This window comes from Ceratotherium simum, chromosome 14 (genome assembly GCF_057802395.1).
Source record: "Ceratotherium simum simum isolate JZ-2026a chromosome 14, ASM5780239v1, whole genome shotgun sequence".
NCBI lineage: Eukaryota > Metazoa > Chordata > Mammalia > Perissodactyla > Rhinocerotidae > Ceratotherium > Ceratotherium simum.
The window spans coordinates 42,633,014-42,777,192 of NC_141913.1; the positions used below are offsets into that span (position 1 = coordinate 42,633,014).

Here is a 144,179-nt window from a genome sequence, read left to right on the forward strand (position 1 = left end):
TGTCAGGAAAAATTTGTGGAAGTAAAAGTAATGATTTCCTCATATTTTAATTACAGCCATAATGTATGTTCATGCATTTAACAGTTCCAATGTAGACTTAGAGGTAGTAGGTCTCCTGGTAGATTGCCTCTAGAGTATTCTGGGAGACATCCCTTAGGGGGTCTAGAACCTGCCCCTCCCACTCTTACAACAATGTTCTAGGTACCTAATTAGCTGTATTAAATCCATCTCTTTCTGCTTAAAATACCTCAATTGTTTTTGTTCTGCACCGTTCCTAGAATGATACGAAGTTCTATTTCATTTTCTTAAAAATCTGCTTGTGTCTTTCCTTTCTTTTTGTAATTTAATTTTTTTTCTTTTTTGCTGAGGAAGATTCGCCCTAAGCTAACATCTGTGCCAATCTTCCTCTATTTTATATATGGGTTGCTGCCACAGCATGGCTGATGAGTGGTGTAGATCCGTGCCCGGGATGCAAACTCACGAACCCAGGCCGCTGAAGCGGAGCCTGCTGAACTTAACCATTATGCCATGGGGCCGGCCCCAATTGAGCTTTTTCTTATACTCTCTGTATTAAACCCAGTTTATTAGTCCTGTTTTTATTTTACTTATTATTTTAAGCATAATCATTTTAATTCTGTTTTAGGTTATACGAATGTTTGAATTCTTTGGTGTAGGACTCTAATTCTTTGTCTTATTTATTATTTCTGCTGACAACTTATTCATGCTGGTCTTTGTCCTCATGTGTTCTATGATTTTGGAGTGTTGGCTCACCTTTGCTGAGCTTTGTTTGTGGGACTCCCATAAGGTCTGGATATGGATCTGTCCCTCCAGAAAATATTTGCACTTGCTTCTGCCAGCACCACTTCGGGGAACCACAAGCTTGGACCATTTTAATTTCTCATCTTGAAAATTAAACCCTGAATCTGGGCAGACTGTGGGCATGGATTCTCAGGGGATACTTCTGTCCCCTCTCCCCACCCCATTCATTTGTCTTTTATTTTGTGGTTGGGTTATTTTTTCTAGTTCACCATTTTATTGAGAGGACAGTCCTGTGAGGTGTCTGGGCAGTTTCATTCCAGTTCCCTGCCCTGTATAGATCTGAGGTTTGTCTTCTGGCTACAAACTTAGATTTAATTATTTTGTTTTCTTATTTACCACATTTCTCTCTTTTACATACTACTACCACTTGTAAATAAATTATTGAGTTATGGGAATTCAGTCTCATCCTATTACCTCACAGTATTTTCTGTATTATCTTTTTTTGGGAAGAAGGAGATGTAATGTCGGTATATAACCTTGTTCTCATATAAAGTTGATTCATGTTAACAATGATGTCTCACTTTTAGTTCACAGAGTTCTTTTGATAAATAGAAGTGAGCCTCTCATAATTTGCTGATATTTGGGTATCCTTTCTTTCTTTGCTAAATTGTATTTATTATATATTAAATATATTAAAGTTTAAGGTATTGAAAAATATTTTTAAAATATGCTAAATCCTTTGAGAAAACTATGAACTTCTTTCAAATGTTTGAACTTCTGGAGCTATTTTAAGCAAGAAGAGATTTAATAGAGTGAATTAAATGCTTACAAAACCATTGGGGAGCTGAAGGATTGGATTCTAGGCTTGGCCTCCAGAAACAAATCTCAGAAGTAGACAGAACCAGTCCACTAGGTAAGTTGTCTCTTTTGAAGCCATTGGTGGAGCTGTGAATTCAAGGAGCTGGAATCTATGCTGTCACCACTGCCACTGCTTGTTGATATCAAGAAGGCTGGAGAACAGTTACCTGCAGTTATCACCTAGTGATCAGGAACCAGAATCCAAGAAGCTGCTGCCGCCTCTGTTGTCGATGCAGCCACCTCTTGGCACACAGAATCTGGCAGGTGTGCACTGGAACACAGAAGAAAAGCCTCACTTTCCCTTGTCCTAGCTAGCCAGCAGAAATAACAACAAACGGGAAAAATGGTCTCTGCCTTACTCATGACTCTCACGAGACTTCATCCGATGGGTATAGTCTAATTGGCGACCAGAAGAATAGGTGCAGTCAACCCCTGGGATGCATGTTCTTTTAGCTTTCTTCCTCTCCAGTTAGAAGGTAAGTAGAATGGAGGTGAGCACTACACAGAATCTGTCAAATATATGTGCGTGTGTATGTGTGTGCGTGTGCACGTATATATATAAAGAAATTACTATTGAATTTTTAGAAGTGGTTACTACAGTATGTTTGTGTCATAGTGGTAATTTCTTGTTGTCTCATATTATGAATTTATGCTGTAATAGAATACAGCCTGCAGTTGATTTATCTAACCCAAACTTATGTGGATACTGATATACTGAGACAGAAGAACTTCAGATGTTGATAGTAGAATGTTTCATCTTTAGACTTAGCTAGTCTGTAGTATTCTAGTTCAGTGTCATCAGCTTTTTTGATGTGACACCCTAACAGTGAAAAGAATTGGGAAGCACACACTCCCAATATCTGTATATCAGGGATACACCAAAGTTTAGCTTTAGCCTTGGTATTCAGCCAAATTCAGTTATTTGGCTTTTAGGAGGCTGACTAATCAACTGCTTCAGCATCATTTGTGGCATCACTGAAACTGCATGAAATTATCACGTGATAAGGTAGGTTACCATCATATCTAATCAATGTTAATGATTCCAGCCATAAAAATATAAGGCATTACATTTAGATTTATGATTAGCATCTGAGTATTCACTTTCAATATAGGTAAACATTCCAGATATAACCCCATAAAATCTCATGAGCTTCCTCTTTTAATTCCATAAGTCAAAGTATAAATTTGTAATTATTATTGCAAAGTAAAATGTTGCAGTAATTGATGATTATGAAAGCTATTAATTTTATGGAGAAAACAATTATTAACAATTTTCAAATTATTGAGTAGGGAAAGAGACTGACAGTTAATATGAATATTGAGAGAGTGCAAATGCTCAATAACTTTATGATGAACATATATTCTTTTTGAGTGAACAAAAAATGTGTGGTTATTTGTTTTGTGGCATTATTTTGGTAATAGATGACTGCTGCAGAAGCTGGTAGTCAGCCCTGGTGGTCTAGTGGTTAAGATTCAGCACACTCACCGCCATGGCCTGGGTCTGTTTCCTGGTCAGGGAACCATACCACCTGTTTGTTGGTTGTCATACTGTGGTAGCTATGTGTTGCTGTGATGCTGAAAGCTATGCCACTCGTGTTTCAAATACTAGCAGGGTCACCCATGGTGCACAGGTTTCAGCAGAGCTTCCAGACTAAGACTAAGAAGAAGGATCTGGCCACCCACTTCTAAAAAAATTGGCCATGAAAACCCTATGAATAGCAGCAGAGCATTGTCTGATATAGTTCCAGAAGGTGAGAGGATGGTGCAAAAAGACTGGGCAGGATTCTGTTCTGCTGTACACAGGGTATCCAGGAGTCGGAATCCACAGCGCTAACAACAACAAACAAAAGTTGGTACCTAGAAGTGGGGAGCCGTACAACAAAAGCTTAAAATATACGGTATTGGTTTTGGGGCAGTAGAGAGTTGAGAAAACTGTTAGCAGAGGGTGGAATAATGGTGAGGAAACTGCTTTATTAAGAAGCTGTTATGAAACATTTGATGAAACAGCTGTCCGTGTTACCTTGGAAAAAAGGAAATACACCTAATGTACTTTTTGGCTTTGGGCAAGGATGTCTCCAGGTAAAATGTAGAAAGCGCCACCTGGTGGCTTCGGGCTGCATAGGCTAAAGTACTACAAGAAAGAGTTGAGCTTAAAAAAAAAAAAGGGCTAGTTAGGTTGCAAGCAGAAATTAAAAGTAATATAGAGAGCCAGAGCTATTAAATTGGAAAATAAAACTTGTCTTATCTCCAGCCACCCCTGCTAGCAAAGTCTCAAAGTAAGACAGGAGCACATGTCAAACATGAAATCAAGATTGTGACTATCAGATATTTTGATAAGACTTCTGCAAGAGTTAAGGTGGTGCTGCGTAGATCTTCTCAAGTGGACAAAAGCCGAAGGGTGTGATCCCAAGAAGCCTGATCCAAAAGTAACTGTAAGAAATTCTAGAGAAGCGTATGTTGATACCAATTGTAGATGTGGCTTTTGGGTGTGTAATGGACCATAACCAGACACAGAAAGCTCCAAAGTTTTAAAGAGAGTGGTACTTGGAAAAATACCAACTGCCTGGACTAAAAGATGAGTCAAGCCGTAAAAATGTCCCTCGGCCTTTGACTTTCTTTGGGTAGGAAGCAACCTCAGAAAGTAACTCAGCTACTAACAAAGATCATGTCTTCAGAAAGAATAAAGGAGGGTAATGGAAAAGGGGGACATCTTCGATAGTATAAACAAAAGCTGTAGAGAACAATGAGTCAGGGAGCAACTACCAGAAAGCAAGATTGGGCTCTAGCCAGGGAACAGCTCCCCGTTGCCAGAGTGGTAGGCACAGTGGGATATCAGAATTGTTATGAACCAGTGACTATATGCTTCCCATTCTTCCCCCTTTGCTATGGGCCTATTTATTGTGGTTATCCTGTTCCTTTTTTATTATTGTATATCGGATGTGTATGTTGAGGCAGAGGGGCAGGTAACTTGTCTTTTTATTTCATAGATCTCTAGATCAAGAGGAGCTGTCTCTGGACCTGATGTATATCACAAAATCCTAGACTTGAAGGCTGGTACTGTGATTGTATGAGACCCCTGGGTGTCGTGGGAATGAGTGAGTGTATTTTGCATGTGGAAGGAATGTGATTAACTAGAGGGTGATCATTTGCATTAATTATTCACTTTTCCTTTTGTACTCCTTTACCATGTGACTTTACAATTTTGCCAAAAAGGCAGATTCTCTTTCTTTGCTTATTGATTACTAGTTTGGCCATGTCACTTGCTTTGTCAATGGGGTGTTAGACTTGAAAAAGCACTTACAACGTTTCCACTTCCTCCCTTGCTCCTTTGCCATCATCATGAGAACATACTCAGGCTAGGCTGCTGGAGGATGAGACTCACAAAGCAGAGCTAAGTCCCTCTAGTTGTTCCAGCCCAGGCTATCCTTTCTCACACAGCCCACAGCCAATAGCCAGGATGAGCCCAGCTGATCCCAGCCTAAATTACTGACCCACAGACTTAAAAGATAAATAAAGTTAATTGTTGTATGCCCTTGAGGTATTGTGATTATCTATTACACATTATTATTGTGGCAATTGGTAGTCATACAATAATTTACATAATGTACATGGTAAATCATCTTCATCTTATGAAAAAGGATAAAGTATCTGAAGAAAGTGTTAGTGAAAAAAGTGGTAGTGAAAAACAACTCATTTTGTTCTGACCAATTAAATTCCAAAACAACTTTGAAATGGAAGATAAAATTTAAAACAATTTGTCAAAATGATTATTGTAGACTGCCATTTTTGGCAGTTGAAGACAGAGGAGTTTTTGAGATTTGCCAAAGCTATGAATCCTAAATCCAAGTTTATTCTGAAACTCATGTAACTGAGAAACCTTCTCCCAGACTTTATATCTACAGAAGTTAGTGGTGTTACGTATGCCACTTGAACCACTGTGATTGACAGCATCAAAGATGTACAATACAGTGTCTCTGGGTATAGTTTAGTAGTGACAATGAAGAGAAATTATTTTTCCTTCTACTCTGTCAAACTTTAAAGTGTTGACTTCTAAAATTTTTTAAACAAAATTGTAATAAATATTTTTGAATAAAATATCAGACTTATCCTTATATCCCAGCTCATTCTGTGATGGTGATAATAGGAGCTGACCTTGATTTGGCCAAATACTGATTTTAATACTCACCTATTTTGCCAAAATGTGTATTCAATTCAATGCACTTCTATTTTTAGGTACTTTAATTTATACGTTTATACTATTGTCATTGGGTAATATCTCAAGACATGAAAGACATTTAGGGTGAAGTTTGTTTTCATTGATAGTGGATGTAATTTCATATTTCAAATAGTCTTGATAATTTTTTTGTAGCTGCTTGTGAGATCTAACTATATTGTCATCATTGTTTACTTTGTAGTGTTGCAAAAATCTCACATTAGGCATAAAATGTTAGCCTTGCTATATTCTCATTTTTGCTTTCATTGTTAGTATTTTCAATCCTTAGTTTCTTTGTAGAAATCTTTTTAACCTATTTCACCATGTTCTAAGGATTTTTTTTTCATTAAAACTATATCCATTTAACTATACGCCTATAAAACCCAATTTGTCAAAATATACTGAAAACCAACAACCACTTTCAAACCTTCCGCATTGTGGAACTTATTCTTACTCCTCAGAATGTCTTTTGTTATGTATATGTCTCAGGACCTTTTCATAAATGGTTGGATGTGGCACTGGAGTCAAGCTACATATTATATATTAGTAAAACTTAATTGATTTTTGAATCAATAAAATATATTGAAAAAAATAAATATAAATAGAAGTTGTAATATTTTATTTCTGCACACCAGTGGAACTTCTCCTCTGCTTTCTCCACTATAGATGCTGGAATATCTTGAGATGCCTTTGCAGCCAGTCACGGCCATGTGTTCCACTTTCTGGCTAATGAGATGTAAACATCTTTGATAGGTTCGAGGGGTTTCCCAGAAAGCTATGTAACAGAGCTGAACTCAGCAAAAATGTCTTTTACCTTTTACCTTTCCTTTTCCTACTTGGACACTGGGACAGTGCCACCAGAAAGACAAAAGCCACAAGCTAAGTATGGCAGAACCGAGTGATGTAAAGAGCCTGGGTCCCCAATATTATTATTAGCCCTGAGCAGCATACTCCCAGGTTTCCTGGGTTAGATCAATAAACCTCTCAACATTTACGTCCTCTGTCTTTTGTTGTGTTTTATTTTATTGCAGCCAAATGTTTTCTTAACTGATATAATCATGTTGCACTCTCCTCTATGGAAAACACTGTTCTGGTTCATTAATATTATAAATATGTCCAACATCATGGTTAGATAAGATCTAAGATATGAAGGGGCATAGGGAATAAGCATTTCATTCAATTAAATATAAACATTTTTGTTTGGTTAAGTTCAGTAATGTCTGAATATCTGAAATTATTAGAAGGGTTATATGATTAGAAAGATTATTAAAAAGATTTATAGAAAAATCTAAATAAGTTCAGAATTGTTAAATTATTTTTATTTTTCATATTTGGATGACAGTATTACCTTCAAACTTTTCTGTTGTATGGAATTTTTATTATAGATGGTACCTTCCACAATTCCTAGCTATTTAGAAGTAATTGGAATGGTAAAATACCAAAGAGAGATAATGACAGGGCAAGGAGAAGGATCAAAGATACAGTACTCGGTATTATTTCTTTAGTATTATTATTTACATTTTACCTTAAATAGGGTATAACTTAAACTTATTATTTTCCTGTTTTTGGAATGGGGAAAATAGTAAATTTTTTGCTTCCTTATTTCAAAATCATTTGTCTTTCTTGGAATATATATTTGTATTAAAATATGTAATTTGGAGATTTGTGTATTTATGGAGTTTGTGTGTGGCTAAAAGTCTCACATTTGTCTAAGAGTACAGTATAAATTGGAAAACAGTAAAAGTGGCATACTCACAAAGTAAGGCACATTCTAAATCATAGTATAATTGCATCTTTAATTACATCTTTTGAAAATTTTTTTAGAGAAGGAAAAATACTCAGAATCCAGGGGGTTAGGAAGAGAGACCAACATCCAAGGTTGCAGAGACTCCCTTTAGTTAAGCTGCTCTTCAAAATCACGTGGTTTTCTGCTGCTTCCCAGCATCTCCCCCACTGTGCCCTCTGCCCGCCCCCCGGGTTTCTGTGAGTCCTCTGGCACACAAAGGAGGCTAGAACACTAACATCTGAAGCTAGCAAGTGATTATTAGAGGGGTTAAAAGTGACTTTGCTTTGAAAGATCTAATCATTCCTCATGAGAATGGTACTTCTGTATCTTTCTACACTTGAATTTTGACATTATTTTCTGTGAAACATCAGAAGATTTTCAAGTCACAATTCCAAAAAAAGCCATTTCCATTTCAAGTGCCTCTTTAGATTTGTGATTTGGTATATAATATTTATAAATAAAAGGAAACTTTTTCCCCTGGGGCTAAATGTCTCCTTAACAATCATTTCAATCCACAGAACCAGATTAGAAAATCTTGACTACAGAAATTGCATGTAACACAAGTATTTATAATGTAAATACATTAACTATATATTGGTAAGTAATGAGATGATAGGTAATTAAAAATCAAAATTTTTAAAACAAATGCCATTGATTATGAGATAGCTTTGTAGTTTTGTGACTCGTTCAATTATTTTGCTATTTAAAATTTTTTTATATTTAAATTTTTTTTTTTATTTTGAGATAATTGTAAATTTGCATGCAGTTGTAAAAAATAATACAGAGAGATGCCATATTCCCTTCACCCAGTTTCCCCCAATGGCAATATCTTGCATAACTACAGTATAATATTACAACCAGGAAATCTACATTGATACAATCCACTGATTTTATTCAGGTATCACCAGTTTTGCACGCACTCATTTGTGTGTGTGTGTGTGTGTGTGTGTGTTTAATTCTATGCAGTTTTATCATGTACCACACTCAAGACACAGAACAGGTTTATTAGAGGGATCCCTCCTGCTACCCTTTCAAAGCCACAGCCACTCCCTTCTCCCTCAACCCCTTCCTTAATCCCAGCAAACCAATAATTCTGTTTTCCATATCTATCATTTTGTCAGTTCAGGAATGTTATATAAATGGAATAATACACTATTTAACCTTTGGAGATTGGCTTGTTTTACTCAGCAATATTCCCTTGAGACCATCCAAGCTGTGTGAATCCATAGTTTGCTCCTTTGTATTGCTTAGTAGTATTCCATGTATGGGTTGCCATACATTCACTCATTTAAGGATATGTGGGTTGTTGCCAGTTTTTGGCTATTTAGAATAAAACTGCTGTGAATATTTGTGTACAGGTTTTTGTGTGAACATTTTCATTTCTCTGGGATAAACAGTGCAATGCTAGGTTGCCTAGTAAGCACAGGTTTCGTTTTGTAAGACACTGCCATACTCTTTTTTAGAGTGGCTCTACCATTTTACATTTCCACCTTCAGGGTATGAGTTTTCTCTGCATCCTCACCAACACTTGATATAATCACTAATATTTTTGCATGTTAGCTATTAAGTATGTACAGATATCTCTGTGTGGTTCCACATTATTTGCATTTACGTAATGGCCAGTGATGTTGAACATCTTTTCATGAACTTATTTACATATCCTCTTCAGTGAAATGTCCATGTCTTTTGCCCACTTTCTAACTGGATTTTTTAATACTGTTGAGTTTTGAAAGCTCTTTACATAGTCTAGATACAAGTCCTTTGTCAGAAATGTGTTACAAATATTTTTTCCCAGTCTCGAGCTTTTCTTTTCATCTTCTTCACAGGGTCTTTCCCAAAGCATACATTTTTAATTTTGATGATCAATTTATCACTTTTTCCTCATATGGATCATACTTTCGGTGTCTAGTATAAGAACTCTTTGCCTAGCCGTGGGTTCTGAAGATTTTTCTCCTAACATTTCTATAGTTTTATGTTTTACATTAAAGTCCACATTCCACAGTGATTTAATTTTTGTATAAAGTGCAAGGTTAGGTCAAGGCCTTTGGATGTCAGTTGCTCCAACACCATTTACTGAAAGGCTGTCCTTCCTCCATTGAATTGCTGTTACCCCTCTGTCAGCCATCAAATATACTCACAAGAATAGTATATATTACAATTTCACCTCTATTTTTACCCATTCTGATGTTCTTCTTTCCTTTCTGAAGGCCTCTGGATCCTGTTTTATCTTCCATTTTAGCCGGCAGTCCCCTAGTTGAGGTGTAGTGCAAGGGCTGGGTGAGTGGTCAGCTTCCCACTAGGCCCTGCTGTCACCACCCTGGCAAAAGTAGAGCACTGACCCTCAGTGCAGTTCAGCTTCCCTTCCTGGCAAAAGTGGGCACTGATTTGCACAGCCGTGTTGCCTGCGAGTGCAAATGCAAGCTCAGCTCCCCACTGGGCGCCCTGACACCAGCGGAGGGGTGGGGAAGAAGCGTGTTGACTAGCCCCATGTCCCACCACCCTGTTTCACTTCGTTGACGCCAGATAAGAGTGGAAGCCCAGGTCCCCACTGAGCCCTGCTAACAACAAAAAGGGTGTATTTGCTTCTTAAAGCTACTGTAACAAATTACCACAAATTTGGTGGATTGAAAAAGCAGAAATTTATTCTCCTATAGTTCTGGAGGCCAGAAGTCTGAAATCAAAGTGGCAGCAGGGCCACACTCCCTCTGAAGGCTGTGGGGGAAATCCTTCTTTGCCTCTTCCAGCTTCTGGTGGCTCCAGGTGTTCTTTGGCTTATGGCTGCAAAACCCCCTTCTCTGCCTCTGTCTTCACATGGCCTCCTCTTCTCCACGTCTCTCTCTGTGTATCTCTTATAAGGACACTTGTGATAAGATTTAGGGCCCACTCAAATAATCCAGGATAATCTCATTTTGAGGCCCTTAATTTAATTACATCTGCAAAGATCCTTTTTCCAAATAAGGTCACATTCAAGGTTCCAAGGATTTGATACAGACATATCTTTTGGAGGCCACCATTCGACACACTACAAAGGGGAAATCATTGATGCTGAGTGGGGATGGATTCTCAGCATCCTTCTGGGTCTTGGTGACAGCAGGGGTTAGGGGAGGGCAGTGAAGCTGAATGGTGACTAGCCCTTCTTTGCACTAGCTGGTTAAGTCTGGTTGCTGCCAGATGGGAGTGGAAGCTCACTTTGCCACTGGACCCCACTGACACTACACCTGCAGGGATATCAAAGCACCACTACTTGCTTCTGCTAGGTGGAAGATGGAAAATCAGCTCCCTGCTTGTCAGCCTACACCACCTGGGAGGGTAATCTGAGTGCTGTCTGCTTCTGCCGGGTAGAAGATGGAAGATTAACTCCCTGCTCAGCCTTGCCAACACCGCAGGGTGGGGGTGTCAGAGCACAACCACCTGCTTCTGTGGGATGCGGATGAAGTGAGGTGGAAGATCATCTCTCTGCTTTGCCCCACTGAAAGGATGAAGTGGGTGCAGTTTTTGGGTTGATGTTTGGCAGGTGTAGGGTGGATATTGTCAAAAAGATTTTTGTTCTTTTAGGCCACCCTTTTGTTCATAGCCACTCCTATGGCTAGGAGGAACAGGCTTTTTGTTGGAAGGAAGCTTTGTGTTGTTGTTCTTCCTGCCTGTTGGTGGTTTCAGGTTAGAGGCGTCTGCAGTGCCCTGTCCAGAATATATGGGAGGCAGTAAGGAAAGCCGGAGAACTCACTGCTATGTCGTTCCGTAAGTCCCAAGGTCCCTAGGCAGTTTGCCTTCTTTCTACCTATGCTTGAGTCTTCCTGTGCTTGTCTCTTGTGTTATATGCAGGGCCTTTTTGTTGTAAGAGGAAGGACTTGGGAGGAATGGCCTACTACATCTTGGCCAGAACCAGAAATTGACTCATGACTCATTCAATTTTAAGTTCTAGTTATCATTGGCCATACATTCTAATGGAATTCTTTTCAATTTTTATGTTTAGGTTTCCTACAGTTATCAATGTAAGCAGTAAGTGAAGGAAAAACAATTTAAAATATATTTTAATCCTCAATTAATGCTGACCTCTGTGTATATGCTTTCTTATTCATTCTTTTTTTTTTTCTTTTTTTGTGAGGAAGATCAGCCCTGAGCTAACATCCATGCTAATCCTCCTCTTTTTGCTGAGGAAGACCAGCCCTGAGCTAACATCTATTGCCAATCCTCCTCTTTTTTTTTCCCCTTTTTCTCCCCAAAGCCCCAGTAGATAGTTGTATGTCATAGTTGCATCTTATTCATTCTTATGCAGAGCATTTTCCAGGGAAAAAAAGCAAAAGATAAAAGTGCATTAAGAACACTTGTTATTTAACATCATTCTTTTTTTTTTTCCTTTGAGGAAGATTGGCTCTGAGCTAACATCTGTTGCCAATCTTCCTCCTTTTTTCCTCCCCAAAGCCCCAGTAGAGAATTGTATGTCATAGTTGTACATCCTTCTGGTTACTCTATATGGGACTCCACCTCAGCATGGCTTGATGAGTGGTGCGTAGGTCTGTGCCCACGATCTGAAACAGTGAAACCTGGGCCGCCGAAGCGGAGTGCGTGAACTTAACTGCTACACCACCAGGCCGGCCCCAACATCATTCTTTTTTTGTGTGTGTGTGGTGAGGAAGATCAGCCCTGAGCTAACTTCCAATGCCAATCCTCCTCTTTTTGCTGACGAAGATTGGCCCTGGGCTAACATCTGTGCCCATCTTCCTCCGCTTTCTATGGGATGCTGCCACAGCATGGCCTGACAAGCGGTGCGTCGGTGCACGCCTGGGATCCGAACCTGCGAACCCTGGGGCCACCAAACCAGAGCACACGCACTTAACCGCTGCGCCACCAGGCCAGCCCCACCAAGATCATTCTTATATGAGATTAAAAACTATATTTAATGCAGTTTTCTTTTACAAGTTCTCATTTTCACAAAGTACCTTCAGTAATTTGTACAAGAATACCGTCTAGAATAGTTCAACAGTGTTTATGCGTATTGACTTAAAAGTAAACTGCCACACATGACTTTATATGGCCTCATTGTAAATGGCCTCATTTCTTCCTTAGGAATGATGAATGCCCATTATGATGACGTCCACATCCTGATGGAGTTTTGTGTGTCTTTATTCCATCTTTTGCATTGAGGATGAAGCTCACTAAGTTGGAAGGCATGGTTGCTTCAATTATTGATGGGGACAATTTTCCTCTCATTTCTGTCTGGATAAACATCACTAGTTTGGAATGTGCTGGGTTCCTGTAAACAAAGGAAACGTTAAAAATACAAAGAATTTTTAGATTTATTTATTGAATTTACAAGCTTATAGAGAGCAGGATTCTTGCCTTATTCACCACTGATTCCCTTCATAGTGCCTATGGTAGGATAAACAGTTATGGAAGGAAGGAAAGAAAAGAAGGTAGAGAGATTTGCATTCTCATCAATAAACATTCTACATAAAAATATTCAGCATATACTCAGACTATCTTTTAAAGTCTTCAGTTTTAGTCAGCTTTTCCTTTTTGTTATTTTATTGGCTTTTTAAAATTATAAAAATAATGTATGCTTATGAAAATTTAAACTGTAGAATTTTCATAATTATTCCCTCATTCTGTTCCCTAGAGATAATCACTGTTTATGGTTTTGACCGTATCTTTTCAGACTATTGTCTATCAAAGATAGCATACATATTTACATATGTATGTACCCCACATATACACACATGTACATTTTTTTTACAAAAATGAGATATATTTATTTTACTGCAACTAGTTTTATTTTCCTCTAGTAGGATATCATGCACCTCTTTCTGTGTCAGTACGTACAGATCAGGTTAATTGTTTTGCATGACTGTATAAAGTATTTCATACTCTATTTAACCAGTCCTTTAATGACTATCATTTGGGTTCTTTCTCACTTTTTGCTACTATAAATAAAGCTGCAATAAAACATCATTGTAATGTATCCATTTGCACTTCTATGAACACTTACATCGAATTTCTAGCTCAAAACTTTTGTGCATTTAACATTTTAAAATGTTAGTTCCAAATTACTCTCCAAGAAGACTGTGGTATTATATTCTAACCCAGTGATCTTTAAACTGGAATATGTGAAGGCTTTCTAAGGGGTATGAGAGGATGAATAACATTTAAGGGAAAAAATGTTCAAATCTCTAATTTCCATATGTACCTTTTCCTTAAACTGATCTGAGAATATGTCTCTGATGGAGATGTAGGCTTTTGCTTTCCCACCAGCTTGTTCATATCACACTTCTGTTGCTTTACAGAACTGTCATCCCCCCGGAATAGTACTGAACAGTACTATGGTGCTTTACCCTGGCGTATAAAAATCCTTGAGATGCCAAAGGGAAAATCTGATCTATTGGAAGTGAGTTGAGAAAGTGAATGACTAATGATTGGGTAATAAATCCTTACCAAGTCATATCCTCAATTCTTTGCTTTCAATAAAATTTAAGGTTCTAATTGAGTTGTCAGCTGACAGGCCATTAAAAATAGTTTTTGATTACAGATCGCTATGAGATTTATGGTGTGTAACTCAGAAGAATTTCAAGGGATTGAATGACAGTGTTAGAATTATATTCTTTCCATTTTAACCCACTTACTTATGTGAACAAAGTTTCTCAGTGCTTATATTTATAAAGATGCAAAGTAGGAGTAGACTTGATATTAAATGTTGTCTCATTTTATTAATAACATCAATCCACAGTTAAATGAGCGTAATTGTTAGAAGCATGGACTCTGGAACCAGTTTGAATTGGTTTAAAGCTGAGTTTTGCTATTACCTATGTGTAACCTTGAGAAAGTTGCTTAATCTCTCTGGGCTTCCATTTTCTTTGCTGCAAAATAGGGACAGTAATACTATCTACTGTATGGGGTTATTGTGAGGACCAAATGAGTCAATAGTGAAATTGTTTATCACATAGTAAGTGCTATTTAAGGTTTGCTAATAATAAAAGATGTGTTTATTCTAATAACAGTTTGTTTTTATATTTAATAATTGTATAACATATTTGATAATATAGTTTTATTTTGATCAACACGTAATAATAACAATTTAATCCAGCACACATATATATTTTTTAACATTTAGATACTTATGGTCACAGGAAATAAAACGAATTTTAAAGTTTAAATATTTATTTTTGTAGAGAAATATGATAGAATGATTAATAAAATAATTCAAAGCATAAAATATATTCTATTAGGATAAAATTATGTGAGGGGAAAAAGAGTAAAAATGTGGGTTCAAGGAGCAAAGGAATGACTAAAATTTCTGACTGCTAAAGGTTGTATGTATTTTGAAATTGATAATGTAATGCTGGGTTTCAAGTTATTATGGTATTTAGATTCTATTGGATACATTTACAAAGGCGATACAACAATTTTTCTTAAACTGTCAATATTTAGGGTATTTTGGAAATTGCACCCTCTTAATTTAATCCTATGAAAAATTTTAACATCAACTTAAAAATGTGCAAGGCAGAATATGGTTTTACAGAATTCTTTTAGAGGATATGAAGACCACTGCTCCAACAAACCATGTGAGTGTCCATTTTCTTGCCCTCTCTATGCAGAGTTTAGACTGTTTTTACAGTGCCTCAAATGGCTGGATTGAGACTACTCAGAGCAGTTCATATGGTCTTAAGTCTCTATCTGAGTTTACTGGGGCTTTACACACTTAAGAAAGCCTTTCCAATATTTACTGGAAGGCACCTTTGCTACTGATAATATGTTTCATGAGTTTACTACATGACTTAATAACAAATGTTTGCTGTGCAAAATGTTGGGCTGCACAGAAAGAGAAGGTACAAAAGAATCACTTTTTTGTCAGTACTGTTCTCTGAGACTATATCTTTTTTCCAGCAAAATCTAGGCAGAGTTCCCACCCCAGATGGGATGTCTAGATCAGAGCTTTTGTCTCATGTTTTTTTGCAGTGGAAAGGGAAAGTCGACAAGGTGCAAGAAGGGGACTTTGCCTGTGAAGCACACTGTAGGGTGTGTAGCTTCCCAACTAGAGTCCCCGCCAGCAGTTGATTTACCTAGCTGATTTGGAGCAATAATCCTTCCCTTGTTTTTTTCTGTCTTGCTGTCAAGAATGAAGTATTGGCATAGACTCAAAATTGACAGATAGGTAGAAAGACCAGACATCATCATCATCCTCATGCAGGCTGCAGATGATTATCATCATCTGCACCATTGGTCCTGTCTATTACTGTAAATAATTGTGAATTTCTTTTAGTTCTCTAATTCAGTAGAGAAAATATTAAGGAATACAGGTCTAAAATGTAATTTTATTTTGACTTCCTTCACATAAATATTTTTTTCACATATTGAGAAGTTTATATCTGACCAATATACAATTTTACATGTTTTTATGTCCCAATGTATTTTACTTAATATAAAATCATTTAGCCAAAATGAAAACTTAAGGAATTTGTGAAATGATATACATTGAATTAATGTACATGCACTTACAGAATATGTGTATTTTACGTTACTATTTTATCCCTAGGCTGGCCACCTGTAGGCAGCGACTCATCTCTGACTTCTCCAGGTCTTCCCTTATCCGAATTTACCTATTGAATGTCTCATTCTATGAGTATCTGTTCTCAGTAGGTAGTCCATTGGAAAGAATTCATTCAACATCAAGCATTCATTGCTGATAATGTAAGTATATTATAATTCTAGGGAAATTTATTTTTAATTCATAAAAATTTCTTAATAATTCACAGAAGTGACTCTAATGGAGAAATGTAAAATATCAGGTTAAGTTTAACCAGGGGGGATATGTTTGTGAATGTGTGACTAGTCCTAGAAACCTCAAATCATACTTTACAGGAAATTATTCATTCTGATTATACTTATGATGAAAATACTTATAAAAATTATTTTAAAAATTGCATTTAGGGGCAATATTTTTCCCCATAGAATATGCTGGCACATATTTCTACTGATGTGTTAAGAATTCTTTAGTTTACAAATCACAAATTGAACTGGAATGCTAAAATAAAATAAATAAATGCAAGTAACACTTACTCTTGCAGAGGTGAACATATATAGCCACAAGCATGGTTATAACCACGGATGTAATTTGAAGATGGAGGATATGCTGGAAAATCCACACTATTGGCTAAGTGATTTAAAAAAAGATTAAAATGAAAACTATTCCACAAAGATGAAAAATTCTATTTCTGGTAGCATATTTTTAAAAATGTATGACATAGCATTTAACTTAGTTATTATAAGCATTGGCATTGTTTTATACATGTGTATGTATGTTTACACAATGAATGTATACACAGGCCAAAACTGAGGAAATACCAGTATGAGCACTATTGTCCTCTCAAACTTTTTCATGCTAGCATTTCTAACGATGCTGTTACCTTTTACATACAAGAAAAATTGTTAAAAGTATCATTTAATTACTTTCTGAGATTTGAAGCAAAAGAAGAAATCACAAAGAAAAAGACTATTCTATTAGGATAGTGGGTTTATAGATTTTTTTGTTAATCATTTTTTTAATAAAATATTTGATGTGGTTATTTGGTCTGTCAATAAAGATAGTTTAAATACACTTTTCTGCCAATTCCCTGTAGCTAACTTCAAAGTGTAATTAAAAATCAGTAGAGTTTGTTTTAGGAATTATGCAGCACTGGATTGTATGTGAATGTAGAAGAGAGGTGATTTGATTATGATTAAGTTTATGATAATTATATATATTCTTTCTAAAAATATTTTTAAAAATATATGTTTATTCTGTGCAATTGAATTCCACTCTTGTCAGAGAAGATGGATTTTCCTATATGATAAGCAATCAATTCTGTGGGAAATACAATGTTAAACACTAGCTTAGGACCAGCTTAGGAGACAAGTGTGGTTGAATGAATTTTCCATTTCATGACCTGTTTCATCATCTTAACAGAGCCTATTATGTTGCTGTAATGGTACTGCTAGAATTTATATTAACATATTTTTTTCTCATTTTAAAACATGGAGATGGTGCTTGTCTTTCTTTAAAAAAAAAATTGTTATATGCCATAAACAAGTATGGGTCTTTTGTGAGGCATATAGTGTGGTAGCACAGATTTTTGAAAATCAGAAAGACTTGAGTTTTAATTCTGTTTCAGCTGCTTATTAGCTATATAACTTAATCTCTGTGAACTTCAGTTTCCTCATTGATGAAATAATGCATGCAAAATATTCAGCTCAAAGCAAGGTGCATAGTAAGCTAAACAACAACAAAAGAAACACTAAGAAGAAAACTATCACATTCATCAAAAATTCATTGAAAGAAAATTGTCTAAAGCAAATTCAGTAGTGATCACTGAATGACTGGTTACTACTATTTGTTGATTTTAACTTTTGTATTTCTTTTTCACTTTCCCTCTGTCCACTAAAAATGAGATAGAAATAGTCTTCTTCTAAAATACAGAAAATAACAGATCTATGATTCAGACAGACAGTATTTTGTGTCGTAGGCAGTGAATGTTTTCATGTGCCCTCATTTAAAAATGAGACAACTAAATTACAACTATATGAGACAACTATATGAAAGTGATGAACATCAGTCCTTAGTGGTATGCTACAACAGAGCTAACTGTTTGAGTGAGTGCTATTAGCAGAGCTATGACTCAGTCTGGACTCTGAAACTTAGAATACTACAGACATATCAGAGTAACAGAAACCTTCTTGGAAAACAGCAATTAACAACACTCACCTGTCCATATCCCCCAGTAGTTTACAGTAGGAAAAGCTATTCAGATAAATGGTGAGATTAAATTGAATTATGGAGAAAAACAGGGCTCTAGGCCACTGTCCTACCATGAGTTATCTTCAGTAGTGTGAGTCCAAAGATCTTTGTATATGAACTGGTATGTTTTAAGTGAATAATACAAGTTAGGAAATGATTATACATTGGCATTTTACAGAGTGACACATTTTTTGAGGGGCTAAGGATATATCAAAATCTCCAGTTTCTAAAAGAAATATAAATACATGTATGTAAAGACCCATCTAGTGAAAGTTTCTGCAGGAGTTTTATCAATTACCAGATATGTCCATTATACACAATTCAAATATAAAATTATATATCCCAAGATTAATTTTGTTTCTTAGTAGTTACAAAATGCGTGCTGTCAAGTTTTAGCCTACAAGTATCTATTTGTACTCAGTGCTGCAGGGTATATGCAGCAACAAGGCCAGGATATGCCATAATCATTGACTGTGATGTAAACGGCACCTCCTGAGTTGGGTAAAAGGTCAGGCTTGTCTACACTGTAGATGTATTTATTGGCTCACTAAGTAAATAAAATAATAAAGAATTAATTGAACATATAGTTTCTTCCAAACTGGGAGTTAAAGGAAAGAAATATTAATGACTCATAGTCATTCCAAAATGTAGGCAAAATGTTTCAACTTACAACCGATAATGTCCATATTCCCTTCACAGCGCTTGAAGTACACTAAGTCGATAAACTCTCGGGGGGAAATTGAGCCCATGGCAAAACTTTGTGTAATAGTATGACATATGAATGTGTCCTGAAACAAATCAAACCATAAAGATTGAAACAATTATTTCATACCTATTCTTTGTATTGCTCCCCAAAGAATTTCACTGCATGTGGGTGGCCTCTATGTGAAAAAAGCAGGGCTTTGAAGTATTAAAAACTTACCACCAAATAAGCTTGCATTTTCAGTGCTGGAGGAACATTAGATCTAAAATTATAAATGCAAGGCAACAAAAGCAAAAAATAAACAAGTGGGGCTACATCAAACTAAAAAGCTTCTGCACAGCAGAGGAAATGATCAACAAAATAAAAAGGCAACCTACAGAATGGGAGAAAATATTTGCAAATCATATATCTGATAAGTGGTTAATATAATTATAAGTGCAGAAAATTCAGAAAGGATCTTGATATCATCTGCTCGTTGAATTTTTGGATGAAGAAATTGAAGCCTAACAGATTAAATCACGTGCACAACTCGAGATGAGTACACAACTAGAACCCAGGTTTCCTGATTCCCAGTACAGTACTGTTTCTACTACTCCACATTGGCTAGGTAATATATTCTGAAAAATATACTGATTTAGCCCCTTGTGGTTCAAGGCCTAAAATTAAAGACCAATATTATGTGCTGCCTCGACATCTGCTGAAGTCCGGAGGGTCTTGAATGGCCTAACTACAAGTTCCTCTCCCCACTCTGTTTCCACAGATAAGGACTCTTAGCCAAACAATCCTCCTTATCGACAGGATCAAGAACAGTTCCCACTCATGCCCTAGTAGTAGGTTTCAGTTCCCTGCTAGCCTGCAGAATTATTCCAACAACCAATCACATCCTCCTGCAGGAATCAGGGGTCACCTCAACCTCTGGATACTACAAAGCCTGCGTTGCAGGTTATTCACTCTGTTCTTGAGCGCAACTCCCTTCTCACACTATATAGCATGGTGTGTCCTTGAGAGTTTAGCTAAGCTACTCCATGGTATTGCTGCCTCAGCATCCATTTTGTTTGGCCAAGCAGGCTGTGCAACCTTAAACTGACACTAGCCCCCTCATGCAAGCACATGCCCTAGATAACAGCCTGCAGAGTCACAAGCAAATGTAGGTTCCTGATAGGACTTCCCCAACAGCCCTTGTGATCAACAGTCTCCTTTGCCTCCCAGGGCCTTCCCCTTGTGAGCCCCTTAGATAAGATCCTCCACGGAGCTAACCAAAACCCTGCTCTTTTTGGTTTGAATTCATCAATATGGCCTTAGCCCGGGAACCCCAAAGCACTCCACCTACAGAGTCTAGCAGAGGCGTGTGCCTCAGGTCCTGCCTCTCTGCCTGCACCCTGCCTTGACCTCCCCAAATGGCCCCTTAAGGCATGCCATGTACTTCCTCCAGGACCTGTGAATGATGAACTTCTCTATTTTAATTTCTCTTATGGTCTTTTGTGAACCATGGCTCACCATCCGACAACCTGTGCTTCACTTTACAAATGTTAATTTCACAAAGTCATAACAGTCCTCCTCCCGTGGGCTGTGATTAATGATTAATAAACTGCTGTTGCTCTCATCTGTCTTGTGTAGGGTGTCATGTGTTTGATCACTCCCACAACCCTAGAGCAGAAACTCCCTCACCAATGAGGTGGATGAGTCAATTAAAACACACCCCTGGAGACAAATACTATAAATATTCATAGTAAGGTAAAATAATTTTCATACAGTGTAATGCTACTCAGAGATACTGTGGTGTACTGGAAAGGGGATGGAATTTGGAATTAGGAGATGAGGCATAAATCTACCTCATATTGCTATGGTGACCTTGGACAAGTCACATAATTTCTCTGAATCTGTTTCAAGTTTTTTGATGCTAAGTCTAGTATTCTTTCCATTATTACAGCTGACTTGCAGCAACAGCAGAAATATGTGACGTGCTAATAGAACTGTGTAATTAGTATCACACAATCATGAATGAAACAGTACAGTGTTTGGATTTTCATTTGTGATGGACCATGTTTCTCAAACTGAATGTTCAAATCCCAAGAGGGTCATGGACATATGATTTTTATGGATAGGAACTTCAGGGCCTCTCTACAAGATGAAACTGATTTACCTTCCTGTGCTTTGCTACAACCTCTCCCCCTCCCATACTTTAAAACAGTTTAATAAAAGGAGGTAAAGTTAACCTACAGAGTTCTAAATAAATGATAAGGTGATGTCACTTATGTGGGACATTTCTTTGTTTTGATGAGTGGAATGCAGCCTGGAGACTCAAAGAACCAAAGGCACAGTGATCTGGAATTTTACAAATGCCATTGTTTGTGAAAATCATAAAACTTTGCTTTACTCCAACATTCACATTTACCATTTAATAAAGTTATTAATCAAAAATGTAGGACTCAATTTTTCACAGTATAATTTACATACCATAAAGTATAGCAGTCTTAATAAATAAGAGACCCACAGTGTGCTGCACCAAAGTTCAGAATCCCTTACCCCACTTCTCTCTTCTTCCTTGTTTCTACCTCTTTTTACCACCTATCATTCCTGCTCTCTCATTTCATTCATTTTTCTCTCCTCCTGAGCTTCACCCTCACCTCATACTGATCTTTTCTTCTCTCCCCTTCTAAGCCCTACTTGTCTCTTACATTCCATCTTCCTTTCTGTCACCTCTATGACTTTAACTTTCTACTCCAATTACCTATATTTTTCTTTTCTCTTTGTTTTTATTCTCTCTCTTAATCTCTATTTAACTGATAATAATGTATTTGAAAGTGTTTCTAAAACCACAACCATCTGTATAATGTTATTTCATACTTTATCCTTACCCTTAAAAAAAAAGTTACATGGTATTTGTTCTTAAGTCCTTAGAGTATGTGTCTGCATTCTTCCTGTTGTCTAATAAATTATAACTAAGATAAATCTACTGACTTCCCATCAACAAGGCATGCTTAATCTTTTTTTTTCCACTTAATGGAAGAGGTGAATCCATGAGTTCAGGCCCCTCATAACCAAAGGCACACATCTGCAAAGAGCTGACCAGCTTCAGAATGTGGTACGCATTTAAAACAAAATAAAGCTAATTGAAATTAATCTCTTGACTAAGAAAGAGGAAAGTTTTAAGCCATTTATAAAGATTTCAACTCAATTTGAATCTATGAAATACGAATTGTCTACATAACATAGGTTTAATAAACTCAAATCACTAAGATATAAAACTAAAAATATATCAACATAGTAAAAGTCTATTAACAAATTATCAAATCAATCTTGTGTACCATATTATACACTTTCAACGATTTATCCCATGTAACTCTGTTTTCAGGTTTGTAGAGGAAATCAGATAGTTTAGATGTTGATTCTGGAATTATTCCTTCAACACGATATCTATAGTTAAAAAAATAAAGAAAATTCAAAATTTAAAAAGTTTAGTCTAAGTTAAAAATATAATGCTATCATAGTATAGACTAATTTAGCGAATAACAGTATAGAAAACTTGAAGGTGATATCAGCAATTCAAAACATTAATATTCAATTGGAAGTAGCCAGGTTTATGTAAATATGCATTGAAATAATATAAATTATTTCAAAATTCATTTTTCTATAGTTGTCTTTTTAAAGGGGCTACTTTTCATTTAGAGTTTTTCTAAAATCTTTCTCGTAAACACTTACCTACTGTATTTATCATAAGGCAACAGTAATTGATGAGAAGTTTGTGTGGTTACGCGGTATCTTGTGGCCTGGGTTCTTAATTTAAGGATGTAATGTGGTCTAAAGCAGGGCTCAGCAAACTTTTCAGTAGAGGGCCAGAGGGTAAATCATTTAGGCTTTGAGGGCCTCATGGTCTATGTTGCAACTATTCAACTTCGCTAAGGTAGCAGTAAAGCAGCCATAGACAATATATAATGATTGGGCATGTCTGTGTTACAATTAAACTTTTTTTTTATAGACACTGACTTTGGAATTTCATTTATTTTTCACATGTCAGGATTTGGACAACTAACTAACCTTTGTGTTTATCCATCAATGAAATTGGGTTTGGTTATCCATCAATGAAATTAAGACAATGTGAGAAAACTGGATTAAAACCCACTATTTAGCAGAAGGTTGTTAAATGAAAATGAAGTCTGAACAATATTGGCTATACTCTTTCTCCCTGTTAATCATTCTTTTCAAACTAAGGGGATAGGTTTAAGTAAAATCAAATTTTTAAACCTCTAAAAAGTTAAAATTTCTGGAGGAAGTGAGAGAAAAACCAAATGCTATTATTACAGAAAACAGTTGTCATATTTATGAAGAGTTCTTCCTCTGAATCTTTGTTTTTATGGAATAAAGAATTCATTAGACTATTTCTTCGTATGTTACTGTCTCTTTAAAAGCTCAGTTGGTCCCTAATTTTCTCTATGAGAAATCTTCAAATTTCCTTAGTATGTAGTTTCCTTCCTTCGGATCTACAAAGTTTTTAAGAGCTTATTATTAAGCTCTATATAAGACACTGAGAAAACAACCTGAATAATTATTAGGTCCTGCGAAAAAGAATTCAGATAAAAGAGTTAAATTTTAAGTACAAAATTATTGTTAAAGGATTTGTAAACACTGCCACTGATTTTTTTTTATTAATCTGTTCTCTCTCTCTAATTGTAAACTTTGGGGATAAAGAGTTTTTAATCTTTTTGTATTTCTAACTAATCTAATTAGGTGTCTTTCATAAAGCACTCACTCATTATATATTTACTGATAATGACTGCCCCTAGTCTTTTAACAACATTCCTTTATTGATTGAGTGATCATTTACTGTTTATTATATATGTACTTCAGCCTAGTGGTGAGCCAGATACATAATCAAACAATTATTAGATGGTTTGATAAATGTTGAAGAGATAGAAAGCACAAAAATACTAAGGTAAGAAGGGAAACATTGTGTTGAAGTTTTTTTTGAAGATTTGCCCAAACCCTTTTATAGTTATTCATGATAATATTAGGGATGGACAACATTGAAATGGAGGACATTTAGGCATTAGGTCGTTTGTTTTTTTCTATTTTGGTGAGGAAGGTTCAGTTTTTAACTTTATGTAGTAGTACATATATTACACATAATCTGCATTTTGCTTTTTTCATTTAACATTTTGTTTTAAAAATTTATGCATATATGGATCGCTATACTTTTGTATATTTATTTTAAATGCTGTTTAGTATAGAAGTTCTCTATATTTTTGATTAAAATCCTGTATTAATTATGTACGTTGCAAATATTATTTCTCAGGCTACAGCCTCTCTTTTCACTTTATTTCTTGTGGTACAGAAGTATTTAGCTTTAGTGTAGTCAAATTGACCAATATTTTCCATTATGGTTTGTGCTTTTTATGTCTTCTCTAAGATATCCTTTCCTATCCCAAGATCATTAAGATATTCTCCTATATTTTATTCTCAAATTTTATAGTTGGTATTTCAGTTAGGACTTTAATCTACTTGGAATGAATATTTGTGTGTAGTATGAGGTCAGGATCTAATTTTATTCTCTTTACATACGAATAATAAGTTATATCGGCACAATTTATTAAACAGTCCATCCTTTCTCCATTGTTTTGTAAAGCCTTATCTGTCACATAGCAAGATTCCACATATGTGTGGGCCTGATCACACCCATATATTATTGCAAAGCCTAGCTGACATTTGAAAGAAGTTCCCCAGAAAAGATAGGAACTTATTAAAAACTCTCTTGATTGGAGTTAGCTTGTAATAATTCTAATAATACTTTACCTCTGTATCTGTATAGTTCTTCACATGGAGACACTTAATAAATATTTATTTTGCTGATGTTTCATAGTTGCTATTACTTATACACATAGGCAAAAAAATGAAAATATTAAGAGAGTAGCATCTAGAGTCAGCCCGCCAGTGTTCAAATTCTAGCTCCAGCTCTTACTAGTTATGTAACCTTACATAGGTTACTTCATCTAAGTCTTGGGTTTTCTCACATGTAAAGTGGAGATAGTAATATTTACCTCATAGGGCTGTCGTGAAGACTGAAAAAGTTAACATATTTATGGGAGAGCACATGGCATATATTAACTGTTCAATACATGTTAGCAATTATTATTTCACATATATTGATTCTTTTATGACAGTCATCCCACTCTGCTTGTATTATAGGTATTTATGTATTTTTCTCCCTTACAAAACTCCTTGAGGAAGAAATCTACTGAATGAAAGAATGAAAAATTAATTTTAAGAAGTTTTTTTCTTGAGAATGTCACCAAGATTATAAACTTTACAAGTATATGCATTGTGTTTTGATCACCACTATATTACTATCACCTAGAAGAGTGCTCAGCACATAGAAAGGACTTAATTAATAATTGAATATAATGAATGAACAACAGCCTTTAAAGTAAATCTAGATACCTTGTCAAAAAGCCATGGCTGGAAACCATGCCTTTATAAATTAAGACTCTTGGAAAGTCCTGTTTTGTCTTCACAGTATTCCCTACTTTTTTTTTTTCATGTAGGCAAAAGTCTTAAAATTCTGTGACTTTAAGATTGTCTATTATTAGATATTATACTTTACATTTAAGCCTGTAATCATCTGGAATTTCGGTTGGCATATGTATGAGGTGGAGATCTAATTTCAAATATTTATACCTTCCTGTTTATCATTCATTAGATAAATACTCATTGAGCACAATCTATGTGTCAGGTATGAGGCTACAGGGATGCTACAAGATGAAATATTTCCTACCCTCAAGTTACTTTGTGAGAACAATAATTAGAGCTACCATTTACTGAACCCCTCATCTGTGCCAGACACTGTGCTAAGAGCTTTGTATAGTGTTTCACCTAATCCTCACAACAACCCGGCAAAATATATGTTATTGTTATTCTCACTTTACAGATAAGAATATAGACTCAGACACATTAAGAAACGTGTTTGAGTTCACAATAACACATGATTGAAAGTCTGACTAACTCCAAAGCCCATAGTATTTTCACTATATTATACTAATACAATGCGTGGGTGAGTGCTTATATACATGTTTTGAGACTTGGATATGAAAATTGTTATGGGAAGAACGAAGGGTCCCTAATATACATATAAGTTTATCAACATTTGAGGATTTGTGATTTTTCATATCTAATATTCAGGATAGGGATTGGCAAACTATGGCCCATAGGTCAAATCTAGCCTACTTCCTGTTTTTGTAAATAGTTTTATTGAAACACAGCCACACTTATTCATTCATGTATTATTTATGTCTATTTATGTATTGTGCTTTTATGCTATAATGGCAGAGCTAAATAGTTGCAACAGAGACCATAGGAACTGCAAAGCCTAAAATATTTACTCTCTGCCCTCCACTGAAAAAGTTTGCTGACCCCTGGTTTAGGCTGTGTACTTTCCAGTCATTTGTAAAGGTGAGAAAAATATGAGTTACAGGTATTATATGACTGCAAAGTAGAAATTATTTATTTTGCTTCCTGGAAGATTATAAAATATAATTAAAGCTGTGTCTTGGGCAGAGGGTAGGCTAATAGTTAAAAAGTACCATATCTTAATTCACTAATTAGAGGTGTATGGGAGATACTGGCTTTTTAAAAATGTGTAAATAACATGCTTGTTTGAAAACGTAAAACATCTATATGTATTGAGTACTTGACTCTAGCACTCTATGAGCAATTCAGTATCTACTGCGTTCAGGGCTCTTCAGAGATATCAATATTGTCACATTTGAATCAAGAACTATATTTTTCTATCTATTGATCATTAAGATGAACAGTTCTCTAAATATTTTACTAAGATCTATAATAAAGCTTTGTACTCATTATGAGTTAAGTGACCTCAGGTCAAATTAAAAATATTTTAACTATTCTCTCTTGTCTCTTACAGTTTCTGACAAGCGTTAGCTGGTATATGGAATACAGTAGTCCTCCCTTATCCATGGGGGATAGGTTCCAAGACACCTAGTGGATGCTTGAAACCATGGATAGTTACATACATACCTATGATAAAGTTTAATTCATACATTAGGCACAATAAGAGATTAGCAATAACTAATAATAAAATAGAACAATTATAACAATATACTGTAGGGGCTGGCCTGGTGGCATAGTTGTTAACTTCGCGTGCTCTGCTTTGGCGGCCCGGGGTTTCCTGGTTCGGATCCCGGGTGCAGACCTACTCACCGCTCATCAAGCCATGCTGAGGCGTCCCATATAGAGCAACTAGAAGGATGTACAACTATGACATAAACTATCTACTGATGCTTTGGGGAGAAAAAAGGAAAAAAAAGGAGGAAGACTGGCAACAGATGTTAGCTCAGGGCCAATCTTCCTCAAAAAAACCAAGAAAACAAAAACAACAATATACTGTAATAAAAGTTACCATAGATCTTAGCAACCTCAGCATACGATCTTTTTTCTTTCCTCGCTAAATTGAGACCTTTCACCTTTTCACTTAAAGGAAACATTTTATGGCTTCTCTTTGGCATATCTGAATTGCCAGCATCACTACTCTTGTGCTTTGGGAGCATTATTAAGGAAAATAATGGTTACTTGAACACAGGCACTGCGATACTGCTACAGTCCATCTGACAACCAAGATGGCTAATAAGTGACGAACAGTAGGTAGCATATACAGCATGGATAGCCTGGACAAAAGGATGATTCACGTCTTGGGTGGGACTGAGCAAGATGGCCCGAGATTTCATCACACTACTCAGAACAGTGTGCAATTTAAAACTTAGGAATTGTTTATTTCTGGAATTTTCCATTTAATATTTTCCCACCACGGAAAGTGAAACTGCAGAGAAGGGGGCACTACTGTAACTGACAGATCAGTATACATGAAATTATGCTTTTTTACAGACCATACATTTTATGATGCTTTCAGGCTGCAGTGAAAACCTTTTAGTAAACGTGGATTTGTATCAATATGCTAATTTGAACATGTCTCTAAATCACTTTACAGCCTTTTACGGTTTTTGTGAATGAGAACTGCCAGAATAGTAACTAGGAGGTTGAGGGAGGAGAAAAATAGTGTACAGTGTCTATTTTTGCATACTTTAAATTATAAACTTGGGGAAGCACCTGTAAGATGATAAGACACTCAAAGCCTATAGCAATCTTATTTTTGACATTTCCTATGTAATATCAGAGTTGAGTGTGGGACTTGCAGAGTGGCTGTGTGAGGAGCTAAGTAAACCCTCCTCCACAGTGAAACAATCACTTAACTGGTAAAAATTATTTTTAAAACTGTTTAAAATCTCTAGAAATTGACCTAAGGGCACAAAAAAAAATGGAGAAATATTTATTCAAGAAAATCTTCTAAATCTAGGTAGGAAAAGTCAGAGTCTGTAGCATCTGAGCCATGACCTGATTCTAGCCAACCCCTCACTTCTACTCACCTCTACCTCCCTCAGCTCTTCTCCAGCTGGGTGCAGACAAGAAGACAGGGGCTCCCTCTCCCCACCAGCTCCCAGTCTAGGGCTATGGTTTCATCCCAGGAGGGGCAGGACACTGACATCTCTCATCCTCGCAACCCTGAGCTCATGTTGTGGAAGCTGTATTCCCAGCAGGCACTGCTGAGAAGACCAGGGCTTCCTTACCCCACCCAGATCTCACTGGTAGTGTGAGGGCTCTGCCCAAGGCACAATAGTCTGTGAATACTGGGGCCTAAATTGCCCCTCTCCCCTAGAACAAGAGGAGCAAACTGAGAAGGTCAGGGCACCATCCCTCCCTTGTGACACCCCACATCCCGCACCTGCTTATGGAGTGGAGGTGTCACTTGGCTCCAGTGTAGCAGTGCATAGGTTCTGCTCAGGGGCAAAGGCAAAACCTAAGGACTGGCAGCATCTTACCTATGCCTGAGGACGACTGATTTCATTTAAAACACAACACGGAGAAATTTTCAAAAACAATAGAGATTTTGTTGGTGAACAATTAAAAGAGGCTAATAGCTACATGAAACTAATAGCAACAAAGAAGACCAGCCAGAAGTTTAACTGAGAGAACCAGGGAAAGATACAGCTAAGTGGACCTCTTAAGTTCACACCCATGCCTGGGAGTCTAGAAGTCTGTGTAGATGCAATAGGCTGCCCCTACTCAAAGGAATCAGCGTGAATGTACTAGGCTGCTCCTGCTTAGGAGCAATCAGTCCAAGATGTGGCTTGGCCAACCTGCAAACATTCCCCAAGCCACACATAGATTAATTAGCAAAGAGCTGAAGTCTTATTGGCTCAAGAGACTTAAGAATAACCTCTGACTCATCACTGACAGAACAATAAGCTATTCTGACCACTTTAAAATAAAATCATACTCATGGCTGGTGGTCTGGAAGAATGTGTGTATGCCCAAGGCTGTGCCCTATGAGGAATGACTGGTGACACAACTTCCAAGCTACCGGTCCCTGGCTAAATGCGGGGCAAAGCCATAAAATTCCCTGAACTGTGCAGTCTCCAAGCCACACACAGATTGGACAATAAAGGGTAGAAATCCTACTAGCTTTGGGAACTAAGCACAACTTGTGACCAATAAATGGCTTATGTTGAGCCAGGGGTGACTATAGGAAGCTAGGCTAAAAGATAAAAACAAGGAAAAAAATCAGAGCAGGGATAACAGAGGCTGCCGACTGTGGGCTTTGAAATAGACTTCACAGAACTAGTCCAGACCAATCACTAACCAAATAAACAAATGCCCAAACAACAACAACAATCCCTGGGTGGATGGGTGGAATCTGTATTCAGAATCACTACAATATATTACCTAAAGTGTTCAGTTTCCAAGAAAAAACTGAGGCATGCATGCAAAGAAACATGAAAAGTGTGATCTACACACAGGAAAAATAGCAGGCAATAGAAGCTACTTGTGGGATACAGGATGAGTAAATTAAAAAGTGAAAGAAAATTATTTAGCCTTGTGCTTGACATATAGTAAGAGATTAGTAGATTTTAGCTGCTGCTAACATTTAGGGGAATGAACTATGTCCAGGTAGGTCTGTATTTCATCTCTTGAGGGTAGAAAGGAAAGAAATTCCAAACAAAGAACTGGCTTTCTTCTCATGCATATAGGCAAGTGCTCACAGCTAACCACAAAAGGAACTTTTTGGATGGTAAATTAAGAAAAGATGTAAGTACTGAGAAGATATTGTCAGTTTATTTTTTTGTACTACAGTTATAAGGTAAATGTAAAGATATTTAAATACTTTCTATTTGGCAGCCAATATAATATAACCGAAGTCCATAAATTCATTCAATAAATATTTATTGAGTGTCTATGTGACAGACACTGTTTGGGTGCTAGGGATATTGCAATGAAAAAGAGTGATTTATTTCTAGTCTGGTTCGTATTCAGGTTCCTATTCTCATCAAGTTTATATTTTAATAAGGGAGACATAATAAATAAGAAAACAAATGAAGCAGCTCAATTTCATATAGTGATAAGTGCCATGAAGAAGACAGCAGCAGAGTAGTGTAGTAAACAGCGGCTGGGTGTATTTGAGGACTTTGGCCAAGTGGCCAGGAAGATTACTCTGAAGAGGAGCAATGAAGCTGAGATCTTGAGGACAAAAATGACATTAGCCTTGGAAAGATTTGGGGGAAGAACATGCCAGGCAAGAGAATAGCAACTACGGAGGCTCTGGGATGGGTTTAAGTTCAGTGCCTTCGTGCAACAGTAGTCTGTTGTGGCTGTAGCACAAGGAGAGCGAAGGTGAAGTGGTAGGAGAGGTCAGAGAAGTAGGCGGGGGCCAGATAGTGCCTTGCAGGGAAAAATAAAAGGTTTGGATTTTTATTTTAGATGCCATAGGAAGCCTTTAGAAGATTTTTAGGCAAGGAAGTGACACAATCTGAATTATATTTCAAAAATCTACTTTGGCCATTGTCTGAAATATAGGATGTAGTTGAGTCAGAGTATATACAAAGAGTCCTTTAGGAGGCTACTGAAATAATTCAGATGAGAGATGATGGTGGCTTGCACTAGGATGGTAGCAGGGAGCTAATGAAAAATAAATCACTTCTTTCTTACATATCTAGTCAGCTAGAGCTTCTATTAGAATCCAATCTGAGATCAGTGATCCATTATCCAGACCAATGTTTTACAAGCATGTTCTTGGTCAAAAACATTTGGAAAAGTCCGAATTCAAGTTAAACAGGTTTCTTTACTTTAGGACTTCTAGAACCTTAGAATGAATCTCCAAGAAGGGAATATAGTCTGGAGTGTTTTAAAAAACTTATTTGACAATGCAACCCATTTTTTCCCCACAGGGCACTTTGAGGGATTACATTTCTCCCAGATATTAGTTTGGCAAATTGCATTAGACCATGATATATATCCCCAAAGTGTACAGTGTTTACATTCAGTTGCCCATTATAAATTCATATGCATATATTTCTTGCTTTGATTATTTACAACTCTGTAAATGAGACCGGGGAGCTTTATGTGAAGTACTGGGAAAATTTTAAGCTTCCTTGGCTTTTCCCCTTGATTTACCTGCAATCTCACTTTTTCACACCAGGCTGGAGGAGGTGAACTTTTGACTGAGGAAGACCAACCTGACCAAAATGTTCAGATTGATTTCATTTGTAAGAAGCTAACTATCTGCCACAGCCGATTTAGAATAACACAGATATTTTTAAAAATACAAAGTGCTGCAGTCATACTCTCCTTCTGTACACAAACATGGCAAATTTAAAAGAATCAGTGGGTTGTGCTTAAGAAAACAAGCATGCAACATTGAGTTTCATGTACCTTTTATCAATCTGAATTTTGAAGCTGTGTTTGATATTTATTGGACTATAACTCAACTATAAAAAAGAATTAAAAGAGGGGCCGGCCCGGTGGCGCAAGCAGTTGGGTGTGCGCGCTCTGCTGCGGCGGCCCGGGGTTTGCCAGTTCGGATCCCGGGCGCACACCGACGCACAGCCATGCTGTGGCGGCGTCCCATAGAAAGTGGAGGAAGATGGGCATGGATGTTAGCCCAGGGCCAGTCTTCCTCAGCAAAAAAAAAGAGGAGGATTGGCAGATGTTAGCAGAGAGCTGATCTTCCTCACACACACACACACACAAAGAATTAAAAGAGAGTTTTGAAAACCAATGTTGATAGCAGCCTGTAAAATGGCCCCCTGTGATCTCCACTTTCCTGGTATTCACACACTTGTGTAATCCCCTTTCCCTGAGTCAGGGCTGGAATCTAGTGATTCATTTCTGATACACTGAATATTACAAAAGTGAAGGGAGGTTACTTCCAAGATTAGGTTGCAGAAAGACTTTGGCTCAGTCTGTCTTGTTTGCTCTTTCTCTTGTTCTCTCCTAGACCCCTCACTTTGAGGTAGGCAAACTGCCATGTTGTGAATAGCACTATGGAGAGGCCCATATGTCAAGGAACTGAGGAAGGCTTCCAGCCTAGAGGCAGCAAGGAACTAAGGGCCTCAGTCCAACAGTCCATGAGGAACTGAATCCTGCCAATGACCACGTAAGTGAGCTTGGAAGAAGAGCTGCCTTCAGATGAGACCTAAGCCCTAGCTGACAACTTGACTGCAGCCTTGTGAGAATCCTTGAGGCAGGGGCACCAAGCTAAGCTACACCTGGATTCCTGACCACAGATACCATGAGATAATAAATGTCTGTTAAGTCACTAAGATATAGGTAAGATATTATGGTGCATCAATAAATAACTAATATACAGTGCATATAAATGTCACTTAAAATGTGAGTGCAAAAAGTTCCAATTTTTTGTCTGTTGAGTTTTGCATGTAAGAGTAAAATAACTCTGATAAAAAATTTCAATAAAACTTTAAAACAGCCTAATTGAGGCTATTCTTTAAATGGCTCTAGGCCTTGTGTATAGCACCTTGCATATAAATACCCAGAAAGTATTTGTAGAATGAATAACTATCTTCCAAGGTTTCCTTGATGCATAGGTTGCTGTCTACACTGGTCTGATCTGTGAGACACTGAAAAACTAACATATTCAAGTTTATTCCTCTGTTGTGCCTGGGCTTGACCTTACCCACTCCCTCGCCAGTCTATTTTTGAAAGTGCCACTATTAGAATCATTAATTATTCAGATAACAAATGTAGGGATTATCCTCTTGATAATTATTAAAATGAACAGGAGAAAGCATACCAGCTTTGTCCTATAGTAAAAAATAGATTGAAACACACGATAGGTAAATTTTAGTCAGATGGAAAAAAGAGCAAGAAGCACACAATGAAGTAGTTGAAAGAAGGAGCTGGGGCCAGCCTTGCGGCGCAATCAGTTAAGTGAAAGAAGGAGTAGACTCCAAAAAAAAAAAGAAGAAACTGAATAAAATTTGGTTTTCTCAATAACATATGATGATCTGATGGCGTTGATGTGATATCATGAACAATGAATGAACAACTCTTAAAAATAAGATTAAAAACGTCAGCACAATTTCCCTTAATGTACTCGTATTTGAACTAAAAGGATCCTCAAAAATATCCTTAAAAGCAGCTTACAGAAAAATTACATATATCAGCAAGAGAAATAAATTGGGGAAATAAACTTTATTTTTTAGTGGTTAATTTAATGGAAAGGTGAAGTGTTTAAAAGACCACAACATCTGTTAGCAAGAAAACACCAATCTGCTTTTATAGTAATTATTTCTTGAAATGAAAATTTGCTATTTTAGTGAATTATTCACTGGAAGGGATTTCTTTCTGATTGTCTTCAGGTTTGAAAATGCTTAGATGGTACGTAATTGCTCTATTTTATTAATATCACATTTCAACGCAGTGACTTTATAATTAATTTCCATTTCCTGATCACTATCAAATAATGTGTTATAGGTAATGAAGCAGCATTGAATTTTAGATACATCAATGCCACTGAATTCAAAACAACGACTGTAAATAGGAAATTGTACTCACAGATTTCCCGGGAATTTTTTAGAAGCCTTCTTGGAAACAGTTATCTTCTTCTCAAAGGGGAATAAAAATCCACAAATAAATTAGCTGTCAGATACAGAAAAAATGAAAAACAAAACCCCCCAAAAAAACAAAAGTAAAAATATATTTTTTTGGTTTATAAGAGAAAATATGAAACAAAAAAAAGTCTTTACAAGTTTCTCATTAAAAAGCAAACTCTTGAAACATATTTAAGTTGTTTTCTTACTGAAATTTTAACCACTTTCCAGCCTGATTTATCTTGATTGTAACCTAAAATTTCTTGAGCAGTTTGATGGGCAAGTGCCTTATAGTCCATCTACCTGCAAAGTTTTAAAAACAAATGATTGGTAAGAATGTAATCATACAAAAAAGATTAAAATGCTGTATTACATTTTAATACTATTTCTACAGTGCCTATCATATAGCAATGAACAATAATTACTTGTTGAATGAAGGCATGCATGAATCTCTTTCTCTTTATTCATAGTCTTTCAAACAAGAAAATGTGGTATACTACAAAGAGCAGGTTTTGGAGTCAAAGAGACCTGGGTCAAATCCTGTTTCTGCCACTGACTGATTGTGAACCACTGTTATGTGACTTGCACATAACAGTCATTCAATAAATCATTATTATTTCTAACAATGTGAGCATGCTTCCTTTTTCTTGTAAAGCATTATAATCTGTTGATCATGTGTTCTTGGGAATTAATCTTTTTAAAGTGAGTGGCAGTGGCACTAAATGATCTGATGCCTGGCTTCCTCTCCAAAGGCAACTCTTACCTGGCTGCTTCTCTCTCACTTAGCTCCAATCATATTGACTTCCTGGCTGTTCCTCAAATACAATCAAACATCCTTCTATCTCAGGGTCTTTGTATTTGCTGTTCCCTCTGTTTGTAACATTCTAAACAAATATGTTCACATGACTGACTCCTCTTTCTTGGTGTCTTTGCTGAAACGTTACCTCTTCAGAGAGGATCAAGTTCACATCAATTCAATTTAAACACATTTACTGCAACCCTTACTAGGGGTTAGGTACTGTGGTAGGTATGGCAAAAACAGCTGGGTAAGATACTGTGTCTGCTCTGAATGAGTTCAGGAAGCCGGAGTCTCATTGGTTCTTTGGTCCCTTATCCAATTTTCAGTTAGGGGAAGGTGGCTGGGATAGTGGAAAGAATGTGACAACACAGAGCTGGATTCAAATCCTGACTTGCTACTCACCACCAGCTATATTATTTTGGGTAAACTGCTTAACCTTTGAACTTCAATTTTTACATCTAGAGATTGGGTATAGTAATACCTGTGGCCATTATAAGGACTGAGTTAATATATGTAAAAGTGATTGAAACAGTGTGGGGCATCTTCTCCATGATCAGAAGGGTTAGTTTCTTTTCTTAAAATGGACACATTTAAATCTACCTTTGAAAAAACTCTCCAAAGAGCTGCTTCAATAAACATTCTTAAAGATTGTCAGAACATGTCTTCCTTAGCTCTCACCTAAAGCTCTTCAGTTGGATCATAAGCCTGTTTTCTCTTATTTAGTTCGCCAGCAAGGCATAACACCTAGTTGACAGCTGTATTTGAAAAGCTTTAGTAAACCATTATAACTCCTCTTTCCTAGAAGACTCTTGGTTTCTTTACCTTTCCTAATAGAGCTAGTCCAGAATTTTAATAACTAATGGGACTCTTCTCCAAATCCTCATGGAGATTTCCATATCTCTTAACCTGCGAAGGAACAAAGTAGAAGCAGAATTATTTTGATCCATGAATTAGGTCAATATGTTTGATAATTTCCTTTATATTTTCTCAATGTTCTTTATTTACACTTTATTTCCTCATTAGGAAACATTTGCTATATATGCCCCAAGACGGAAGAAAAAGGTAGTAAGAGAAACATTAACGATACTATCTATGAAAAAAACCTTAAAAAGACATTTAAGTGGAATGTGGATTAAAAAGTCTTATCTTTTTAAGCTCATGCCATTAACAGTCCTTGGACGGTCCTTTACCAGGGCTTGTTCCAGCATATATAACACAGTTCTTTATTTCTTGTCAGCAACACACTTGATATTGACTGATCTAGAAATTGCATAGACTATTGGAGCATTCCACTAGACTGTAAACTCCTGCAGGGAACTTTGTCTTATTCATTTTCAAATTACTAGCACTGCCACAATAAATATATGTTTACTTGAACCACTCAACTGAATATTATAGCTTCTGGACTTGTTCATTTGCTAAGAAAAAAGGAAAGGTTAAACTTTAGTGTGCCAGAGAGGGTGAAAAGAAGAAAGAGCAAACAGCAGGGTCATATTACCTGGAGATATAACATCGGATGAGCTGTAACATATCCAGGTGAAGTAACGGTAAAGGATCTCTTCACCCATAGGGTCAGTGGAAAATAAACATAAACCAATATTGAGATGGCATCTTTTTTTGATACACCACTTGGTTGAAACGGGATTCTTCGCACCTCATATCCTGTCCCAGCCTTGTAGACAGGTTGACACATGTGGTTAGTGGGTCTTTACATCTGTTTGTATAATCTCCCTCTTTCTGGGCTGCCTGACTGTGTCCCCAATCCGTGCTGGGTCACTGCCATTCTTCCCTGGGAATCAAGGTCCCCAAGGAGTTGGTTAAATCCCATCCCTAGCCAAAGTCCCTCCTCCAAATGCGCATCTGCTTTGAGCGTGAGGGGCCGGCTGGAAGCCCAGCAGGCCCGGGCTCCGGGATGGGCTGGGGGAGGCCCGAGGAGGGAGGGAAGGAAGTGGCCGGGAGAGCTGTGTCGTCCCCCCAGTCCCGCCTCCCCCGGTCGAGACGGTGTCTTATCCCGGGAGGGGATGCTCACTTGAAAGGACTGGGGCTGTGGGGCTGGCTCTCGGCGACTGAAAGGGCAGCCGCCAGCACCCCCAGGTCCCCTTCCCTCCTCCGTCCCCTCACAAAGCCCCGGGAGCCGGGGGAAGGAAGCTCAGTCTGTCATCTGCGCAGACTGGCCGCGAAAAGCGGTGACCGAGGTGGGCAGCGACATGGATGTAGTCCAAGACTTCCCCGCCCAGAAACACGAGGAGACAAACACCATGCTCCTCCTGAGGGAGCGCGACCTAACGCCCCGCGGTCCCTCCTTCCCCTCCGGCCCCCGCCCCCTCGCCCCCTCGGCCCCTCGCCCCCTCGCCCCCTCGGCCCCTCGGCCCCTCGCCCCCTCGCCCCTCGCCCCCTCGACCCCCGCGCCCGAGAGCCGCGCATGCGCACCGCAAGTCAGCGCCATGTTGGGTCGGTTTGAAAGCGAGCGCGGGCGTCGCGCTCCGCTGTGACGGCGGAGGAAGCTGCGAGCGAGCGGAGCCCGAGGCGGGGCGCTGGCCCGGTCGGGGATGCTTTGTCGCGTCTCCCGTCCGACGACAGGCGTAGGCTTTCGGGGGAGAGTTGCGGAAGTGTGCGTTTTTCTCTCTTTTGGGGCCTTCGGTGAGTTCGGCCCGAAAAGGGGGTGTATTTTCGAGGGGCGTCCCATCCTTTGACAGCTCAAGGGAAAGGCTAAAGAAGGGTGGCGGGGGTGGGGGGGAAGACATGTCCGGAAAGAGGGCGCGTGTTGAGAGTCCCTGTGGAAAGAGGACAACTTCAGGGGGCGGGTGCCCCGGCGGGAGAGGGCCGCGGAACGGGACGGAGGGGACCTGACGCGGGACTCAGGGGAGGGGAGGCATCGGTTGAAGGGGGCGGGCAGCGAGGGGGTTTAGGGACCGTTACCTCCAGAAAAACTCCGTTCGCTCACGGCGGCGCCCACTGTCGCAGCCTGATAAATGGTTTCTGAGTTGCCCGTGGCCATGACGGCCTGGGAGGCTGGGACCCCGAGAGGAGGGCGTTTCTAGACGAGGGCGGAAGGTTTGGACCCAGCGCGCCGGGAGAAAAGATGCTGTGGTGGAGGGCGCCAGCAGTCGTGGCTTTCCCGGTTCACGAATTCTTGTCTTTTTGCTGCGGAATCAGTAGATGTTCAGTTTCATAGCATGTGTCACAGAGCTGTTATTTCTAAGAGTTGTTAATTTCCTGTGCGCTATTCCCATTGGTATTTAACACTGAACATTCTATTTTTGCATCAAAGGTAGTAGGAATTTCTGGCCGTTCCGTTAGCGTTCTATTCTTCGCAATGATGGATTTCCTTTTGAAGATACGAACGGAAGTGTTTACGGAGGAAATGGTGAGATAAATGGGATTTGCTTCTCCAAATCCTGTGGCGGAGGTGGGAAGTGGGTGGATAAAAAGTTTGGGTATGTTGGTAAGTGTTTGAAGCCGGATGATGCGTGCATAGGGGTTTCTTAAACTATTCTTTCTAATTTTGTATACTTTTGGAAACTTTCCACAATAAAAATTCAATTGTGGATTTTCTTTTTGCCTCCTGTCAGTTAATGTTATTGCCGGCTTACTGAGAACTATAATCCAACAACTTTCTCTTTTAAGGTTTTTTTTTTTTTTTTAAGGTTTGTAAAAATCGTTAACCTGTACTGTATTGGAATAAGGGAGAAAACATTTGGAGAAGCTTATTATCCAACCAATGTGTACTTGAGAAAATTTAAACCTCTTTAGGGAGAGGGGTAAAGAAAGGGCAAAACTTACTTAGTCTAACCATTCTTTAGAGGTAGACCATTATCACAGCATTCAGGGAAGTCAAAGAGGCTAAGTAACTATTATCTTATGTTCTGCTGCTGCTTCCACTGACTGCTGTCAGCTCTCTTATAAAGGCAGTTGCCTGCTCCATGGGATGACGTTTTCCTCTGTCATTTCTTCTTTAGATGGGAGACTTTCAATTTTAAAGTCAAATTTGACAGTTATTAAGATTATGTTAGAAGTTATAACTTAAACATTCCCAAAATTATAGCCAAAAATTAAACATTAACTTTACAACAGCATAGCATGTGTTAAGTCCTAGACATTAATCTTTCATTTTTTTTTAATTGTTAGGATTTTTTTTTTCTTCTTGCTGAGGAAGACTCATCCTGAGCTAACATCCGTTGCCAGGTCTCGTCTTTTTGTATGTGGGCAGCCGCCACAGCATGGCCACTGACAGACCCACTGACAGACGAGTAGTGTAGGTCGGTGCCTGGGAACCAAACCCATGCCGCTGAAGCAGAGCACATGGAACTTAACCACTAGGCAACCAGGGCTGGCCCAATCTTTCATTTTTCGTGCATAAAATCCATTAATTTAATTTTAAAAAGAATGTCATATCATGTCCTGAAGTAGTGCCTGTTCATTCTGTTATTTTTTAGGTTTTCAAATATAGATCCTGTTTTTGCTGTATTAAGGTAGACAGCAATTCTCTTAATTTTAATAATGGAAAAACAGTAAGAAAGTACATTAAGTCAATTTCCAAATTATTTAAGTCTCCTTTAAGAGAGGTGGGCTGAGTCTGTTTAACATAGGAATTGAAAATAGTGAGAGTAGTACTAAAAATGAAGGTCAGAAAATGATTATTAACAATATTATGTTAGGAAAAGAGCATTTTGCTAGCTCATTTTACAGTAAGACTTGTAGTTCCTTTATAGAGAAATAACTGTAAATTATTTTGTTCTCTCAAATCTTTTGCGGGAAAGGGATTGGCTAATGTTATGTATTGGCATTTACAACATTGAAAATGCATATTTTCTGTTGTTTTTTCTTATTTTTAATACCTCATTTGATGCCTTTAAAAAATTTATCAAGCACCTGCTATCTACAGTGCATGATGATAGGCTTATGAATTGAAAAATATTCTGCATAAGGGAATGTTAGGTATTATGATGTCACAGAATATATCACCATAAGAAAACACTGTAAATCAGTAGTTTTTAGGACTTAAAAAAAAATGAGTATTCTTCCCTTGGTACTTTCTGTACATATTCTCAGATAATTTTTGTGTACATAATTCCATAATTCTAAATCAATGATGAAAGAATTCACAATAACTAAAAAAATAGAAAATCTATAATGCATACTGCCTAAAAAGGAGGATTTATAGAAAATGGATTTTATTCTTTAAAGATTATAAAAAGTTTACATATTTAGTAATTTCTCTGCATATGGCTATTATTCCTTTTAATTGGATCTTTAACCTTTTGTTTTTGTATTACAGTTGTTTTTAAGAGAAATGAATAGAAAATAACCCATTTTGAGGAAGCCATGGCAAAATCAAATACAAAACACAGACTTGGTTCTCGGGAATCTTCAGTATCTTCTCTGTTAGCAAGCTGCAGCCTGAGTAGTAGTAATTCCTCTAACTCTGTTGGCTCTTTTCAGTATAAGGATAAACTGTACAATTCTGCATCTCAGGCTCTACAGGCCTATATTGATGATTTTGATCTAAGCCAAATGTATCCTGGTGCAAGCACTGGAAAGATTAACATTGGTAAATGTTCTGCTAATATGCCAGAATTCTCCAGCTATACTTATAAACCAGACAATGGTATGCTTTTTTCTTTTTGTCCAGTGATTTAAAGCATTTGAGAGATGTGTTGTAGCTTTGGAAAACTAGGTGCTCTTTTTTGTTCTTTTGGAGTAAAAACAACTTTTATTATGTTGAGATCTGGATATTTTTCTTAAATGGTTCTGTAATTCTCCAGTTTTCAGGAATTTTCAGCTAAGATCCTCTTTTGACTTTGGAGAGGAAGCTGATGACCGTAACTAATAATAGCAGTTGGCTGATCTGAAACCCTTACGCCATTTTATTTTATTATTTTTTTTTTGTGTGTGTGTGTGTGTGTGAGGAAGATCAGCCCTGAGCCAACATCCATGCTAGTCCTCCTCTCCTTGCTGAGGAAGATCGGCTCCGAGCCAACGTCCACCGCCAATCCTCCTCCTTTTTTTTTTTTTTCCCCCAAAGCCCCAGTAGATAGTTGTATGTCATAGTTGCACATCCTCCTAGTTGCTGCATGTGGGACGCGGCCTCAGCATGGCCGGAGAAGCGGCGTGTCGGTGTGCGCCCGGGATCCGAACCTGGGCCGCCAGTAGCGGAGCATGCACACCCAACCGCCAAGCCACGGGGCCGGCCGCTTACGCCATTTTATTATAACCTAATGGAAAGAGCATTAACTTGGTGGTTCTAGCTTTCATTAACTAGCTTAATGACTATAAGCAAATCTCAGCCTTTCTGAGTTTATACTTGATCAACTTGATGAGATAGGACTATGTTAATCTTTCTGGTCTGTATTCTATGGGACAATAATACAAGATGTTAAGAGTTTTTTCTTGATAAGTCTTCTATGAAGACAATTGTGGAAAATGTATCTGTTGATAACCCAGTTAACATTTTACTAAGCATTTATAGAATGGCCCTAGTATGGAAAAAGTTTGCATTCAACTCTTAGAAGGATGTGGGCAATATATTCCAGAAGAGGAGAATTAGAACAGCTGTTTCCTGTGTGTTAGTGCTATTGCACGGTTAGTAGGCAAGAAAGCAAATTATTTTTCCACCTGGTTTAATAGCATATTTTTATTCCAATGTTGCAGCCAGTCTTGAGTGATCAATATTAATGTGAGTGCATCGGGTATGTTTTGATGAAAAAAGCTGAAGAAACTGTAAATTAAAGAACACGGGAAAATTTAGGAGATTGGAGAGAAAAGTGTAGAAATTTGTTAAAACAAATTGAAAATATGTTAGGAAAAAAAGCACATCCTGTTTCAGCAACGTATACTTTTTATACGTTTAATCAAAGCTTTAGTAAATATAAAATGGCAAAAATGATTCTTAAATTCTTAAATCCTTAATTTTCAGTTACTGTTGAATATTATGAAGTATTTTTATATGATTTAGAAAGATAAACGGAACTATGCTTTGTTTTTCAGCTTTTGAAAATCTCGATCACAAAAAAAGCTCCTTGTCCTTATCCTATAGAAGACAGACTATTAATGACATAGACTCCATTAGCCTAACTACTGATGATCTATTAAAACTTCCAGCAGATGGATCATTTTCTTTCACCTATGTTGGACCAGGTCACCGAATTAGCAAGAAAAACAAGAAATGCATTCGGAGACTGAGTTCATTGGACACTGAAAGGAAGCAGAATTTTCAAGAACCCACCACTCCCATGGACAAGGATAACTTAGCTACTCCTATTGTATACACAAATATAAATGGAAAGCGATGTGGTAGGCTAAAAAACCCAAAGTTTGTGAATAAGACTAATAAATGCGTTTCTGAACCATCTTTATCTTTTTTCAAGAAATCGTCTTTCAAGGACAATTCAGAACACAATCTGCAAAAGAATTACCCAAGATGGCTCACTAGCCAGAAATCTGACCTTAATGTTTCAGGGATAACTAGTATACCTGATTTCAAATACCCAGTCTGGCTCCACAATCAAGACTTGCTACCTGATACAAATAGTCAAAAGATTTATAAAAAATTTGAAGAAGATCAACGTTCCACTAGACATAGTTACCAGGCCCAAAGAACTTCTCGGCTTATGAATAAATTAGATTGTTTTGAATATTCGTTTGAACCCTCAAACACTTCAGAGTCTTTGAGTGATGATAAAGGATTAGTTAATGAATATAAATGTGATTTTGAACAATGTCAGTGTGCGAATCCACTTCTCCCAGGACAATCCAAAAAGCCATTCAGCGGTAATTTTGTTTTGTTTTGTTTTTAAGAACCAAAGAAAGTGCTGTAAACTTGACCTTATATCTAGGAGGTTTTATGTTGTATTCTTGATGTAATGATCAGGTGATGTATCTTTTTTGAACTGTTATGGTCTTCATTTATGTATCACTTTGTGACTAGAAAATGTCTTTTCTCCCCTTTTTTTTCTGTTTGAAGTGTCACATTTTAACATAATTTGCTATTATAGATATGTGTATATTCCAAATTTTCTGAGTTCTTGTTGCCTTTGTGAGATTTCGCTGTACTTTTCATTTATTTTTTTCCTTAAAAAATTAATGTAATCTTTTAAATTAGGTGACAAAATTGAATTGCTTATCTTGAAGGCCAAGAGAAATCTAGAGCATTGTGCAGAAGAATTACCGAAGTCTATGAAAAAGGATGACAGTCCTTGTTCATTAGATAAACTTGAAGCAGAAAGATCATGGGAAAATATTCCTGTTACTTTGTAAGTAAGTTACAATGGAAAAACTTTAGTTTTCCAAATGAAAAATGTCATGTGAACATCTGATTTATTTTTTAAATAACAATGATAATTAACAATGGTAATAACAAGGTAATTCTATAGAACATAGCTTTCAGTGTTGCTTGCTTTAAATTGCATTTTTCATTTGTTACCACAAGGTGGTGTAATGTTTCATAAGATTGGAGGCAGATTATATAACTTGTCTGTGTCACATGTTTGTTTTGTTGCACTATGAAATACTGATATATGTTTAATATGAGGAATTAGAACCAAAAGTAACTATTTTGCAGATGGGAGAGTGCTGTGAAATTCTTGTTACTTTTTTTGCTTTAAGCTTTTCCCCCTCTATATTCTCTCGATATGTTAGAGTCATCCATTTCTTTTTATTTACATTTTACTTTCTCTTTTAGTCCTTATTTTCCTTAAATGATGATGCATTTTCTTGTGTAGTCTATTGTATAAATTTTTGCAGTTTCTAAGATTGTTTTCGTTTGTGTGATTAACCTTTCTATGACATAGTTTCTCAGAATAATTTAAAAAGTGTTTACCTAGATACCTGTGAATGTGAGTGTGGAGCTTCGATAGGAAAGCTTTTATTCTTAGTGATATTATGACATCTGGACTCATCAGAAATGCATTCTTGATAACTGTATATCTTGCCTTAGGCTTTGATAATTTATTAACTTCAGTTGACTAAACTTTCATTCTGTTATAGATGGAGTTTGTTAATTCCTGGATCCTTTTTTGGTTACTTCCCAGTTGAACATCTTTTTTTTTTTTTTGAGTGTGGACACTGACTATAATTCTGGTTTGGAATTATGAGTCTGTCACTTCCTTGCTGAGGCCTTTTCAGGTTACTTAACTTCTCTACACGTTAGAGAGGGAGAAATAATATTTACTTTGGGGTTGTTGTGAGGATTCAATTGATTAGAATAAACATAAGGTACTTAGGACAGTTTCTGATTTATGACGAGCTCTCTTGTAAATTGTAATAGTGGTGATGATTATCCAGAATATGTTTTTTCTCTGTTTAGCTTCATTTCTCAATTATTTGTTCAATAGTATCTTTTTAAAAAAAAATTTGGATTAATAATTAGCTCGCTTAATTCTTAAACTTCTCTTCATTTCCTAATTTATCTTCTTATCATTTGGTCTGTATTTGTAAAGACCATAGTTGCAATACTTTGCTTTCAATTGAAACCAAAATGGGTGAGCAAATAATATCAGCGATGTTTAAATTAGGAGTAAAATTTTTGAAGCATTTAATGTATTTTGTAATTAGTTAACATAACTTTTGACTTGTATAATTAGTATTATCAATGGTTTGGCCCAATACCTTGCATACAGTAGTTGATTTTTAGAAGATTGAATTCATATTGTGATGGATATGTTTGTACATAAAATTAATGATTTTGTGAGAAGAAGGAGTAGACCTGACCTCAGTGTGACATAGATAAATTATTATCAGTCTGTCTTCAAAACCAAAATTGACTAGGAAGTACTCAAAGTAGTATACTGAAAGATAGAACACAACCACAACCAGATAATTGCTTTTTTTGTTTGTTTAACTTTCCATAATGGAAAATTTCAGACAAATACAAAAGTAGAAGAATAGTATAATGAATCCCTATGTACTCAGCACCCATCTTCAATAATCAGGTAAATGCTCTTTGATCATAGTGGATGGATGTACAAACTCCTTTGGTAAAGAATGGGAGAAAAGACTACTTAGGAGCAAGAAAGAGCTCATAGTAATTTACAATTCAAATGAGTCAATAATGAAGTGCTGCTAATTATTAAGAAAAAAATCAGTCTTGTGAAATGTAAATGTTACAAAAAGATTCCTAGATAGCCAAGTACTTGAGTTAAAACACATCTTATCTTGAAACATAAATGAGGGAGAGATAGAATGAGTTTATTTTCTATGACTAAGAGAATTTGGTTTTGGGAAAATTCATGCCCTTTCTTCTACCACCCTTTGAACATCAAGAAAGAAACTAATATTTATTGAGCATCTATTAAATGTACCAGATGTGTAGAGTTAATTTATGCAATGCTTCTGTGAGATAAGTGGGACTAGAAATGTAGAAACTGAAGTTCAGATAAATAAGTTACATAAGGTCCCACGTGAGTAAGATTGGGGTTTGAACTCAGGAATTTTAATTTCAAAATTGGTCGTTTTCCCACTGTAATCTGTCTTCCATGTTAATGCCAGTTCTGGAGGGGAAGTCTCTTCTGTTCCTGGCATGTGGAAGAGCATGTGCCTGCCATTCCAGTAGAAACTCGTATAAGTTTGTGGGGGTTTTGTGTATTATCATTGGGTAACTAACAATGTTTAGTGAAAAAAGGTACTGCTTATTTCAAACAAATGAGCTTTTGGAGCATAGGCTATAGTTGAAGGCTGATTTGTCGTTTAGTTGAAGACTAATGTCTTCAGTTTCTTGATGGTTTTTCCTTAAAGCTTTAAAGGAGAAACAAGGAGATAGGGAGGGGTTAGATTCTGGTATCAGTTTAGGGAGAAGATGAGGGAATTACTGAGCAATGTCAGTATGAATCATATCCATAATGATTATTTCTTGGTGACCATTTGTATCTAAATGAAAACCATTCAATTATATACTGTCTAATTTTTATAAATTGGGAACTTAATTGATATTTTTTTTCCTTAAATCCTATTTAGCAAATCCCCTGTTCCTGTTAACTCTGATGATAGTCCTGAACAAACTTCAAGGGCAAAGTGTGCTAAAGGGTTCCTTGAAGACTTTTTAAATAATGATAATCAGGTGGGTGAAGTTAAATCTTTTTAACTTATTAGAATATTTATGACTAATATATAGATATTAATTTCTAAGTCATTTAGATGATATAAAAGAAAAAAGGACCCAAATCTCCTCTTCCCCAACATACATCCATAAAACCATCACTCCTAGAATTATTGATAATTTTATTTTAGTAGTCTAAAGTAGAGGGACCTGGGATTGAACTCTATAGAGAGCCTAAATTGTCATCACAGTGTTTTCTTCTGGAAAACATGTAAAACAGACCATTATAGAGTATGTTATATTTTCCCGTGGGGTGGTTGATTATTGGGAGTTGTATTTCTAAGATACAGTTATAAATATCTATAATTTAAAATAGGAAAAATATTATTAAATTTTACAAAATAAGCATATGTGCATCTTGCAAGTAACCCCAAAATAAAATATAAATGTATATATATGCACATAAGAAATGATATATAATTTGATTTAAGAATATGAGCCATGGCTGTTAAATATTGAAATAATACTTTTGGGATCTTAACATTTGGAAGATTTAAGAAGTTGAACACTCAAAACAAAAATTAGCTAAATCTTAATAAAATGTCTTTTCCTTGAGTGAAGTTTACTAGAGAAAGTAGAAGCTGTCAGAATATGTCTGACCTTAGAGCTCTATATAAGATACTATAGCAGATGCTGGGTAAGTGAAGGTTATTTATCAAATATTTATTTGACAAGTAGTTGAGTACCAAGCACTTTTCTAGGAACTGTATTCCTAGTAGTGAATAAGTGAGAGGAAATCCTTGCCTCTAGGATTTTTTATTCTAGTTGGAGAGACAAACTAAACAAAAATATAATATATAATATATAAGGGAGTAATGTAAATGTTATGAAGAAAAATTAATTGAGATAGAGAAATGAGGGTACAATTTTAGATAGTAGTCAAGAATGGCCACTCTAATGAGATGATATTTGAGCAGAAACCTAAAATGAGTGGATAAGCCACGTACTTACGGGGAAATAAATTTACACATGAAGGTAATAATAGGTGCAGAAATCTCAAGGCAGAAATGTGTTTGACATGTTCAAGGAATATGTAGCTATGTAGCTCAATCAGAATGATAAAGGGAAAGAATGGTAAGAGATAAGATGGAGAGGTAACCAAGAACCAGGTCGTGTGGGTGCTTGTAGGCTATGGAATGAAGATTTTACGTTTTATATAAGTGTGATGAGAAGTCACTGGAGGGTTTTGAGTGGAGGAATAAAATTATCAGATCTACATTTTAGAATTTAAAATGGAAGCCATATGAAGCATCAACTTAAGAGGAGCTAGAGAAGGAGCAGGGAACTGAGTTAGGAGGCTTTTGCAATCTTTCAGGGTGGGGATTGCAGAGGCTTGGATTCAGGTGGGTATATTAGGGGTGATCACAAATGGTTAGACTTGGAATGTGTCTTGAAGGTAGACCTGGTAGGATGCAGATAGAGAAGATTTAAATGAATACAAGATGTTTGAGCCAAGCAGCTAAAGGATTGGGTGGTGCTATTTACTTAGCTAAGTAGAACTGGTAGAGGAAAAAATTTGCAGAAGATTTTTTTAAGTTAGAGATGGATGTGTGATAAGTACTAACGAACTGGTCCCTTTTCCCCTGCCCATACACATACAACCTCACCACCAGTGGTTTTTTTAAAAAATAATTTTAGATGTATAGAAAGTTACAAAAATAATAGGGAAAGTTCCTGTCACCCTTCTTCCAGCTTCCCTAATGTTAACATTTCACATTACCATATTATAATGATCACAAACAGGAAATTAACAGGCACAATATTGTTAACTAAACTATAGACTTTTTCTAATTTCACCAGTTTTTCTACCAATGTCCTGTTCCAGGATCCAACTCAGGATCCAACATTGCATTTAGTTGTCATGTCTCCTTAATCTGTTTCAGTCCGTGACAGTTCCTCAATCTTTCCTTGTCTGTCAGGACCTTAACACTTTTGAACAGTATTGTTTGGTGGTTATTTTGTAAATAGTTCCTCAATTTGGGTTTGTCTGAAGTTATCTCATGATTAGAATGAGGTTATACATTTTTGGCAAGAATGCAACAGAAATGATGTTCTGCCCTTCTCGGTGCATCATATCAGAGGGTTCATGATATATTGATATCATTGATATATTGATATGAGTCTTAGTTCAGGCTCCTGTAATAAATATGTCAGAGAACGGGTGGCTTAAACAACAAACGTTTATTTCTCGCAGTTCTGGAGGCTGAGAAGTCCAAGATCAAGGTGTTGGGTGAGGACCTGCTTCTAGTTTGCAGATGGCCATCTTCTTGTATCTTCACATGACAGAGAGCAGAGAGGAAGGAATCTTTCTTCTTATAAAGGCAGTAATCCCATTCGTGAGGGCTCCATCCTCATGACCTAATTACCTCACAAAAGCCCCTCCTCCAATACCATTACATTGGGATTTGGCTTCAACATATGAATTTTAGGGGGACACATTCAGTCCCAGCAATATGTTACTACAATAATAATAATAATATATAAAATTATAATGATATGTTAATGCTTGTGATATTAACCTTGAACACATGGTGTGTACTTGTTTTCTCTTTAGTAAAATTACTGTTTCCCCTTGTAACTAATAAATATCTTAGGGGAGATACTTTGAGACTATGCAAATAGTCTGAGGCAGGGTGGCTTAAACAACCAACTTTTATTTCTCACAGTTCTGGAGACTATACAAATAGTCTCAAACATTTATCCACTAATTTTAGTATCCATTGGTAGATATTGTCTTTTCTTCTACATTATTAATTGAAATTCCTGTGTAATGAAGAGTTGTTCCTTCTCTCCCATTTATTTGTTTATTAAATTTTTATATCAGTAGAGACTCATAGATATTTATTTTATTCTAAGTTAATAATACAATATTATTTGTTTTTTTGCACAAATTGTTCCAGTTTAGCCCATAAGGAGTTCCTTTAGGTTGGCTGTTGTGTCCTTTTGACATGTCCCCATCCTTTTTTGAGCACTGCTCTGAGGAGCTGTGGTTCTTTTTATGGGGAAATGGTGTTTAGAAACTAAGACTAGGTACCAGGTGTGCTTATTGCTACTGAGTTGTTATTCATTCTAGACTTTCTCAGCAGGCAGACTTAGGAAACGTGTGTTTATTAACCCACACATGCATATCTATATTTCTTTATCTGTATATGTATATTTTATCCATATGTATCAAATTATGAGTTCATACTGATACCTCTGATTCCAGTCCAGTACCACAGGGTTCGTTTTGGCCTTTTCTACTTCTTGTAACTTTTTCTCCACCTGTGAGAATCCTGACCTTTATTATCTGTAATAGCTTTACTTATTTTTTCAGTCTTAGCATATACATAGTTTCAGAATTGCTAACCCGTACCCCTGTAAGAAACAAATTTACTAACTAGATTACATTATTTGTGTACAGTTATTTTTGTCTTTAGGCCTACAGTATCCCAAAACAGTCAAAATACTGTTTTCCAAAGTTACATTGGTTAATTATTTTCTTCCCAACCCTTTTCAGCGTGGTCGTGTTGTTCATTTGCAGTACTGTTAGGTGGTTCATATTTTGTTGTAGATATTGGGTTCTTCCCAAATTCTGTTTGGTTTGTTGGTTTGTTTTTTGTTTTTTTTTGTTTGTTTGTTTTTTGAATATGTGAAACATTACTATACTTCTAAGAATCAGAGCTATACGAAAAGATATACTCAGAGACATTCACTACCAGGTTTAAATAAGTCTTAGGATATATTCTATCACACATACCAACATTTATTTAACATTCATTAGTGAATGGCACAAAACAGTTCATGTAATCTATTTTGTAGTTTTCTTTTTTGGTACTCTGGCCACTACTTAGCATGAAAAGTTCACTTCAAGGCAGACAGCAAATTCCAGAGGCAGCCTTTTGTAACCCTTATGGTTGGCATCAGGCAACCAGAAATTCTTCTAACCAATGACTGGATGCAGATCACTTAAGGATAATGCCTCAGGTGCTGTGTCCAAGAGTGCAGGGATATAAGCCTGACTGGATGCTTACACCCGTTTCTTTTTCTTTTCTTTTAAATTTTGGTAAAATAACATAAAATTGACCATTTTAACCATTTTTAATTGTACAGTTCTGTGCAATAAGTACTTTTACGTTGCTGTTGAACCATAACCACTATCCATTTCTAGAACTTTTTCATCTTCCTGAACTGAAACTCTGTGCCCATTAAGCACTAACTCACCTCCCTGTTCCCCCTCCCCCAACCTGTGGCCAACACCATTCTACTTTCTGTCTCTATGGATCTCACTACTCTAGGAACCTTATATATCTTAGTCTTCTTCTCAAGCTGCTGTAGCAAAGTACCATATGCTGGGTGGCTTAAACAACAGAAATTTATTTCTCACAGTTTTGGTGGCTGGGGAGTCTAAGATCAAGGTGCTAGCTGATTCTGTTCCTGGTGAATGCTCTTTTCCTGGGTTGCAAACAGCTGCCTTGTTGCTGTGTCCTCATATGGCCTTTCCTCGGAGCTCTCAGTGTCTCTTCTTATAAGGATACTGACCTATGTTATCAGGGCCCCACCCTTATGACCTTATTTAACCTTAATTCCTTATGTCCAAATATAGCTGCGTTCAAGCTTAGAGCTTCAATGTGAATTTTGCGGGAGACGCAATTCAATTCATAGCTTCTTATACAAGGAATTATACAATATTTGTCCTTTTGTGACTGGCTTATTTCACTTAGCATAATGTCTTCAAAATTCATCCATGTTGTATCATGTGTCAAAATTTCTTTCCTTCTTAGACTAAATAATATTCCATTGTATGTATGTACCATGTTTTATTTCTCCATTCATCTGTTGGTGGACACTTGGGTTGCTTCCACCTTTTGGCTATTGTGAACAATGCTGCTGTGAACATGGGTGCATGATATCTGTTTGAGTCTTTGCTTTCACTTCTTTTAGGTATATAACCAGAAGGGGAATTGCAGGATCAAGTGGTAATTCTACGCTTAATTTTTTGAGGAATTGGCATACTGATTTCCGTAGCAGCTTCACAATTTTACATTGCTACACTCTGTTTCTTATACCCTGTTCATAAATGTGGAGAATGTCTTTAAAATCTTTTTTGCCATTATGCTTAACTTTGAATCTCTTCACCAGTAAGAGCCCACTTCTAATATTCTTATGCTAGAAGTCAACAACTTCCTCTAGACTTGAAATTTAAATAGTACCTATACTGTCCATGCTGAAATATGTTAAATTACAGACATCTTAAGAGGACTGTTTGCCACTTTGTGGATAGTTATCAGGACACAGAAACTCATTTGAAAGATGTAAAAATAATAGGTTGGTAATACTTTTAAGAAGAAGTTTAAAAATATCCCTTACAGGTTCTCTTAAAAGAATCCTGACCACCTTATGTGGCTAAGTGCTGTTGCCTTCTTTGGACGCAGGTAAGATCAGTGATAGTCGAGGTATGAGTGTTTTTTAGGTAGCAAGGAATGTGTGGCCCATGAACAGGTGAAAAACTAGCATTTTCTGTGTGAAAGCATATTTAAAAGTGTGCAGAGAATAATATATTTGAAATTCTAGGCCTTGCTTAGCTGATAACCAGTTTCATTTACACACCTGAAAAGAGCGTGTTGTCTTAACTGCTCTCTGAGGACCTTTCAGTTCTAAAAGTCTATGATTTTAAATGTACTAAAGGAATGCATTGCAATTGTAAACATGTGCTATTCATTGTAAAAGAGCAAGAACTAGAAAGGATGCCAAACTGTTAATAATGATTGTCTCTGAGTAACTTCATCTGGGAACTAGGTATGAGAAGGTGATGAATTACAATTTTGATTTTTTAAAATACTTTATTGACATGTATTGTTTGGATTTTTGCATTAATTTTATATCGGAGAAAGTAATACAAAGTATAACTTTTTCCCCCTGAATTTGAATGGTTAATCATTCATCTATTTTTCCTTTAGAGCTGTACCCTTTCTGGAGGAAAACATCATGGTCCTGTTGAAGCCCTGAAACAAATGTTATTTAATCTTCAAGCAGTACAAGAAAGTTTTAATCAGAATAAAACCACAGAGCCGAAAGAAGAAATTAAGCAAGTAAGCACAAACGTGATTTATGGATTGAGACCTGTGAATGTGAATTGAGATCTGTGAAGAGAAAAGATTTCTTCCTAGTTCTTTTTTCAGATTGACCTCTAGTTTTATGTTAATAAGCATGCCACGTAACACATGTGGTAGAGTTGTACTGTTATTCTTTTTTCAGAAAGTTAATCAAATTTAATACTATTAGATTTCTGCAGTTATGTACCCCTGAATGGATTGTTGTATTTAGTTTATGGTTATAAATACAACATCTTATTTAGATGTGGCATTACAACTATAATATGAAAGAATTGTAAGAGTTGTTTATGAATGCCCTACAAAATTATTCTGTGTGGTCCAACTTCTTGCATTTATATTCGAGGAGGCCTTGAAACTTTTTCAGCTTTAGGCTTCTCCACGTACCTTTGTCATCTGAAATTTAATTTTGTTACCATATATTTATTGACTTTTCTGAATACAGTTATGTAAAGTTTTATTTTAAAACTGTTGTGTTTTTGTATATTTCCTGGGAATTTGGAAATCTCTTTCTGCTTTGGGTTTCTCCTGTAGGGGTTGAATTTTCTTCACAGTATTATAGTGTTTACGAACATAGAGTTTATATTCTCCCAAGTCTGATTATAAATTCTGATTTTTCCATTTCTTAGCAAGTACAATATTTGTACAGATCACTTAACCTCTTTAGTTTCAGTTTCTTCCTCTGTAAAATGAGGTTGTTGAGAAGATAAATTGAGACAAACTATATAAAGTGCTTATAGTGCTTGACACCTGGTAAAACTTAATACCTGGTAAATATTTAATAAATGTTTTTATTGTCATTGTTTTGTTATTCAATAGAACTTTATGAAATTCAGTTTTCACTATAAATGAGTGGATCAGCTCTTGGGAACTATCAGAGCCTACTCTTTTGAGTTGTATTTCTTAGTTTTTCTCTTTATATTCTAATGATCATAACATTAACATATAGAGTGTAATTCATCCTTCTCTTTCCTCCCCTTTTAAACATCATTGAGACATAAGCTTGTTCAATAAAGTCATAATTTTAAGCCAAGATTTGATTTTTATTGGACATATATTTAGAATCATACTTCAGGACAACTGAAGGATGAGTCTAAGTAGTAGTAGTAGTATTTTCAGAATAAAGAGAAAATAAAAATATTTAATGCTTTATTGAAAATTATTTGCTAGAATTATTTCCTTGGAAATGCAGACAATATATATATTTTTTTTGGTGAGGAAGATTGGCCCTGAGCTAACATCTGTGCCAGTCTTCCTCTATTTTGTATGTGGGTTGCTGCACAGCATGGCTTGATGAGTGGTGTAGGTCCGTGCCTGAGATCCAAACCTGTAAACCCAGACCGTCAAAGCGGAGCATGCCGAACTTAACCACTATGCCACTGAGCCGGCCCCCAGACAATATTTTTTAATGTTCTTATTAATCGCATATTAAATAGCACTTAAATTATATAAAATTTTCAATATTTTATTATATTTGGTGTTTTTAATAATAGGTTTCAGAAGATGATCTCTCTAAATTACAATTGAAGGAAAGTATGGTTCCTATTACTAGGTCACTTCAAAAGTAAGTATTCTCTGCTAATTTCTGAATATGTTATGGATACAAATCCATTTCAGCCATCCCTTTGATTGAAATCAGAAGGTTACAGGATGGAATTAATTAGTTCTAAGAATAGATATACAAGATATATTTAAGCTTCTTGGAGCATATTGTTTAATCCTGAAGTTTTCTCTTAAACCGGTGCTATTGCCTATTTAAAATGTTCTTAAGACCTAATAAGATAACCTTAGACATCTAAAATATAATGGCTGTGGATGGCCTAGAGAGATTCCCTTTTCATTTCTAAGTAATAGCAACAATTTGAGATAGTATTGGTATGGATATCCTGGAAGAACAACTTGTTCATGAAATGTGTTTTCATATATTCTCTCTAGAATAAATATAATAATCATGAATGTATTATTATTTCACATATCTCCACAGAAATCTTAAGTGGGTATAATGTTCTAGGTATAAAGATAGATCTAAATGCTTTAAGGGTGTTAATCTACCTATTTTCTTAGTTCCTTATACTTATTTCTTATCTTAACTAAAAAAGTGAGGAAGAATACAAGTCTTTCCTGTAGTCATGATGTTTGCAGAAGAGAAGGGTATTTACTTATGGGTTTGGTTGTGTGAATATGATGTGCCCTCAGAAGATGGAATACTGAGTTTAGGAAATGCTAAGATTAAAATTTTTTTTTTTTTTGTGAGGAAGATCAGCCCTGAGCTAACATCTATGCTAATCCTCCTCCTTTTGCTGAGGAAGACCGGCTCTGAGCTAACATCTATTGCCAATCCTCCTCCTTTTTTTTTTTTTCCCCCCAAAGCCTCAGGGGATAGTTGTATGTCATAGTTGCACATCCTTCTAGTTGCCGTATTTGGGACGCGGCCTCAGCATGGCCGGAGAAGCGGTGTGTCGGTGCGCGCCCGGGATCCGAACCCGGGCCGCCAGTAGTGGAGCGCGAGCACTTAACCGCTAAGCCATTGGGGCCAGCCCCTAAGATTAAAATTTTTGCTTTTATAACACTGTTTCACTTGGCTGTAAATGGGGCTAAACAAATACCGTATACATTTTGTCCTTTCAGAATTTGCTTAGGATTCTGTTATCTAAGGAAGCAGTGGAAAAGTGCAACACTAGACATGTAATTGTCATGAGATGGTCATGAGATATATGTATCTTTTTTGTTTTCAGAGTTTAAAAATATATATATGATTTTTTTCCCCTCTGCTTAATTTATAATCTTTTGGGTAGAAATAATGCCTCTTTCTTTGTAGCTTGCCATAGTACTTGGGTATAGAGTTGTATACCTAGTAGGATTCCCTGAGTAATGATAACTAACATTGACCAAGTGTCAGTGTTCTGAATGCTTTTGAATGTAATTCATGTGATATTCACAACACTCTGAGGTAAGTACAGTTTTTATCTTCATAATACAGATCAGGTGATAATGATCAAGTAATAAAGTAACTTGCCCAAGGTTACATAGCTAGTAAGAGGTAACACTGGGATTCTAACCAGACAGTCTGATGCTACAGCCTATGTTCCTAACACTACTCTACTTACGGATAGTGGATAGTGGTGCATTATCCATTTAGACTAGGTGCAGGGCCTCAATTGATTATCTAGGATAAAGACCTCATTCTTCTTTAAAATTTAAGTTAGATGACCTCAAGCTTTCTATGACTCTTAAAAGCATTGATATCGAACTTGTGTCACAGACATAAAAGTGTTTTCTGACTTAAAGTACATACCCTGGAGGATGTTTTTCTTGGTGAAAATGAACACTGGGCCATAAGTGATTAAATGACCGCAAAAATTGCTACTGATCATAGGTGCTTTTACCATTTGCTAGAATTTTTTTTAATAGTAACTTTTTTCCACCTTAGACAATCAATAATCTTGCCTACATATAGAATGCCATTTTCAGAGTAAGAGTCACGTTTTGTTAAATGGCTTTTAGCTATTGATTCTGTTGGATTAGCTGAGGCAATCTTAATTTAGCTTTTACTTTACATTTCAAAAGTATTATCAGTAAGGCATTTGTACTGTTATGAAGTAAGTTTAGTCTTACAAAGGCATGTTAGTATATTTTTTCATTATTTTTAGTCTATAGATTGACTGTTTTAAGGACAATTTAAAATTAATTCAGTCTCAGAATTCCTCTTTCTAGACTGCAAAATGTTCTGGTTAGGTTAATCGTCATCTTTTCGTATTTTAAAATAAATAGACTAAGCTTCTTCAGATGTTACAGATTGTACCTTGGGTGCTTTAATGACCTTTCCTAGGGTGAAAGTACTATTATGTCTCTCCCCATTCCTCAAATAACAGTTTTTAACGGTTTGGGTTGCTAGCCAGTTTTAAAATATCTTTCATTAGCCTTAGGAAACTCCAAGCTTTTAGTGTGGGTTCTGTTTACTGCCTTGGACGCTTGATTTTCTTATGTTCTCCCATTAGAAATAACTACTCTCTAGGAGCTGAAGTATACATGAATGGTGTATACTTCATCAAAATAAAATGTTATTTTTTCCAGAGTGATTTTGCTTTTAGTAGGAATCAAAATAGTAATTGTTTTGTATCTCTATAATACTTAACATTGTCTTATGCATCTACGTATTGGGAATTCAATAAAAACTTATTAACAGAAACCTCCATAAGATACATTTGTCATCTTTAAGCAAGTAAAAAAATTGAGCAAGGGCCTTTTCTAGAATCTTTTATTATGTCTTATAAGCCACCAGCTACTCTGCCTAGGCTGGCTGTGATGAATGAGCCATAGTATATCACTCATGTACTATAAACAATAGACGACTGTGAAATCATCAATCATCCAAAAATAATTTGTATTTCGCTTTGGAATATGTTGTTTTATATATAATTTGGAAATGAACATGTAAGATTTTGTAATTTTCAATACTAAAGATTGTACTGTGAAAACCAAACTTAATGACAACAAGAAAGTTGTCCCATTTCTTCCTGCTCAGTTTTCTAGTCTTCATTCTATACTAGAGGTAGACAGAATTACCTCTTAGACTTGCAAAACATGATCCTAAAGCAGAGGTTTTTCTTTATTCTAATGTACTCATACTTTACTTAGATCTAGGGAGTGGTAGGCAGTTGGTTCTAAAAAGCCTTTCATTCAGTTCTTGCTGGATATTAGGCTGAATATAGGCCAGTAAACATAGTATTTAAGAGAACAAGGTTTGGGGGCCATTAAGAGAACAGCCGGTTTGGGGGCCAGCCTGGTGGTGTAGCGGTTAAGTGCATGCGCTCCGCTTTGGTGCCCCGAGGGTTCACAGGTTCCAGAACCCCGGCTACGCACCGCTTGTCAAGCCATGCTGTGGCGGCATCCCATATGAAGTAGAGGAAGATAGGCATGGATGTTAGCCCAGGGCTGATCTTCCTTACAAAAAAAAAAACAAAAACAGCCAATATATAGTACTAATAGGAAACCAAACGCAAGGTCTCAATGAGTAAGTTAAAATATAGCTAAATTGCCTTCATATTATCATTCTGTTACTGAGTTTCTGTGGGTTGGTATGTATTTGCTCTAATAAATAGATAGCTCCTGTCATCGATAGATACATTGTCACAATAAGAAACAAGTTTCTTATTTCAGTTTTTAAGGTGAATGACTGCTCAGTGTTGTAACATAACTGTTAAGTTGATGTTTTCTCTATTAGTCTGCTTTTTCACTTTCTTAGACAAGGAAATCAAGAATAATTTCCTTCTGTAATTTACCCTCCACTTCTCCCTGCACATACCTTTGAAACAACAATCACTTGATAGCCTCTTCTTTGAGTAGACTGTTTTATTCTCAGCAGGGCAGATAGAGGTTAAATGAAAGGCATTGGCAGCTGATTGTGTAGGCGAGGTGAGGTAGGGGGCCTGAAGACTTCACATTTCTACTTAGCTTTTTTATTCCTTCTTATCATACTATACCCCTCCCCTCTCCTCTTCTCCCCTCCTTTTCTTTTCCCTGGCATTGTTTTGTTTTGTCTGAGAAAAGTTCGCCCTGAGCTAACATCTGTTGCCGATCTTCCTCTTTTTTTGCTTGAGGAAGATTAGTCCTGAGCTAACATCTGTGCCAGTCTTCTTCTACTTTGTATGTGGGTTGCCGCCACAGCATGGCTGATGAGTGGTGTAGGTCCGCGCCTGGGATCCAAACCTGGGCTGATGAAGCAGAGGGCACGAACTCAGCCCCTACACCATGGGGCTGGCCCCCTGACATTGTTTTTTAAAGGCATAAAATAAACTACATAGGATTAGAAAGGAAAACAATTATATTGAATTACAGTTATGAAAATATTAAAATAAATTTCTAGTTAGTAATATGTGCTTCTTTATTAATGCATTTAAAATAAGACAATACATTTAAAATATAGGTAAGTTAAAATTCATTTTGTGAAAACATGTTTTTGTCTGAAGGCCTTTTGCATAGCTTGAATAAAAGCGTTAAACCATGGTGTGGTCTTTTACTTACCTTTCACACGTTGATCAGCAAACAGTTAGAGAAAGGGAATATTGGAAAGCATCAATGTCTGGGTCACCAGAGACTTTACTATTCAGTGGATGAACAACTAGGCTTAAAGTTGTGGTCAGTAATGTCATGTGAACTTTTGAACTGTAGACAAAAAGACTTAAATTGCATATGTTCTAGCAGTGGGTTTAATAACTATAATAATTTTGTAACTATTAATATAATTATTGTAATTTTGAACTAGTGATGAGTATAAAGATATTTTGAGATATCTGCAATGACTATAATGTGATATGAAAATATCTGTGATTTCTGTGGCATATGAGGTCACATATTTTGGTCTGTTCCTTACATTCAGAATGGAAGGAAATGCTGACTTACAGATAGCATTTAGTGAAAATAAAGATGAAGCTTTTTTTCCCCATCCAATTTTGTAGACTCTCTAAATCCAAGGTCTCTGTGGCCCTCAGAGTTGTAAACGTAGGATAAAACTCTACCACTTGCCATTTTCTTTCTCTTGAGTCACAGGTGGTTAAATAACAAGCCTGAAAGGAAAAAGGAAGATAAGTTCCAAGTATATTTACAAATTATCTTCTTTCTCATAAATGTGTGTCTCTAGGAAGAAAATAATTCTTTTTAGGTAGAGAGATATTACTATAGAATGTAGAAATGAGAGAGTGTATTTAATTTTACCCCTGATTGCTTAGTAACTTTGGCTGAGTTATTGTTATTCAGTTAATGAAGATGAAAATTTCAAAAATTAACTGGCGTTGCCAAAAGGGTGGCAGAATCCAGAGTCTTCTCTTATTACATTTCAGTAAAAGTGTCCAAGAAGTAGAGTACAGGGAAATAGATATAATGCAGTAATTAAGACTACTAGTTTCTTCTGTCTCCTTATCCTGGGTAAAGTGGAAGATGTATTTTATTTAATATACATTTATGGAACCTCTTAGAGACTAAAGAATAGGGTGTTGTAGTCAGCACCTTTCGGCTCACCTTAGAAATTACTAACATTAAAGATTACTGCACATCATTACTATTATATTATTTCTGTTTTTCGTGGTCTCTTATTTATCAGAGATAGAAAATATGGTTGATTGACATTTTCTGAGTGGTCCTCAAGGATCTGAAGGATAGGGGAGAGGAAAAACTGGAAGAGTATTTTTAGAGGAAGACTAGACAGTTAAGGGCCTCTCTTTTCCTCATTTGTTGGAGGGCTGATTGAGTTTTCTCCACTGACACCCGACCTACAATCTTGGCTTTATTTTAAAGAAAAACCAGGTTGTTGGTACCACATTATTCAACATAATTGTCATTTGTTTCCCCCATGCTCAATAAAAATGAGTTTTCCTTAGAATTGTAACTGATCCTTCAGTGCTATTTTTAAAATTTTGGCTATCTTGAATGTACTGTTAAAAATGAATTGTATACTTTATTTTTTAAATGATATATACAGTATACCAAAAGAAAAGGTATCATTTCACAGAGCTGTTGTGAAAATTACATGAAAAAAATGTTGTGTGACACAAATGATATCTGTTATTGTTTCTTATTAGGCTACTTGGCAAACTAAAAAAAAAACCTTGACTATCAAACATATAATTTTTTAAAGTAAATGTTTATAGAATTTTAGATGAATTATTTTAACCCTCAATTATTCAGATCTGAAGGGTTTATAAGGAAAAATTCTCAAAGTTTGATACTTACATTATTCTATAAATTCATTTCTCATACTAATTTCAAAGTTAATAAACAATGTAATTACCATTTCTTGCTGTCTGCCTATTCAGTTCTTAATATTGGTTTATAATATGTTTTATACTTTTTAATGAAGGGCTTTGCACCATTTATCTCGCCTGAGAGACCTGGTTGATGATACCAGTGGAAAACAGTCACCGAAAATGTGAAGAGGAAAATAAAACAGTCTAACCAATAAATAGACACCACAGAACAAAAATGTTTATTTTTTTCTATTCCTGAAACTGACAAAGTAATTATAAGCCATACATTATACTGTAATTGGTTCAAGTATTATATATTTTTTAAAAAACCAAACTTGAAAATGTCCATGGGTTTTGTGACCTAATCTCATTTTGTGCCAGAATACCAGAATGTGAACTGGAAGGACCCACACTGTGTCCTATAGCCTGACTTTGGTCTTCAGGCCAGCAAATGTCTAATACTCAAAGATGGATGATTTCTGTTCTTGAAGCTTATGTGGACTTAAACCTTCTTCAGCATCCTTATCATTTTATCATCTGGTTCTGGATCATTAAGAAACTCTTCCTGATTTCTACCCAAAATTTCTTAAATAGACTTTTTGATAAAGTTAGCATCCATTTTAAGGAGCTTAAAGAAATATCAAAATTGTTATGGTCTATCTTATCCATATGGAAGTCTGTTACTTTTAAGTTTTCATAAATCAAATACTTAAGCTGTGTTGTATTTGCAAATAACAGTAATTTAATAGTGGGGTGATGCCAAAAGGAATGTTTTATGTTGTGAAAATCCAAGAGAACCTCATTTAATTAATGCTTTGATTCTGTGTAAGATAATCTTGATAATACTTGACAATTTACAGAACATTTTGGGAGAGGATATTTGAGAATTTAATATTTTCATATTAGATTATTTCCCAGATTTTAGTTTTGGGGTTAGCTCAAACTAGTAAGAACTGAGATCAGTGGCCAATTGCTTTATGAAATTTGATAACTAAACTTAAAGAAAATGAATATGGAAAATCAGAAAGCAACTCTCTGTTTTAAAGCTGTTTTCTAAGAACTGAACTTTCTTTAAAGCAATTTGTAGTCTTTAAAGTTTGTCCCTAGCTGGAACTGAACAGAGCTCTACAATTTTGCAGTTTCTACCAAGTGAACATCTAATAAACAGGAAGCATCTTTACCAACAAAACTACGAATTAAGTCATAACGCGTGACTAATGGAGCATATTTAAAGAAATCTGATGAAATTGAAGAATATCTGTGTATGTATACAGATACTACAAGTTAACACTTTACCCTAGTGGTAGCATCTTTCCTAAGTAAATAGGAACTTCTAAATACGTTGAGTCAAAGAATTTTTTTCCCCAAAGTTAAAGCACTACATGAGACCTTTGTTATAGAACTGACATGTCAAAGAGTGTAGACTGAACCCTGTCTTTCTCGGCCAGTGAATTAGAGTCACTGTGCTGTTCTTTTTGCCCAGTCTGAGAGGCACTTGCCGGTAAGTTTGTTTTGTTTACTCTGTGGAAGTATTTCTGCCACTGACATTTTATTTTATGACTATGGTCTTCTTCACAGCAAATAGTATGCATACAATCAAACAAGGCATTACTTTGATGATTAAAGTATGGCTGGCTGTTAAAAATGCAGATTTTAAGTGGGTAAACATCAGGTGGACCTGGATTGATGGTGTTCCCGGCTTAACGAAATCCACTATTAGACAAATTCTAAAGAAGACAGAGAGAATAAAGACATCAGATAATAAAATTCTAACTACATATTATCTGTTGATCAGACATAATATTTACTATGCCTAGAAAACATCTCCAAAGAGATTATGCTGTAATGGCTGTGTAGCACTGATTTGGTTAGTGCTCCCATTTGCAAGAGCATATCTTCAATACTAAAGTAAAATAAGCCTGTCCTAAAATTTTATAACTAATATTTTAAGAAACTTGATTATACTTACCAAAGGAGTATTTTTCCTTTTGTGTTAAATAAATACAGAAGTTTAGTCTTTTACCCCAAAGGGAAGTTAACTTTATGAAAATGGTTAATTCCAACCTTTTAAAAAAGAAATATGTAGGAGAGTCAACTAAGAAAAAATATAAATGATAAATGTTCAAGAAATTCTCTAGATAATTGATTGAATTAATTACATGTTAAATATTTCAATATTTTTTATTTTGAGATTTCCAGAGGAAAAGAGACAACAGTATTGAGACTGCTTGAGTGGGGAATTTTTTTTTTTTTTGAGGAAGATTGGGCCTGAGCTGTTGCCAGTCTTCCTCCTTTTTTCCTTTTTTCTTCCCAAAGCCCCAGTAGATAGTTGTATGTCATAGTTGTATATCCTTCTAGTTGCAATATGTGGGACACCGCCTCAGCATGGCTTGATGAGTGGTGCACAGGTCCGCGCCCAGGATCTGAACCAGTGAACCCAGGGCTGCCGAAGCAGAGCGCACGAATTTAACTACTACACCACTGGGCTGGCCCCCTGACCTGGGAATTTAAAAGCAGATAATGACAACAATTAGATTTAAAAAATTGCATTATGAATATAAAGTTTTATCAACTCTTTTCTTTCTTTTTAGTATATTGAAAAATGTTAAGTAGGAAAAATGAGAAAATTTTAATGAAACATTTCAAATTTTTTTTTTTTGGTGAGGAAGATTGTCCCTGAGCTAACATCTGTACCAATCTTCTATTTTGTATGTGGGACGCTGCCACAGCATGGCTTGATAAGTGGTGTATGGGTCCATGCCCAGGATCTGAGCCCATGAAACCCGGGCTGCTGAAGCGGAACATGTGTACCCAACCACTATGCCACCTGGCCAGCCTCAAAACATTTCAGATTTTTAATTGAATATGAAAAGAATTTAACAAACCTAATCCCCCAAATTATTTGAGATCGAGGGATAAAGGTGTGATGAGTATGTGAAGATTGAAAGCTTAACTGTATTTTCCTTACTACCAATAAGAACTCGACTTTCAGTTTTTCCAGTGACAATTTATTTCAGCTTCATAGAGATTTCTGGGTTTGTTTAAGTTATACGTCTCTCTTGTTATATTATTTCCTGTTGAAATTTATAAATATGGATTTTTTTGTATTATTTTGTATTTAATGTTTAGGATAATGTCTTGTTAAGTTATATATAGCTATACCAAAATGTTGCCTGAAGATAAATCATGACAAGATTCCTCCCCCCCGCCCATGTTTTGAATACATGAAATCACTCATAGATTTGCATTTTGTTTCATTTTTCCTGTCCCACCTTTCACTATGTCTCAAAACCTATTTGATGAAAGTGCTTGCTTGGAGAAGTGAACTTACCAAAAGGCAAGTAGCATGAAAGGAGATGAAAGAAGCAAAGGGCCAATAAAATTGATAATTTCTGAACAACTGAAGTTTCTTCAAATGTAAAAGACTGTATCTTTCTATTCCGTGTATTGATCGGATGTTTCATCCATGGCTATATGTTGTGTTGGGTTGTACTGCCTATCATATAGTGATGGGCGCAAACCTAAGTCTAAACCTGAACACATTGTATATAGCAAGTTATATTGTTAGGTATTTTTCTTGTGATATTTGAAGTTATTCCTTTCCCACTTCTGTGCTTCCTTTCTTATTTATACTCATCTGTGGCTAAGATCATTTTCCTTTTTTGAACAAAAAAAACCTTAGCTTTAAAAACTCTTAGCTTTCTACCCTTCCAGTTTCTTCTACATTGTCCTTATCCTAGACCAGACCCTTCTGTGTAACAACTTTTCTCACAATGTAACAAATGTAACAACTTCTATCCATCCTTCATTACCTTAACTGAGCCTAGTCCCTTTGTCTCCTAATACCTATTTCAACCTTAAATGTTCCTCTCCTCATTTTTAGCCCTTACACTGAAGACAGGCTAACTGGTCTTTGCAAAACACTGTTGTACACCACTACTGTAGCCTTACTGATTAATTTCAGTGAATTTGCTGTAGCTACATTGCTTTCCTCAGAGTCTCCCAAACTTCCTATGTATATTCTCAACTTTGTGCATATTATTTACCATGCTGGAAACACTCAATTTTCTTTCATTCTGTTTATCTAAAGTTTATTCTGCTATTTCTTTAAAGCTCTGACTGAGTCTTGTATTTTCTTTTCCGAACATTCTAGCCTTCTTCCAAACTCTGGTAGGTTGGCTGGCTTTCCATTCTCCTTCCCCCATCGCTCATTTAGCTATTGTATTTTTTCTTTTCTGTTTTGGATAGTGCCTCTTATACCACATTGTATTCCTAGGGGAGAAAATGTTTCAAAATGTTAGATGATTGATTTTGTTTTATCTCCTTGATGATAGTTCCTCTTACATTACGTTGGATAACCAGGAACATGTAAACTTAAAGTGTTGATAATGATTCTAAGCCTGGTTCCCTGTGTAAGGTTGTAAACTCAAATAGGATAGACCACATCCTTATTTATGTGATGTTCTGCAAATCCTTTTTAAGATGAGGCAAATTAAACCTATTATGGAAGAGTTCTTTCTTTTTTGATGTTGCTGCCACTGTTTATCAAATAAGATCAACATTTGTGTATTTTGGATGACTTAGCTGTAAGCTTTCTAACTTCTTGAGTCCTAAAAGCTTTAAGATTTTTGTTTTTATATATTTTGCATTTCATTAGATATATGAACTATTTTACCAATCTAGGACTAAGTCTAGGAAAACTTGCAGTGACTGGTTTTCATTGTTTTGCTTCCTTGAGCCTGGCTTGTTGGGAACCTATCAGTCTGGACCCAATCTAGAAACAGAAACCACACAGTGATTTTTAAACAAGGGAAGTTGAATATAAAAAAGTTTTAAATTATGACAAAAGAGATAAGATATAAGAGAACTCTATACGGTACCCCAGAACCGAGAGTGAGTACCCAAGGAAGGAAAAACTTGAAAGAAGTGGCCTAAGATTTGGGTTCACACCTTGTTGAAGAAGGGACAACTACAGCCCAGTGGATGACAAGTTTACTGGTTTTCCCATACCAGAGTTGATCTTTAGTCACCAGGCAAGCAGGAAGCCACCCTTTAAGGTTCAGGGAAGCTACCCCTGGTGACTGGGTGTGTGGGCATGCAGAGGCAGTGAACGGTCCCAGTGCTGGCAGGATGCCTAGAACATGAAGTGTTTGGGTTGGAAAGGTTGAAGGAAGGTGATCCCCAGCCTGGGCCAGGTCTGTGAGGTTGCCAAGGAAAACCACGTTCTGGGATTGTGACTGGGGCAGAGCACCACTGGATGTCTTCATACCCACTGTGATAACTGATGGCGCAGCTGCCAGAAAGCAGTGGGAGAGACCCTTCAGAGTGAATTTAGAGCTGAGAGACTATAAATTGATAACTGGCACAGAAACTGATCAGATTCTAGAAAGGTTGTGGTGGGAGGAAACACCATTAGGGAAATACAAAATAGTTCACCTGTCCTCTGCCCTCAATGTTCTGCGACTTATTATATAGCCTGTGCAAACCAAGAACTGGGCATAAAGGTGACGTAGCAAAAATGTCAGGTTATTTAGAAAACAGACACAATGAGAAATCTTGAGCCAGTGTTTTCAAAATCTGATGAATTTGATAACTTTGTAAAAGAAAATAGTTCTGAACTAGAAATCTGGGACTATTATAGGTATTCTGGAATTATGTGAATAGTACTCGCAATCAGAATTTCAGAGATAGGAGTAAGGTGCATTCCCTCCATTACTTTTCATCAAGGTGACCACATAGCTTTTATATGAATGTTTCTGGAAGTGGAGAGTTGCTTGTAATTGGAATGCTTTGTTTTGTAGTATATTCTTGCTTCAGTTAAGTCATGATTTGCTTTTCGGTGTCTTCCACATATTGCTCTTAATTTTGCCTTTCAAGACAATCTCACGTGCACATTTCAGTCTTCCTAATATTGAAACCAACAAAAGTAATGCTTGTTCCATCTTTCAGGCTAAATGTTTCTAGTTCCTAAATTATTTCTTTGGACAAAGTTTTATGTTTCTTCATTATTGTCTCACTTTTTTGGATGCTCTCTACCTTTCAATGTTTTGTTGTTGTTTAAATGTCTATCTTTATTTTACAAATGATCCAGAGCCCTACTTAACAGTGAAGCTAGAGTATACACTTTATTTTTAATTGAGATATAATTGACATATTCGTTTCAGGTGTACAACATAATGCTTTGATATTTGTGTGTACTGTGAAATGGTCACCACCATAAGTCTAGTTAACATCTATCTACTTTATTTTTTCTTATTGCCACCTGTAGCTAATTTTTTTCCGGTTTATTGTGGTATAATTGACAAATAAAATCGTAAGCTATTTAAAGTGTACATTGTGATGATTTGATAGACATACACGTTGTGAAAAGATCCCCCCAATCTAGTTAATACATCCATCACCTAATATTTATCCTTTTTTTTTTTGGTGAGTGTTTTTAATTTTTTTAAATGTGGTACCAAATGTCCAAGATGCATAGAATAGAATGGGACTCTACATTTGATTCTTCAATAATTTATTATTCCCTTCAACTAGCATTTATTTGGCTCTTGGCACTGAGAAGGGAGCGTGGGGATGAGGGAGGTGATGACGATAAGGAGTCATGACTCTATCATGAGGAACTCAGTGGTGGAAATATATAAATGGATACAGTTACACTGAAACCAGGTAAGTATTATTTCAGAGAAATGAAGATGGAGCAACTGCTATAAAGGCACAGAAGATGGAGCAGCTAAGTGGCCTGGGAAAAATCAGGAATTATTTCACTCAGGAGGGAATACTTGAGTTGATCTAGAAAAATACCATCAAAGAAATTGGGTGGAAGGGTATTTATTCGAGGCAGAGGGTAATATGTGCAAAGACTTGGGTGGTAAAAAGGTCTGATACAAAATTTATTGACTCCACAGGGTATGTTGTGTGTTGTAGTGGAAAAAAGTTGTGCTTTAGTATGGGGCAGATTTGTTTTATGGTTCCACCATTTATTAGCTCTTTATTGTGAACAAGCTACTTGTCCTTCCCTCAGTCTTTTTTGTTTTCCTTTCCATTTGTCATAGCTACTTTGCAGTTTTGTTTCTAGGATTAAATGATATAAGTTATGCCAGGCACATATGACCTCAGTAAACACTAGCTGCTAATATAGTAGTACCTCTAGTTGGGGGAGTCGCTAGGAATAAGACATAGGCTGTTTCTTGTGCCTCCCCATTCTATTCTCCATACCATAGCAAGAATTATCCTTTAAAAACATGTCTGATGATGTTGCACCTCCTCTCAAAATTTCCAGTGGCTTCCTGTCTCAGAGTAAATGAGTAGTTACTACCGTAGCCTAAAAGCCCTATGTGGTGTACCAACACCTCCTCACCTTCTAAAAACCAGAACATTTCCTACCATTCCATTTGATCTCTGATTCAGCCACATTGGTCTTGCTGTTCTCAAATAACTACAAACATGCTTCTGCCTCCAGGCCTGTGCATTGTTTCCTCTGTCTGGACAGTCTTTCCTCAAATACCCCATGATTCACTCCTTCACTTCAGGTGTCTACCCAAAATGCTTTATCAGAGAGGCCTGCCCTGACCCCCACCACTCTCCGTGCTATTATTTTTTGCCGTTTATTCCTGCTTTATTTCTCTTTGCTTAGTATTGAGTGCAAGGTCTTTGTTTTATCCGCAACAACTGGAATGGTGCCTAGCAGTAATTCAAAGTGCTACACAAGTATTTTTTCTCTGAATGAATGAGGCTGAGAAAGTGGCTTGGGAGCCCATCTGAGGCACGTGGTATGCTCAGCTAAGAATGTTGGGTTTTATCCTGTAGTCAAAAGGAAGGCGACTAACGTTTTTGATGCAGCCTAAAGTGAATGTTAATTTTTTTGTTAGTCCCTACATTGATTTGTGGTTGTAGTCAAATAGAACTTTTTCCCAAATACTAAAACCAACCATTTTCCTTCTTTCCGGTACTTAGATATCATGGCATAAATGCATTATGTTAATAATTTTTTTAGGTAGGACAGAAAGCTAGGCTGCAGGCCTTATATAGTTTTTGCTCAGAGACATAGAGCTACTTTTACTGAGGTTCCTATGATGTTTTGGTGTAAGATAACTTCCCAGAATATAGATTTTATTTTTTATAATGATATTTAGAGGGCTATTGGTTTGTCTTAGGTTGTAGTAGTAGATGCTATTTGATTTACTGAGTGATTTACTTGGATTTTTGGACAGGAGTATAGAAAGACAACAAAAACAAGCACAAATAAGTCTCTTGAAAGGGGATTCACAAGCTCTGATGACAGAGAAGAATAATATTGTGCATAACTTGGCCCAGCCAGGGCTGGAAGGAACATGATAATGCCCCTGACTAATAATTCAGCACCCCTTCAAATCATTTGTCTTCAGGTTTTTTTGAGAGAGACCTAGGGGAAGTATGAAAAATTTTATTCAGAAGCAGATTTAGTGGTTTCATTATTGCAAGGTAAAACAATATTCTATTAAAAATGAGCAAAGTGTAGCAAATGTTTCCCAAGTTCTGTAGTTCTTGTTCTGTAAGTGTATGTGCGTGCATGTGTGTGTGTCTGATTTTCTGAGATTTCTTAGGCAGGTTTAAAATATAAATGTCATATTTTTCCCTCCTCGTTAGCTGGGGTGCCTTGGGCAAGTTGAAGCTTTAAGTTTCAGTTTATAAAGCAGAACTAATGGTACCTGCCTCACACAGTTGCAAGGATTTACAATGCCTGTAAAGTGCTTGCTTAGTGCAGAGCCTCCCACATGGTTAAGTGCCCAGTGTTAGCTATTATTGGTAAATACAGTTATGTCAGTACTTGTTTTCAGAATTTCAGTTGATTATAATTGTTTGTTGCCATTCAGCTCCACGCCTATGCATATTTTGTTGAAATAGAGACAGGTCAGTATTAGTAAGGACTGTTTGAAAATTTTTTCCCACTAGAGGGCACTGTCTACTTCGGCAGTGACAAGATTAAGAAACTGCTTGATTGGCCCACTACCCTTTAATCTGGTTTTGAGCTCATACCCTGGCATTCTTTCTCCAGTTACAGCTCTTGAAACCTGTGCTGGAATATGTTAAGAAATACTCTTTTTTATCTTTTCCTCCCTTCCCACACCAAATATAACTGTATTTTGTTTTGAGGAGGGAGAAGCATCTCTCTCCATCCTATAAACCAGATATATTCTTTAGACTTGAGGCTTTATGATTTGGACCCCAGTTCTCTTCCTTCTCTTTAGCATGTTTCAGCCCCAGGGTTCCTGTTAGACCACTAATGGACTTGCATTGTGCTACGTCTCTCCCTTGTTACCCTCCGCATTCTCATAATGGAAGGGTGTTTGAGCCTTGGCACATGCTTTTGCCATTGTAAAGGGGTGGTCCTTGAAAGACTAATAATTGGCTTTGGGTCTTCAGCAAGACATAGGCTTGACATTGTTAGGTGGGAGTGGAGGTTCAAGGGAAGTATTCTTGTTACTTCTCATCCCTGAGGCCTCTTCCTCATACATATGATTAAAGCAGGTTTAGCTAGTAGACTAAACCGGTGACCGTAGCCTCCCCAACATGTCTTATTTCAAGTCAGGGAGAAAAGAGAAGGTGTGAGATGGGGAAAGAGACAAGGTGGAAAGGGGCAACAAAAGGTGGAATACAAACTTTGATAACATCTCTATTTTGAACTAACAGATCCTGCTTAGGTTAATCTTTTCATGGATTACTAGATGCTTCAGATTCCTACTTGGTGACCATGCCTACAAAATAGCTTTGCAGGGGATGTTCTAACATGCACATCCTAGGTGCACGTGACTTATAGTTTTCTCCCTTGTTTCAGTCTGTACGTGTGGAATGTCAATGTGAGAGGCCCAGTTACTATGTCAGGCCTCCACTTAGCCATAGCCACAAAGGGGAGCCCCCAGACATGAAAGGGTAAAGTATAGAGATAAGAGACAAGGAGTATACTGGAAGATCTGCCAGGATGACTGAAATTCTAGAGATTCTCTGATGCCCAGTGGGGCTCCTCTTTGAGTCATCTTTGTAGGGTCCTGAATTATAAAACTAGGAGCTGGAGTCCCTGAGGCCCAGTTCTAGGTTCTAAAAATGTCTAAATTTCATAGCATAGATTTTTCATAGCATTCTCCATGACCCATAGTGTCAGATCCACATGAAAAAGTCCAAACTCTTAGCCTTAACTGTGTAGCAAGGCCTCTCTGGCTATTGGAAGGCCTCACTTGTCAAGAATGACCCAAACCAGGGCTTTGGCTCAATAATTTGAATGGTGTCTTGTCCAAGGATCACAAATTCTGACCTTGAATAAAAAGGGCAAGGTAGGAATGTTTCTAATCTTGGCAGAGTTGAAATAAGGGGTGAAATTAGAGACAACTAAGGGGTTTCCCAAAAGCTACTGACTTAATTAAAAGTGAACAACCACTGGTTCTACAGGAACTAGATTATAAACAATCTAGTAGAATTAATCATCTTTTTAATAAAGCAGGATCCACCCTACCTGGAAGAGAAGCCAATAAATGGTGATTCACTGATTCTTGTCACACATTTTTTAGAAGATCCTAGGTCCTGAATCTGGGAGAGGAGAGAAATTATATCTGTGTTCTAGAGCAGAGGTGGGAAAACTATGGCCCACAGGTTGAATCTAGCCTGCTGCTGCTTTATGTACAGTCCACAAGCTAAGAATGTTTTTTACATTTTTAAATGGTTGAGTAAAATTTAAAAGAATATTTTATGACACATAATAAAAGAGTACAGTCTACATCAACATTACTAGACTAAGCACTCATGACAATATTTCCAACTCACAGAAAAGCAACAGTCAAATTAGAATTTTTTTTTTTTTAATCATCACAGCAGAATTTCTTCACAAAAATAAAAAACGAAAATGAGACTGAAGCCACAATAAGTTTTGAGTGGATTATTTGTTAGCCAAGTAAGGAAAACTACTAGTAGGGGGTTAATTAAGTTGTGATTGATTGCAGCAACTGAAGGGATGTGTCCATTTTTAAGACTCTTAGACTTTTGAGGAGAAGAGTTGACAGAAGAGTTGACCAAAGAGTTGACAACGTTGAGAGCAACATCAATAGTCAATTAAAAATCGGGGCAAATGATTTCAGTGTTTTTTCTTGGCTCTTGGTGAGTCCAAAAGATGTTACTGACACTCCTGTTTTTTATTCCAGAAGTCAATGCTGAGTTTGAAGTGACAAAAGAATTAGCCTCCATGAATAGTCTGCGTGTTACAACTAAAGGGGGGTTATTTCAAAGAAGTTGAGAATAATTATCAGTAAACTTGAAGTGGAATCTGCTAAGAAGTATTACAACTTATAGCGATAAAAATATGTGTGAAGCAGAAAAAAAGCTTAGTTGTACAAATTTACAAGTCTTGGTATTATTCATTAGCATGTGATTTGCAGAAAATATTTGAGTCTACCATGTGTTACTGAACCAGTAGTGTCAATGGTGAGCTTCATTTGCTCTTCATTTGTTCTTCATTTGTGAATTTTTGTCAGGAATAGAAGCTGAATCTTCTCTCTTGCTCGACCACACATCAATTTGATGGCTCACCAGTGGTAAAGTTTTATTGTGATTTTTTTTGATCTTAGGACCAAAATTGAAATTTTTCTTAAAGAGAAGCACCAGCTTCAACCATAATAGAATACTGAAAGCCTTTGGAAATTAGCTTCTGAGGCAGACTTCATAACGATTTTTAATAAATTCAACCTAAAATTGCAAGGCAAAACATCAATTATATGTATATTTTATACTGTGATAAAATCATTTTGATGACAACTAACGTTATTTGAATCATAAGTAATGTCAAACACTTCCCATGCTTTCATCAAATGTTAAAACAAGAAGCAAGATTTCCACTCCTACACAAATTTGCAGTGGGTATATTTTCCAAGCTCAATCTGGTTTCAGCAGCATTTTTTGGACCTCCATGCAAGTACAAAAGAGATTTCCATATTTAAAAATCCATTTAATTGTACAATTGAAGAGCTTTCCACTTACCTTCAATTGGAAGTGATTAATGTAATGATATGCTAAAAAAGGCAAATATCAAGAGAAGACTCTAATAGAATTCTCTAAGTGCTTTACAAATGATGAATATGCTCAACTAAAATAATATGCTTGTGGACTGGTATCAGTATTTGTCAGTAACTCTCTGTGTGAAAAGACTTTCAAAGATGACATATGTAAAATCTCATATGGATGAGCATTAACAGATGAACATTTGTTATTGATTTTGATGATAAGGAGCACTAACTTTGAATCCCAGTTAAGCAAAATGTTATCTTCCCCCAAATAATTCAGTTTTTCTCATTAGTAGACTTCTATTACAAAAAAATTGTACTCATTATTTTGAATTTTTTTTTTGTAAGATTGGATCTGGTTGACTTCTCCTCGATGCTGTAAACATTGTCATTTTTTTTGAAGAAGAAGATTGGCCCTGAGCTAACATCTGTTGCCAATCTTCCTCTTTTTTCTTTTTTCTCCCTAAAGCCCCAGTACATAGTTGTATATCCTAGTTGTAGGTCCTTCTAGTTCTTCTGTGTGGGATGCCGCCTCAGCACGGCTTGATGAGTGGTGAGTAGGTCTGCGCCCAGGATCCCAACCAGCAAACCCCAGGCTGCCGAAGTGGAACGTGCAAACTTAACTGCTACGCCAAATCTTATACATTCATCAAAGAATTTTATTATAAGTAGTAGGACTGTCTAGAAGTTTTTTTTCCCTAGGGCATGAAGATTGGCTCTACAATTATCCCTTCTCTTTAGAAATTTAGCTAATCCATCCTCTGGAACACAGAGGTGAACCTTCTTTTACTTGGTGATTGTGCAACCACAGGTGCTGATTAACTGCTGAGCCCCAGTTCCTTCTGGTTATATGTGACTGTTGCTGCTCGTCAGTCCTTCCAGTCTGGGTGTAGTATCTGCTTTCCCCGGGATGACTCAGTTCCCTTATGTTTACTGTGGTGTTCACATAGAAATGTCTATATAATTTATAAACATAACATTACTAGAAGAAACAAGTTACCCATATATTAATACTCTTCTACTTATTAAAATATAGAATATATTCTATTTATCCTTTTATATCACAGCTACCTTTATCAATACTTTATATTACCTTTTATGCTTTGAGTATCGTTATGAACTTAGAACCTTTTACAGGTTCAATATATTCCAATTAACCATAATAAAATGATTACTTGAAGCTCAAATTATCAAAATCTGGCTTGTGGGGCACTTGAAAGTCTTGTTTGTGTGGACATTCTTGAAAACATTGCTTTCTGGAAACAACAGGATGTTCCAGATCCTCCTGATTTTTTCCTGCCGTAAGACATAGTCGTACTCTCTTCCTGATTTTTTCCTGCCATAAGACATAGTCGTACTCTCTTCCTGATTTTTTCCTGCCATAAAACATATTCATAACCTCCTCCTGATTTTTTCCTGCCGTAAGACATAGTCATAACCTCTTTCGAAGGAATGTGGAGTTCTAGTTCCTCATAGCAGAGAATGGTATTGGAGACCAAATTCTGGACACTAGAGAAGCACGTGAGAGTGGATGGAGGGCAACTACAGCTGTTGTTGGACTATTTATAGAAGTGATAGAGCTGGAAATGTCTACATGAGTTCATGTTGATATTTCTTATCTAGCTCATCATGTTGTTCTACCAAACCTGTTCTATATATGATTTCATTGACCACTTAGATTTTCTCCTATGTTAACGACATTCTAGAAGGGTGAGATAAGGGGAGACTGATGAAGGCTGGACGCATTGGTCACTAGGTGGTAACGATTTGGGGGAAGAGATGTGATTGTATTGAATGTAAAGATTATGTAAGAGTCAATCATTTATTCATTTAAGCCTGCTAAGTGCCAGGCCTTATGCTAAGCTTTAATGATGATGTCTCTACTCTGTGTAATCTGTAATCTGGCAGTGGAGGCATGCATGTAACAAATAATTTTACAATAACTGAAGTGAGAACTTCAAATGAAACATAAGGGTGTTCTGAGAATGTGTTGTAGGAGCACTTAACCTATTCTGGGGGTATTAGAGAGTTTAGACAGAAGGGAGCAAGGAAATGGCACTTGGCAGGTAGGTGGTGAAGAACAGTGAACTGTGTTCAGAAGGAATTTGCTGTATTTGGAGGCCTTAAAGGGCCCACATAGACAGAAGGTGAAATTGTAGCTATTAAAGGCTTGTTGTTTTTAAGGAAATAATTTATTACTTTTTCTTCCAAATCTTTGTGAATTAAAAAAAAAAAAAGAATTAAAGGATCAAAGTCTACGGATTGTTATTTCAGACTAAAATGCAAAAGAGGGGAGACTGGCTGTCGTAATGTCAGTGTTTGTTAGCAAATTAGCACTGACATTGTTTAAAACAAGCTCCCTCAACTGTGTATGATTGCCTCAGAGATGCTGCATTCATGCATCACCCATGGTTTTTCCCACATACTTGGGTCATTAGTTGGCAAGGCATTGGAATGGTACAGCGTTTTTTTGGGTATGTGTATTTTTTTCCCCAGGTCAACTGCTATGAAAAGAAAAATTTTCAGTTTGTTTCTTGAGGGTAGGAATCATGGTGCGTTTTCTGGTATTCTTCTTAGCCTCTCAGCGCACTGCTTGTATAGAACAAACGCTTGATGTGTATCGTTTGATCAGTTAGTTTGCTGTGATGGTTAAGTGTGTCCATGGACCGATCCTTGCATGTCGTCATTTACTTGGTAGCTTCTTTCTTAACACTGTGAGTTTTTGCTTTTGTCTATTAAAAAGTTGCAGTCTGAGGCATGCAAGTTCAGGAGGTGGTGTCAAAAGAATACACTGTTCCAGGCGTGTGGAGCCAAATGAAGTATAAATAAAGTATGGCATGTCTAAAAAGTAACCTGGCTTTGAGTGGATTGATTATCTTTCAGAAAGATTACCTAAAAACTCTCTTAAGTTACAACTAGAAGTGTATTCAAAGAATAGATCTTAACACATCTCTCTGGCGTGGACTGAAAGCAGATGGGATAGGTGAAGATTTGAAGGAAGAGTGATGTAGAAGCATTGCCAGGAGTGTGAGAAATCTAGATGTATATTTATTTCTGTCTGAAGGCGGAAGACCAGACGACTGCTAATCCCTTCAATTTTATTATTATTTTGCTGAGGAAGATTCATGCTGGACTAACATCCATTGCCAATCTTCCTCTTTTTTTTTGCTTGAGGAAGATTAGCCCTGAGCTAACATCTGTTCCAGTCTTCCTCTATTTTATATGTGGGACCCTGCCACAGCATGGCTGGTGAGTGGTGTAGGTCCGTGCCTGGGATCTGAACCTGCGAACCTGGGCTGCTGAAGTGGAGCACCCAGAACTTTAACCACTCAGCCACGGGGCTGGCCCCCTAATCCCTTCAATTTTATGGTGAATTTAAAGTTTTCTAAACACTTTCTGCTACATGTCTTTGAATTTTTACCACAACCTTTTGAGGTGGATTGTTGGAAAGGGCTTATGACTTGACCCATTTACCCAAAGAGTAAGACACAAAGAATTTGTTTTCATTGCCTGTGGGCATATAGCTTGTCACCAGTAAAGCTGAGACTAGTATAAAACTCCCTTTTCTGGGTAATTTTACTAAACTCCAGACAAGGCCTATCCTGATCACCTCATTAAAATTGTTCTTTCTCACACCACACACTCCTGCCTCCTCCTGCTTATTTTTTTCCCATAACACTTATCACTTTCTAATATAGTATGTCAGTTATCACTTTTTATTTGTTTGTTCTGACTCTTCTACTAGAATGTAAGCTGCACATGGGCAGAGAATTTTTGTCTATTTCATTTACTGATATATCCCAAGAACCTAGAACAATGCCTGGCACGTAGTGGGCACTCAATCAATATTTGTTGAATGGATGCATGTGAGCTGTAACAAGTTTTCTGGGGTTGGAATCAGCTAATTTTGTTCATCGCTCAGCAGCCTTCCTGGAGTTCTCCTTCTCTTCTATATGCTGTTAGATTGGCATTATAAATTACATAGGAAGCACTTATTTTGGAAAACAAATAGCTGGAATGTTGAATATCTTGAATTGTTATGTCAATGGTATTTTGAAAAAATGGGATGCTATCAGTTTAATGATATTTCTCAAAATAATTATAATGAGTAGAGCTAGACAGTCTTAAGGGTCAAAATAATTCAAATGGATGGAGTTAGAAAGATTTGAGTCATTTAATCTAGCCTTAATTTTATACACATGAGGAAACTGACTTAGCAAGTTAGGGCACTAGTCAAGATCATATTGCTATGTAGAGCTGAATAGAATTTTTTATTTTCGTAACTTCACAAGTTCAGAGCTCCTTCCTGGTGTTCTCTGACATTTGTTTTAGAAGTCCATACCCACATAACACCTGTAGTGTTAGAGTTCTTCCTGAGAACATTCTGGAATGGGTTACGGTAGGGTATAGGAGTGGTGGAAATAGGTATTGAGCCTTTTCCCACAAATATCTGGAATTTAAATTTAAGGCATTGATTTTAAGGTGGTAAAATATTTAAAATAATTGTTTAAGTTTTATCTATGGGACCAGTAAGGTGATTTCCTCATCTTGTTATGAGGGTACCATAAAACATAATGTTTTTCTGTTTAATTTTCCTTGTGCATTTATTAGCTGGAATGAATCATTACATTGTAGTCTTTGAGGCAAGGATCTCTGTCTTCTATGATTTTGGTAATTCTCCCCAGTATCTGGTAGATAGTACATTCTCATATATCTCTGATATCTAGTGGTCATCTGAAAGTTGAGTAATAGATAGGAAACATTTGCATAATGAGAGCATTGTTCACTCTTGTTCCTGGTAGACATTTCAAAGGAAGTAATCAGAAAGAATTGCCCAACATCGTCTTATCAGCCTTTTCCACCTGGATCATTATAGAAGGCAGACAACTTAGAGGTGGGAGAGGCTGGGGAAATGTTTTTATTGGAACACAGAAGCACTGTCTTTTCTCCCCTACCAGCTTGGCGTAAAGGAAGAATCTAGTTGGCTCAGTTTTTCTAAGGAAAACAATATTCCTTTGTGATTGGATATGTTCCAGGAAAATAAACTCAAGTCATTTAATGAAGAGTTATATCTGAATATACATTTAGTTTATCCCTGTGTTAGATATTGCAATCAGCAGCTCTTAGCATGTGCCAAATTTATAGCCCCTGTGTTGGAGATAAACATTTCAAAGAATAGACTTGGCAGCATACCTTAGTAGAAATAAGGGCTAGAGAGGGTTAAATATGTTTGTTTTAGTTTGTGGCAAAATAGACCACCCAAATGTATAATGGTGCAACACAACAGAACTTTATTACTTGCTTATGCAAGAGTTTTAGATGGGTATTCCTGGGTGGCAGGTGGGTTTCCTCTACAAAGTGAATTGGGGACCTAGGCTCTTTCTATCTAGTGGCTCTGCCACCCCCCCAGGGAATCACTGCATCCTGCTGGTGAGAGGGGGAGGGGACATGGTGGGGGCTTACCTTCTTTTTTTAAAGTCTTAGCTTGGAAATGGCACACAGCATTTCTCCTCGTATTTCATTAACTAAAGCTCAGTCACATGGCCACGCCTAACAGTTAGGGATGAAGGGAAATGTAGACTAGTCATGTACCCAGGAGAAGGAAGTGATAGATATTTTTCAGGATTTTCTTTCTCTCCTTTTCTTGTTCCTCCGTCCCTCCCTCCCTCCCTCGTCCCTCCCTCCCTTCCTCCCTCCCTCCCTTTCTCTCGCTCTTTTTCTTTCTCTTTCTTCCTTTTTACTTTGTATTTTGAGTTAATTTTGGGCTTTAGACTTGAGAGATGCAAAGCTATTCCCTGAACACCTTTCTCCCAGCTTCTCTTTATGTTAAAATCTACATAACCGTAGGACAATTTTCAAAACCTGGCCCAGTACTATTAACTAAACTACAGATATTATTCAGATTTCACTAGTTTTCCCCATAATGTCATTTTTTCTGTTCCAGGATCCAATCTATTTAGTTGTCATGTTTTGTTAGTCACTTCCAATCTGTGATGGTCCCTGTCTTTCCTTGCCTTTTATGACCTTATCACTTTTGAGGAGTCAGTAATTACAGGTCAGTAATCTTGTAAAATATTACTCTACTTGGGTTTGTTTGAAGTTTTCTCATGATTGGATTGGGGTTATGCAGTACTTGGAAGGCTCCCATAGACCAGAGGTGGTCTGCCTTTCTTGGTGCCTCATATCAGAGTGTACATGATGTCAGTATGTATTATGGGTGATGCTAACCTTGATCCCTTGGCTAGGGTGATATTTGCCAGAATTCTCCACTGTAAAATTACTATTTTCCCCTTTGTAATTATCAAATATTTGGGAGAGATACTTTAAGAATATGCAAATATTCTGTTTTCAGCTTAACCAGTAATTTCAGCACCCATCAAGGGATCTTGCCTGCAGCAGTTATCGCTGTGGTATTCTAATGGTGATTTTCTGTTTCTCTTATTAAAAAATAGATTTTTGATGGATATCTGATGGTTACACAGATATTAAGGATTCCTGCCCTGCTCCCAGTGCCTCCCATTTTGGAGATTAAAGCGACCATGGTTTAAATGATGTGCAGTGGTGTGAGGGTGGATTAGAAGAAGATGAAGGGGTGAAAGGGTAAGGGATGTACTGCCACAGCCTTGTAGTACTTGGATATGGTCCAGATAGGAAGCTCCCTGGAATGGCAGTAAGAAAACCTGGGTTTTAGTTACAATTTTATTAGCCCAATATAAGCGGGTACTTTTACTCGAATTTTCTAATGTATAAAGTAAGGACAGTTCTATAAACCATTTAAGGTAATGGGTGAGAATGTAGTACTCTGAATTACTAGGAGGGTTAAAAGGTGGTTTATGAATTCAGGGTATCCTTATGCCTTATTAAAATATAGGTATTTTAAAGTAGCAAGTCTACTTGTGCTTATTAAAAAGGACCAAAGCTAACATCTATTGGACATTTACTGTGTGCAGGCACTGTGCTGAGTGCTTTACATATATTCACTAGTTTAATCCTCTCACACCTTTATGAGGACAACATTGTTACCCCACTGTATAGATGAAGAACTTGAGGCACAAGGAAGTTAAATAACTTGCCCCAGGTCACACAGCTAATAAGGGGCGGAGTTAGGATTCAGACTACTGTGGTCTGGCTCCAGAGTTTGCCTTCCTAACCACTCCACTATAAACATGTGCCCTGGTTACAGCCATTGGCAGGACCGATGCTCATTGGTGTGGCCACGCCAACTGCTTCTGTTCTGACTGCTCAGCGCCTCTGCCCTATAGGTGGTTCAATATTTTGGGTATAAGCCTGGCCACTGATGAATAAAAATTTTGGTATTTCCTAATTATGTTTGAATTGAGCAAGTATTATATTTGACAGCACAAGCAGAACTCAGGAAATAGTTTCAGGCATTTATATTTATGATTGGAGGCACAGTAGCTTAAACATTGACATGAACACAAAAGTATTGGGCATGTGTTTGTAATTTATTCTTCCCAGTTTTGAGATGTTAACCCATGCTTGTCTTTGGCCGCAACATATAAGTAGTATGGTTCTTGTTTAAAAGTGATTAGATGTGTAGTTAGGTGTGTTACAAAGAAATCTAAACAGGGTCATCAATGTTCTCCTCCTTCTGTAAGTCTCACACCTGCTTGGTGTTTTGGCTGCTCCTTGTAGAATCTGGTTCAGTTTACAGTTCTGCCTATTTTCTTCTCAGCCTGCCAAGCATTTCTGGTCTAACAGAAACTGCTCAGTTTCTGAGGGTTATGTGAATGGCTGGCATATCCACTGTTGGGAGTCTCTGGGCTGCACCACGGAATTATGTTCACACACCTTAAAATGATTTTGATATTATTCCTGCATTCAGCTGTTCTGCTTCAATTCACCTTGAACTCTTGACATGTATATCAAAGATAGGAGGTTCTCCTGCAGCAAGTAGAGAGAAGTCATAGGAAAAGCTCGGGCTGAAAGTAGGGGAGCTGGACTTGTGTTTTGGCTCTGCCAGTGATTTACTGCGTTTCCGTGGAAAGAATACTTAGCCTCTCTGGCCCTCTGTTTTCTTATCTACAAAGATCAAAAGGACCTCCTCCAGGTGCGGCGTTCTTTCGTTCAGTGCTAAAGCAAGTTTTACTATGGTTTGGTTGGTGATTTGCTTGTCTTGCCGTTTAAATAATTGTCAAATGTAGTTCTTAGATAATGCTGGTGACAGAGGGCTGTGTTTTCATCCTTCCAAGGAAGAGAAACAGCAAAACATGAAATTGTGTAAAACTTGCTTTGAAGATTCATATAGTACCGTTTGTTGATAAGACCGAAGAAAAGTGGCATGCTGTATTTCGTCGAGTCTTAGAGACCACTCATCATAAAACATATCCCATTTTCAGAGAGTTAAAATGTAAAATTCATTCCAGCTAACAAATGCACAAGGAAAATTAAACAGGAAAAATATGTTTCATGGTACTTTGATAACAAGATGAGGAAATCACCTTATTCACTCCACTGATAATTATTTTAAATATTTTATTACCTCAAAATCAATGCCATAAATTTAAATCCCAGGCCTTTGTGGGAACAGGCTAAATTGATATGACACACTGGTATGTCTTGGATTTGATGAGATGTGGTGGGAAAGCCACAGCTCCCTATCACCTGAGCATTGATTAACCTGCAGCCTTGTCTAACTTGCCTGACCCGGATAGGTCTACATTTTTACCACATGGTCTGTTCCAGAGCTGCTTATAGACAAGCCAGAAATATGGAATAGAGTGTAACTGACTAAGTGTGCCTACCTAGTGAAGCCATGTTGGGACTCAAAGGCTCAGCTCAAAATGATGATTTCAGAGAAGCCTTGCCTTTTCTTCCCATCTCAGAGACAAACACTCTCCTATATCCTCAGAAGACCTCGTACATAATTCTATCATAACACAGCACATTTAGTTTGGTAATTACTTGCTTTCTTTTCATTTCTCCTACTAGACTATAAGCTAACCAAAGGCCTCTTAATGCTGTACAGGAGTGACATACAGCCTGGAATACAGTAGGCATTCAACCATGTTTATTGAAGGAATAAAGATAGGAAAGTAGAAAGGAAAGAAGGGAGACTCCTTGTGAATTATGGGGGAGGTTTTTAGATTACTCAGGCCACCACTCATCACCAGGAAAGATGATGCAAAATGAATTTTAAGTGAAGATTTAACTTTGAGGTAACAAAATTATTCAATAAACCACGAAGGAAAATCAGTCACATTATTTAAAGTCAGGACTGATTTGGGTGAAAAAAGATTGTATTAGACTAAGCTCCCACCATCAATCTCTGCCGAGAACCAACGTCACAGAAGAATCTTTTGATAAAGGGTGGTTTGCTCTGACACTAAAACTAGCTGTGTGATTTTGGGCAATTACCACACCTCTCTGTACTTCAGTTCCCTAATCTATGAAATGGGAATAATCATAGAACCTGATAGGATTGCTGTCAGAATTAAATCCTGTAATGTAGGTAAAGCACTTAGCACGGTGCCTGGCAAACAGTGAGAGAAGGAAATAACTGTTAGCCATTATTTTTATCACCTGTGTATGCATCATCAGTGGGCAGAGTTGAGGACCAAAGAAAGTGTTTTATTGGTCTGTAATTTGGGAATTTTTTCTAGGTGTTTTTTTTTTAAGTCAAGATTATAGTTTAAGAGACAGCTTCCTTATTTCATTTCCTTAACTTTCAGCTCTATATAAGTACTCCCTTACTTAAGAATTATCATTCTTCTCTCAGGGATCTCCCCCTTTGCTAATGCTACATTCTCCCCTCTTTTTCTTTTTCAGTGACTTGCTTGCTCCTTTTTGCCAATGGACAACTCAGCATTTGAAATGCATGGAGATGCAACACAGAATGTTTTGTCTGTGGGGAAGATGGACACCATCTCCAGAATGGTAAGGTGGGGTTTGCATCTTGAGATTAGTTCCCCTAATGCCTTTCCGCAGAGCTCAGGAGAGAAGCCCTCTTTAGACCAGCTCTCCTCAAGTGACCCTCTGCAGACATCTCCTGCTCTGAATATTTCCTGATTTGCCTTCTTTCTCATAAACTCTTAACTCACACCTTCTTTAGCTCTTTAATAGCCCAACTGTCTACAAATTGTTGCTCATGGTATTAATGAGTTATTTAATGTTCAATATAATGCCTTCATTCAGTGTTAAACTGAATATGTTGATAAGTGATTATGCTATACAAAATACACCCTTTAAGAATGTTAAAGTACTAAGACTGTCCAGGTTAGAGTTATGAGTGATCAGAGATCTGCCTATCAGAGAGAAAGGCCAGAACTCAGAGGGCAGTGGGACAGGAGACTGACATCAGTACGTATGAGTATCATTTTAGTGGTCAGAGGAATGAGGGCAAATTGGTCCAAAGTTTAGGGTGTGTATTTGCTTGGCAGCTTTCAGTAATGTGGATTGTAACTCACAGAAATAATCCTGTTGTTTTTAGCGTATATTTGTGATGTGAAACCAGGAAATAGTAACATAGAAATACGTGGAAATACTGTGCTCAGACTTAGTAGATGGGATAGTAGCTCATGTAGGTAATATGTGGAAGGAGGGGAGTTTAATGAAGCTGTTTGAATGAAGGAGGGAGGGACAGAGAGACTGAGACCTGTCAGGCCACTTGTTTACTGGTATGTTACTTATTCCCATGCCAAGTATCTCTACGTGTAAACATGCATATGTACATTCTGGGACTAAAAAGTTCTTAGAAAATACTTTTTATAACCTTTGTAATTTTCAGGTAAAGAAACTGGTAAATAAGGGCTGACTGAATTGGAATGCATTTTACGTATAAACTTCACTGCCTACTTAATTTTCTAGTAATTTATTCTGTGCCCTGGTTCCTCATATTTTTATTTTTATCCTTGTTTATTTGGATGTCAACAAGGTATATGGGATGTGTGTGTGTGTGTGTTTTATTTACACTCATATTTACACATGCATTATTTAACCGAGTATATTTATCCCACAAATGCATGCATTAGGGAAAATAAACCTAATTGAGAAAGCAGGCAATATTTCTAATGCATCAAGAGTAGAGAATAATGGCTTCCTAATTTCTCCTAGGAAAAGAAGAGGCAGTGGTCATTGATGAGTGTTTTCCTGGTGTGTCTCCTGGCCTGCACCATTACCACTGCAGTAGGAGTACTGATTCTCTCCTTGGTTTATGTTAACAACTCTCAGCCCCATTCAGAAGTTCATTTAGTACCCGAAGCCCAGCCTCTGCGAGCAACGACGATTCCCATTGTTCAAAAGGCTGTTGATCCAAAATTCCAGTTTCTTAATCATTTACCTAAATCCAAGGTATGAATCACACATAGTAGGAAAAAGAATCGTCTATTCTAAATGGCAATTTCAAAACTAAGTTTCCATTGCATGTTTACTAAGCTTTGTTCTCTCTTGATTGGAAGGACCCAGCTGTGGGCCATCTGGATGAAGGGAGGTGAGGGATAGAGAAGAGGGCAAGTTGGGTTGCTGTTGGCCCCAGGCAGAAATTTTCTGTAGTAGTTAGTTCTATGTCTGGCTGGAGGGGAGAAGTGCAGGTGGACAGATGGAAAGCCCTCTATTCTCTGGCCAAGACAGGTATCTCTTTTTATGTCTAACATGGACTAGACTAATAACTCTACATGTACCACTGTTGTCATTCTCGGAGTCTTGCAGATCTAGTCTTCCTTTTTTTGGAGGGGGACACTCCAGTATTCACCTCACCACCATTGCCTTTTCCGTTTTGCCTCCCTCTTACTCTGTAGGCCGTGGTGGCCTCACGTTCCTCAGGAGATGGCCTCCATGCTCATGGTCACTTGCTTCTGACTTTTCAGGTGTTTGAGTTCCCTGGTGGTGCCATCCAGTGGGCCCGGTACAGGAGCAATGTCAAAGACTATCTCAGCGTTGAAGAAGAGGCCTTTGGCAGCAGCTTGAACAGTCAGAGATCACAGATGACTCTGGGGACCCTGAGAATAAAAAGCAATGGCCTCCGGGCCCCTCATTGGCACTTCAATGCTAATGAACACGGCTATCTCGTACAGGTATAACCAGTTTGCCCGCATTCTGCACTTCAGCATTTATGCTGTGTGTTGTCAGGCTATTATTTTAGTTGTTGCAAAACCTACTTAGCTAAGTGATAGACAACATCCAGCCTGCAGCTATGTATCCAGTTAGAGTAGTTTAGCAGTGCCTTGAAGCATTAACCTGTCTGTTTGAATTATTCTTGGCATCACTTTGAACTTCTTTCTTCAGCATGAAATCACTTTTCATACACTGTTGTTAAAATAAGATCGCTCTTCCATCGTTTGAACCGAGGCTAAAACTGGTAGCTCTGATCTAATGATCAAAGAGACGGCAGCTTTCCTCTAAGGAAAAAGGCAGCAGCCGAAATAACAAACCAGTTTGCTGATGTTCACCCCAGAGTTCCTAAGATCAGGCCAATTGGATGCTCTTTTGCAGTTCAGACTTTTCAGAATTTTCTAGAAGTCAAGTGAAATAGAGCTGGAGGTGAATTGAGTGTACTTCCTTAAATTTCAAATAGTTCATTAATTCTAAAAAATATTTATTGGTTGCCTTCTGTATTCCAGACACTGGGGAAGCAGTAGTGGCTAAGTCCTCATAGAGCTTTCAGAGTCTGGTCTTACCTTGGTGAGAGATGAGGTCTTACCCTTATCTTGTTAAAGATCAGCCAATTTTATGTGACATATTTTCTGTTGTTTTAAAAAAACTACCTTTTATACTTGGGCAATTCATTCACTTTTAGAATTTACAACAGAAAGAGAGATTAGAGTTTCATCTACATGAGACCAAACGCTTTTTGTTTCTCATGAGAGAGTAGAGGCTCAGAAAGATTAAGTGACTTTTCTAAAGATAAACTATAGTTGTTGGCTGGACTAAGACAAAAGTCCATGTTTTCTGACTTCTCTTCTTTTCCACATATTCAAAATGTATAAAAAAGGATAATCTCCAAAAGATTAGTTTTCATGGCTCTGCCTGAATAATGACAGAGTGGTAGGAGGAAGGAAAGGCAATTAAGTGGACTTTCTTGGAGGGGGACCCCTAGAAACAAACTATAAGCTAGAGAAATTAATCTGGAATATGTTCCAGTAGGTAACAGGCCTGGGATCCAGCTCAGGCTGGGGAGGCTGTTCTCAGATATAATCTGAGCTTCTAAATTTGGGCTTGGATATTCTCTAGATCCCAGGAAAATTACAGGATCACTCACTCTCACAGTCAGGGTAAGGGACCAACCAATAGGATGTGGAGGAAGTCCCTCCAGTGCACACTCAGCCGTGGAGATTGCCTTTGCTTCTGAGTGTCTTCATGAAAGCCTTGGAAGGAGTGGCCCTGAGAGGAGCAGGGCAGCGGGGGCTGCCAGGATGTGTGGCCTTGCAGTGGCTGTCCCATTGGACAATGGGCTCTCTGCTCTGCGTCTGGAATAGTTGGTGCCCTGATATGAATAGATACACATTTCTGCTGTTCTCTGCATGTGAACTTACAGGGAGCTCTTTAGAGGTTCACCTTTCCCCTGCATCTTTAATACCTGTCTGGATCCGAGTTGTACATGTTTGTGTAGACAGAACAAAGATTCCTTTTTCATCTACCCTTGTTGATGCTGCACCATGTGACCATGAGTTTCTGGTAAAACAGAAATAATGGTACCTTCTCTACCTACCTCACAGGGTAATACTGAGGAACAGATGAGAGAATGAGAGAAAGGATACAATTCTGCATAAGCAGAATCAAAGTATGGTGCAGTTTAGATTCAGAGTGTGGACTTCCCCCCAGTCCCTGACAACCACCATTCTACTCTCTGCTTCTAGATAGTTTGACTAGATAATTGTGACAAGGTGATTTAACTAGGTAATTAAGTTTTAGAGATCTTCGGTACAACATTGTGTCTATAATTAACAATACTGTGTTGTACACTTCTTACCACAATTTAAAAAAATGTGTAGACTTTGGAGCTGGACTGCTTAGGTCCAAATCCCAGCTTTGCCATTGACTAACTGAGTAACCTTGGGAAAATTATATATTCTCTCTGGATTCAGTTTCTGATCTGTAAAATGAGGAAAATAATAGTACTTGCTTCATAGAGTTGATGTGAGGAATAATTGAGTTAAATTGGGTAAAGTGCTTAGAAGAAGACGTGGACACACAGTAAAAGCACTAAGTTGTTACTTACTATTATTACATTATTATTATTAAAATTATATGCAAATTTTTTCTTATCTGGAAAATACATAAGTATCTGTATGCATACACACACAAATGTGCACAGACATGCATGTCTATGCAACCACCTATGAGCAGACACATGTGCCTGCAGTCTTTTCAAACTCTAGAGCATGAACTTAGATCTCTAAATTCTCAATGGGGTGATATTGCCCCAAGAGGTCAAAAACTGGTTCTTGGGGGGCAAAAAAATCTTACTCTTTTGATGTATAAATATATGTACAGGACATAAGCAGTATGTGTAAACAGTATACAGATCTATAGTACATCAGTAGTGTTACAATTTCATAGAGTGGTGATTAGGGGAAAAAAACATCTAAAAGGGTACCTTGGAAGAGGGTAATGAAAAAAAGATGAGAAACATTGCTCTAAGGTGATGTTGCATGTACTTTTCTGTTGATGTTTCAGGGCACAGCGTGGATTGGGGTGGTTGACGATGGTGGTGTGGTTACCACGTACAATGTTACAGCTGGCCAGGTGATCTTCTTCCCTAAAAATACACTGCACTGGATAAAGAATGTGGGCAATGAAGACTGCTTTTTCTTACTCTTCTTTTCCACACACGATGAACTTCAGACCCTGGATGTTGATGATGTATTTTTTTCTACACCTGAGGACATTGCTGCCAGGTCACTTAAGGTCTGTACCACTGCTGAAAACAAATCCCACCATGAGGGTATGCACTACATAGGCACAAAGAGAGCACGCGTATTCGTGTCTCTAGGGCAGCAGTCAACAGGGTAACAGTTGGGTAATGGACTCAAGAATGTATCTTGTGTTCCTACCGAAGACATAAAACCTGTTGAAACTGAATTGCTCTTTATTTCCTTTATGAAGGACTTCTTTAGGAAACTGTAATGAACTGGTAGAAAGGTTATGATATAGTTGATAAAAATTACTATCATTTACATCTCTGAAAAGCCATAAGCCCATCTAGGGAGAAGTTTGCTACAGGTAATGTAACTGTGTTTTCTTAATCTAATGTAGAGAATCCCGCAGTTTTCCTGAAGAATAGCTACTTTTGATCTCTCCAATTAGTTATATTATCACTGGAGTGACTGCTGATAATGCTGGGTAGAGAGGGTCAGATGTGGATGCTGACAATGCAAATGGGTAATCAGAAGAATTGGTGATGGCCCATGAGTGGCAACTGGAAGGGGCTCTGTGGTAAATTTAGCAATTTATCTAGTAGGGTTTTGAGATTTATCTTGCAGTAGTGTCTAATGTTATAGGGAGAAGTAGAAGAAATGAGTTATTAGGGAGAGTATTGGTAAGCGTGGGAACCAGTATATATTTTTGCAGGAGTTTATATTGACCATAAAACACTAGCACATTTAAAACCAAAATACATTGAAAACTTGGAGGATTTTCATAAATGTCACAAGACTTAGGCTAACCTAGGTCAGCTCTTTTACTGGGCCACTGAAAACCACACTGGTGCCGATGCTACCCTATCCTCAGCTACCCACCCTTCTGTTGCCAAAATTTGTAGAATGTTTCACAAATATGTGGTTTCTTATATTTTTCAGCCTGAAGGTGGAATTAATTTCATTAGAACGTTCCATAAGCAAGAAGAGGATCAGGGGGTCAACCTTCCTCCCAACCTGGCAGAACTGGTTATGAATGCTAGTTATGCACAGTCTCCAGACAGCCTTGTGTGGAGATACTTTTATGACCTTAAAGGTATAGGATGTTATTTTGTGAAGCCTTTTTTAGTTAAGTATTTATATATGTGATTATATAGGTGTGCTAGATTGAGATATAACGTGGTTTTTTACAATGGGTCACAGTCAAGAGAAGTTTGAAAAACACATTTCTTAACAGAGTAGGAAATGTGAGAAAAGACCTGGAAGCAAAAGAGAATGTGGCAAAAGATTTCAAAGTGTGAGGGGGGTGTGTTGGGGTTGGGGGTGCTGCAGGAGAAGAGGCTGATGAAAGCGGAGAGGTCCAATCACGCAGGTTTTAGAAGCCATGCTAGTGGGTTTATACTTTATCTTGATGGAAAAGGGGAGCAATTAAGGGGTTATATATAGGACAGTGACACAATTAGGTTTTTAATTTATTATTTATTTATTTGAGATATAATTGACATATTAATTTCAAGTGTACAACATAATGATACAATATTTGTATATATTACGAAATAATCACCACAAGTCTAGTTAACATCTGTCACCATAGACAGTTACACAATTTTTTTTCTTGTGATGAAAACTTTTATGATCTACTCCTTTAGCAACTTTCAAATATGCAGTACAGTGTTATTAACTGTAGTTGCCATGCTGTACATTACATCCCCATGACTTATTTATTTTATAACCGGAAGTTTGTACCTTTGTGACCCCCTTCACCCATTTTCTCCACTGCCCACCTCTGGGGGATACCAGAACCTCTGGGGGAACCAATCTGTTCTCTGTATCTATGAGCTTGGTTTTTTTTTTTTTTAGATTCCGTATATAAGTGAGATCATATGGTATTTGTCGTTCTCTGTCTGACTTATTTCACTTAGCATAATGCTTTCAGGGTCCATCCATGTTGTCGCAAATGGCAAGATTTCATTCTTTTTTGTGGCTGAATAGTATTCCATTATATATATATGTACACACCACATTTTCTTTATACATTCCTCCACCAATGGACACTTAGGTTGTTTCCGTATCTTGGCTATTGTAAATAATGCTGCAATGAACATGTGGATGCAGATATCTGTCCGAGTTAGTTTTGTTTTTTGAAGTGATGACCCAGTGTGTCTGGATTGTGGAGAATGGACTGGAAGAAGCCAGTTGAGAAGCAGGGAGATGAGTTGGGGGACTCTTGCAGTCCCTCAAGTAGGGGATGATGGTGGCCTGCACTATGACAGTTGTGAGAGGGAGAGGATTGTTGCAAAGCAAAGAGAATTTAAAGAGGTAGGGCTGACGGGAGTTAGTTGACTGACTTGAGGGGTGAGGTAGAGATTGGTTTTTAGGATGACTCTCAAGTTTTCTAGCTAGGTCCCCTGAGTTGAACAGTCTTTAAGACCTCTTTAAGAGGTCACTATATGTTAGAAATTTCAGGTGAGGTTAGAAGGTAGGATAGTATCTGACTGTATCAGATCAATATCTTGGGAGCACATAGCATCTGGTGTTAGCAGTTCCCACCACGGAAGCTTTCTGTGACTATAGAAGAGCTATGTACTTTACTGGGACTATGTTTGGCTCTCCTTCTGTAGTGCCATTTTGAAGTAATTTATCTTATTTTGTTCTTTAAACTTTATCTGACTCAGGTTCAAAAGAATATCGATTTCCAGGAGGAATAATACAACGGGCACAATATTGGAAAAATGGAAGTGAACTAAGCAACAATGAAAAAATTTTTAGTGAATTCCTGAATCAGGTAATAGAGAAGAATGTTTTGATGATTATTAAGATGGATGAAATATGAGATTTAGATTGGATTCAGTCTTCTTTTGAACAAAAGGAAAAGGAAAGATCTAGTCAGTAGTCAAGCATGGTTGATTTGATTGAGACTTTAATTAACAGTTTACATTGATCAATGTGGATTTGGGAACTTAACTTCTTGGCATGGATGGTTACATGAAAGAAAAGACTGAATGCTTGTGAGATTTCCCTTTTCATTTGTTTTAAATGCTCTAATCACTGTATTCCATCATGAGTAAGAGCACAGCTTTGGCATCAAATTCCCGGATTCAAATCCCAGTTCTGCCACTTCTTAGCTGTGTGAGCGAAGGTAAATCACTCAACCAGTCTAGATTTTAATTTCATCACCTGTAAAATCAGGAGAATAATACTACCAACCTTGTAAGATTGTTATAAGGAACAAGTGACATAATAAATGTAAAGGATATAAAAAAATTGCATGTTTTTAATGAAAGCCATATAAATATTAGTTATTATTACCATTATACGAATTGTTAAGTTGCTGAGTAGGATGTTGGCTAAATAACTGGATTTCATTTTTCTTTTTCTTTTTCTAGCATCAAAATGCCCTCGCTTTGAGTACACTCAGAATTTATAACAATGGATTACGACAGCCACACTTTCATTTTAATGCAAACGAAATGGGATATGTAATAAGTGGATGTGCAAAGGTAATTTCTCTGTAAACAGTTTTTTGAACTTTCCTTTTTAATACAGAAAGAAGCAAATGGGAGGTATTTCTTTGTGTTGGTTCAGTTGTTAGTAACATAAAAGGACTCTGTGCTAATGGCTCTCTGGACACAGTTTCCACAGAGGATACCACACAGGCCCCGCTAGATTGTTTCCAAGTTTGTTCTGAGTCTGAGAAGAGGCTAAGAACATTTCAGAAGTGATAAGAGGATATCACTTATGATGGAAGGTCTGGAACACCTGCTTAGGTTTTCAGAGTATTGCCTTTTCAGTAATGCAAAGGTTTAATGTTCTGCCCTCAGGGAACATGAAATCCCTGTTTGCGTTTCAGTGTAATGTGAGTGGGGGTGGCTGGGGAGGTTCGGAGCATCATTAGGACGGCCATATATCCCCATTAATCCAGGATCCTCCTGAGGTATACTAATTGTATTGGTGAACTTATTAACAACACCCTCTTTGACTCTTCAGGGAGTCCTGGTTTGGATGATTAATTATGTGGTAACCATAAGAACAGCCAAACTGAGTAGCATGTTACCACAGTGATTTGACTGTGGTTCTTTTGGACTCTCTAGGGCTCCCTGGGGAAATCTACAATGGTATACACAAGTGAAATGGGCTTCTCTAGCCTGTACCTGTCTCAATCTTGATAGAAAGAACCAAACCAGACTGAAATTCACTTCTTATGTCATCCATAGCCAAAGTTTTATTTTATGTTTTCAGAGGTGAAGGCTTCAATAAATGGGAAAAGGGCATTGTAATCTTTCACAAATTATATTTCACGAATCAGATCTTATTTTTGGTGTGCTCGTGTCTGTGTGCACATTTAATCTCTAACCCTTTAAAGGAAGATTATTAGGATGCTGCTTTCCCAGAAGGCTGCATTTTCCCAAGCAAGTAGAAAGGAGGGCATGGTGGTTGTAAAACATTGAAATTTAAATCCTCTGCCTAATTAGGGAACATAATTTATAACCTTTAATTAGAACCTGGTGATTGATGCTCTGTTTGCATGATGTTCCACCGTATTGAAGTCACCAATGCATTTTGACGAACAGTTACTTAAATAGAGTATCTTTGATTTTTATGGGGCTGTGTCTCAGACTCAGAAGATTTTATGTCAAAGATGGCCTCTATCTTCTGCTATTTACCCTCAGAAGTCCCTGTATAACTGTGTGCTTTTATTCGTCGGTACTTCACTATTAATACTTATCCTTGATGAATATTTGATTTTATTTGCTTAACTTCAACATAGTTTTTTTTTCCCCCCTCCTTAGGTGGGCATTATTAATACTCAGGGTACCATAGAGTTTGACATTCACATTGGAGATGTGATATTTTTCCCCATTGGGACCCAGCATTACATTAAGAGCATGTGCGATGAGGATTTGCTTTTCATTCTTGCCTTCAGCACTGGAGACCAGGTGAGAATAAGCAGCTTAAGAGAGATGCTGAGGGCCAATGATGTGCAGAATACTCTGATAAGCAATGTATCTGGACATAGCAGGGGCCTCAGTAAATGAATGTTAAGTGAATAAATGAATGAACTGGCTGAAGCAGTGTGTGAAGAGAAAGAGAATCAAATAATCTTTTCATTTGGTTATAAAGGGATCCAATATATCACATTTCTTCTTAATTCCCCAAGGTCTGAACCAATTGAGAAAAAGACCAAAGAGTGGTATATAGAGATCCATGAAATCATTTTTATTACTAATAAAGCAGATATTAGAGAATATGATTAATATCTATGGGCAGATGGATTTCCTAATATTGATCCTCAGAATTGGATAGGCCTCCCCATGTTGAGGCAGGCGCTTGTACACCTTGTGGCATAAAGAAACAGAGCATGCGCTTTGAAGGTTTGCCATTTCCTAGACAGAGAGGGAAGAGGTAAAGTGAGCATGCCCAGTTTATTCTTCCTGAATTCACTCTGGGGGCGTGGGGGTAGGGAAAGAGAAATGGAGTCTCTTCTATGTGAAAAGAAACTTTTGGAGTAGCGAAGTAGTATTCCTTCCTATCATTCACCCAAGGTTCCTTAATTAGGTGGAATGATGGGTTTGAACAACAGGGATAAATAGTCAAATTTAGATTTGTAAAAATCTTCAGGACTAGGTTCCCTTCTGAGATTATGTGAGAATTATAACAATCTGACTGGGAACCCTGGGGCAAGTCCAGGAACAGACAGACGCTTCTCTTGCATGTGGTTCTTCCTTCAAGGATACCCAAAAAGATCTCCAAGGGAGAGCACAGCATGGGTTCAGCAGTATCATCAACAGGACCTATGCCGGGAGGCAGGTTCAGTGCTGGTTGGTGATGCTCATTTCCCAAGATAATACCTACCTTCTCTGAGGGAGACTGGAAAATTCCAGCATCTGCTTCCCTGGGTCTCCAGACCTTTCTAGGGGTGCCTAGGATGAGGTTTGTGGAGAGCTTTGTGAGGAAGAGATGGAGTCAGAAGCTAGCCGTCGACTTTGTTGGGGGCAAGAAGGATTCCAGGGTTCCCTACTTGTGGTGTGGGTCTCACTGCTACTGCCACCCGTTAGTCACTATTCTCTCCAGGTGTTAGAAGAACAAATCATAAAGCAAATCAAATCAAATCAAATCTAAATAGGAAAAGAAGGAAAAACCTCAAGTTATCAATAGTAAGTTAGAGTTTAAAAAGTTAAGAATAAGAAAAGAATTTAACAAAGGAGTAAAGTAAAAATTTTACCTAAGTGTAAAGTATGCCAAAAGCAAAAAGTTAAGAATGAAAATAAATATGGGAGATAAAATAAGATTTAGTGTGACATGAAAGGCTAATACCAACTAATTAAAATTTAAAAGTATGAAAGATAAAAATGACAATTGAAAACCATTAAATGCAAGCCCAAAATTAAAGAATATAAATATTTTAAAAAGAGACTAGGAATAGAGAGTTTTTTAGTGAAAAGAAAGAATTTGAGGGAGTGATCCATAACAGGGGAGAAAGAAATGAATCAGCATTTGGGTAGGAGGAATTTTTTGACCTCTGCCCCCATCCTCAGGAATATCTGATATGCACCTTGAGGAGAGATAGTCCCCCCTACCCCATCAGAGTGGGTAATGGAAATGTTTCTGATGGGGATATGTTTTGCATAAGGGATATGAAGGGAAAGAGGAGGGAGGGAGCGGGGAGAGAGAGTTAGACAGATGGAGAGGGAAATACATGCACAGAAAGAAACACGGAATGAGAGACAGAGGCACAGAGAGAGACATACATGCCCAGAGACACACAGAGATAGATACAAAGAGAGATGCTCAGAGAGAGACATGCACAGAGACATATACAGATATAGAGAGGTATCTATAAAGAGAGTGACAGAAACACAGAGAAAGAGAGAGAAACAACACAGAGGCACACAAATAGAAGGAGACACAGACATACACACAAAGAAGGACAGAGATGTCTAGAGACACAGAGACACAGAAGGAGAGACACACAGACACATACATACCTGACCACAGATGGACCTATATACAGAGGGGCACAGAAGGACAGATGCATACACATACACACACGCAGAGACAGACATAGAGACAAACACATACAGACAAACAAGAGAGAGAGATTCAGAGACAGATAAGCACAGAGACACACATATAGACAGAGAGACACAGAGAAACACAGTGAGAGAGACACAGAGACATACATATACACATGCACATACCCAGAAATTGAGAGGCTGACTAAGAAAGAGAGGTAGTGTCAGAGAGAGAGAGAGAGACAGAGGGAGAGAAAGACAGTGATAGAGAGAGGGGACAAGGACAAACAAGTGAGTCAAACCCAGGCAACTAGACAGCCAGGCCAGACAGGCAGGGATTATCGCCAGTGGAGAGAGGCCAGGCTCTGGCTGTGGAGCACGAGGACCACTTACTTGACAGCAGTGTTTGCCTCTGTCACGTGCCTGTGGGCATAGTGTTCTGAGAAGCTCTTCTGTCACTAGTCCCTGCTCACAGGAAGACAGAGGGTCCCGCTCCCTTGTCAAAGAGAAGGAGCTACCTCCTGGTATGATGGAGGTCCCTTCTAAGGAGAGCTTCAGATGCCTCAGCACCTCTAGTCATCAATCAGATTTGCCTTATATTCAGAATTGGAAAAGTGAGCTCCCCACAACAAGGGAAGACTGGCACCACAAAGTGACCATTTGCAGGAATCCATAGCTGTATAAAGTTCCACAGCCAAGCACCCCGCACGTGCCTTGGTGGCTGTAAGATCTTTGCAGGAACCTGAATAGTTCGGTGCTGATACATCTTCTTTTGGTTTCCGTTGTCAGCTGCAAACCCTTGACATGGACGATTATCTGCAAGCCACAGCAGACCACATCCTGGCCCAGCTTTTCTTCAAGAAGCAAAGTGAGTTTAAGAAGATCCCCAAATTCAAGGAGGACCAGGCAATCAACCTGCCTTAGATTTGCTGATGAGTTCATATCTATTCTTCCTTCCTCATTTGTTACCGTTTTTAAAGGAGGACCACTTGGCTAATGAACCTGCAGCTCTTCACAGAGTGGAAGCGAGAAAGCAGGTGCACAGCAGCCCTGTGGGCTCACTTAGCTGGTGGTGATGATAGGCAGTTCATGCTAAGGGAATGTTTTCTTATACAGTCATGTGTCGCTCGATGATGGGAATATCCTCTGAGAAATGTGTCGTTAGGCGATTTTGTCATTGTGCGAACATCATAGAGTGTACTTACACAAAGCTAAATGGTATAGCCTACTACACACCTAGGCTATGTGGTACTAATCTTATGGGACCACCATGAGGACCACCATTGTACATGCGGTCCATCATTATGTGGCGCATGACTGTATTCTGTGTAGATTAGTAGATTTATGGAGAAGATCTGATAAATTAATATATTTTTTTGTATGGATTTTAGTATATGTGTATATATTTGTTTACTTTCCTTTTGTTACTTCAAATTTATTATTTCAAATGAAAATCCATTCTTCTTATGTACTTTAGTAAAACTTAGTACCATGCGTGTATTTTTGTTATTGATCACTGTGAAAGGAAGTAAGGCGGTGAGCCTATGTACGTACATATTGAGGCACCAGAACCCAGCTACATTGAACCTTGTCTGGAGAGTTTAGTATAGAATCCTAGCCTGGTAATTCCCAACCCTTTTGTTGACATGAAGATACTTTTTATAGTGCCAGAATTTTCAAGGACTTATTTTTATGAGTAGTTGTATACTTATTGCATGTTATCTGAGAATATACTTGATAAAATAATTATGAATTCAATACCATCTTTGAATGTATTTGGATTTTATTAATCACATCATCAGCTATTTACACTTGAGGAATAGTCATCCCTGTATTTGAGAAGCGTGTGGTTTATTTAGTCTGTTGGCGAGGCTGGTTGTGTATATGAATTCGAGGACAGCCTATCATCACTCGGAGGCTAATCAGGGACTGGTGGTCTCCAAGCTGGGAGTCACTGTCTTAAGTAGAAAAGAGTTTGTTCAAGTGGAATCTGTGCCTGATTTTTGTTTGCAATTTATTTTAACAGATGTTTGATACACCTGCCTTGTGCTTGGATATAGGATATCTCGGATATCCTATAAAATTCTAAAGTCAGTAATAGCTCCTTTTTAATGCTTTCAACCACCACACCATCCCCTTTCAACTACTCTCCTGACACCTAATAGGATTTCTGGAAATCTTAGGATGTTTGTTCGTAGGCTACAAAGAATCTGTGTGTTTCTTCTCTCACTTTCTGTCTCTCTGTCTGGATAGCTAGCTCTGTTGACTACAAGTGCAGAATACAGTGAGAATCAGGAATGGCTCACTGTTAGCATGGGGAAGTAGCCATCTACATAATGTACATCATCAGATCACAAAAGACCTGTTATCCCTTGGAACCACCTTACTGCGTATTTCCTTACTGCCCTTTTCTGGGAGAGCCAGCTGAGATCAGAGTTTGGTAGCGACGGGAGTTTCATGGTGGTGGTGGTGTGTTGAAGAGATTTTACAGGGATGGGTCACCATCTAGGAGGAGGAATATGGTTGAGAAGGTGCGGGGAACAGCACAGGACAATGGATATGTGGAAGGAGGATGTCCAGATAGAGGGGAACTAGTCATAAAACGTAAATGGCAACGTGTGTGGACAGATTTTGTTTTACTTTGGGAATTTTTTTATATATTATAAACCAGTCATAATCCATTTTCTTGTATCAGGAAGTATTGTATCAGATTACTATCTGGTCATTTAATAGAGATTTTATGCATCTTTGTATATTTTTTTTGTCATTGTAATTTTAAATGAAATCTGTTCTTATGGTTTTATGTATTTGAAGCATTACTGGATTCCTGCTGTGCATCCTTGAAATATGATATATCATCACCTAAAGAAAATATGTTATGGTGCTGGAACTTTCTGGCTTTCCTGATAATAATATACTTGAAGCCTGACTTAGGATTCCAATCTACTACTATGTATTTAAAAAAGAAAAATCTTAAAAATAAAAATAATCTCATGAGGATAATTCAATTGGAATATTGTTGGTGTGTTATTTTATGGGGGAATATGTTCTTAACTTTCACTTGGTTCTAATTTCAGTCCTTTTTCCCTCCTTGGGATGCTGATTTCTCATTTTCAGACCATTTTGTTCATTAGGGTGATTTTATCCATTAATTCTCAAGTGCTTTCAGGCATTTTGGTATATCTGCTTTATTTATTACCAAATCAATAGACTGAAGAGTGAATTGCTCAATCAGACTGATGATTTGGCATCATTCAGGCAAAACCCACACATTTGATTGAAAACCTCCTTTAAAGCTGAACCTGCCTTAACCATTTTATACACTCAGTCTATAATGCAGCCACATTTAATTCATCTGAAATGGTATGAATTGTACATAAAATGTCCTTAAATGTCAAAAAAAATCTTTAAAAAGAACTTTGTTTTTAACAGCAGCTTTGAATAACAGAATGGAATGAATTGATTTGAACAGAGGAACTACAGTTTAGGTAAACACCACTGAATGCTCCTTATTGCTTCTAAATAGTGGAAGGTAGTTATAAAAAGTTCCTTTGTTCATAATCTAATCCTTTCCTATTGAAGAGTAATCAGGCTGCTTTTTATCACCCAACCAATTGAGGAAAAGGAAAATAGTTGCTGTTACTATATAAGTTGATTCCCAATGACCATAATTTTTCAACAGTTGAAAATGATTCATCACTATAATATTATTGCTTAAAAAAACTAAAAAACAAAGCAAAAAGAAAAAAAAAGCCACAGCACTTTTGTGCTATAATTAAAAGTTACAAGTGGTGTCTCCTCTGTACTCTGCACTCACCATAACTCTCCTCACCCTCTTTTGCCCCCTGGTAACCACCAATCTGTTATCTGTGTTTGTTTGTTGTTGTTGTTGTTTTTTAATCTTCTACATCAGTGAGATCATATGGTATTTGTCCTTCTCCATCTGACTTATTTCGCTTAACATAATACCCTCAAGGTCCATCCATGTTGTCTCAAGTGGCAAGATTTCATCTTCTTTATGGCTGAGTAGTACTCCACTGTATATATATATATACCACATCTTCTTCATCCATTCATCTGTCCATGGGCACTTAGGTTGTTTCCAGGTCTTTGCTATTGTGAATAATGCTGCAATGAACATAAGGGTGAATATATCTTCAAATTAGTGTTTTTGTGTTCTTTGGATAAATACCCAGAAGTGGAATAGCTGGATTATATGGTAGTTCTATTTTTAATTTTTTGAGGAATCTCCATACTGTTTTCCACAGTGGCTGCACCAATTTACATTCCTACCAGCAGTGTACAAGTCTTCCCTTTTCTCCACATCCTCTCCAATACTTGATTTTTTTGTCTTTTTGATAATAGCCTTTCTGATGGGCATGAGGTGATATCTCATTGTGGTTTTGATTTGCATTTTCCTAATAATTAGTGATGTTGAACATCTTTTCATGTGCCCAATGGCCGTCTGTATATCTTCTTTGGAAAAATGTCTGTTCAGATTCTCTGGCCATTTTTTAATTGGGTTGTTTGTGTTTTTGTTGTTGAGTTGCATGAGTTCTTTATATATTTTGGATATTAACCCCTTACCAGATATATGATTTGCAAATATTTTCTCCCAATTGGTAGGCTGTCTTTTTGTTTTGTTGATGGCTTCCTTTGTCGTGTAGAAGCTTTTTAGTTTGATGTAGTCCCATTTGTTTATTTTTTGTTTCACTTGCTTAAGGAGACATTTCCAAAAAGATATTGCTAAGACCAATGTCAAAGAGCACACTGCCTGTGTTTTCTTCTAGGAGTTTTACGGTTTCAGGTCTCACATCCAAGTCTTTAATCCATTTTGAGTTAATTTTTGTGTATGGTATAAGACAGTGGTCTACTTTCATTCTTTTGCATGTGGCTGTCCAGTTTTCCCAACACCATTTATTGCGGAGACTTTCCTTTCTCCATTGTATGTTCTTGGCTCCTTTGTCAAAAATTGGTTGTCCATAAATGTGTGGGTTTATTTCTGGGCTCTCAGTTCTGTTCCATTGATCTGTGTGTCTGTTTTTGTGCCAGCACCATGCTGTTTTGATTACCATAGCTTTGCACTATACTTTGAGATCAGGGCATGTGATGCTTCCCTCTTTTTTTTTTTTCTCAGGATTGCTTTGGCTATTCAAGGTTTTTTGTTGTTCCATATAAATTTTAGGATTCTTTGTTCTATTTCTGTGAAAAATGTCATTGAGACTTTGACAGGGATTGCATTGAATCTGTAGATTGCTTTAGGAAGTATGGACATTTTAACTATGTTAATTCTTCCAATTCATAAGCATGGAATATCTTTCCATTTCTTTGTGTCTTCTTCAATTTCTTTCAACAATGTCTTATAGTTTTCAGTGTACAGGTCTGTCATCCCCTTGGTTAAACTTATTCCTAGGTATTTTATTCTTTTTGTTGCAGTCATAAATGGGATTATAGTCTTGATTTCTCTTTCTGCTATGTCATTGTTAATGTATAGAAATGCAACTGATTTTTGTATGTTGATTTTGCATGTTGATTTAAAATTTTAAGTCATCCCTCAGAAAAATTTTGCAAAGCAATTAGTAACCACTTGTTTTTTGTCTCTCTTTTCAGGAAGTTGGGCAATTAAGAAGCAGCATTTTTAATTTCTTTCTGTTTTGGTATTAAGGATGCAGTGTACTGTAGGTGTCAGTAGTGTCAAGAATAAATTAAATGAAAAATAGAACAATTACTAGCATTCCTGAGTATTAGCACTGCTCAGAAAATTGTTGTCCTTGGTGGTGATTTTGTCTCTGTTCATAAGGAGTTATAGAAAGTAAAAACTGAGAAGAAAAAATTCCTCTCAGCCAGGATGGATTGTCTTTTCAAATATACTATCTCCTATCTCGTCAAATAAGCCATTGGAGGTGGGTTTACCAGTTTATAGCACTGAGTTCCCACCTGACCTGGGTGCAGGAAGGAGTTTTTAAATATACAGATGGCTACAAGACAGAGAAGCACAAACACACAAAAGAAAAGAGAAAACTAAGAGTTTAGTTTTTGTTTTAAAATTCCATGACTTGGTCAAGGGCTGGAGCAGAACTCTTGAACTTTCTTCCAATGAGATATCTTGAATTTTCTCCATAAAATATTTGCTTTCGATGGGCTACTTTTCTCATCAGGCACGGTCTACTTCAGCCCATATGTTTAGCTACCACTCCTTAGGTTGTTAACTTCTAACTTCTTATTTAAGTGTAGCATACATGGAGAAAAGTGTACACATCATAAATTTACAACTTGATGGATTTCTGCAAACTGAACCTGCCCATCCAACTAGCACCTTGATCAAGAACCTTCACATTACCTCCAAGTCCTCTTGTGGTGCCAGCTTCACTCACCACCCCAGATATGATAAAATTACTTGTGCCTGTTTTCCAACTTTATGTAAATTGAATCATATTTTATGTGCTTTTCGGTACCAGATTTCTTTTGCTCAACATTAGGTTTGAGAAACTCATTCATGTTGTGGCTCCTCCTTAATTTTTATGCTTCTTAGCTCTTTTGTTCCTTTCTCCTCAGATAAACAAACACTTGGCTTTTATGTGTCGCCTCCTTGATTCAGCATTGACAGCTCTGATACGGACATAGATAGAGTGACTCTAAGTCAGGTCCTCATGGTGGCCTTGATGGCTGGGGCTGTCCCTGGTTTTTCTCTCTACGTGGTTATCTGGGAAGAACTGAGAGTTAAGAGGAGTGAGGAGGAAAAGACATGGCCAGCTCTCTCTGCCCTGCAGCACCTCTTCCTTTGATACTCTCCATCCTTACTCCAATCCCTTCTCTCCCAGTCCATTAGGTGGCAGGAGCTTGGCAGATGCTGGCTATACCAGCCAGGTTAAGTTCCAGGGCGATGCTTTTCCAAACAGGAGTGATTTTCCTACCTAATTAGTGAGGCAGAAGTGGAGGGAGGTAGTCTAGGAACAGATTACCAGCTTTTATAATGGGAAGATTTGTTTGGCTGGTAATTTATTCATGAATTTTTCCTCTTCTGGTAAGCCTGCCCATCAGAAATGATTTAATGCTTTATAAAATATATAAATAACTTTATCAACATCTTTTTCAAGAGAGATTGAGATTTAAACCACATAAGCACAAGCTTAGATGAAACAATCCAAGAACTCTGATTCATTCAAGTTTAGCCAATTGATTTTATAAAGATTTTTTTCCAGGTCTCTTTGTGGTATGAAATTTATAATAGTAGCTCTGTAATTTTGTAGGTCATCTTCTTACTAAGTACTAGTCAAATTCACTCATTTTCATGCACTATGCAGAAATAAAGCCAATAGCTGTCTGAATTTGTCAACTTCAAATACTAAAACAGTCTCAAGAAAATCAATAGATGTCTTACCACTCTTCCAACTTATTCTTCTGGCCTCAAAGGCAGAGAATATTCACTGGAATAAAGTCAACTTAGATTTTTGAGTTACAGCTAAAGTGGTCATAAAATAAGGTATTTATAAGAGAATTGTGCATTTCTTTTCTGATACTTCTTTAATATTACAGTCAGCATTTGTAGCACTGGGAGAAATTTAGGAGGAAGGGGGAGGAAACAGAGTAATAGTTGTTGGGATTTTAGATGCTAAGGGAGACACAGACCCCCCTGTAACTGCAGTGACTGCAGGAAGGGCAGTCAGGGTGGTGGAATATGGGGCTGGAGTTGGTGAATCCTTTGGCAAGTCCCTTCTTACATTCCTTGACACTGGCTGCCTATTTGGAAGAGCCATTCTAGAGGCAACAACTCATTTGGAGAGGCCCCCTCCATTCTCTTCTTCTTGGGGCATGAGGACCATTTCGACTTACAGCATGAAATATTGAAAATTCTGTATATGCAAGCACTAAACATTCCCCAAACCCAACATGTAAAGGTCAAATGGAATAGGAGACTCACTTTTTGAGGCCTTAAGTGTGAAATACGGGGGAGAAGGGGGGAATTTGAATTTGAGTATTTTCGGACAGATGCTGGTAAGCACAGATTGATCTGAATGATGAACTGGTTGCAGGGGTGGGACTCCAGCCATCAGTCATGCATCCACAATAGGCATGTAGGAGATTAATATGAACTTGAATTAGTATATGAAACCTTTCCCAAAAGTGTCTTTGTGTAAAGGAGAGAACAACTCCATCCGTTAAGTGTCACAGGCCAGATTGCTTTGTCACCTGCTATGGCATCTCTGTATCTGTCTGGAAGGCCACATGGCTTGTTATTGTGTTTTAGAGACTTGCTGCTTATAGTGACCCCATTTCCTTCACCAAATTCCCACTGTGTGCTGCTGTAAGCCCTGCCTCCCAGATCCTCACCATTGCTTGACCTCACCCTACCCCTATATGCAGGAAGGCTGTATGAGAAAAATGGACCCCCAGAGCTGGGAAGGGACCATATAGATCAGCTAGTCCAGGAAGTCCAAGCTGTGCTCCCACAGGGCCCTAAGCAGCCTACAAAGAGTTGGGACTTGGAGAAGGGCCAAGCCAAACTGTGGGTGCCCAATGCCCCTTCCAGCCTTCACCTTGCCCTGCTCGGAAAAAAACAGAAAAGAGTTCAATGACCTGGCCCAAGTGCTTTCCTTTCCAGATAAGGAAATTGGGGCCTGAAGAGCTCACTTCCCAGATACAAAGCATGTGAGAATGGTAGTGCTAAAACTGCTCTAGAAATTGATGATGTCTAGGAACTGGAGGGCCAGCTCTCACTTGTGGAGGATGGAGTTAAAGCGCAATGTATCTTTGTAAGGCTTTGGCTTCATTGAGAAATTTTAACCTTCCAAAGGATGTGCTTGCAACCTTCTTTTGATTCTCTACATTTTTGGAACACAGCTTTGGGGAGCTGTGCGTGCTGTTTCAGGAAAACATTCAACGGCAAACTTCAGCAAGTGCTTCACGTGGCAATGTGAGGCCAAACACAGGGTACTATGATGAAGACGGCTACTCCACTTTAGTCTTATCTTTGGTCCACAGCTCCCTCCCACCCCGTAGAGAAGACCACGATGAAATGATCAACATGCCTAACCCACGTCCCATAGTTCCTGGATGACTGCTTCTCCACTTGTGATGGCGCTGGAGATCCTTGCTCTCACTCCTCTGCCCATCTAAACTCATCTCTCCTTTAGACCCATCCCAAACTCTAGACATGCCACTGTCTACTTGATCTTTCCACTTGCTTGTCTAACATCTCAAATCCACATGAACAAAAGTGAATTTCTGATTTTCTCTCCTAAACGCACTCCACTTGAGCATTTTTTATCTTGGTTAATGGCAACTCTATCCTTCCAATTACTCAGGCCAAAACCTTCAGAGTCATTCTTGCCTCCCCTCTGTCTCACATCCTCCATCCACTCTGTCAGCAAATCCTTGATCTGATCAGTTCTCGCTACCTCCACTGCTACCACCTTGGTCTGAGCCACTATCATTTCTCTTCTCTTTTGCTTTAGGAGCTTCCTGACTTGGCTTTTTTTCTGCCTTTACATTGCACTTTCAGTCTATTCTTAACAAAGTAGTCAGTGCGATCCTTTTTGTAAGTAATTCAGATCATATCATCCTATCTTCAAAGCACTCCAGTGGCTCCCCATTTCACTCGGAGAGAAGGGAAAAGATCTACCCCTCTCCATCTCCGGTCCTCCTCCATATCCTACGCTTCTAAGCCACAACCTTCCAAGCCACACACTTCCAACCCACACTCTTCCAAGCCACGCCCCATACCCCTCCATGCCCTTCCTCTTCCATGGTCATCCCCTCCATACCTCACCACCATTACTTCTCTGACCTCATCTCTACTACTCTTGCTCTTGGTCACTCCACTCCAGTCACCTACTCCCTGGGCTGAGCCTCAACTCCCTTGGCTTGTTTCTGAATTAGGACATTTGGCTGGTGGTTGCCTCTTCACGGATCACTCCAGCCAGATTTCTAACCCCCTCCCTCCTTCAGGACTTTGCTCAAATGTCACTTTCTCAATACTCATCCTAGCTAAAATGGAACAATATCTGCCACCCCACACTTGTCTCTCCTCACCCATTTTTGCATATGGATATGCATAGGAATATTTCTGGATACAGAAAGCTGGGGGAACGCTCGGAAATCTTGCAAGACCCGATGCCCGAATTGTGCCCAAAGAAACCCTGCTGATGCCTTCGTCCCGGCACGATGCCTGGAGTTCCTGTACAAGACGTGAACCAGCAGGGGGTCGGCAGGGCTCTGGCAGCCTTCCTGCAAAAGTCTGGGAAGTTGAAAGGCCCTGAATGGGTGGACACTGTCAAGCTGGCCCAGCAGCCATGTAGAGTTTGCTCCCCACCGTGAGACCTGGTTCTGAGCATGAGCCGCATCCACAGCGCGGCATCTGTCCCTCCGGGGGTGCCTAGGTCGCCTAGTGACCCAGATCCACGGGGACGTCACAGACACGGCATTCTGCCCAGCTACCTCAGCCGAGGCTCCAGGAACGTGGCTGCCGGTCCTCCAAGCCCTGGAGGGGCTGAAAATGGTGGAAAAGGACCAAGATGGGGGCCACAAACTGACACCTCTGGGACAGAGAGGTCTGGACAGGGTTGCCAGACAGGTAGTAACTGCCAACAAGAAGCAGTAGACAAATGATGCTGGGTTAATAAATTATCTCATTTGTTAAAAAAAAAAAAAAAAAAAGAACAGCTGGGTTCAAGGTTTACAGACTTAAGTGTTTGCCAGCTATTTGCCAAACTACCATCCAGAAAGAGTCTGCTAATTTACGTTCTCACCAACAGTGTGTAAATTCCTTACTCCAAACCCTTGATATTAATGCATTACCACTTAAAAAAAATCTTTGCTAATCCCATAGGCAAAGAATTATATATTATCATTGTTTTAGTTGACATATCCTTGATCACAATTGAGGATGAACATCTTTTTACAACTTTATTGATAATTCGTGGTTTTTACTTATATGAATTGTCCTTTGTCTATTTTTCTTTTTTAAAAAATAGTGAAATTATAAAAGATCTTTATGAATTAACTGTTTCTTAGCATTACACATCACACCCAGCTTACTTTTTATCTTTTTTATGGTGTTTTTCTGGTCATGTGAAAGTTTTAGATGTTTAGTCTACTATGTCAACCTTTTCTTTTATTTTGCTTAGAAAAGTGTCTCTCACCCTTCCTCATATGAATATTGATTCATATTTTCTTCTACGTTTTCTAAGACTTTATCTTTATATTGAAATATTTATGTAATATGGAGTTTATCTAGGTTTAATATGTGTGATAGTTTGCCAAAATGGCTATAATTCTGACTCTTCTCAGTATGCAACCCCTCTCTGAAATACGACATTGCGGCTCTGCCGTGAGGAGGTGGAATCTGTTTCCCCACCTCTTAAGTCTGAGCTGGTCTTGTGACTTGCTCTAACGAATAGAATAGAGTGGGAGTGACAATGTGCCAGTTCCAAGGCTAGACCTTAACAGACCCTTCAAGACTGCTCTCTCGGAACCCTACAGGGCCATCATGTGAACAAGCTTGCTGGATGAGAGATGCATGTGGCCCTGTTGCTCTCCATCACTTGAGCTAACAGCAAGCCAACTTCCAGAGATGTGAGTGAGGTTGATGTAGACCAGCTGGTTCCTAGCCAAGATATCAGCTGGCCGTTGGTTAGCTGGCAACAGCAGAAGCATGAATGAGCCCAGCCAAGACCAGACGAAGAGCTGCTCTGCTGAGTTCAGCCCAATTGCTGACTCATAGGAAAATGAACGCAATACATGGTGGTTGTTTTTAAGCCCCTAGGGTTTGGAGCTTGCCTTGTTATGTAGCAAAACGTAACTGATGTATGAAGTAGGGAATCCCATTTTATTTATCCAAGGGTTAGCGTGTGGTCTAACACCAGTACTGAATATTTCATCCTTTCTCTACTGGTTTGAAATGTCACTGTTATTCCAAATATATTGTCTTGGTTCTCCCTGTGGGTTCTCCCTTATGTTCAGTTGATTTGTCTGTCTTTTGTGTAACTGCCCTGCTCAATGATATGCTTTAATATCTGGAAGGCTAGATCTCACTTCATTAGTCTTTTCTCCTACAATTCTTAGCTATTCTTGTATTTTTATTCTTCCAGATGAATTTGGTATCATTTTTCTATATTCCAAAAAAAATACGTTGAGCTTTTTATTGGGGTGATAGTAAACATATAATTAGAAAAGTATTGACATTTAAAAAATATTGAGCTCTCTTACCTCAAAATACAATATTTTGAATCATTTGTGAAGTCATATTTTATATATGTCAAAAGAATTTTATATTTTTCCTTATGTTGCTTTCTCACATTTCTTATTAAGTTGATGCTTGTGTATTTTATATTAAAAATGGGATGTTTTTTATTATATTTTATAATTGATCATTTTTTATATTTAGGAAAACTATCAACCTTGATATATACATATATTTTTTTCTCCCCAAAGCCCCATGGATAGTTGTATGTCATAGCTGCACATCCTTCTCCTAGTTGCTGCATGTGGGACGTGGCCTCAGCATGGCCAGAGAAGTGGTGTGTCAGTGCGCGCCCGGGATCCGAACCCCGGCCGCCAGCAGTGGAGCGCGAGCACTTAACTGCTTGCCTCGATATATTAATTTTATAACTGACCACCATCTGAGCTCTCTATTTTTAGAAAAATGTTTATAGTTGTGTTTCTCAGCTATACAAATCATATCATTGCAAATAATGATAACATCTTCCTTTTTATTATTTTTTTTTCTCTATTTTGTTGTTGCATCTTATTGCTTTGGTTAGCACTTTCAGAGTAAAGTTAAAGAATAGTGGTGACGGGGTCACCTTTTCTGAATCTTTGTCTGTATTGTTTTCTTTAAACAAGATAGTAACTCCGAGAGCAGGGTCCACCTCTTGTTTTATTCTTTCTCCCTTGAGCCTTAGCACAGTATGTTGCTTATATCTGACAATAAATATTTAGTCACTCAAGGATCAACCAGTTAGTGCAGACCTTCTTTGTGACAGGCATTTTTCTAGGCACTGGGTGTGCAATGATTAAGGTAAGCTTCCCTAGCTTCCGAACTCTTTCAGTCCAATCATATTATTCAGGTTTTGGAGTTGGAAAGAACCAGGGCCTAACCCTGGCTTCGTGTCTTACCAGTTGTGGACTTTGGAAAGTTTATGTCACCTTTCTAAATTTCAGTTTTATCCCCCTGAAAATCTGGAACTGAATAGTAACCCTCTCATGAGCTTCTTGGGAAAATTGGATATATTTATGTATAAAAGCATATTGAAGACGTTCTGAGTAAATGAACAAAGAGGAAATACAGGGAGAGCAGCTATGGTGGAGGGGGAAACTACAGGCTCACATTTGGACATGCTGAGTTGAAAGTGCTCGTGGAAATCTAAATGGGGTTACACGTTGGGCAGTTGAATATACAGATCTGGAATTGGGAGAGATTTAAATTTATGAGTGTGCCACTTAGGTCCTTAATGTTTCAAGGCCCAGAAAATCACTCTGGCCACTGTAAAAAGGGTGTTTTTTGGAGGGTGGGTGGGTGGGAGGGGAAATACATATGAAGCTAAACTGAAGATGGAAATCCACCAGAAGTGAGGCAGCTCAAGGACGGATATTGGATATTGGATATTATTTCTGCTTCCTTCAATCCCCTCTTATAACACTTGTAATGTTGACTTTTTCCCGCTAAGTTGTCAAGATGCTTTATCTCTACTGCAGGAGTGGAAACTCCTTGGGGGCAGGGATTTTCCCCTCCTTATTCATTTTCGTTTTCTCTGCACTACTGCAGTAGGTGCTCAACAAATATTAGTTGAATGAATGAAATTGGAGGTGACATAATATAAATATAAATTAATGAGCTCGCCTTGATAAGACTCAGGCCATAAATATAAAATAAAATTTATATAAAGAAAAATATGAACATCAAATTTACAGCTGAGGTGTTTAGCAATTATAATGGATATTATTGGCTACGCATTATTGACAAGGAAATCGTTGGAATCTGAGCGGATGGCTCAGTATTTTGATGAGATTTTGTGGTTAGGATATCGAGCCTGAACCAGAGGGCTGAAACTGAAATCGCTCTGCCTTTGGGCATCAGATGGCGCTCACACACCAGCAGAGAAGTTTTTGCAAACTGCCTTGGTCTGAGATTTCTGTTGTACCAGAGGGGACAGCTATGGCTCTACAGGAAATTCTGCAATTAATTGATTTCCTGCGGACCTCTGGGCCACAGCTCTAGTCTCCAAAGAAGGACTTGGTACACACTCATGAAAACCTGGCTGTAAAGCACCCATCTCAGCCTTGTATTGGGGGCCGAATCCTATTTCTGTGAATGCAGAGACACTGTCTTTTCTCGCCTTTTAAACAGCTTCTTTACAGAGAAAGGAAAGGCCAAAGGAAAAAAGCAGAGAAAGAAAGCTAGAGAGAGAGGGCATCATCTGAATTCAGGAATCACTGCTGACCTACCCAGAAATCCAGGGTGGAAATACTTTGGGCAAATCCCTCGTCCAGAGCAAGCCTGGGTTCCTTCTTACGGGGAATGAGGACACTGCCTCAATGCTCTCAGATCTTTAGGAGGTGAATTTGTACCATGTCCTGTCAACTCTCATCTCCTTGCTGTGCAGGAACCATTGTGCCTTGATCTCTCTTCTCCTGTTTTCTCTCCTCCATTGCTCCTGGGGCTTCCATTATCAGTCTGCAGGGATGACGTGGTGAAAAAAAAAAAATGGGCTCTGCCACTTACTGCCTGAGCTAGTGTCCTCTTTGAGCCTCAGTTTACTTATCTGTAAAATGAGGTTAACAATACCTACTTGGAAAGGTTGTTTTTATAAGAATTGAACAAAATAATAAATATGTGGTGAATCATTTGCTTTCTTTTACCTCTGAATAAACTACAAATGCAGACTAACACTAATCAAGAACTTGAGTCTAAAATCTTCATTGATTCATTTTCAATCTCATTGCTTCTAAGCCATCACATTCGTTTCTCTTCAGTTGGGCTGGCTCTTTATGACACGATTGTTTTACCATTCACTCTTTTATGGAACAGGGGTGTCCTGTACACCTAATGTGCTCCAGGCAGTGGACTAGGTCCTGCTGAGAATGTGACAACAAGAACAACATCCCGGACCTCACGGAATGTATGTTTAGGGGCAGAAGTAAATAATAAACAAGTAAATAAACACATAATATGTAATTACAAATATTTACTATGAAGGAAACAAGCAAGTGCTATGGTTTAAAAAAAATAACAGTAAGTGGAGGGCTATCTTAGTTGGGATGGTCAGGGAAGACCTATTTAGGGAGGTGAAATCGAAATACAGAGGAAATGGAGACAAAGGTGTGTACTTTCCGGTGGAGCAGGCTAGGAAACAATCCATGAACACCTCTTGAAAGATTTTTAATTTTATTACCTTTAAATAATAAATGCAACAATGCTTATAATAATGTAATAATACCATCCAACCTGTAACATTTTGCAGTTTATATTAACATATATTTTTGGAATATTGCATCAAGTGTATCTTTTTACTGTGGTACTTTACTCTCAGCCTGGTCCATAGCAGGTGCCCAGTGAATGCCTGTTGAATGAATAAATGGTTACAACGATCCCCCAGTGTAGGCAAGGCAAGTGTTGTTGCTCCATTTCAGGGATATTAAATGACTTGTCTCTGGTTGTATGGCTCACAAGCGAGTGGAACTAGAACTGGAATCTTGATTTCTTTTTTGACTTTTGCTCCACTGTTCTTCTCAGTATTTCACTCTTTGGAATTAAAGTCTCATCCTGACGTTTATGGAAGTTCTCTTCAATACACAAGAATGCTTAGGTGAGATACAGCCCATACATTTGACAGAAAACCAGTGCAATCCTGTGGGGAATAAGTTGTTTCTAGGTGACAGGGGCGTTAATCCGAGTGGAATTATCCACACCACCTAGACTCTACCTGTAAAGTTCTGGGCAGGTTTACACCTGCCAATGCTGATTCTTGGGCATATTTCACAAACCAATGAATAGCCCCTAAATTCTAATGCTTCTGTGAGCTGTTATTAAAGAATGATTCCAAAGCTTCAGGAAAGATGTGGTGGCAACATTGTACATATTTGTAGAAAAGCAGCATTTTAGGAGTGGGAGACAGATTCCTTCACATTCGCATCTATATTCACCCCTCCTTTGTAGGAGGTGAAGTTCATGTGTGTCTCCTGAGTCAGTGGATTAAGTAGGTAACTAAAGAGATGCCTGAATAGAACAATTTGAAGGTAAGATCTCTGGCCAAAAAAATCTCCCATGGGGTTCTGGAATGCCACCCCAATGGCTTTGTTTCCCCATTTAGGTAGAATCTTGACCTTGCAGCCTTTCTTTAAATACAAATCTATTAATCAGTTACTGAGCTAGGTTCTGTGAGAGATGCAAAGAAGAACACAAGTCCCCCGTCCCCCAAGAAATTCATTCATTCACTCATTCATTCATTCTTCATTCTACAAGTATTTCCTGAGTGCACACTATATGCCAGGCACTATGCTAGGCTCTGGAGGAGTCAAATAGCTGACGTACTTTAACGTTCACTACGGGCAGACACTGACTGTTCTAAGCGCCTTTTATGTGTTAACTCAGAGGCTCACAATCTCTGTTGATAAATCAGAAAGGGAGGTCCAGAGAGGTTAAGTGATTTACCTGAGGTCACACTGCTAGGGAATAGAAGCCATAAGATTCAAACTTGGGCAGTTTGTCTTCAGAATCTGAGCCTTAAAGGGTCCCTGCCCTTCAGGAGCTCACAGCCTAGTTGGGGGGACAGAACTGTAAAGAGATGAACTAGAGGCCAACAGGGCTGTGATCGAGGGATAACCAAGGAGGAACTAGCTGCCTGGAGGAGCCAGGGAGCGGTCACCAGACAGGAGACACTGACACTGGAGCCACAGTATAGTCACAAACCGTCTAAACACGAAAAAGCACCCCTTTTCTTCCTCACTGACTTCTTTGTTTTTGCTATTTAGGTGTATCATGCCCCTGAGGTCACTTTGCTATTGCAGTTTAAAATTATTTTTAAAGTAATAAATTGAATAAATTACTGATTTGAGCAATGAACAACATTTGGGTTGGTAAGATATGGCAGGTATACTATACATGAAGAGTTTCGCTTTATGCCCTTGAATTTCTCTCTCAACTTCTTTCGTCCTCTGGGTTCATTGTGGGGGCTGAGCCAGAGTGGAAATTGTAAGACACTGGTAGCTCTGCCAGGACCACGTGGCCTTCATTACAATCACTGGAAACAACTTGAAGGGAAAGTGGATGGATAAATTCAGCCACACCAAAGTGAGACTTTATTCATTAATTGTCTTCTTGCTTATTGTCCCTCAAAATATTGCATCCTCTGTCTCCTTTCCCTGAAGAACAATATCATCGCTTATTCCTGTCTGCAGTCCTCGAGGACACAGCCTGTGGCCTGCCTCTTCAAGGAAGTCTTCCCAGGCCCTCACCAGCAGTACGGATCCTTGCCTCATCAAACTCCTATGATGCTTAGCATCTACACCAGTCATCTCACTATTAGATAGGCATGGCTTTCAATAGCTAATATTTTCATATTATGATTTCGTATTTCATCTCGTCATACTCAACTCAGTACACTTTTCCTCAAACAGAAGCTTCCAGTTACCTAGGGTAGGGCTTCCTTTTAAAGCCAAAGCAATCATGAATGTGCAGCTGTAAGTTTCTCTCCTTTTTAGTTTGTAAGCAAGTCAATTTTCCTAATCCTATTTTGCTTTAAAATTAATTCCCCTTGTGACCAACTGCTAACACTTTTGCATAAACTTCATTTACACTGAAGTTACAAAAATGATTGTAGGTATCAGCACGGTTTTTGCACCTTTTGAGAATATTTGCATTGTTTTGTGTCCCCTTTAAAAATGTTTTTATCATAAAACACACATAACATACAAATTAGCATGTTAACCATTTGCGTATCCTTTTAAAATCTCCAATCTTTTGAGCTAAATAATCTGAATACATTTATTTATTTTTACACTTCTAATATTTCATATGTATAGGGCTCCATTTTTTCATTTGTTAAATGTATCCCACTGGAGCATTCTTGCCTTCCTTTTGCTTTTTTGTGATAAAAGTGAAAACACATGATGGCTAGATACATCAGGAATATATTTACATAATAAATTCATTACACTTTAATTTTTGTATTCCTAAATAACTCTGGATCATTAAAGGCTAACTAATGAGCTCCCAGTTATGGGTCACTGCACTCAGCTCATCACGTTGTGCTTTTTACCTCCACCCTCTTCTAGATTTCAAATGTTATCATACTCATAGCTGGAAGTGAGTTATTTTTGACGTTATGTTGAATATTGTGATTTAAAATCTATAATATGAATAATATGAATACACTACTATTAATAGGTAACACTTGTCAAATTCTTCCTATATTGTCAGGGGCTATTCTAAGTGATTTACATAGATTGACTTATGCAGGCAAAACATTAGTTCCAATCAATTTTGTTGCAGAATAACAGTTAATATCTTCTCATAACTTAGACCTACAGTGGATACAGATGTCTCTTGTCCTCTGCTGGATTTGTTCTTGGGACATAAGGCACAGATATTAAGGCTCACCAAACAGTAGGTGAGTAGCAAACTATGCTAGATTGGAAATCTCTTGAATTATTTATTTTTGATGCCCCAAGTGTTACTTAGCATGTAAATGTTTGAGAAATAAATTAATGAATATTACTTAATTAGAGCCCAACAAAATATAGCATCATGATGGGCTTTGAAATGGCAGGGGAAACAGCTGTGCAGGGAGCTGAGTTTGCAACTAGAACTTACCTGCTGTTAGGGAGGGAACTATTCTTGTCAAGGAAAAATTTAAAGTACATAGTATTGGCTTCGTGCATGATTGCAAATGTCAAAATTCCATTAATTTGATTTTTAAAGTTTAAGGTATTCTGCCATTTGGTTACTCAGTATATGAATAGAATGACATTTATTCTACTTGGCTCTCTGTAAACTACACATTTGTTTGAAGGGTATCATTCATCCCTTTAATGAGAATTTTGGGAGCACAACATGTTGGGCTAAATAGGAGGTGTGATCGAAAGGAAAAGAACATACTCTGAAATTTAGACTCTCATGGAACACAGACCTAATATACATGACTCTTAAGTCATAATGGAAAACAGTGTAGGATTAAGTGGCCATGAGTGATACAGACAAGACAATACATCTGTAGAGTTCAAAGAAGGGAGACAATGGTCAGCTAAGGCCTTATGAGGGAGGTGAGATTCTGTTCAGACTTTGGCTGCAGCGAGGGAAAGAGGAGGGTCCTTTGGGTGTAGTGACTCCAAGCAGGATTGAATAAGGTCTGTTTTTTGAGGAAAGGTGATATTTTCTTCCTGATTGGAATGGGGAACGTTTTTTTTGGGGGGGGAGATTATTTATTGAGCACTTACTACATCATTAACTTAATCCATAATATAGCTCTATGAAGTAACTATTACTAATTCCATTTCCAGACGAGGAAACTCAGGCTAAGGGAGGTCAAGTCACTTGCCCAAGGTCATACAGCTGGTTGGTGATAGAGCAGACACTTGATCTCAAGTCTCTCCCTCACAAGAGTTTGTGCACTAACCCATCTGCTCCCATCCCAATTTGTCCGAATCTAAATATAACCCAAGCGTCAATCTCTTTCTTCAAGACTTCTCTTCCTTTAGTATATGTAGGGAAAGATGGGTTTATCTCCTATTTCCTCTGGTTTATTCCTTGGTGGCACATGTTCTTGCTCATTTCTCTCAGCTTTGCCCTGGGGCTCTGTTTGCTTCATAGGCAGTCAGTGCCTGGACTCTACAACCGTTGTCCTCATGATATAATGTTGGCTTCAGCAGAATGGTGATACGGAGAAGGAAGCAGTATCTTTTACTGCTCTGTTACTTAATTCTTTACCATATCACCAACATGAAACATTACTGAAGGCATAAACTGGAGGTTATCTTAGTTTGGATGTAGGCTTAGTTGTGGAAACAGAGACCCAATATTAATAAAGGCTTAACTATGATGGTAGTTTATTTCTCTACCATATATAAAAGTCCAAGCTGTAATGGCAGCTCTCCTTCATGACAGGAACAGGGGCCCAGACTTTCTCTACCTGGTTGCTCTGCCATTATGAGGCAGCTGCATGTAAGGTTCAAGGTGGTACACCATCATGTCTATGTCCCAGTGGAGTCTTTTAAAGGAACACCTGGAAATTGCACACATCACTTTCACAACTGTCCACTTGTCCAAAACTTAGTCATATGGTTTTATCTAGCTACACGGGCGGCTGGGGAATGTTGTCTATGTTCTGGGTGGCCAGGTAGCCAGCTTAAACTCAAAGGTTCTATTACTATGAAAAGAGGAGAATGAATATTGAGGGATAGTTAGCAATCTCTCCCTCAGAGGGAATTATAAAAAAGGAGAAAACTATGAAGCAGATAATAAATGTGGCTGTTCCTAGAGTCCAATAGAAAAGAGAAAACCATTAAAATTTCTTTGGGAGGGATGCTGTCCCAGAGCAGACATTGTCCAGTTACAATCTTTGCTTCCCTATTTCAAGTGTGCCTTCTTTCAGAGAGAGAGAGAGAGATGTTAATGTACATCTTCCTTCTTGTAACGGAACTTGTAAAGGAAACTATGTACTCCCTTCCACAGTAGTTCTCACCCTCAGATCCCTTATCCAGCACTATCCTTAGACACAATGATGTGCAGCCGTAGCTTTACCAAATTCTAAGTCATTCTATCTAGAATTACCTGCACGTGACAAGGGCAGAAAACCCAGGGTTGGCTTTTGTTGAGGTGAAGTTATGCCTCTTCATTCTCCAGCAGACCACCTGGGTAATTAATGGGGTATGTGTGTGCACTCACACACACAACACACACTCATATCCCACTCACAGGGACAAAAGTTATTCTTAGATTTGATACAATTTAAGTTCAAATTAATGAAGAGAAATGCTTTTTAAAGGCCACAGTCTGCACAGTTGCCGCAGCCCACAGCACTGAGGGGGTCTTATGTTCTATGTGGAGCAGAGTGAGTTTCTCCTCATTCACGGGAGACTCATCACTCTTTTCAAGCACCAGGGCCGTCTATCCCTATGGACTACTGTGTAGCTATTGAAAGAAGCTTTGAAATTACACCCTTTCCCCTTTGGGTCAGATAAAAGCTTTACCCCGGATGTACTCCTGTCTCCCCAGACTAATCTATGAAGGCCATAATAAAACAAATTAGAAACATATTTGCTTCTTTTCAGAGTAAACCCTATTCTGTGAGTGTGGTAGTTAGAGTTGTATTTAATTATATTTGGTAAAATGTTCTCTTAACAGGTTGAGGATTCTCTGAGCTTGTGCACCCTCCAGCGATGCTTGTTTTTCTGGTTTGATGCTGTTTTCCTTGATAAGTCCTTTGCACTTGCTTCTCTCTACTTTGCCACCTCTGATCCCAGCTCTGCTCCAACTGAGGATGCATTACATCCTTCCTGCCGGCTGCTAAATAGTTACTTTTAACTAAAACCTTGACTTACCATTCCCCAACAGCTCTGTTCCACAAAAGTTCCCCTCCAGAACGGGAGCATGAGTATCTAAGGCAGAAATATATAGAAATATAGAGTTCCTAAGTGACCACCATTAAGATGAATATCTTTGTTTCTCTTTCCTTCCTCTTCTCTTCTTGCATCTTCCTTTCTAAGCAAAGGAGACATTTAACTACAATGAAGTTTTCAAAACTTAGGGATAATTGGCGTCTAAAAGATTACTTTATGTTATTAAAATTACAAATTGAACAGACATCATAGAAGAGTGTTACAAATGCAGTCAGAGTGGTTTTTTGCTTCACATGAGCGGCTGTTTCCTTTTCAGAAGCAAAGTTGAAGTGAATGGCCACTCTGCCTGGCCCCTGGCAGCAGGTTCTGCATCCACAAGTAGTTCTCAAACTGGCCATCCATTAGAGTCACTGGGGGGAGGTTAAACAATGCCAGTGTCCGAGGCTCCCTCCTGGGGCTTCTCAGTTAATTGGTCTTGAATGTGGCTTGGACCTCAATGTTTAATAGGTGATTTTAGGGTGCAGTCACCATCTGAAATCTGTTCTCAACCTTTTCATAGAGATATTTCCAGCAGGATGCAATTCTGAGTTAGTGACTTATTTAAAAGTTGTTCTAAAGCACTTGCGCCTGGCTGGTAGAGAGAATAATTGGTGAGCAGCATTGAGGATCGGGTAGAATTAGAGATAAAGTTGAGAGTCCAAATCCTCTGGTCTGAAGTGAAGTGAGACACAGGTGCACTGTGGGGTGGGAGACAAGGTGACTGAGCCACGCAAGTGTGGGGTGAGGACACAGCTCAGTGAGGTAGATGAAGGAGGGAAAGAGTGAAGGGGTGGGCTTTGCTACTCCAGCCTTCTGAGGTAAAATTTTGACTGTAAAGATTTAGATTTACTATGTGCTTTGGAAAAGTGCACGGGAAAGGAGGAATCTCAAGTGCGGAAGTAGAATTAGAATTCCCTTCTCTTAAGCATCCCCTTTTCAGAGCTGCTTGGCTGGCCCTGTGTGCACTGAGGGGCTGGGATAAGGCAGGCTGGGCTAACCCTCCCTCCCCCAGCACTCTCCTCTCTCCGAGCTTTTCCACTGGGGTACCATGGACAGTTCCTACTCAACCTAGGGACATTTAAATTTGATCTGGGCTTTTAAATTTTCCTAAATCACTTTTTACAGCTTTGCCCCTTGGTTCCGTTAATCTCTACAATCCGGGGGTTTTAAGGGAGCTTTTTAAAATGAGACAGTTAGAAGTGGAGGAAAATGAGAGAAAATTCAAATTTTCACATTTGGAAACGTGGAGACATGGAACCAGCTGGTGGGATGCCTGGGTGAACAGTATTAGTATTGCTCCATTTACTCCTCAAAGGTAGTTTTGCTCTTTGTAGGCATTTATTTAGTGTTTTTCTGCATCTACTTGCTCTTCAATTATTGGTAAGATCTGATGTATGTCCAGATAGAACAATATTAAATGTCTACATTTAGGTCATATTACATTTCTGCCTTATAATAGTCTGCTTCAATAGATCGTTTGTTTTTCATTTAAGTGCAATACAAACATTGAGTTTGGCCTTTCTCCAGTTTTTTCTGTTGGCCACTGGAGGCAATGGTGTGTAAAATTTATACTTGCCTGGGAGCCTTGTAGTTAAGTGTTCAGAGCATTCTCTTTGAAAAATTACTTAATGTCTATTTTATAGGGTTGTCTTTTTTATTGCTATTTTTAAACTTATTACTATTATTTTGTTTTTTAAAAAAACTATTTTACAACATTAGAACAATTCAGATATTGAAATAAATAAAATAATATTGGATTATAACTCAAAGTATAAAATAAATACCAATATTGACACAAATACATGATTGATTAATAAATAAATGGAGGGAGACTAAACAAATCTCCTGTGTAGAGCATCTCAAATAATTCCAAATTCCAATCCACTTTTCAATCCCAGGTCAAAACCAAGTGTCTAATGGTAAACAAAACAAATATTAATTTCAAAAAACCCAGGACATACTAAAGAAGTCTTAACACCTAGTGATACTGAGTTAAACACTGGAGAGGTTAGGGATGTCGGAGGGAGACATTCAAAAAGCTTTAAAACAATGTGGATAACTTTCTGTCTTTGAAAAGGGGAGCCCTTGGAGTTCTTTCACCTTTGTTTTAAATGCTTTTTAAGGTTGTCATTCTGTAATACAGTGTTTTGGCCGATTCATTAGAGTCCTTTTATTTTTTCCCTTTTGCTTAGAAAAATGAGGCTGGAGTAGTTCTATTTTGCTGGCGTCAAGGAGAGTAGACTTTGACAAGTCCTTCTTCCTCTTCCTCCCCACCCTTACCCACCAGGATAAATTACTGAAATAATAGCTGATTGTTTTCTCTTGTTATTTCCCCTCCTTCCCTATTTGGGAAATATAACCTGGCCTAGTTTTTTTGGCTCAGAGATTTTTGAGGGATGGAAAGAAGAAGCAGCCCTTCCTCTCTTCCTTCTTTCCTTCTTTTTTTCCTTCCTTGGAAAACTTGATGATTTAAGAGCTAATGGGAATGTTGTATCAGGAGAAGGGAAATAGAAAAAGCCTTTGAGGGTCTGGAGAAATCAAGGTGGAAGATTCTCTCCAAACTGATAAGAAGGAGCTTTGAGGTCTCATGGGAGTGGGAATAAATGCATTGCTTTGGGACAATGGCTGAAGAAGAGGGAATACCCCAGAAAAATGGCAACTAGGGGAAGAGAGACCTTGGGCATGAGGACCACCAGACCAGGAAAAGCTCCGTAATGCCCATTCAGGGCAAGGAGACCAGGACTCCTGCCCTTGCAGGACCACTCTGGGCTTGGAGAATGAGGATGTTCACCCAAGGCTCTTCCTGCCTTTTCGACACTCCACGTGACCCCATTGATTCTGGTGCAACCAGGGAATGGAAGGGGTGCTCATCATGACTGGGATGAAAATGCAGGCTTGGTGCCATACTAAGTTGATTAAAAAGCAATAAAACAGCAATATTTCTTGAACACCTGAGCTTGTGGACTGAGATTCATAACTGCTACACTAGAATTAATTCATGGCTAATTGATTTGAGGGGAAAATATTGATCTTTCACACCAAAGCAAATGTCTTAGTAAGCCCCAACAAAAGCAGAAACGGCATGTAGCTTCTTATATTAAGGGAGAAGAAAAGTAAAAAATGTCAGTAAATATATAGGGTTTGTTTTTCGATATAACCTCAGGGTTCAAAAGCCTTACCTAGAGTTTCTTTTAGATAATATGCACATTTTGAAATTCTAAAGGTTTTGGAGTCATTTTGGGCAAAGTTCTGGGCGTGAGCGGAGTGGGAGTCATTGACTTTACTTTCCAGCTGTCCTTTTCCTTCCACATCAGAATAACACACTTTCTCATTTGAGGAAAGAGCCCAGGGCTGGAAATCAGGACCCTGGATTCCAAACCGTGGCCTCGGATAAGCCATTTTACTCCTGAATACACACACTGAGGGGCTCAGATTACCTGAGGGTCCACCAGTTGTGGGGGTTGAGGGTGGGGAGCCGGTTGTGGGGAAGGTGTAGTGCAAAGAACACTGGGCTTGCTCTAAGGACCATGATTCAAAGTTTGGCATTTAATACTTACTAGCTTTTATTACCTTTGGCAAATTATTTAATTTTTCTCTACCTCAGTTTCCTAAACTGGAAAATGTTGATAATTTTTTTTTTGCGAGGACAAAACACAATGGTATATGGGGAGTGCTTTGTAAATCATAAAGTACTACACAAATTTAAGGCTTTATTAGAAATCAATCAACAGAGATTTGGGGAGCCTGAAATATGGTTCTTGGGTCTGGAGGAAAAATGCAAAGGAGCCCAACATGACTTCAGGTCTGAGCTAACTTTCAGTTCAGGTGAGGAAGGACTAACATACACGAAACAATTAGAGGAAACGTAGTAAGACAATTTTTTCAGAAACATTGTTTTATTTCATTTAAAATGAGAATATCTAAGACAATCTGTTCACTGTTGGAGCCATCAGTGAAGACAATATCCCAGGAAGACCAGGATTTTCCTTTGTGCTAAGGATTCTCCAGAGTGATAATATTGGGAACGTGAGTTGTAAACTCACATATAAGAAGAGGAAAATAAAATTAGACAATTAGAAGAGGAAAATAAAAAAAAAATGAAGAAAAAGGAAAGAACAGAATGAGCTCTTGAAAAGACAGAGTAGAAAAACAACATATGTCAGATTTATTTTAACACAACTCACCTGAATTCCATGCATATTGTGAACAGTTTTTACTGAGATATTTGAATTTCCAGAGAATCTTTTTTATTTCTATTAGTACAACCTTTCATTTTTTAATTTTAAATCATGTATTTGCATGTCCAGATACCTATCCTTAGGGCAAAAGTGGCTACCTATGTACTTAAAAATAAATATTTGTACAGCAAACACGTTGAATGAAAAATATTAGGTCTTTGGGCAGAGGATTCTACTCATGATTAATTCCTCTTTGTTAAACAAACTCACAAGTAACTATAAATAATTTTGAAAAAATATAGACAGCTGTAGTAAAGCTATTATATGAGCAACAATAATAAAATTTTACAGTTGTGGTGGTTGGGTGTTTTGTCTCTCCATTAAGCTCTACACACTTCAAACATTTAGGGAACCTTTTGAGGAATGAGGAAGAAATTAGGGAACACCTAATGGTAATTATATTAAATTGTCAACACCTATTTGATTGTGATACTAAAAAAACATTACGATACTAGGTGGCAAGTTTAGACCGAGAAACTGGAGCTTGCTCAAGGAGAGCTAGACAGACTTTCAGAAAATTTGAGAAGTCTGGCAGTAAAAATTACTAATGTGTAGTTGCTTCCTAAATACAAAAAAAAAAACAAAACAGTTTTATCTCCTATCTTTCTCCTTTTTACCTTCCTTCCTTCCTTCTTTCCTTCCACCCCCCCTTCATCCTTCCCTCCTTTCTCCTTCCCTTCCTTCTTTTCCCCTCTATTTCTTCCTTTAGCACATATTTATTGTCTATTGTATCCCAGTCATTGTTCCAGGCACTCAGAGTGCAACAAGACACACGTGATCAAGACAGATGGGGTTCCTGCCCTCCTGGGGCTTACATTCTAATTTGTATCTCACCAATGTTGTTCGCATTTTCGTCATTTTTACTGCCATCCCTCATTAATAAATTTGGGCTATTGTAACTAGACTTCTAACTGCTTTCCTGGACTTCTGCTTTCTCCTTCTATTCTGTTTAGCGTACTGCTACCAAACAGATCTTTCTAGTATGTTGCTTAGCTGAAGTCGCCATACAGTGAGGGCCAGAAGACTATCTACCCCATATGGTTCAATGAAACTTGCAGGTAAAGACTTAGCACAGTAAGTTCCCATTAAATATGGTCCATGTGGTTATTCCAGAGCCTCCACTGGCTTCTCCCTCTCCACTAGGGAAAGGTTAGCCTTTCATCCATCACTTGTGCTGCTCCAAGATTTTGTTCAGGTCTTGACGTGTACCATGTTAGTGCGTGTGCATGCATGCATGCATTCTGTTTGGTTTACAGCTTATGGTGTAGTTAGGTTCAGGTTAGGTTTATGATACACACACAAAAATGATTCCATTCTCAAAGAGATGATCCTTTGTGGATAACTGGGAGACAGTATTTGTCTACAGAACCTTTCAGTATTTCAGATTCTACTCTGTCAACCTATGCTCAGACTGTCCATAAATGGGTTATTGTTATTGCTACTGAGTTATGCTGATTTTTTTTTTTTTTTTGCTGAGGAAGATGTGCCCTGAGCTAACATCTGTTGCCAATCTTCCTCTTTTTTTTGCTTGAGGAAGATTAGCCCTGAGCTAACATCTGTGCCAATCTTCCTCCATTTTGTATGTGGTCGCCACCACAGCATGGCTTGATAAGTGGTGTAGGTCCGTGCCCAGGATCCAAACCCATGAACCCGGGCTACTGAAGCAGAACGTGCCACACTTAACCACTATGCCACAGGGCCAACTCCTATGCTGATAATTTTTATGTGTCTAAAACAGAACTCATAGTTTGCCCTCCCTAACTTGCCTCTCCCTCTCCCCTTTTGCTGTGCTTCCCACAATGGTAAGTGGCACTGCCAGGCACCCACTTGCTGAGTCCAGAGACCCTGGAGTTATCCTTGACTTCTTTCTTTCCCTACTCCCCATGCTGAGCTCCTAAAGAAAGCTTCGGGGGCTCTAATCTCTAAGCCCAATCCCCCTTCCCTGCTCTGGTCCAAAGCATCATCTCCTCGGCCTGGGTGCCCACAGAGTCTCCTACCTTGACATCTTGCTGCTACTCTGCAAGAGTGATCAGAGTGATTCTTCTGAAACATAAATTATGCTAAAAACCTGAGTCCCTCGCTCCCCCAGTGACTTCTCGCCACCCTTGGAATCAGCGCAGATACCTTACAGAGGCCCTCCCTGACCGCGCTCCTGACCATGTCTTTAATTTCATTTTCGACCCCTGTCACCTCTTGCTCACAGCCCTCCAGCCACACTGGCCTTTTTACTGTTCTCTGATTCACTGGGCATGCTGTCTCCTCAGGGACTTAACCTCCTGAAGCTTCAGTTTCCTTTGTACAAAGAGGGTATTTATATAGTTGACAGTTTCCGTCTCATGATGCTTGGAAAGATTACAATGGATTATGCTTGTAAAGTGCGGGACACTGTGCCTGGCATATAGTAATTTCTCAATAAATTTTTACCATTACCTCTTTTAATACCAGTCTCAATTTTCCAGCTGTCCTAGATGCCCCACTGGCAAATCAAACTCAGTATTTCCATCCTGAACTCACAAACCCCGCCTTACAAACCAGCTCTTTTTCTCAGCATTCCTATTCCAGTTGAGGCCATCACCATTTTTCTAGATCCCTGTCCTCAAACCTCTGTCCTCACCAACTCCTTCCTCACCCTTGCTCAGATCTCACCTCTAACCAGTCACCAAGTTCTGTTGATTCTACTTCCGAAAATATCCATTTATCTCCCTCTTTCCTTTCTCAATGCCGCCACATTAAACTCTCATAGTAACTTCCTAACTGATCATCCTGCTTTCAGTCTGTCCTTTCTAAACGATCCTGTACTCCACTCTCAGCTTCCTACAGCCCAGCTTAGCCCCGGCCAAGCCACTCCTGGGCTCAGAAATCTTCAAAGTTTTTCCATCACTGCAGAAGAAAGGCTCTGTGACCTGGCCTGTTATTGAAGGCCTTTGCATTGCCAGGGTTCTCCAGAGAAACAGAACCAATAGGCTGTATACTTGTATATATATGGAAGGAGATTTATTTTACAGAATTAGCTCACATAATAAGAGACTGGCAAGTCTAAAATCTGCAGAGTGGGCTGGCAGGCTGCTGATGTTGTGGTTCTGGTGGGGAGGCTGGCAGGCTGGAGACACGGGAGAGCTGATGTTCCAGTTTGAGTCCAAAGGTATTCTGCTGTAGAAATAGGAAGAGCTGATGTTGCAGATGAAGTCTGAAGGGAGTGTGCTGGAAAATTCTCTCTTGTTCACGGGAGGCTGATCTTTTTTGTTCTATTCAGGGCTTCAACTGATTGGATGAGACCCACCCACATTATGGAGAGCAATCTGCTTTACTCAAAGTTTACTGATTTAAATGCTAATCTCATCCCAAAACACCCTTACCGAAACATCCAGAATGATGTTTGACCAAATATCTGGACAACCCGTGGCCCAGCCAAGTTGACACATAAAATTAAAAGCCAGTGTCTTAACCATCTCCCTCTGTACAGGCTACACACACTCTACTTACAACTCCTACTTAGCACATTTTGAAGTTTAAATCAGCTACTTTCTGAGCTTCATTTTTTTAAATAAGTAAAACATAGTTAAAATAATTAATTGTGCATAGAGGAATTTAGAACACTTGTTGGCCTCTGTCCTTTTCATTTCTGTTTCCAGGTAGCAGAGGCTGCTGGGTATGAACAGCCCCATAGTCACTAGAAAACCCCTTGAAACGCTGAACCCCATAGCAATCCAGCAAATAAAAAAAAAAAATGACACATCATTTATTGAGCTGAACTGCGTACTAGGGCTACACCAAATAGCCCTGAATGATGGCTTGTCTTCTTCCCATTTTGCAGCTCATGGAGACTGGGAGGGTTTAAGTAACTTTCCTGAAGACATGCTGTAAATGGCTAAACAGGGATTCATCCTGGGAAATTAGAAAAAGCAAAAACCAAAAAACACCTAGATCTGTCCCCACCCCCGAGAGATTCTAATTTAAGAAGTGGGTCCTGGGGGTCTGCACTTTTAATAAACTCCGCAGGAGATTCTGATGTGTAGACTGCTTTTTGAGAAACACTGGCCAAGGTGAACGAACTGTGAGCACAAGGAAATGGCTCCCAGACGCAGCACTGCTGTGGATTGGTGTTTGGCTCTCTCAAACCAGCCATTTGGTATTTCAGGTACATTGAAAGGAGGACAATAAAATTCAGTTAATGGGGCTCATACAGGAGTCATTTAGCGCAATGCAAGGAGCACACTTCTCAAGTGGGCAGAGATGGGCTAGCTCACAATAGAGAGGGCTTGAAATGATTAGAAAGAAATGCCCTAAGCTGAAGATCAGTTAAGAAGTGGATTTAACTGGGTTACCTAGACATGTCAGGATTCCATGTTCCTGCAAAGAGAGAATCCAGTGTCAGCTCAACCGCACTTGGAAGAGATCTGGGACAGACCATTACCTCTGTCCACGGAGGAAAGTATAGCACATAAGTGAGGACTCCTTGTTTTCAGTTTAAGGAGAAAATAGCCCACCTTGGTTCTGAATAAGCAGTAGGAGGTATTTGAGTGTGATTTCTGGAGAATGCAAACTGTCACAAAAATAAATTACAAGCAGTGACCCAAAATGAGCTTTGAGCAAATTTGTAACGACAAGCTAAGTGTTTTCTGCCTGTTGTAATAAGGGTCCTAATACAAGATCAAACCACCCAAGAGCAGAACTGAGCCTCACAGGAAGAAAACATTTACAGAACCCAGAAAAGGAGGAGCCCAGAATGCCCAAGAGCAGAGATCTTGTCTTGGTTATTTCTCACCAGGAACTAGACACTTTGAATCACATTCATACTTTATATATATATATCAGTAGAATATAAGTTAACTGCATTGTAATTGTATATATTTAACATCCTAGGGTAGCATATTTCCAATTATCCCATATAATCCATTTGTAGTCTTCATAAAACTCTGAGTTTGAGTCCCTCCAAGTATTGTGGCTGGACAACTTCATTGAGTGGGTCTAAACATTAAAAATGTTATAATACAAAAAATATAAAAAGTGAAAATGCCTTCTTAGTAATTGCTTCATTTCATTTAAAAAAGTACAAAGAAAAAAGAATTGTAGAAAGTAGGCATTGTTTATCTCAAGTAAGGAAAACAGAAAACCCAGATGGGGACTATAAAATACAAAGTGAATTTCAAAGTTTACCTACAGCAATTACGTAAATTGCATCCTAAATAATCATATTTTCCATTTTACAAACAGTATATATTTACAAGCTCTGAAGTGAATGAAGTTACAGAATATGCATTCAGCTTTTTTAAAATAAAGGCAGGATGACAGATTCTACAAAGCAGAATTTTTAGCAATACCACGGAATTCTAATACTGGTTTTTGTATATCAGGGATTTTTTTTGGCAACAAAGAGCACCATGAGACAGGAACATATTGAGGAATTCATCTATAAACTGACTGTAGTCTTGTAAATGCTAAATACTTACTTAAGGTATTTGATATTTCATAGAGCTAGTGAAAGGATTTGCTCTCTTTCTTTCTCTAGTTTCTTTCATTCTATTCCTGCACTAGGCCAGTTCCTCAGAAATCAAAACTTGCCAGGCCATATTATCTTTTATTTTTCTCTATTTCCAGAAATATTCTTCCTGCATTAATGGTTAATGCTATATCATCTTTTTTTAAATAGAAGACAGATAAAAAAATTCATTTGAAGAATGAGTCAGAATAATTGCAAAACTGTAGTCAAAGATATTTTCTTTTCTTTTATTCCATGAGTCTATTAGAAGGATTGAAATGATGCTTGCTTTTCTTAAAAGGTAATATATGTGTTCTACCAAGTCGAGGGCCTGGCATAGAGTGGACACTCATTCATGGTAGTAATTTTTTAAAAATCCCTTTTAAGACTTATTGCCAGAAACATATCTGACTCTTCTAAGAAACCTGTTTGCTTTTTAATGAAATGAACAATAAGAATTATATATTCTCACTTGTTTAACTATTTTACATACCTGACAGAAACTCAAAACTAAATTTAGGGCTGAACTTCAATAATTATCTTATTCTAGATGCTTAACACATCTATTTTGAGTCATTTTACAATATAAAAAATTAGCTGTCATTTTATTTGGGTTTTAACATTCTGATCAACTTCAACTGGTTTTTGGAAGGAGATGAGGATAAGGAAAACAAAACAAGAACAAGAAAGGATGTTGGAAGGCCTCCAACTACTGGGACTTTTCATAGACATTAGGATGTATCCAAGCAAAATATAGAATATTTATGTCTTAAAAATAATATCAGTGTAGATGCCAATGACATGTATAATTTATTTTTCTATTTTAATGTTGAATGTTTGAAATATCACAGGAAAAATAGTCTGGATAACTGATTCATGCCCCACTTAAAAAACAAAACAAAACAAAAAACCAATGTTTTACAAAATTAGGAAATTTTCTGTTTTCTAAAGAGAATTCTGAGAGAAGCAAAAATATTAATTTGTGCCTTGTTTCAACAATTCAAAGCATCATACTATATACATGGGTATATGGACAGAATTTGACACGCCTGCGCTCTGATGGCGTTGTCACTGCTTCCTGCTGGGCGATCTTTACCGAGTTAATCAACCCCTCTATGTCTCTTTCCCTGTCTGTAAAATTTTAAAAAACAATTCCTATCATTCATAGTTGTAAGGATTTATAATAATTTATGCAGCCAGCCTAAGACAAAGCCTGGTACCCATTAAATATTCTGTAATTGGTGGCTGTTGGATTAATAACAAAACCAACAATATATCTGCTAGCCTAAAATTGTGCAGAACATGAGCCCTCAAAGGACCTCCCGTTGATTGAATTGAGCAGGAAGAGTGACACCGGAAGCAAAACAAGCTAGTTCTTCCTTCTAAAGTGATTCTGGCTTGACTGGCTTTCTCTCTGCTTGATGGAGCTGGCGTGGAGACGGAGACTTGACTCTATTTTTAACAGCAAGAGTTATTAAACATTTTTTTCCTTACATAAAATATCAAAAATAACAACATTAAGAAAATAACATTGTATTATTGACAGAGCTACACTTCATTTTTTTTTTTCATAAGGAAGAGAGAAAAATACTTTAATCACTTATAGTAATCATGGTGAACATGTTTTTCAGGCCTTGGCGTTGTTCCCTGTAACACCCCGGAATAATTATTTACTTTTGCCCAAAATATGCCCTTGGTTACAATTTCTGTTGATTACCTTAGAGGTGTGCTAAGATTCCAAAAGGCTGAATTTTGCCCATAACATAATACCTAAATCGAATCTGGAAATTGTGCCTACTGGAGAATAGGTACCAATTCAGATGGTGGACTGTAGCATGGCTACATGTAGCACTGCCTTTCCATCTGTTAGAGTTCCTAGTGTCATAATTATAACTTTTTTGCTCTGGAAGAAACTGGTAATATGATTCTCAATTTGTCAAGGCTGTAGAGATCCACTAATATAACAATTTGACTTTGGTATTCAATATTTTTGCAACTTCTTGTATGGGTAAAAAATGAACTAAGCAGAGAATCATGAGTTACATCTGTATCAATTTTGACCCCTTAATTTTGTTTTCTCTAGGAAAATATAAAGACAAACAACTTTACCTGTTAGTTGGTCTCCATCTATGAAAACAAAAATAAAGGAACCAAGCCCATCATATGTACTATCTAGATTCATACTACCCAGAAGAGCAGTTGTACTGCAGTGTAGCTATAAAGTCTAGAAACACATCATGCTTGACTCTGTCAAGACACCAAGTAATGGCACACTTGACCTTCTGGGGGAGGTTCCCTGGGCTGGTTAAGGGACTGGTGGGATGATGGCCAAACTGTGTTGGACTATGTGGCTGTGTGGAGGGGGATGCATGGGCCCCAGACATGAAGCCCGTAGTTATTTCTTCCAGGGTAGGCTAAAGGCACAAGTTTATTTAATGAATAGCAAAGGTACAAATCATCTGAGGCAATCCACTGCAGATGTGTATGTGTATGTGTATGCAGGGACTGATAGAAAGGCTGCATTCATGCACTACGTTCATTGCCATTTTACACACGATGGTGAAATATGCATTCCTAATGAGGGACAGTGCATTGAACTTTTGTGTATGTCATTGGGCACCCCATGTATGTTAATGCAATATCACCAAAGATGTACATTTGCCTGTGCTTCCAAAATGTATGGTCATGCTATAGCTCTCTGACTCCCGAGTAGCACAGTGACTAGGGTGACCAACTGTCCTTGTTTGCCTGGGCCTGAGGAGTTTCTCAGGATCAAGACATCCAGTTTTAAAATCAGGAAAGTTCCAGAAAAAGCTGGGCCAGTCCGTCACCCTAACGGTGACATAACAAGATGTGAAAAAGTTGGTCAATATGTGCCAACTCGAATAAGCATAGGAAGGGTGAAATCAACCTAATGTTAATTTCTACTGTTAATTTACACAAAAAAGTGGTAGCCATGCTCTCTACTCTAAGACCTGTGATTGCTCTAGGTCTTAGGAGTATTTTATCATTATTTCCTGCATGGTGTTTGTAACATACAACAGTGAATGAGAGCTACCAACCAAGAATTCATGGGCCAACTCAGCTATGCACATCAAGTCCAAGCATGGAGTTAGAGAGGTGCAATGCATAAGCAAAAGTAGAATGAATCAATCCTGCAAGGATTTGTAGACCTTTTCCTCAGACTTAGAGGGACCTTTGTAGGAAATATTAAACAGGATGGACTGAAAGAAAGGGAGGTATAAACCACTGCAAAGAATCTTCCCAGCTTTGTGACTGCCTCCTGTCTCTCAATGAGTTGTCTTAATGAGCCTGAGAGAAACATACGGAAATAATAGGGGCTCTGGAGTGAGGCAGGATTGGGATGGAATCCTAACTCCACGACTTCTTAGTTGTGTAACTGATCAAGTTACTTAACTTCTCTGAGATTCTGTGGCCTCATCTCTGAAATGAGAGATCCTTAGTCTAGATCAGCTTCCTTTGTCATATGCTCTCAGAGAATTATATTCCTCTTAATTAGAGCACAGAGCTTAGTGGTGATTATTTGCTCAGTGTCAGTCTCCCTGTGAGCTCTAGAAGAGGAAGGGCATCTCTCTTTATTTTAACTGTGTTGCCATAGTGGGCACTCAATCATTTTTGTTGAATGGAGGAAGAAAGGGTTATTGTGATGGTTACATAGGATAACGTACATGTAGGGTTCCTGGAACCTTTTTTTCTTCCTATCTCCCCAACCAAACCCACCCAAATGCCTAATGTTCCAGTCTCTGCTTATATATTTGTAGAAAAACATTTAGTTAGATATTTGTAAATATGTAGAGAAACTGAAAATCCAAAGATCAGATGGTATCTCTACATGTTCATTAAATCTGCCTATTTGGCCGAAATGCCAATTCCTATCCACTTATTTGGGGGTAATATATATGCAAACTTATATTCTGATCAAGGAATTGTGACCATGGAGAACTGGTGGTTTCTTTCATTGTGACTACTGGTCCCTATTTCTGTGGTGAGGATGAACTGATTACCAACAATTTAGATGGATTGCATAGATTTTCAAATTATTTGTTTATGCCAATTTTGAGCCCATTTATTGCATCCTAGACAAGAATTGTGTCTGAGCAGGCAGTGAAAAGTAAGGACTGGCAGGAAGTTTATTTCATTCTATCCAATCAACTCAATATTTCAGCTGTATGTGATTTTCTGTCCCAATTATGTAGTTGATTGCTTCCATTTTGACTTCCTTCTGCATGTCTAGACACATCATTAGAACTGACAAAGAAGATGAGAGAATTTAAGTGGCATGTCCACCTCCACGGCACAGAGCCTTATGAGAAGGCTAATCCTAGGAACTTACTCCTTTCTAAAACAATTCATATAAATCAGGCCATACCATTTATTTGTACAAGGAACACTGTTCATCTCACCAATCAATTAATATGGAATAGATACGAAAAATGCAGTTATATCCTGGTTTTATAGTGGGCTTAAGGAAAACCCCAATATCCTTTCAAGGAGTCCTTTACTTTTCTGTGTGTTTTTAGAGTTATCTAGGTATAACATTTCAAAAATTTTAATGGTTGTTCTCTGATTTGATCTCTAAAAGTCCACAGTGGATGGTATATCCTCACTATTGTTCTCCAGAATAGTCTTGCTATTGCCATTTTCTTGCCTCACCACATTCTCTGCTCTTCCTCATTGTATTACTCTCAGCAACACTTTCTGAAAGGTTGGAAGTAAGGATGAAATTAAAAACATACAGACCAAACAAATACAAAACTTTGTGAATAAATATGTTATGCATAAACCCAATACGGCAAAATATAGGTTGCTGCTGACACAAAAATACTTGTGTCACAAATGCCGTTTTAGTTTCTACATAGTTGATGCTGGAGGGAGGTAAAAGCTCTTCTTCTACCCATCTTAGGTTCTATAGCTTGTAAATTAGACTGGCCAATGGAAGATTAACACGGGAAAAACAAACAGATGTTAATTAACACGCATCATGCACGTATCACATGGGAGTATCAAAGATAAGTAACTCAAAGGTTCGGTTAACATTTTAGCAAAAGAACAATACATTTTTAGAGAAGTGACAAGACAAAAGAAAAAGACCTCAAGTCTCTAGGGGCAGCTGATTGTGGAAAGGCAAATATACAGGAAATTAACGGAAGACAAGGGCTAGATAGTAAAGTTTGTTATGTAGATTCCACTGGTGCTATCTCCAGGCTGATAAAGGTCTAAAGTTGTCTTTGGTGATTAACTTTTGTCCTTCCTGGTAAAGAAGGGAGGAGGGACATCTTTGTAAATTTATGTCCTGTTTTAGGAAAATAAATAGAGGGCAGAGAGCTTTTCTTGTATCTACTTTTTCTCAGTTGCTTTCAGCTCAAAATAATCCTTATGCCAAATGATGTATCTTGGGATGGCATGTTTTGTATCTTACAATGCCATTGGCCTATTCTTATGCTCCTTTTGTGTGTGTGTGTTTGTTTCTTTTATTTTTAAACTGTAAGATGAAACTGTCAGAATTAAGGGCATATAAGGTAGTAATCTCTATATAACGCTCATTGGCATATTCAGAGTTCAAATTGGATATATTTACTTTGTAGAGATCAATTATATGACGTGAAAACTAATTCTAAGTGACTTTTTAAAATAGAAAAGCATACCAAGATCACCTCTTTTACTCACTGTACCAGTTCATTCTTATAGTTTAAGATTAAGTTTAAAAATACTTTTTGGCAAATAAAATTTGTGGAATAAAAGTTTGGGAACATTGGACTCTCCCAAGTTCAATATTTTATAAACTACATGGAGGACATATTATGAAATGTTTGCCCAGTATTTTCCAATAGAATTTATTTTTTCACTCAGAAATATTTACTGAGTACCTCCTATTTCCCAGGTACTAATGCTGTGCTGCCAGTTGTAGGAAATGGGAAGTGAACAAGACGTTGTCTCAGCCCCAGGGGAGCTTACACGAGTTAGACAAATAGATGGGTCATTCTTACATGGTGTGATGAGTGCTTTGATAAAGACAAGTCCAGTGGTGCCCGTCAGCTCCTCTTAGAGATAGATTCATAGCTGAAGTAATAACTAATGAGGCTGATGGGTTAATCAGTGACCTTCGAGGTTAATCATGGGAGTGGGCTAAGTGGGATCATGATAGTAAGGATGTAGGTTGGGAGGCCACAGCCTACCTAATCTAAAATCATATGAAAGGACACTTCCCTGAGTTCTAGGAAGTATTTATATCTATGATAGAGATGAACTATCAGGATGTGAACGTTCTGAAAAATCAAAAACAGATTTCTGGATTCCTTGCCTTCTTCTTGTGCTCCTTTCACACTCTGTCACACACCTAACACATGAAATTTTCTTGCACACAGGAATTCAATTGTATTTTACCACCTATGAGATTTACATAAAAACAAAATAATGAAAACAGCTTACGTCATTAGTTGCAACCCCAAATATGTTGTGAATGTTCATGTAGTGGGCCCATCTTTCTTTCATTCTTCATCAATCTTTTTAAAGCACATGGGTGGCCTTATCACACTAGAGTTTTTGATTAATTCAGAAGTCTGTATAGTCCTGTTGTCAAATATGTTGTTTCAAAAATTGAGTTTGTCAAATTTGAATCATCTAATGAAATAAGGTGATTTTTCCTACTGTAAAATCCTTTATTAATGTTTTGGTAATATCTCCAGATAGGTATATTTAAACCAATTTTAGTAGAGAGAGAAAAATACTAGAAAATTGGATTGACAATGAAACTTGAATGATTGAAATCTGAAGAAAATAACTCCCTTCACAAAAAGCTATAGACTCTGTATGAAGAATAATGATTTCCTATTCTCTGTCTTCTCCATGAGAAGAAATATATTAATTCTATAGGAAGAGGAATGTAGGTAAAAGTTCTTGGAGAGTAACTTCTTCTAGAATGTTTAAAGATAGTGGAACTGGTCAGTGTGGAAATTTCTATAATTTTCTTTTTGACTTTTCAAAATAATATTGATACTCATTGACTGGGTTGAGGTATCTGTGTTCTTGTCTGAAAGACAAGATGGCTTCTTAGTGGACCTTTGGGCCCTATTATTACTTCCTCCATCATTGAAATTTTTTTTCTCGTGTTTTGTGACTTGGACAAGTTTATCAACACCTCTAAGCCTCTGTTTTCTCTTAAGAAAAATGAAGATAATCATAGCTCCTACCTTACAGGTTGTGGTGAGGATTCAATAGGACAATGCTTGTAAGGCTCCAACTTAGCAAAAGCTCTAGCATGTGGGAATCAATCCACAAATGTGAATTATTATTTTAATTACTATTAATAAAGATGACATTCTTGACCTGTCATCAGCAAGACATGCATCTTTAATTTTCTCACATTGGCCATGGACTTGCATTTGTTGTCTTGCTTTAGACCATTGACACACATTTGTGTGTCTACTGATTAGGGTAAGTGGGCGTGTTCTGGTGGGAAAGGAAGCCAACGGGCACTTCTTAAAGATAAATACAGCATGCTAACTGGTTGCCCTGGCAAAACCCAGACAATTGACAGCCCCCCATCATGTAATCTTATTTGGTAATTTCATATTAAGTAGAGTGAGAGTCTCTGAATTTTGCTGTGATGTAATATTTATGTGAAACTTTCAGTGAGGTTCCCAAACAGAAGACGTATCAGTAGATGATTTGAATTTTTCCATTTCTTCAAGGTAATTTCCCTCAACTAAATATTTTCAAGTGCTCGGAAGCTTTGGAAATAAAAATCAACCTCCAAAGAAGCCAAGATATATAATGGATGTTTGAAAAGATGTAATCATGGTGATGAAAAATGATTGCAATGATCCAATTTATATGCTGCCTACAACAAATTGATTTTAAATATAGATGAAATGTGTTAAAAGTAAAAGGATGGAAACAGATATATCATGATAATGCTAATCAAAATAAATTTGGAATGACTATATTAATATTAGACAGCAGAATTTACTAAAGATAAAGACGGTCATTCCATAATGATAAAAGGGTCAATTCACCAAAAGAATGTAACAATCCTAAATATTTGTGGTTCTAACAACAGAGCTTTAAAATATATGAAGCAAAACTGATAAAACTGTAGGAGTAATAGATGATTCCAAAATTACAACCAGAGATTTCAATATCCAAACTCAATAATTGATAGAACAAGTAGACAGAAGATAAAGATAAAGAAGATAAGGGTATAGAACATTATCAATCATCCTGACCTAATTGACATTTATAGAACATTCCATCAATAATAGTAGAAGAAATATTCTTTTCAAGTGCATGTGTATAATTTACCAAGATAGATAAAATTCTGAGCCATAAAATAAGTCCCAATATATAAAATGATACAAATCATACAAAGTATCTTCTCTGACTGCAATGGAATTAAATTAGAAATCAACAACAGAAAGGCCTCTAGCCAATGTCCAAATATTTGGAAACGAAATAGCACTTTAGTCAAAGAAGAAATCAAAAGAGAAACTAGAAAATATTTTGGACTGAATGACAAAACAAGATATCAAAATTCATAGAGTGTAGCTAACGCAGTACTTAGAGGGAAATTTATAACACTAAAATCTCTCCTTTGAGAGACTAGAAAAAGAAGAGCAAATGAAATCCAAAGTAAGCGGAAGAAATGAAATAATAAAGATCTGAGAGGAAATCACTAAAATAGAAGACAGAAAAATAATAGAGAAAATCAATAAAACCAAAACCTAGTTCTTTGGGAAGAATAATAAAATTGATAAACTTCTAGCCAGACTAATCATGAAAAAATAGATGAGACAAATTATCACTAAGAATGAGAGAGATTCCTCAGATATTAAAAGAATAATAAGAGAATAATATGAATAACTTCATGCCAATTAATTCAATAACTTAGATGAGATCGACAAGTTCCTTGCAAGACATAAACTATCAAACTTTATTCAAGAAGAAATATATAACCTGAATAGCCCTGTATTTATTGAAGAAAATGAATTTGCTGTTAAAAATATTCCCATAAAAAAATAAAAAAATAAAAAATAAAAAAAAATATTCCCATAAAGAAAACTCCAGACTCAGATGGCTTCAATTGTGAATTTTATCAAAAATTTAAAGAACTAATACCAATTTTACATAAAATTTCCCTTCAAAGTGAAGGGGAGTGAATACTTCCTAATTCATTTTATGAAATCAGCATTACCCTGATACCAAATCCAGGCAAGGACATTACAGAAGAAAACCACAAAGGTATATCCCTCATGAGCATAGATGAAAAAATTCTTAACAAAATTTTAGCAAATAAAATCTAAAAGTATATTAAAAGAATAATATATCTTGACCAAATGGTGTTTATTCGAGGAATACAAGACTGGTTACATTTGAAAATAAATCAGTGTACTTTACTATATTAGTGGACTAAAGAAAAACAACCATACAATCATCTCAATATATGTAGGAAAATTATTTAATAAAATTTTACTTCTATTCGTGATACACACTCTCAATAAACTAGGGAATAGAAGGAACTTCCTAAATCTCACAGAGTGTGTACAAAATAACCTATGTCTAAAATCATATTTAATAGTGAAAGACAGGATGCTTTCCCCCTAAGTTCTGGAACAAAGCAAGGATGTCTGTTCTCACTACTCCTATTAAGCCTCATAGTGGAAGTTCTAGCCAGGGCAATAAGACATGAAAAAGAAACAAAAGGCATCAATATCGGAAAATTTTCTCTATGTAAAACTGTCTTTTTCACAGATGAAATGGTCATATATGATCATACATAGAGAAAATCCAATGAAATCTATAATAAGTCTGCTAGAATTAATAAGTGAGTTTAGGGAGATTGCAGAATACAAGATTAATATTCAATAATCAGTTGTATTTTTATGTAACAATGTGGTAGGCTGAATAACACCACCTGCCACCCCTCAATTATATCCACGTCCTAATCCCCAGAACCTGTGAATATGTTACCTTACATGACAAAAGAGACTTTACAGATGTGATTAAGTTAAGGACCTTGAGATTATTTTGATTTATCCAGCTGAACCAAATGTAATCACAAGGGTCCTTATAAGAGAGAGGGAGAGTCAGAGTCAGAGAAGGAGACGTGACAACTGAAACAGAGGTTGGAGTGATATGGACCCACAAGCCAAGGAATACGGGAAGCCTTTAGTAGCTGGAGAAGTCAAGGAAATGAATTTTCCCCTAGAAAGCCTCCAGGAGGAATGCAGCCCTTCTGACCCATTTTAGACTTCTGACCACAAGAACTGTAAGAGAATAAATTTGTATTGCTTTAAGCCACTAAGTTTGTGGTATTTTTTTAGCAGCAATAGGAAACTAACACAACTAGCAACAAATAATATATTGACATGAAAAACACAACCATTTAAAAAAGCACAAAAATTTGAAATGTTCATACACTGAAAAATACAAAACATAGATGAGAGAAATTAAAGAAGACCTAAATTAATGTCAAGATGTACCACATTCATGGATAGGAAGATGTTATTTTTAAGATGTCAGTTCACCCCAAATTGATCTATAGATTGAACGGAATCTCAATCAAAATTCCATTAGGACACTTTCAGTTTTGTAGATACTACTCTGCAGCTGTTAGACAACTGTTGCCAACTGTTCCCAAGGTTGTAGAGTAATTGAAACTTCACACACTGCTTGTGGGAATGTAAAATGGCACAATGACTTTGGAAAAATTTGGCAGTTTTTGAAAGTTAAACATCTTCTTACTATATGACTTAGCCATTCTACTCATAGATATTAACTCAAGTTAAATGAAAGCATATGTGTATAAAAGGACTTGTATACAAATATTCATAGCAGCTTCATTTGTAGTAGCCCCAGACTTGAAACCACTCCAAATTTCCATCAACAGTTGAATGAATAAACTATTATAGTAGTTCTACACAATTAAATTTACTCAGCAATAAAAAGGAATTAACTTTTGACACATGCAACGACATGAATCTTAAAATAATTATACTGAGTGAAAAAGATAAAAATGTAGATACTGTATGATTCCATTTATAAAATATTCTAGAAAATACAAACTAATCTATAGTAATAGTAGGCAGATCAGTGGTAGCTTGGTAATGGGGCAGTGTGGGAAGGAACAGGAAGGAGGGATTAAAAAGTTTCATAAGAAAATTTTTAGGGGTGATGGATATATTCATTGTCTTGATATTGATGATGGTTTCACCAGCATATACAAACTGTACACTTTAAATATTTTCAGTTTGTTGTATGTCAATTACATGTCTATAAAAATGATTGTTTATTGATGCATGAACCAAAGTCCCTCACATTTCAGAGAAGGCTATTCTAGGCACTATGGAATACAGTGGTGAATGAGGCATTCAAGTCATTCTGCATTCTTGTTTTGGGCGAGGATTACTTTATATGGGACCATTGAAAGTGGCAGTAGATGCCCCTCCCCACAGAAACAATGTCCTTCATTTTTTTATGTTCAGACTTACTGATACAAAGATGACCACCTAGGAGATTTTTGTTCTATCTACACCCCTCTATTCCTACCCTACCAAACGTTAAGGTGATATTTTATGTTGGCTAATGCTTAACCATTTTTTTGTCTTCAAATTTTTGTTTGACTATTTACGATCTCTTATCAAGGGAAGCCAGGCAAGTCAGGCTGCTATTCCTGTCAGTGTCACATAGGTGGGCATAGGTTACAGAACAGGGACTTGGGCAGCAATTTGAGTGTTAGTCATCCACAATAGCCAGAGGAGGATGAAGCTAAAAGACAAGGACAAAACCATATCTGAAGAAGACATCCAGGATCAAAACTAGATATGCCAGATTGGTCATCAATGAGGGGGTGGGAGCAAATGTTGGGGATTTTCCAGAGTTCCATAGCTAGAGGAAAAAGCATGAAACAGAAATGAGATGAGAGAGGTCAAGACCTTGGTCATAAATAGGGATGGGTTACCTGGAACTTTCTTTCATTAGGTGTTGACTGCATGATGTGTGTGTGTGTCACCTGGGTCAGAAGGCACGGAGTTTAAGGGCCTGATTAATGAGTTTAAAGCATGTGTTCAATGTGATACTTTCTGAGTAATTAAAGTTATTCATCCTCATCTAGAGACGAAGTCAGAGCCTTCTCTGTTTCTTGCTTTTGAAAATTTGCCAGACAGGACATGATTTCTTTTTCTCTTTTTAAAAGAGAGAATCCTCTCTTAAATATTCAATTCCATTTAGCATAATACAAGGAGCAAACTAAAGGTAGGAAAGAAAACAAGAAAGAAGGGCTCATGAAAATTATAAATATTTAAAATATGTGCATTATGAAATGTATCATAGAAATGTAAAATATATATTGGAAGAACATAATCCAGACAACTACAATGATTAAAGTATCTTACATTTACAGTGTTATGGGACCAACAGGACAGGAATTATACACCTTCTTTAAACAGGGGGAAGAACTTGAAAAAATCCAGGGCCTTTCAACATCTGTAAATTTTGAAATTTAAAAGTGGTAAAGATGAAAAAAAGAGAGTTTCTTCTCTAATTAGTTTTGACTTCAATTAAACAGACGTGAGTGGAACGCTTACAGTTTCACTTGATATACCCTCCTGGTTTTGTTTTCTGCCCTAGTGCAAAAGGGCGAAGATGAAGTCATAGAAAAATCTCAGCTCTTGCACTATGCAGTAATGTTGTTGCTTCAGAGACTCACCAACATGAAAATTCAAAGTCGATGTTATGGCTAATGGTGATTCTTCAGCCATGTGTTAATACAATCTTTCTCAGAATTGAGTAATACATGGAGAGTTTTTTTTTTGGCTGAAGAAGCTCTGCCCTGAGCTAACATCTGTTGCCAATCTTCCTCTTTTATTGCTTCAGGAAGATTCACCCTGGGCTCACATCTGTGCCAGTCTTCCTCTATTTTGTATGTGGGTTGCTGCCACAGCATGGCTGCTACCGATTGGTGTAGATCCATGCACAGGAACCGAACCTGTGAACCCCAGGCCGCTGTAATGGAGCGAGCCCAACTTAACCACTAGACCCTGGGGCTGGTCCCTACATGGAGACTTTTTAGCAGAAAAAAAAAATCTCACATTCTTTGAATGCTGAAAATATGTTTTTATTATAATGTTGCTTGAAATGTACAAATATAACACTACTTATATACTCCTTATAATCTCAGCTATTAAACAAATATAACACCAAATTAACTTACAAATTAAGTACAAATAATACTTTAAAACCAACACAATTCATATTAACATGATTAATTTAATGTGATGGATGACTTTGTACTACTGAAAGTAAATTGCCTCTTATAAGGGGAACTTGCAGACCCCCGGCACACAGATCTCACCTGAGGAATGCGCTACAACAGTGCTACGACCCTCTTTATGTCATCCTAAGGAGGAGTGTGGTCTCATAGATACCATGTGGGATTTAGGGGCCATCAAACCTCAGTTTGAATACCTTCTCTGATTTTTTTTTTTGTAAGAAGTGTGACCTTGAACAAGTTAATTTAACTTCTTATGCCTCATTTTTCTCATCTGTGAAATGGGGGGGGGGGGTGAGTGGATAATACCCACACTTCCAGGTGTTGTCTTGAGGATTTAGTGAGATCATTTAGGATGCTTGGCCGGTAGAAGGTATTCTATAAGTTTCTTCTCTTTCTCTAATTAATCTAGGTTTTTGTTTTTTTTTTAAGTTCCTTATCAGTTTGGATTTCCAAAAAGAATTATAGCCTATTAGACTGTATTAAAAACCAACTAGCTAAGAATTAATTTTTGGAATCACAAAATATTCAAAACTCATCGCCTCTTCCTTTTCTCTGTGGTTGCTTATGCTTTCTTCTTCCATTCATAATGTCCTTCCAGACTTTACCACATGTCCAAATCTGACTTGGACTTTAAGATCCAGATTAAATGCACCGTGGTCCGAACAACTTTTCTAAATTCTTGACTAGAGTGATCACTCACTTCTTGTAATGCTTAAAGCACTTTTTCTGTGTTACTCAACTTTGAGTAAGGCAGCTGGATATGACTTACACAATGGCAGAGCCTTGAGGATGAGCTTGGAGAACAGCTTTCCCAGAACACAACCCAGCCAAGGACTGCCAGGAAACAACTGCAGACAGACCTACCCCGCCAGAGCAGCCACAGCTAGGCTGCTCAGTGCTCTGGGCAAGGGCAAGTAGGCAGCATCAGAGCCGTGAAAGGGTCTTTGTTCTGAGGATTACTGGTCTCCCATCAGCCCTTTCAGCAAGTCATGCACGCTTCCACAGAAAGCAGTCCTGTCAGCAGCCTTGTTTCTTTACAAGAAAGGAAAAGATAGATCAGTGTGTGGTGAGGTAGGACTCAGCTTTCTGGATCCTGGTTGTGATAAGCTGTGTTTCTGGAAGCTTCTCTACTGGCAAGTAGCTTCTCTACTGCTCAGTGGCTGAACTGCTGCTGATTTGGACGGGAAGCTGAGTTAGCTTGTGTCAGCCTCTGAGCTGGGGGCTATAAGAAAGATTCATACACTAGGGTCCAGGGAGAGATGGAAGAGACCAGATAATGAGACCACTCAACCACAGGGGAGGTGAGATCAGCTAAGGAAGGAGAGTTGGCAGGCCAAAGGCAAGGTTTCTGCTGCCTATGGTGAGGACAGCCAAACAGAGGTAAACAAACGTACACACCAAAAAAGGCCCAAGTTGTACCATGTTTGGATTAGAACAGGCCAGTCCCCACGCAGAAGCCGTGCCCTTGTCTTAGTTAATCTTGATATTTAAAAGCCCAGTAGTGACTGAGAATAAATATTTCTCGATATAAGGGATATATATGTGATAGTGTTAGTCAGCATTTCTCAAAAAGACCCAGTCATAAAAATCACCTGGTGAGCTTTTGTAAAATACAAATTCCCAGGCTCCATCCAGACTTGCTGAATCAGAATCATCAGGGATGATTTTTCTACTAATGTTCCTTGTCTGCTCTAGAATCCAATCTGGGATCCCTCATTGTCTTCAGTTGTTATATCGCCTTAGTCTGTGATAGTTCCTCAGTCTTTCCTTGTCTCTCATGACCTTGACACTTTGGATAAATACTGGTCAAATATTTGGTAGTGTTCCTCAGTTTGAATTTGTCTGCTGTTTTCTCATGATTAGACTGAGCTTATGCATTATTGAGAAGGCTAACTCAGAAATGACATGCCTTTCTCAGTGTACCATATCAGGGTGAATATTGACTTTATATTTATATCTGGTGATGTTAACCTTGATTACTTAGTTAAGGCAGTGCCTGCCAGGATTCTCCACCATGAACTAAATATTTGGGGAATGTCATCTAAAAAGCTGAAAGAACATCTTCTTGGAGATTTGGACACATCTGAGAAATGATATCACTATTATTATTATATTTGTTATTATTATTATTTTTAAGAGACTGTGCTTTCTGAGCTGGTAGGTTCTTTTTTTTTTTTTTTTTTTGCTGAGGATGATTAGCCTTGAGCTAACATCTGTGCCAGTCTTCCTCTATTTTATATGTGAGTTGCCCCCACCATGTGGTTGACTAATGGTGTACGTCTGTGCCTGAGACCCAAACCTGCGAACTTGGGCCACTGAAGCGGAACATGACAAACTTAATCACTATGCCCTGGGGCCAGCCCCTGAGCTGGTAGTTTCTGTCTCATTAAAGCTCTAAGTTTTCTTGACAAACAAATCAGTAATAATTCAGACATCATTGCTTAATGAATACTAAGCTAACCTCACCTTGTGACAGATATTGTGACATAGCCCAAGTGCACTTATTTTACCCACCAAGTTGCCTAGATCTTTAACCACATCCCTCTCTCTCCTCTCTTTCTCTCTCTCTCTCAAATGTCTCTTTCCCCTCAGCAGACACATTTTCTCAAGTCTCTTCCACATTTAACAAAAATTATAAACAAAAACTCCTCAAAAACCTCTTTTGACCCTGTGACTGTCTCCTTAGCCACGACCCTTTCCCCATACTTCCTTCATAGTCAAGCTTCCAGAATATGTAATTTACACCCTATGTCCACTTTCTGTAATTAGCCCAGCCCATGTTATTTTGGCTTTGCTCCATCAAACAATGAACATTGCTCTTATTAGAGTCATTAAAACCTTTCATTTGACACTTTCCAGTAATTATCTTACTTTACTTCCTGCAGCATTTGACATTGTTGACCATGCCCTCCTTCCTGAAATGCTTCTGTCTTTCTTGGCTACATGTGCAATACTCTCTCTGGGTTTTCTTTCTGCCTCTCTGGTTGCTCCTCCTTTATTTTCCTCTAGCATATTTTAAATCTGCCTGCTTCTAAATAATGTAATAGTCACACTTCCAAAGACTAGAGGGAAAAGTAGTAAATTTATAGAGGAGAACCTGACAAACACAACCTTAGCCTTAAAGTTAATATCCCTAGTGATGTCATGTGGTATCAAGTACCCCTGGTATGCCATGATGAGAAGGGTGCTTTCCTTCTGTGGTATTCTGTCAAAAAACCCATGGCCCAAGTTAAGAGGAGTTGACCAAGATGATAACATAGGAGGCTTCTGAGCTCCCCTCCTCCCACAGACACACTGAATGTACAGCTACATGTGGCGCAATTCCCTCTGAAAGAGATCCAGAAACCAGCTGAAGGACCCCTACACATCAGACAAAGGAGAAAATATCCATATCAAAACAGGTAGCAAAGGCTGAGGCACACTCTTGCCATAAATCCCACTCCCTGACACAGCATCACACAGTTTGGGGGGAAGCCCCAACACCTAGCTTTTCCTTGAGGAGCAAAGGATTTGGACCTCGCATATACCACCTCAACATTTAAGACTCCCACCAGAGCGAAGGGCTCCCCAAACACCTAGCTCTGAAAGCCAGTGGGGCTTGTGTTCATGAGACCCACAAGACTATAGCAAACCAGGAAGCAATTCTTAATGGCTGAGTGAGCACTCACGAAGGCTATCCCCCAGAGGTCACTGCAGAGGGAGCAGACAAAGTTACCCTTCTCTCAGTCTTCCCCAGAAAGAGGTTTATCTGCATACTTTAAAAGCTGCTGCCTGAGGGCCAGCCTTCTTATTATTTTTTTGTAGGATGGCTAAATTTTTATTTTTTATTGTGGTAACATTGGGTTTATAATATTATATAAATTTCAGGTGTACATCGTCATATTTTGATTTCTGTGTAGACTACGTCATGTTCATCACCCAAAGACTAATAACCATCCATCACCATACACATGTGCACAGTCACCCTTTTGCCCTCCTCCCTCCTCCATTCCCCTCTGGCAAACACCAATCTCATCTCTTTATCTGTGTGTGTGTTTGTTTTTTATTGTTGTTGTTTTTATCTTCTATTTATGAGTGAGATCATATGGCATTTGACTTTCTCTTTCCGACTATTTCACTTAGCCTACTACCCTCAAGGTCCACCTATGTTGTCGCAAATGGCAAGATTTCATCTTTTTTTTATAGGTGAGTAGTATTCCATTGTGTATATATACCACATCTTCTTTATCCATTCATCCCCTGGTGGACGCTTAGGTTGTTTCCAAGTCTGGGCTATTGTGAGTAACACTGCAATGGACATAAGGTGAATATATCTTTACAAATTTGTGTTTTCGTGGTCTTTGGATAAATACCCAGCAGTGGAACTGCTTGATCATATGGTAGATCTAGTCTTAATTTTTTGAGGAATCTCCGTACTGTTTTCCACAGTGGCCACACCAGTTTATATTCCCACCAGCAGTGTATGAGAGTCCCCTTTGCTCCACATCCTCTCCAACACTTGTTATTTCTTGTTAATTATAGCCATTCTGACAGGCATCTCATTGTAGTTTTGATTTGCATTTCCCTAATAATTAGTGCTGTTGAACATCTTTTCATGTGCTTGTTGGCCATCTGTATATCCTGTTAGGAAAAATGGCTGTTCAAATCTTTTGCTAATTTTTTAATTGGATTGTTTGTTTCTTTGTTGTTGAGATCTTTGAGTTCTTTATACATTGTGCATATTAACCCCTTATCAGCTATGTGATTTGCAAATATCTTCTCCCAATTGTTAGGTTGTCTTTTCGTATGGTTGATGGTTTCCTTTGCTGTGCTTTGCTGTGCAGAAGCTTTTTAGTTTGATGTAATCCCATTTGATTATTTTTTCTTTTGTTTCTTTTGCCTGGTGAGACATAGTATTTGAAAAGACGCTGCAAAGACTGATGTTGAAGAGCAAAAAGTGTACTGTCTATGTTTTCTTCTAAGAGTTTGATGGTTTCAGGTATTATGTTCAAGTCTTTAATCCATTTTGATTTAATTTTTGTGTATAGTGTAAGATAATGGTCTACTTTTGTAACTGAGCAAGGGCTTGTTCTGCTCACCACAACCCTGAAGCGAATCCATTGCAAATAAGTCTGTGGTCCAGAAAGGGATTTATTTGATTAGCCAGCAAAATCGGAAGATGGTGGACTCATGTCCCAATGACCATCTTAGGCAAGCCCATAATCTTGAGGCAGTTATGTAGGGACTAGTGGGCTATGAAGGAGAGGCTCAGGAATGTTGACCATCTGGCATCAGTGACTGGGGACACCATACCAGGTCTTTCAGTTGTCATCAATGATGGATGCCAGCATAGATGTTCTTGTCTGAGAAGGTCACCATGTTCCTAGGAAACTCAAAAGAACAGTCATCATCTATCACTATTGGGAGGTACATGTGTCAGCCAGGATTATGTTCCCAGAGGGAAGCATTTATTTCCTAGGCTACATGTAAGGCAAAACATATACAGCTTGAGTGAGCTAATCAGAGGTTATTCTAAGTTACAACATGGCTTCTCTCATGTCAACCTTGCTTCGGGCCAGTATCACTTGCACTCTTTTGCATGTGGCTGTCCAGTTTTCCCAATACCATTTACTGAGGAGACTTTCCTCTCTCCATTGTGTGTTCTTGGCTCCCTTGTCGAAAACTAGCTATTCATAGATGTGTGGGTTTATTTCTGGGCTCTCAATTCTGTTCCATTGATCTATGTGTTTGTTTTTGTGCCAGTGCCATGCTGTTTTGATTACTATAGCTTTGTAGTATATTTCAAAATCAGAGAGTGTGATACCTCCAGCTTTGTTCTTTAATCCAGTGGGCACTAGGGGCTGGCTGGATCCTCCCTAGCGACTGGGGAACCTGGAAGACACCTCTCCCACCTGCTCCTTCCAACCTGCTCCAAGTCCCCAGTTTCTCCTTGCAAGGATCTTGTACACATGTCTGTGCCCCAGCTTTTATGGCT

The 144,179-nt window shown here is 37.8% G+C and overlaps 3 protein-coding genes and 1 pseudogene across 5 annotated transcripts; 3 read left to right on the forward strand and 1 right to left on the reverse strand.

Moving 5' to 3' along the window:
- Nucleotides 1–12,524: 12,524 nt before the first annotated feature.
- On the reverse strand, nt 12,525–37,353 carry STARD6 (StAR related lipid transfer domain containing 6). Of its 3 annotated transcripts, none has more exons than XM_087439254.1 (8): nt 37,262–37,353; nt 35,654–35,737; nt 34,242–34,335; nt 33,998–34,047; nt 22,393–22,501; nt 19,052–19,169; nt 16,668–16,761; nt 12,525–12,870 (listed from the first exon to the last, which is right to left on the reverse strand). In XM_087439254.1, the coding sequence occupies exons 3-8, from the start codon at nt 34,329–34,331 to the stop codon at nt 12,669–12,671; spliced, it is 663 nt and encodes a 220-aa protein (XP_087295380.1). In that variant the 5' UTR covers nt 34,332–34,335; nt 35,654–35,737; nt 37,262–37,353; the 3' UTR covers nt 12,525–12,668. The 3 variants fall into 3 exon arrangements, with proteins under 3 accessions (XP_087295380.1, XP_087295381.1, XP_087295379.1); XM_087439255.1 differs by lacking the exon at nt 37,262–37,353 and adding an exon at nt 36,330–37,089 and having other exon boundaries at nt 33,998–34,044; XM_087439253.1 differs by lacking the exon at nt 37,262–37,353 and adding an exon at nt 36,330–37,089.
- Nucleotides 37,324–66,084, forward strand: C14H18orf54 (chromosome 14 C18orf54 homolog). Its single transcript, XM_014781428.2, has 9 exons — nt 37,324–37,471; nt 38,103–38,198; nt 40,110–40,439; nt 41,819–42,601; nt 42,933–43,083; nt 45,782–45,884; nt 51,863–51,994; nt 53,509–53,579; nt 59,871–66,084. Exons 3-9 carry the CDS (start codon nt 40,157–40,159, stop codon nt 59,941–59,943), a joined length of 1,596 nt encoding a protein of 531 aa, XP_014636914.1. The 5' UTR covers nt 37,324–37,471; nt 38,103–38,198; nt 40,110–40,156; the 3' UTR covers nt 59,944–66,084.
- On the forward strand, nt 53,509–96,598 carry LOC101398581 (uncharacterized). The gene is made up of 10 exons (XM_004422554.3): nt 53,509–53,579; nt 81,570–81,677; nt 82,854–83,090; nt 83,606–83,812; nt 86,415–86,645; nt 87,536–87,689; nt 89,269–89,378; nt 89,980–90,093; nt 91,384–91,530; nt 94,396–96,598. The coding sequence occupies exons 2-10, from the start codon at nt 81,594–81,596 to the stop codon at nt 94,528–94,530; spliced, it is 1,419 nt and encodes a 472-aa protein (XP_004422611.1). The 5' UTR covers nt 53,509–53,579; nt 81,570–81,593; the 3' UTR covers nt 94,531–96,598.
- A 7,172-nt stretch (nt 96,599–103,770) lies between these two features.
- Nucleotides 103,771–104,206, forward strand: LOC147915319 (small ribosomal subunit protein eS19 pseudogene; annotated as a pseudogene).
- The last annotated feature ends 39,973 nt before the right edge of the window (nt 104,207–144,179 follow it).

Excerpts from the sequence above, each read along its gene's own strand:
- STARD6 (XM_087439254.1), bottom strand. The coding sequence starts at position 34,331 with ATGGACTATAAGGCACTTGCCCATCAAACTGCTCAAGAAATTTTAGGT. Across the intron at positions 22,502-33,997 it reads AAAAAATTCCCGGGAAATCT|ATATCGTGTTGAAGGAATAA; the intron begins GTGAGTACAATT and ends TTTTAACTATAG. Across the intron at positions 19,170-22,392 it reads CGTTGAAAGTGTATAATATG|GACACATTCATATGTCATAC; the intron begins GTACACAAGATT and ends GATTTGTTTCAG.
- LOC101398581 (XM_004422554.3), top strand. The coding sequence starts at position 81,594 with ATGGACAACTCAGCATTTGAAATGCATGGAGATGCAACACAGAATGTT. Across the intron at positions 83,813-86,414 it reads AACACGGCTATCTCGTACAG|GGCACAGCGTGGATTGGGGT; the intron begins GTATAACCAGTT and ends TTGATGTTTCAG. Across the intron at positions 86,646-87,535 it reads TTGCTGCCAGGTCACTTAAG|CCTGAAGGTGGAATTAATTT; the intron begins GTCTGTACCACT and ends TATATTTTTCAG.
- C14H18orf54 (XM_014781428.2), top strand. The coding sequence starts at position 40,157 with ATGGCAAAATCAAATACAAAACACAGACTTGGTTCTCGGGAATCTTCA. Across the intron at positions 43,084-45,781 it reads GAAAATATTCCTGTTACTTT|CAAATCCCCTGTTCCTGTTA; the intron begins GTAAGTAAGTTA and ends AATCCTATTTAG. Across the intron at positions 51,995-53,508 it reads CGAAAGAAGAAATTAAGCAA|GTTTCAGAAGATGATCTCTC; the intron begins GTAAGCACAAAC and ends TTTTAATAATAG.